This window comes from Akebia trifoliata, chromosome 12, assembly GCF_017979445.1.
Source record: "Akebia trifoliata isolate Shusen 1 chromosome 12, ASM1797944v1, whole genome shotgun sequence".
Lineage (NCBI taxonomy): Eukaryota > Viridiplantae > Streptophyta > Magnoliopsida > Ranunculales > Lardizabalaceae > Akebia > Akebia trifoliata.
In genome coordinates this window covers 29,454,976-29,599,154 of record NC_141386.1, presented here as the reverse complement: position 1 = coordinate 29,599,154, position 144,179 = coordinate 29,454,976, and the positions used below count along the sequence as shown (strand labels likewise).

The following is a 144,179-nucleotide window of genomic DNA, read 5'->3' as shown; positions in this document are numbered from 1 at the left end:
TATTTTTCAAATATTTTCCCGGTATTTTTGGGTCCACACTCTAATCAAAAGGCGTTGAATCCATCGAATGGACCAAATCGATGATCTAGTGGGTCAATAAGAAAGGCCCACCAAACCCTATGCATGATTTTACTTATTTGAGAAACATTATTTGCACCTAAAAATTTGGTGAAAAACAACTAATTGGAGTGGAAAACAGAGGGTTTCACATGCTTATTTCGTTCACCTTCAAAACCATAATAATTTGGTTCTCCACTAAGGGTTGGTAAAGTGCTAATGATGTTGAAATAGACATCCTTCTTGACAAAAAGGAAAAGATGAGGGGTTGAGTCATGATTTCGTCAAAGGAAGTCAAACCCTAGGCGTGTTGATTGGTTGTGATAAGGTGCTGGTGCATCACCATGATGTGTGAGGCCCACATGGTGCTCCTGTTATGTCACAATCTTAGTGTTTGTGTTGTAATATAAAATACTCGATTACTGACAAAATTATTTTGGCTACGTGGCATACTGTTTAGGCCCATGGATTCATGAATATTTGATCCTTTTTTGGTGGGCCCACAAGTCCAAAAACAAAATAAAAATCTGATTAGTAGATTCTAACCATTGGATTGGCATGGGCTTTGAGCCAACTCACTTGCTTAGTTACAAAACCCATGAAGAAAACTACTTGAATCCAAGGGGTTGTAAAGTAGAAATCACCAACCAAAATTGTTTTTGGTGTGTAATTTCATACAAGTATGGATATCAATGGATCGGATTGCGTTCGATGATTGATTTGAGAGAATTTGATAAGTATCGAATTGGACCTTAGTCGGATTGGATATTTATCGGATTTCAATATTATGATCTAAATCCAATATAATAAGAATCGGATCAGGCTTTGATCAAATCCAATTTGATACATAATATAAATAAACTTCAAATAAAATATAATTTACAGAATTTTCACGTTTTATTAAATGGAACTGAATTAGATCGGGACGTGATTGATCCATAAAAAATCTGATAGTTTTTCATGTGAGATTGAGACTATACAGAAAGAATATGGGTTGAGTAATGTTATCTAACAGCTGAAGTAGAGATCAAAATTTTTAAGATATTTTCATTTTTTTTTAAGAAAAGGGTCAAGAGGGAAATAAAATAGATTTTTGATTAATTATTATGTTTTTTATATTAGAATTTTATTTCTTAATAGTTAGCAAATGTGTGAACCATATGAAAAAAAAAAAAAGAGACCACTAACAAAGTGTCGTCCCGAAGAGTTTGGGTTGGTTAACTAATACTTGTTCTTCTATCTCACTTTGTTCAAAGCCAAGTTCAATACTATCTCAGGAAGTTGAGGTTTTGAGTATGAATTTTCCTTAAGGGACCACCCTCAAGGATTTATCCAGTGTGTCTTTTAAGAGGGGGTTGCACGGCCCCAAGTATTGTTTGGGGTGTACTAAGAGGCCGAGATACCTTGGTCCCCAAAGAAAACACAATCCCTCCTGGCCCTCTTTCAAAGCCAAGTTTGATACTATCTCACAAATCCTTCCTTAGGGACAACCCTCAAGAATTTATCTCAAAAATTACCAGGTGCGTGGTGGGGGTGGGGTGAGGGGGAGGGGACTCCACGTACCCCCAAGAATAGTCTGGGTGTACTAAGAGGTCCGAATACCTTGGTCTCCAAAAAAACAAAGCACAATTTATATTAGCTCCTCACCCCTCGCAAGTTCTTTTGGATCTTCATAAGGGCGGAGTCAGGATTTTTTGTCCAGGGGGGAGGGGAGAGGAACTATAATTAATGGTAAATTCGAACTTGAAGATGATTTGATTTGGGGTAATTTCTCATTAGTCTATGAAAGAAGACTCAAGTTAAGGGGTAATGTCACCACTTTAAATTTACAAAGAATCTCAAATATTCACCAAAACTCCTACATAACAGCTTGACCTCGGTCTTCTCCAATAGACTAATGTAAAATTACCTCATTACCCTCTTCTTCACCTTGAAACCAAGAAGCCTTTGATTTCTCTTTCCAAAACAATCCATATCGAACCTCTTGGGTAAAGAAATTTCTCTAATTTTCAACATTCATATTAATCTACTTTATTCTTCAAATCTATAAATAAATAAATAAATAAATAAAAGGTTTTTTTGAATTAGAAGATTATGAGATTTTTTAATAAAAAATTATATGACTTTATACAAGGGGTTAAATTGATGTTGAAAATGAAATTTAAATTAATTTGCTATAGAGGTTGAAGAGGACTGATTTTATGAATATAAATTTAACAATTTTTCTATTACATGTTGAAAATGAAGGTATTTAGGCCATTTTATGTTACTCTAGTAAAGAAGAACAATGTGAAAGGGGCATGCCATAAATTTGAAAACATAGATGTATCGGGGGCCAACGGACAATGGGTATACTATGTGAAAACTGGAAAATTCGACATAAAAAATTGACGAGCCAAGGCCCACGAATTTTAGAAATTGAATTTTGACGGTCTAGGACTGTCGAAATTCTTGATGTTCTCAGATTTGACAGCTTAGAGCTGTCGAATTTCTCTTATCCTTCATTTATTTGATGGTTTCAACCCGTCGAAAAAAAAAATTTTGACAATTAAAATTTCGACCCCAATTTGATCTCTTGATCCGTCGAATTTTATGAAATTTGATAGTCCAAGGCCGTCTAATTTGGATTTTTTTTTCACATTGTGGTATGTCGGCATCTTGAAGACACATGGGTATGATATGGGGGTATTATAAATTACAAAAAAAAAAAAAAAAAAAAATTGAACGCCCTAACGGGGGTGGGGGTGGGTTTGGAATTGCCCACCCTAGGCCCTTCTTGGCTCCACCCTTGGATTGATCTTTCTATCTATCTACTAAGATCTTCAGCTTGAATAGTTCTTATATGTATATGTGAGGACTGCACGTGCCTCAAAGATTAGTCGGAAATTACTAAGAAGCTAGGATAGCTTGGTCCCCCTAAAACAAAAACCAAAAAGCACAATTTATATCAGCCCCCCCACCCCAAAATTTTGAATATTTCTTCTATGTATATGTGAGGACTGCACGTGTCCCGAAGATTATTAGGGGTGTACTAAGAGGCTCGGATAGCTTGGTCCCGTAAAAAAAACAAAATTTATTCTAATTTTATATTTCTAATTGTCCTTTACTTTGCATTATATTGTTGCCACCCTCAATATAAATCCTGAGTAGACATTTCATTTCTAAATAAAAGACTAAAAAAAAAAAATTGTTATATGTCGTTGAGAATTATAGCAAAATTGTCAGGCTTGTTAGTATTGTTTTATGAAGGACTGTTTTTAATTAAAATTAAAATAAATTTATACTCAAGGCAAAATTTATTTTGTCAAACTTTGTTGATCAACAAAGAAGGGTGTTTTAGTAAATTAACAAAGTACATGGGCTTTTAGGAAGTGATTTGTAGAATTGTAGGGGTTAATTACAGATTTGTGTCATATTCGCCATAACGTGGCTAACGCTGAAGCGCATGAGACACAAATTGACTGTTTATATGGACAGCTAATTGTCCCTGACTTCGTTTTCCAAAATATTATGAGCGATTCTATTGCCACACCAACTTTTGCTAAGAGCATCCTAATTTATATGAAATCAACGAAGACTTAGCACAGATCATGGAGTGCTCTGAGTAAAAGTTGATGTCACAATAGAAGCTCTCTTTATTTTATATGTATATCTTTAAAGAGTCGTAATGAATGCCAGCGGTTTTGGTAATTGATTGAGTACGTGGACGACATGGCAAGGACAGATAACCATATATTTTTTTTCATCGAGATACTACGAATGAAAAATGCGTGATTATGTGCCTTTGCCATGTCAATTACGTACCTAACCGCGTGCATTCATCATTATTCATCTTTAAAAATTGTGAATCTCAATTTGTGAATGAGTCATGATGATATGACTCGTCAGGTGGCATACTTAATCGACTCCTTGACATGACAAGTCTAAGAATCATAAATCTATGAGGCTAGAGATACATGATTTCACTTCTCCATAGAATGTGTATCCCAAGAGAGTCATGTATCTCGAGATGTATAGATCTACAGTTCCCAAACTTATTCACGTCAGAGGTCTTTAAAATGGCATCTTTTAAAACAATTTTACATAAATATAAATTATTATGAATTTTTTTCTTATAATTCTATTAGAAATTTTAATTATTATTTTTAATCACGGAATAATGATAATTATTCTACCTTTTTAATAAATAATTTTTTTTTTTTTTTTGTTATTGCGAATTAGAAAATCTCAATTAATCACCCAAAATAAATGGATTCACGTTTGAAACCAATGATATCTAGGATTAGCCACTTCAACTAGATGTGGTTTGTTTTTATTATTGATTTAAAAGTTACTTTACTTTTACTAAAGCAAAATTTTACCTTTCGTTCATAAGGTAGAATCATCATTATGTAGCGGAAAGAAGGTAAAGCATTAGGGCCTAATTCGGGCCCGTGAAGCTGTCAATGGATTTGGGTTTATTTGTGATTCGATAACTTAGTAGATCGTATTTTTGTTGGATCTTGGCATTTGGATTCAAATCTTTCACTCGAATCTTGGGTTATTGGATTGAAACGGATATGATTCGAACATGAGATGAAAGCTCAACTCGTTTGATTTTTCAAGTTGACTTGATTGAGTTGATTAGTTGACTGGACATGTTGGTTGGTTCCATTGAATTTGGGGTCCAATTGAGTCAAGTTGAGTTTTGGGTTGACTCAGAGGAGTTGAGTTGGTAAAACTGACATTATTCTTATATATATATATAGAAAAGTAGGAAGGAATGGGCGCGGTGGAAGCTTTTAAAGTTTAAAAAACAATGAGAGAGAGAGAGAGAAGTGTGGGTATGAATATGATGGTCACGCGAGTGAGGCATGGCGCACGAGCGAGGGACAGCAGATGATGCCAAAGCAACTATTACAGAGCAAACAGAGAGTTGGAGTTGAGTGGGTGTCACAGCAGGTGAAGGGAATGAAGGGGACAAAGCTTTGATGGGCCCCCACCCTTCTGTCTCTTCAGTTAAAGTTATAGTAAGAGTGAGATATATGGATGGTCCACGAGGAAAGGAAGGCCTGGCATGGCCTTCTTGCAATCATTACTTCTACTCTTTTTCTGGGCCCACTCCTCACCTCATCAAAATATATAATCATCTATCAAATAAGAAGAGAAAACGATGTACCAATACGAAGCTCTAGTGTATTGTTGTACGGCTTTGATAAGGGTATTTTAGTCATTTTATATTACTTATAATAAATATTTTTCTAAAAGGGCAAAAAAAAAAAAAAAAAGCTTCACCATGAGGTAATTAAAGACCCAGTTGACGTGGTCATCGTTCTTTTTCCTTGTGTATCACGAAGAAAAAGATATATGATTTTGTGGTATTTATCATTTTCACTATTTTTCTTTTTTTTTTTATATATAAAAAATACTCTTATATTATTAATTTATCCATCATAATACCATTACTTAGAAGAAATTTATAATCTATAAGGAATATATTTATGTTCATTTGATAATTGCTTAAATCTATAATACTTCAAATATATTTTCTTGCAATTGACCTCATCTTGGTGTATGTGCATGCTCGCGCGCACTCACATGTAAATTGTTCAAAATATCACAAATTTCAATCTCAAAATTTTGGTAGATTCTTTCCTTTCAAATTACACATGGTATCTCTAAGGGGGTATGTCATATATTAACAAAAAGTAAGGATATGAAATAAATACAAAAATCCACGTGTCATGTTATTAAGAGGATTTTTCCAAAAATTTAAAGCAGTCTGACCGTTTCAAAGTCGAAGTCTTAAATGTGAAGTACTAGTAATCAACTTTGTTGTTATTTATCATATTTATTGTCATATTCTATGTATATGGGTGATTTAGTGTGGGTGTCGATAAAAACTAAGAACATACTACCACCATTAGATTTACTACCTAGGGATTTTCAATAGAGCAACTGGTAGTTGGAGTTGCTAATTAACTCAAACTAAGAAACAAGGTCTTCACTTTTAAGTCACGATTCTAAGTAAATAAAAAATATCAAATCCATTCATACTTGACAACGAATTTCGATTATCACAAATTAAAGGAGAAAATAAGAATGAGAAGTGTTTTTCAAAAAATAGATATTAAATGTATATTTAGAGAAAATTTTCTTATAATTTTGCTTTGATTAAAAATTATTATGAATCTAACTCAAACATCATAATGTTTTGATAGGTATAAGACCAATACCTTGAAGAAAGAAATTTAAAGAAATCGGTAACATTGAGTATCTCTAAGATTTTGGATCCACTTATTCTTAAAAAAATAATTTTATAATAAATAAATGAGTGATATTAACCTAATCAACATATGCATGACACGTGTAATCCTATTGTAAAAGTAATTTCGTCAGCGAAATAGGATATTTTCCTAAGCATAACCCCCGAAGTTAGTGTTTGTCAAACATACTACCTCAATCTCAGTCTTTGGATTCGTTGACTTTGTACATCCAACGGCTGACATAAAACTTGCATACCATCGTAACCATCTGCACATCTTTTCAAGTTTCCCAAAATACCCTCAATAAAGACGGATAGTGGATTGTGGCTATGGTTATGTACGTTTCTTATTAAACTGAAAAAACTCAAATTCTGTTTCTTTTTCTACTCTTCTTTTATTCTGTTAGAGAGTATTCAGTTGGAAAACGAGAAATGACGAATGCTTACAGATTTAATATTACGCGCTTTTGAATTAAAGCAGGACAACTTAAAACTTGTTACCAAACATCCCTTATTTTATGTTTACTTTGGCTACACTGTAATCATTCAAAGATCAGGTTCATTATGAAAAGCTTACTAAAGTCAAACTGACATAAAGCAATCAAGGTTTTGGTAAAGTTAATTTAATTACAAAAGTACCCATCTCAGTATTCTTTAATTATATCCATTATGAGGATATTTTAGACATTTACATCATATTTCAAAGACTGGCGCCAAGACCTATTATTACTTAAAAAGAATTTAATACAAGTTAAAGGTAGAGATGTTGATCAAAGCCATCTATCAATAGGCGTTTCTCTTTGATCAACCCTAACTTGAATTTTTTATTTTTTTGGGAACAAAGAGGGCCCACATGCACCCAATATGATGTAACCTTGGGATAAGCATAATTTGAGGTCTTGACCTTGTTAAATGGAATAAGATTGTTTACTCAAACTATGATTTGGATGAAATCTGTAAAAAAAAATTCTAACAGATAGAATTAATTAAGTTGTCAAATTCAGATTGAAAGAAGTTCAATTCCAAAATTAAAAGGGAAATGGGTTAATTAAACATAACAATTTATATAGGTTACTACTTAAGATTAAAAGTTCAGAAATCTAAGAGGGTGGTTGGTTTTGTTTTATAATCCAATTTTAGATTTTAATATTACATTTGTTTCAAATTATAATAGTGAATCTCTCGTTATTAAAAATACAAATTGATTAAATTAAAACAAAATAATGAAGAACCATCAGTTTCTTGAGATATTGAAATTTGTTTCTTGCTTTTGTTGCACTAAATTGACATTTTTACTGCTTAGGTACATATTATTTCATATTGCAATGTAGAAACCTGATTTTGACAATCCAGAATAAAAATTGAGAAATTAAAGCTAGCAATTCAAAAAATAAAAGTCACATTTACTTGATTTTACTATGAGAATAGTCAACTACTTAGATTAATTCAAACCCCAAGGGGATGGTTCAATGGTAATTTCAAATCTCATAAGCGATGAGAGTCACTTAGTATGACCAATATTTTCTCGGGTCACCCACGAGTGTGTTCCCTTAGTTACCTAGTGGGTGTGATGTGCGGGCGTTGCACATGCCTGAGGGAAGGTCCCATATGCCTCTGTTCCGACAATGACTCACTCAGTCCCCCTAATCGAACATAAGAACAGATGCCCCCGTTATAAAATAATAATAAAATAAAAAAAAAATAGATTACTCTGAGAAAAATTTTATAAATAAGAAAAGAGAACTCAACGTATCGACAAAGCCATACATCCTTGTTAAACTTATTTTCTACAATGATGGGCTTCTAATTCAAAATATAATTTGAGTTGTATAATATTTTGAAAATACCAAGTAGTTCCCACCTCCCCTAAAAGCTGTATCAGTGGTCCATGTAAAAATTGATTAGTTGTATGATTAAGATCATCAAATCAAATGAGGATTTTTCCTTTTTATTTATCTTAATTAAAGATTATAAAGAACTAAAGATAACTTTAATAAAATTAAGAGAAAACTGACAAGAGATTGAAATACCTTTCTTGGATCCAGTGTGATTTGTTCACAAATCCAATGGTATCTATAGAAGTAGCAATGCAAATTTTATCCTTTTTCATTTCCTCTCTTTCTCTTTCTCTCTCATACTCAAGAAATCAAAGGCAGCAATCATCATGAAACACCCTCTGCACCCAGCACTCCCAAAAAGCGCTTCTACCCATCAAAACCTCTTCTCCCTTAAATCTAAACCCCATTCTCATCTCACCCAAACTACCCAAACACCATGAAAATCACTTCTCTCTTCTGCTTCTCCATCTTCTTCTTCTGCAAAATCACTTTTATCTTCTCTGCAACTCTTCCTCCCCAACTTCACTCTCTTTTATCTCTTAAAAATTCTCTAAAAGATCCACTTTCCTATCTTCAAGATTGGAATCCCAAGACTGTTATTAACTCAGATTACTCTCAACAACTCTGGTGTTCATGGTCTGGCATTGTTTGTGATCCCAAAACTGGCATAATTACTTCTCTTGATCTCTCTTTTAAAAACCTTTCTGGCTCAATTCCTTCTGAACTTAAGTTCTTGTCTCATTTGAACTATCTGAATCTCAGTGGAAACTCATTTGATGGATCATTTCCAATCACCATTTTTGAATTACAAGAGCTTACCCATCTCGATATCAGCCATAACAATTTCAATTCTAGTTTCCCTCCTGGAATCTCCAAGATCAGATTTTTGAGATTTTTCAACGCTTATAGTAACAGCTTCGTCGGTCCTCTTCCACGAGAATTTATTAGGCTTCGGTTTCTTGAACATCTCAATCTCGGTGGTAGCTACTTCGATGGTGAAATTCCGGTGGAGTATGGAAATTTGCAGAGATTGAAATTCTTACATTTATCTGGAAATGTGCTAAATGGATCTGTTCCACCTGAATTAGGCTACTTGAATCAGCTTGAACATTTGGAGATCGGATACAATGGATTCTTCGGAGGAGTTCCTGTAGAATTCGCCATGTTATCGAATATCAAATATCTTGATGTTTCTCAGGCAAATCTTTCCGGTTTTTTGCCAGCTGAACTTGCGAATTTGACGAAACTCGAGTCGTTATTTCTGTTCAAGAATCGATTTTCTGGAGAAATTCCTTCGAGTTATTCGAATTTAAGAGCTTTGAAATCGCTTGATTTATCGGATAATCGACTTTCTGGAGAGATTCCAGAAGGTTTATCTGAGCTGAAAGAGCTGACATTTTTGAGCTTATTGGGAAACAACTTAACTGGTAAAATCCCTGACGGAATTGGTGAGCTTCCGAACCTCGAAATCTTACTTCTTTGGAACAATTTGCTTATTGGAACTCTACCGCAAACTCTAGGCTCGAATTCAAAGTTACTGATAGTCGATGTTAGCTCGAACTCACTCTCTGGTCCGATTCCGCCAAATCTCTGCCTTGGTAACAAATTATTCAAACTCATACTGTTCTCCAACAGGTTTGAATCTGAAATCCCTCCATCTCTGGCAAATTGCACTTCTTTGTTTAGGTTTCGAATCGAAGACAACAACCTCAACGGATCGATCCCTTTAGGTTTCGGTTTCCTGCCAAACCTGACTTACATGGACCTAAGCATGAACAATTTCACAGGAGAAATCCCTAAAGATCTTGGAAATGCGGTGAAACTTGCGTACTTGAATGTTTCTCGAAATTCTTTCGATCTTCCATTACCGAATAACATATGGAGCGCGCCAAGTTTACAGATCTTTTCTGCAAGTTTCAGCAAAATTACTGGAAAAATTCCTAATTTTATTGGTTGTCGAAGCTTGTATAAGCTTGAATTAGAGGGAAATTCGCTAATCGATAGTGTTCCTTGGGACATTTCTCATTGTCAGAAGCTTTTATCTTTGAATCTTCGCCAAAATACTCTAACAGGCATAATTCCTTGGGAGATCTCGACTCTACCTTCGATCACCGACATCGATCTCTCTCATAATCTCCTCACTGGTTCGATTCCATCAAATTTCGATAGTTGTAAGACATTAGAGAGCTTCAATGTCTCCTTCAATCTCCTAACAGGACCGATTCCAATATCTGGTTCGATCTTTCCAAATCTTCATCCATCTTCCTTCATCGGAAACGAAGGTCTCTGTGGAGGAATACTGGCGAAACCTTGTAATTCCGGTGCGAATTCCGACGAAGATGTCAGATTACGGCAAGAACATCAACAACAACCGAAGAAAACAGCAGGAGCGATCGTGTGGATCATGGCTGTAGCATTCGGGATCGGTCTATTCGTTCTAATAGCAGGATCTCGATGTTTCCAAGCAAATCGTAACCGTAGATTCATCGAAGATCAGAAATCAGGAGGACCGTGGAAGTTAACGGCGTTTCAACGGTTAAATTTCACGGCAGATGACGTTCTAGAGTGTTTATCGATGACAGATAAGATTATAGGTATGGGGTCCACTGGAACAGTTTATAAGGCGGAAATGCCAGGTGGAGAAATCATAGCCGTTAAAAAACTGTGGGGCAAACATAAAGAGACGGTGAGGAGAAGACGAGGGGTTTTAGCTGAGGTGGAAGTGTTGGGGAATGTGAGACACCGTAATATCGTGCGACTGTTAGGATGTTGCAGTAATAACGAAAGTACGTTACTTCTGTATGAGTACATGCCGAACGGAAGTTTGGATGATTTGTTGCATGGGAAGAATAAGGGAGAGAATTTAGTGGCTGATTGGTTCACCAGGTATAAGATTGCATTGGGTGTTGCTCAGGGTATTTGTTACCTACATCATGATTGTGATCCTGTTATCGTGCATCGGGATGTTAAATCAGGGAATATATTATTGGATGGTGAGATGGAGGTCAGGGTGGCGGATTTTGGGGTCGCCAAGTTGATTCAAGCCGATGAGTCCATGTCTGTGATTGCTGGCTCTTACGGCTACATTGCTCCTGGTATGCTTTGTTTCTTCAAATTTTATTATTATATAAGTAATTCATCTTTTACAATTTCGATATTTATAATGCATCATTTACTTCACAAATAAACGAAAATCTCTGCATTATCATAAAATACACAAGAAAATTGAAGATTTCATCTCGTTCATGAATGATATTTGAGATGACTCTCAAGCAAGTCATCTTGATTTCTTATGCCTCATTATATTAGATGATATGTTTATTATACTTAAACGAACATTATTTTTTCTTAATTATAAGATGAATTAGTCACAAAATTTAATTCAATATAGATACTAGTTATTGATTTGTTACGAAAAATTATTTTATTAAAGAAGATTTGATGAAATTTTCATAAACTCAATTGATATTTTGAGTCAACTTTAGATCAAATGAGTCGATGTTATGGATGATTTATATTGACCATGATTTCATGTATTTGGTCAACATTAATGGCTGAGAAGGAAGAATTCTCGAATAGATTCTTAAGAAAAAAAAGTTCCATAATTTTTTTAACTAACTTGGTAGGTAACAATAGTTTTTCTTTTCATCTCAACAATACATTTGAGAGAGCCTCAAACATCCTCTGAGGATGGAAAGTCAGACTTTGGGTCGAGTTGCTCGGCTTATCTCCAGATATCATATAAATTTTAATAGATCTCCTAAGTTTTAATTTCTGATTTTATTTATCTTCTTTTGACTACACGAAGTCAATACATCGTAGACTCTTCAGTTCTTTGACCTTGGTTATTTAAAGAGTTTATATCTCGTACATGCACAGGTAGGTTAACTACTTTACTCCCTCTTTATACACATTACACACCACATGCCATGCCACACTAACATTCGATTGGTATATTCTAGTTATTAGATTCCCTTATATATTTTCATCTTCAGTTTTGAATATTCAGGAATCGTGTGTAGTTAGTTAGCTACTCAACCCTCATGTGTGTGAGATCCAAACTCTTTCATTCTCTAAAATAAAGTCAAACAATCAGCCAGGAAAATTAATTTAAAAAATAAAAAATAAAAAATAAAAAATGGTGGGGTGATCTCTTATATGTTTCCTTATCCAGGGAGGTGAATAAAAAAGCTCATTTCTCTTTTTATTTTTTTATTTTTTAACCCATTGGAGATGAAGTAAAACTACAGTGAACTAGTAGGGGGTATAGTGGCGCATGCGTTGCTTTGGAGTGGCATCGAAGATTCTTCCTTCTTTTTTGTGCCTAGGCTTTTCTTTTTACCGTTTCGAGTGCATTGCGCACTGTTGCGCGTGAACTTCTTTTTCTTTTCTCATTCTCTTTTATCTTTCCGTTTTTTTTAAATCTCAAATTTAAAATACTATTATTATTATTATTATTGTAAGTATTGTCTATATTAGTATTTATGAATATGGTTTATATATATATATGAAATAGAAATTGAATGTGTTATGATGTTTCACAGAGTATGCTTATACATTACAAGTGGATGAGAAGAGTGATATATATAGCTTTGGAGTAGTTCTAATGGAGATACTTAGTGGAAAGAGATCCGTAGAGGCCCAATTCGGAGAAGGAAATAGTGTCGTTGATTGGGTAAAATCAAAGATCAAGACCAAAGATGGTATCATGGAGATACTTGACAAGAATGCGGGTGCATCATGTGCTTCGGTGAGGGAGGAAATGATGTTAGTGCTTAGAGTTGCGTTACTTTGCACAAGTCGAAATCCTGCTGATCGACCATCCATGAGGGATGTTGTGTCGATGCTGCAAGAAGCCAAGCCCAAAAGGAAGATACCCGATGGTCGAAGTGATGGAGGAAATATTATGTCTGATGTTGGTGGTGGCGCCGACAATGATGCTAAATCCTTTGGCTCTAAGCAAGGATTAGATTGTTAATATAATTTAATTTTAATGTTTTTTTTTTTAATTGTGGGGATTGGTATAGGAGAAGGAAGATGTTTTCATTTTCTTTTTATGGAATTTATGGTTTTTATTACTTTTTTTTTTTTTCAATATGTGAGTGGGTCTGGTGATTGTTGTAAGATCAGATGTACTTGAAGGATCTTTAAGGGTGTGTTTTAGTTTCTATTGGGATTTTGATGGGTGTGAAAATCCTAGGCTTATGGAGAGTGGTTATAGTCTATAAACCATCATATATATAGACCAACAAAAGTGATGAAGCGCACTACATGATGGGATATCTTGAAAGAGGGATCCAATGCTAAATGCCAAACCTTCAAATGATTGCACCATGTGAATTGGTCCATTTAATTTGCCGACTGGAAGAATTAATGAACAGACAGAGAGGATGGATTGGACCAAAATATCCACCTCATTGACCTACTTTTTGTTTGTCAAGGATTGCATCATCCAATCTAGGGTTTTGATTCTGGTCTATTTAAAAAAGTTAAGGTGGTGTTTGATTCGGCTTCAAAACGCAGTTTTTCGTGATTTCTAAACCCAAAAAATGGATGTTTGTTTTGATTTTTTATTATTATTTTAAAAATCGTGAAAAGTCGTGATTTTGAGAAACGTAAAAAAATATGTTTATTATTATTATTATTGAGTTTTTGCGTGGGCTGATCACTATACAATGATTGTAAGGAAATGGCCGCAATACCCTTCATGTATTTACCATATTTCACTGACAATAAAGTGAAAAATGGTTTCAGCGTCTCTCTGCTCGAAGAAAATTGATTTCCTCTCTCTCTCTCTCTCTTTCAGAACATAGGGCATCAATATCTTTGTCATTTCTTTGTTTGACGAAGATAATTGGTTTCAGTGTCTACCTCTTTCTCTCTCTGTTTCAGCACATAGGGCATCAGTGTCTCTCTTATCTATATGAAGAAGACAACTAGATTTAACGTCTCTCTCTGTTTGAAGAAGACAACTGGTTTCAGCAGTCCTAACCATTAGAGCTCCAATCGACGGGGTCCGATAGACGTCATACCTTAAATGAAGTTTGATCTACCTTCAAGTGAGTTAAAAATCAATTAAATTTTTTTTTTAATAGAAACCCCTTTTGTTCAAAGTCGATTTTTGTTTTTATAAATTTATTCAAATTACAATAATTATTTTTTATAATTTTTTAATATAAATTATATATATATATATATTTAGTGTAACTATATTAAGGTATTTTAGTCATTTTTGGTGTATTCTGATTGCATTATCAACATTAAGGGTATTTTGATCATTTTATCATAATACATTATAATCTAGCAACTATATCAAACAATAATTACCAAATTCTAGTAGACAATACAACACTTTTACAAGACTATCAAATAAGCTTTTTACAATTATTTCTGATAGTTGCTTCTTAAAACATAATCTAACAGCAAATTATGGCAACGTTATCAAACGAGACCTAAGTTTTTTGCAGGAGTTTAAAGAAAAATGTGTGGTTATCCATAACACATACAGATATAACACCTTAAGATATGCTCTTGGCATCAATCACTACAGGATCTTTATGGCCTCAGGTGGCATAGGAAGTTAACTGCTCAAGTGGAGTTGCACCTCTACCCAATTTGGGAGTTGGGGTCTTGTTCATTTACTACATGATGGTTTTATTGAAAAAGATCATAATGATATTTATTGGGAATTAGTTGGAATGTGCTCGTAACTTCGTATCTATTAATTGGGTTTTGGGTTCACACGATCAATTGGGGGGGGACCTGGCAACTGGCAACCCAAAGAAGCGAAGTCCAATGTCCCCAATTCCCACTTTTCCGATTCTCGAGGCAAATATCCCTTTCTCCATTGTGTGGGATGTCCCTCTTGTATCGTGGTTCTTCGAGGTTCAACAACTTTGAACTTTTTTAACATAGTCTGACTCTTCTCTTTGTGGATTGTCATATGATCCACACATTGTGGACAACTCTATGATCAAGTTCTCCTTCTCCTTAGGATGATTTGAGGTGGGCCTAGAATAAAAGTGCTTGAGAGTGACCTCAAGATTGGACCTCTTATCACACATCATGACTTGAAAGTGGATAGGAATCATAGATGCTTTTTCACTCATATCTCAAGGAAAAGCATCTATGGTTCGCATACACTTTCATGTCAGGGTGTGCGATATGAGGTCTAATCTTGAGGTCACTTCAGTTTTATTCTAAAAAGATTTGATAAAAGATGATGGTGGGAGTGTGCTTCATAAATCAAAAGTATGGACTCTTTCACCAAGACCAATGGTAAGATGATGGAAATTCATTAACTATTGCTCAATTAGTTGTCCATGGGACATCCATAAATTACAACTTAATGTATAAAGTTACATAATATATATATATATATAAAGGACACCCGCTATGCTATGGCAAGAAACACCATCAAATAGAGGATCACCATCGGCCAACTTGATATGTTCAAGTGTTCCAACTCAAGTGTTCCAACTTGATATGTATAACCAAAACTATACATGGTCTAAGAATTAAAGCATTGGAAAGATAAGAGCCTTCTGCATGAACAAATCATGGCAACTCGTGGGTGGATGCTATTTGAGATAACTTTCACCAACAAAAATGTCTACTTAATTATCTTCATTAGACATGTAATTTTAAGATTTGTGTTTACTTGGGGAGTTATGCTAGATTTTTTGTGCCAAAAGTTAGATGTGGATACCCCAATTGTCAGCACACATGCCTCATGGACGCCCAAGAGGCATATTCAATATTTAAGGGATTATATTTGAAGTTTATATCGTAGGAAAGTTTTGAAATTTGAAAGAAATTTAACTCCTAATCAAAGATGAATGTTTACAAGTAAAAAGAGAGTAAATACTTACAACAGGAAGAGTGGTATGGTACTCATTTTTCATCTTTTCTCACACATCATGAAGTGAAAGTGTATAGGAATCATAGATGCTTTTCATCGACATACAATCCACTTTTCACATCAAGATGTGCGCTATGAGGTACACTCTTAAAGTCACTCCAGCAGTGACTTATTTTATATCCCTTCCATTGGTATGTGTCAAGCACAAGAACTATTCCAATTATGTTGAGGTATGAAGACTCGTAAATCATTGCCAACAATGTTCATGTGAGGAACAACTTCTGTGATGAACTGCTGGGACAAGGCAAATGAGAAAATTGCCTTCGTGAAGCATTAGAGACAACACCAGAGGTGATCCTTGGAAGACAAAGGATCAACATAACTTCAATCAGAGGCTGAAATGGGCGCATAGAAATGATCTTGGCAGCAGACTCCAATGAAGCTAAAATAATTGGGAATTGTACGAGATTTTCTCTTTCCAAACGTGCAAAAGATCATCACAGAACCACCTCTGTGACTGATTATTTCCTTTGTCACTAATTTTGTACAGCCATAACAAATGAATTACAGTAGGTTCTGAAAAGATTGGATGTCAGCCAAATGAGGCAGTGTGTTAGCTCTCCACAGATCCACCGTTCCCAAAGTTGTCACATCAGGAGAGTCGATTGAGTGTTAGTCAGATCATCACGATTCTTAAGAATAACAAACAATATAGAAAGCTAAGATCAATAAGTTTGCAAATGTGTTCTTAAACATGCAATTTATAGCCAAAAATGATCCATACTTGAAAACGCCTGTGTTACTTGATAATTCAAAATTTTCATCTCCCAAAAGAAACTTAGTCCTACTATAAATAATAAAAATAGAGCAAAGAGCAAATAAAACACCACCAAATAGTAAGTATCTCCAGAATCAGCGGTAACGGCGGAGGGAAAGAGAGTTGTTCCTCTTCCAGGTAGCCCTACGTGAAGGTCTTGCTTTGTGATGCAAGTGTCCCTTTCCACGAAGACCCCTGTACTTCTTCCCAGCAGATGTGAGCCCACGAAGTTCCCTGTGCTTGTGGACAGGATTGCAGATCCAGTTGATCCTTGGGTCATTACGGATGGCATTGTGAGCAGCATCGACCAGGATTATCTCAAAGTATTTGTATGTGGAATCCTATACATGGAAGAAAAAACACAAAGATGATGCTTACAAAGTGGTGTTTTCAAATTTCTCATTGGGGGGGGGGGGGGGGGGGGGGGCAGTAGAGCATTGTGTAGAATCTCAATTTATGCTACTAACCTCATTGAGCCAATAGGAGTTGAGAACTTTTAGGCCACCCAATTTCCGGCCGGCACGCTCCTCTGCAACTGACCTCTTGTTTCTCTGAAATTTGAGTTGGGTGATACCTTGGTTCTTAGGCTTCCCGTACACAATACCTTTGGGAACAGGCCGCTTGCGACCACCGCGTCTAACACGGACACGGTAGATGACATAACCCTGTGAAGGAGCTCAACAATTATTACCACGAAGCAAGTATAACAATCAAAACGAAAGACTTGTAAATTCCAAGGAAAAAAGAACAGTGTCAACTCTTATAACATAGAAAGAATTGAGATACTCGTCTCCACAAAAACATTACATGAAAGAAAAGTGAACTTTACAAAAGAGAGCAAGTACAGCTTCCATTATAACATTTATATAAAAGATCAGTGTTATTCAGAATGAAGAATTGAAAGTAGACCAAGATACTAGCTTGAAAGAATGAAGCCATGGTAGAATTGTAGAGGCTCACGCTGTAATAACTACCATCAAGTTTACAGCTTCCCATCTTATGGTATTTTCCATCACCTAAGGCTATTGTTCTAGAAATATCACTTCACACTCTACCAAGACAAGGCATGAAAATGAAAATAGCACTTTATATGAATAAAAATTGCATTCGATTTTGGTATGCAGTAGTAAGGTATTGCAGATGTACCCATAAATGATCAACATGGGGACAACAATAAAAAAATGAGCCCTTGGAAACACAGATGGACATGACAAATACCTACTTTATTTTATAGATAACAACAAATGCCTACTAGTAGAACTGATGATTGCACTAAACAACATCAATACAAATTGCATTTCATTGACATCTCAAATACCTTCAAATGGCTAATATCATAGGCGTCGAGTGTTAGTAACAATTGAAGGCTAAACACGAACCTAATGGGCCATGGAGCGCATTCAAGAACAGATCATCTATGACACAAGATTACTTCAAACAAGGGCTGATCTAATATGTATGATTCAAATTGTCATGAGATGAGCAAAGCTCCAGGACCAAGGCTAATTGAACATAAAGGTCGTCCAATCAGGTTTATTGGGTTTGTGAAATCAGAATTTATGTTTGAAATATCACTACGTGGTTCATTGAAAAAAGTAGCTTGTGATAGACAACACTGTAAAGAATTCTGATCATACAATCCCAAGATAAGTGTTTCAAACCCAACTCCTTCACATGCATTAAAGCAACATGTCCAATTGATGGTCTCGTTTATTCTTAATTACCATGCCTAGACCATTAGTTAGTGGTCAAACAATGCAACTGTATATGAAACTCAAGATGAAAAAATTCGAACAGAACAATTGCAACTGCCTGTTCTTGAAATGTAGCTTCCTTTTGAGCAAATTTAGCATAAATGGTAAAAGTAAGGTTAAGTAATAAGGATCATCGTTTAAAAAATCGGAATGTATCAACTAATATGTATTGGTATCAGTGAAGATCGATATGAAACATTGAATGTTTTGGGAATGTATCGGGTATGTACCGGAATGTATCAGTTTGTATCAAATGTATTGGCAAATATCATCTCGGTATTTCCATTAACCGGAACATTCAATTGATATTATATTTAAAACCTTGACCTATACAAAATATTGAATGTCAGGAATGTACTGGGCATGTATCAGATAAATTTTTTCAATAACCGAAAGATACAATTGACAATACATTTTAAACTTTGATAAGGATAAAGTTGGGAACCAGACAAGCATTTCACTTTGACATAAATCACAATAAATATTATATATATAATTTTCTAACAGGAATGGGATTAAGAACTACCCACAATGCATAATCACATTAACAGTCATATAACTAGCTTAGACTAAGCTATTGGATGGTCACAGGATTCACACAAAACAAATCCCTAGGACCATCATTTGGTTTATAGGCCAAATGGAAGAAACTCTTCTGCAGATGACATGGGCATTTTCTATATGCATAAAACCAATCATTAATACAAGATTTCTCAATGAGGTAGAACAAACAGGCGTGATACAAATCAAAACCCTAATCCCCAAAACTTAAAAAGAAAAGAAGGTTTTTTGATCGATTGATAAAGATTAATCAAGCTAGGGTTTAGTATTTCTTTTACCTGCTTAGCCTTGTAACCCAAACGACGAGCCTTATCAGGGCGAGTTGGACGGGTGACGCGCACGATCGAAGGGTGTTGACGGTACTCCCAACACCTCACCCTCTGCAAGAACCTCATAACATCCGACTGTTTCTTCCTCCATAGCTCCGACACGTACTTGTAAGCCCCTGAAATTGGTCACCCAAAACCAGATTAATTAAAACCCTAATCCCCAAAACTTGAAAACAGTGGATAGAACAACAGATCTGAACCCTAAATCTCAAAAACCCCAAACCCATTTCTACATTTTTAGTAGTATGTAATTGAAAACGAGATATGGGTTCATGGATTCGAATGCTAGATCACAGAAAACCTAAATCTTAGTTATCTGAAACAAACTCAACGACCAAAAACGCAAAACACTCTATTAAACAAACCCTACGATCTTCAAGATTGCGTAAAGGAACACAAAGGGTGTGTGTGTGTGGTGTGTGTGTGTGAGAGAGAGAGAGAGAGAGTACCCATCGTTCAATCAGAGCTTCGCCGCTCGCACTCTATCTAGGGTTTCGGCTCACAGGGGATGACATTTGTTGTGATGCTGGCATTATAAGCGAGGAAGAGAAGTATAGATGTTTGATCTCAGACGTCCATTCCATAAAACCCTAATCCATCCGTGGAAATAATGATAAGGGTTCTGGAAAGGTTCGGGTCGGATAGGTTAAATTTGTGTACCTGGCTGAAATATTTGAAGAATGATTAATCACGGGTTAGATTTTGTCGGGCTTGGGCTGATTAAAGAAGATCTGAAGTTGGGCTTGAATCATAATGCAAGATTCCAATAACGTATGGTCACATATGTGGCAAAAATGCTCACTGCACCCACTTAAAGATCATTTTTAAAAAATTAAAAAATATCATTCAAAGAAAAATCTCTCGTAAAGGGTTTTTAAAAAAATTTCCAAATTAAGGGCATTTTGAAAAGAAAGTGAAGAATAAAAGGAATCGATAAGAGAAGAAAAAAAAATACCAAACAAAGGGTATTTTTGAGATCTCTAAGTCTTATACCCTTTATTTCTAACTCTTATCCAAAATCCATATATAAAAGTCCTCTTAGGTATTGTACGAGATGGTCAATGAAAGTTCAATATATCACCAACAGAAGTCTCTCAAAAGAGAAAATGAAAAGCCCATTAAGTTAAAAACTTGAAAAGACAATTTAGACAAAAGATAGGACGAGAAAGATAAAAGAAAAATCGAAAATCTGTAAGATTGAAAATCCAAAAGTGCAACTTAGGCAAAAATGAGGGTAAATAAAATAAAAATAAAAAACCCATTAAGTTGAATACCTGATAGGGCGGCATAATCAGAAGTTAGGACATATAATTTAAAAGCTCGCTAAGCTAAATACCCAAAAGGGTAGTTTAAGCAAAAACCAAGGTAGATTTAAAAAAAAAAAGGTCAAATAGAGCAGCTTAGTCAAAAGTTAAGATAATCAAAGCGGAATTAGCACGGAATGACAATACGCAACCCTCAACAAAAGAATCTTTTCAAATTGGACGATGTTAGAACCCAAGCTAGCAAAAACTCATAAGCTATGTGATCTCATTTGAGGACAATCAAAACATGTTAATCCATGGCCAAATGAACTGAAAGGAAAAATGATTAGATCCCTTAAAAAATCCAAAAACAAAAGTCTTTCAATTCCAATACTTATCATATTCAATCAAGTTTGAGTTTGATTCGAGATTTTCAAAATAAAAATGCTAACCCAATGTGCAAATGATAATCAAAAGATGTCAAGCATTTCCCTTTATAGGTTGATTTCCAAAATTCTAAAAATTGGTTCGTTTTGTCACTTGTTGCAATGTGTCCCACCTAACTTCGTGGTTAGTCTTTCTATAAGCAACATTGTCTTGTACTTGTGGCAATTTTGGAAATGACTTCTTTATCCGGATTCCTCAATCTTAGTCAAAGGAAGTAAAAATAAAAAAAATTACCACCCTCCTTGTGGAGCTTGTAGAAAATTTCCTAAATTCTAGACTTGCATCTCTCCTCGATTTAAGTAGTCCAACCAAAATCTAAGCAAGAACAATAAGACTTGGATTTGTCCCCTTTTATGCCAAGGGTGATATCAGTGGATCTAAAGACCCTTGCCTAAAATTCAATGACAACTAAAATGAATGCGGAAAAATTGTGTGAAGCCCGTATGGTATCCAATTATTTTTAAAAACACAAATCAATTTCAAATCCAACATGTCGTATACATAGCACACACGTGCATTTATCTTCTTTTCTTCCAAATTAATCATGTCATTGCATGTATTCACTACACATGTGCACTTGCTTGCAATCATCTCCACATTATATATATTATAGTTAGTGAGAGTGCATACTCTAGGACTTGACGTCTTATCCCTAGTTAGTAAGAGTTCGTTTTCTAGGACCTAATATTGCATTTTCAGCTAGCGAGAGCTCAAACTCTTGGACCTGACATGGCATTTTCATTGTTAGCCAGAGTTCATACTTTAGGACCTGACACCCCTTTAATTCAAGGAGGGTGAAAACTTAAGAATTCAGACACCCTAACTTATTGTCAAATCAAGTTACAAAATGAAACGTTTATTGGCTTTGGTGATTCGATGTCGCATCATTCACCAAAATAAATCTTGCCATCTAGATTGCTTACATCCTCTAGCAAAGAGAGGCATATGTAGACACCCCATATTGCACTCATCCAATTTAACAACTTGTCACCCTGGTTGCTATGGATTCCTTGTGACGAGTAAATAATGTTGGGAAACTCAAAAACTCATGTTGTACTCTTTCAATATTCCCAGATTCCACCCATTCCATTTCTCAGATTCTAGATTCTTTATTATTATTATTATTATTATTATTATCTATTCTCGGATTCTCAAATCCTTTACGAGCCTTTCTAATCACTTTGCCAATGAAATACCTAAACAAAGAAATAATGCACGCTTAAGTTCACAGATGCAAAATCTCAAAATTTGCGAAACTTGACCAAATGGCCAACACACCCTCGACACTTCACATACACTTAGAAATTGCGATACGTTAGAAAAATGCAACTCAGAAACATAAAAATCATTACTCTAGAACCAAATGAAATTTTTTGCCAAAAATGTTGAACCTCCCAACAATAACAAAAATACCACTTGTGGAGTTGCACCCATTCCGCTTCGAGAAACTCAAATCTCCAACAAAAAATTAAAAGAAAAAATTGAACCAAGAAAATAATTAAAAAAAATTAAATTAATGATTATCTGAAACTTAAGAATTGTAAATAAATTTTAATGAGCAACAAATAAAATGAAAAAGTCCAAATAAATTATAAAATTATACTAAAATTAATGAACCTCGTTAATAAACCAAAACAACAAGATGATAAAATCAAATTAAAAAAATTAAAAAAATTAAAAAAAAAAGACTTAACAAATTAAAAAGATAAAAACTTGAATCGTAAAAAAAAATTCAATTAATTAATAAAAAAATATTTAAAAAAGAAAAAGATTAAAAGGTTTAAAAATCTCAACATATAGAAAAATAATTTTTTGGAAACATTAAAAGTATTTTATAAATAATTTTTTTCAATTAAATAAACAAAAATAATGAAACTAAATGAATAAAACTTTATAAATAAAATTTAATATACAAAATTGAATAAATAAAAAAATTATATAATTGTGGGTCCCATGATGTCGGGTGTCCACCAAATAAGATTCAAATAAAGAAATAAGATAAAATCAAATGAAAACAAAAGCCTTTTTTTTTATCATATTTCCTAATGGCGAAACTAAAGTTAGCATTTTCACAAACGAGCTGTGATAAATTGACACGACAAAACATACATGGTCTATACGTGGCAAGGGCACAAAATCATATATCATTCTCTTTAGGACAAGGAAAAAAGATCATTCGTCGCCTAAGTTGAGAGCAAGAACCACTCTCCTACTCTCGAGTGGTAAGCGGGATGGGCCGCCTCGTTTTCCTCAAGAGATCGGGGGATAGATTCTCCCGATCCTTTCCAGGGAGAGAGGGGTGGGGGGTCTCAATACAACGGTTCTGTGCCAACGCCTTGTCATCCATGTACAAGCCGCATATGTTTGGCCGCATCGATTTATCATTAGTCTTAACAAAATTTTAATTTCCATTGCAGACGATCGGGTTCACTCATCGTTACATGTGGTGAGTTTATTCCTCTTTTTTGGCATGGGAAATCAGATTTCTTAATGCTACATGCATGATATTTGTAAAACCCATGTTTCTTGATATCTATGACATTACAAAAGCAATGCTGCCATAATGTGAATATTGCTTTGTTACATGGCATTCCTTCCATATTATTAGACCAATATTTCTGTAGAGGAAAGATGAATTAATGCAAGAATTTTATTTATTTGTACTTACTATAGTAGTCATGTTTGCATTATTGTTGGGATGAGTAAAGTTCAACTTAGTTGTCGACTAGTTGGATTTGAAGGAAAGAAAACTCAATTTCGGTGTGAAATTAATTTCATGGATTTTGAGTAGAATCAAACAGTCCTTTTTATTAGTTTGGTCATAAATTAGATTTTGTTTAGCTAATTGAGTCGAGTCCATATTTACCATTCACCAAGATTGATTTTCTTAGTTGTTGAGTCAATAAGGTATGAGCATACGGCCCATCATGTTAGACATGGATTCATTTTGACATGTGCATAATGATGATGATGATGATGTCAATTCACCTAAGATAGTATTTTGACCATAGTCCATGTGGGTTGACTATAGTCTAAGTTGATGGATAGTAGTAGAGACCAACTTCTGAGTTAGGTGGAATCGATGTCTTAACACCTTTCAGATTCTGTAACCAGACCCCTTGCCCAGTATCTTCATCGTAGATCGACCTCAGTCCATATTCAGAGATAAATTTTAGGTTCCTAGACTTATAATTAAACGACGACTCCAAACACTGAACCCACACACAATTCGAGATAATTTCAGAACATGGTGCATGTAGGCTATAGGTAGGTTGAAGATTCTCAAACTTCAAGCTTCATTGCAAGCCAAGTCCAACTTCTAAAGATACCAATAAAAATCTATTTTTATCTTGGGAGGAGCCAAGGAACCAGTCTTGAGCCGAGCTCAAGCAATTAAGAGGTCTACTAGTAATGTCCTTTGCCCAATTGCAATTTTTGCAAAACTGCACATGACCAAAATTAGGATGATATGGATTTATACTTTTTATTATTATCATGCTGAAGTGACTCTAAATATTGACCTCATTTTGCACTTTCTTGACGTGGAGGTATTGAGATAAGAGTGAAAAGCATCTATGGTTTTCTGCGCACTTCCGCGTCAAGAAAGTGCAAATTGAGGTCAATCTTTGAGGTCACCCAGCATGACTTTACTTTATTGTCAAGGTGGTATGGGATTTGTTAGAATCATTTGACCCCTTGATGTTTGGCCCAACCATTCTAGACCTATCACATAAGAATCAATGAGAGATTCAGATTATTTATTCTAGCCATGAGATTTGGGCTTTCTTCATGGGCCCTATAAATAAAACTATGGATCCAAAAGATCAAACTATTTCTACAAAAGAACAGATATAAGAAAACAAGGAGGGCAAGTGATTAAGATAAGAGGATATTTTTGGTGGAAAAACCAAGACAGCACATTTTGGAATATATATATAATATGATGGGTAGAGATAAAGTATAAAGGAAAAAAAATGTGTGATTTAGACTTGCATCTCAACCTTTATCCCAATGTTTTCGAATAGATGACAACACTCTTTGACTTAATGAGCATGAAAAGATTAATAGATACTGATCCAATTGCCCTCACATCCAATCTAAAAAAGAACCCTGGTTCCTATAGGTTAAATTATTTTTAGGGTTGGACCATTTGCACTCGTTTTTTTTCTCGTCTCACCCACTTAAATGTTGTTTTATGATAAATAGTGGAATTACTTAACACAATAGTCAAACTTTTTATTCGATAGGAAGATTTTGTTCAGTATGAAGCTATTTAAAATTTACATTGCAACTCAGTAGGATCCTATCAAACTCACCTGAAAGGACTTGTAGGAACCTACTGATTGACACATTGTACCAACCAAATGAAGCTTTGTTTGAAAAAAAAAAATTTCGCTACCTAACTACTAGATTAGAAGTTAATGTTTTCACGATCATTATTAACTTATTTTGCAAGCTCTAAGTATATTGCTTCTATCACGAAATCCTTGTTGAAATCCTAGTTGAAATTATGTAGGTTCGAAAAAGAAGAAGGGACCAAATCAGATTCGGTAGGGGATGGTGGGTGGAAGCAGGAAAATTAGAATTACACCTTTCACCCACTCTTTTAAGTGGATAAAAGCAATAAAGTGGGTGAGACGAGCAAAATAGGTGGATGCAAATAGTGCCCCCTTATCTTTAACACATTCCATGTTCACCTTCTCTTCAATCTGATTTTCAAATTCTTATAGAAAAATCTTGCTGCCCCACTCACCATTGTGCTCACTGCACTCACCTAAAACACATTTTGGGGTAGGATGTACATAGAATAGTAAGTGCAACGAGCATAAAAGTAGGTGCAAATAGAACGCTGTGAAAACTTATCAACTCTTACTTTTCAAACTCTTGATAGAATCCACGATAGAAAAAATAAATTACCATATAAGTTAAAAATGACACATCTTGGAGAGAATAATCAAATGGCTTGGCTCATGTTTATAGCGTTTTATGTTTGTCGTCCTAATTAGTAAAACAAGGTCAAGGGGCTACATTATCAATTTGAAAACTAAGGATTATTTCTAATATTAACCAAAATAGGAAGGAATATGTCTAAATCACCCAAAAATATATATATTGAGCCATGCTGCGGACTTTATTTTTCACACTGCGCCGATGAGGAGGTGCGCACACAACCACAAATACATGTCACTTGTATCTCAAAGAGACACATCCATGGCCACCACGTCAATGCAGTGTGAAACTAAGTCCCTCTAGGATTTTCCAAATATATTTGATATACACTTAATTCTATGATTCTCCCAAAAATTTTAAGAGTCGTGCTGAGGTGACACAAAGGACGACACAAAAGTAACAAAAACTCATGGTGGCGCACACCTTACCGTAGATGCTTTTACGAGAGATATGAGTAAAAAGCATCTGAGGTCATGTGTACGCCACCACATCATTTTTGTCACCTTTGTGTCTCCGTTGGTGTCATTGCAGCATTTTCCAACTTTTAAAGTAAAAATAGATCAAAATAAAAAACCAAAGCTACTCTACCCAAAAAGCCAGCTTAATTTGTTTTTAGTTGATTTAACCAAATACTTAATACCTTCTTAAAGTATTTCTAGACCTTACTTCTTGAACATTTTACAAAAGAAAATTGTAATTAACATATAAGTGATTAGAAAAGAAGTAATTTCATAAGATCATAATTGTGCCAGAAGATCCCAAAAGTTGTTCCACGTGGCAGCTGTATATTGAGGCTTATTGGGAATATCTAGAGAGAGAAACAGTCCGATAGGAGTGGATACTCGCAGTGGAAGGATGGGTGGAGGAGGAGGAGGGATGGTCAGGGCATTTGGAAGGGGAGTTGGTGGACGTGTTGGGGCAGTTCAGGAGGCTTTCTCTGCAACTACAACTGTGCTCAATAATAAGCCCATCACTTCTCTTCGTATTGCACCCACTTCAACTACATCTGCAACTCTTCCTTCCTCCTCATGTTCTTACTCCTCTGACTTTGATGAGTGGGATCATCATGGAGAACAACATGAAATAGCAAATGGGTTTTATAATAAATTCGTTTTTGGCCCTGTTCCTTCTAAGGATGAAGTAGATGTTGCTATTTCTGCCCTTCAAAAGTAATTAATTTAATCTTTATTATTCTTATTCTATTTATTTTATTTTTGTTTCTCAATTTGTTGTGTTTTTTGTTGCATATTATTATTATTAATGATGGGTAAACTGGATTTGAACCCAAGACCTCAGATTTGCTTTCCAATGTGTCAAACCAACTGATCTATGGGTCTAAGTCCATTGTTGCATATTGTTATTGTTTTATTATTGTTATTATTTTTTTATATTTTATTTTAGTGATTTATGGTGGAAATGAAGTTTAGAATTTGATTTTTTGTGAGGTTCTGTATGGAAAACTTGAATATATATATATATATATAATTGTACAAATTTTATTTTATTAAAAATGTTTCTCCAAAAATAAATTCCAAAATTCCAAAACAATAGAATTCCCTCTCTGGGTGTTCCTGTTTCATACTTTGCACCTATTTCTTGAGTGATCATGGTCACCTCTTTCTTGAATTGTGTATGTGGGGTTCGGGCGGAGTTTGCTCCATATTGCTATTGAGTCCTCTACTGATATCTAGTTTGATTTGTTCTGTGGTCCTAATCGACAGGCAATTCAGGAAAATTGTGGGATAGGAAACCACGAGAACATGTCGGGATTTTGAAAATAAGCAATAAGGTTGACACCATTAAATAATTGTGATGTCTCTTCCGCTTCAGTGAAACAATTAAGCTTAATAACTTGAGAATTTAGCATGGTAGGCCAAAGAGTGGCTCAAAGTGGTTATAAATTGGGTTGAGCTGCTTATATTTTTTCAACCACGGTCTCAATTTTTCGATTTCTTATATTGGATTCAAGGCTTATAATAACAGTCATCTCTTTCTCGTCAAAGTCTAAGACAACTGAGACAATATCAATATGGATTGGGCATCGCTCTTATTCTGATTTTAAAACTTGATTTTCTTTCTAGGCATTAAATCTGATGGATTAAGAAGTATGAAATGGAAGGCAATTTAATGTTTGCTGAAATATGAAACTCTCTCCTAGCCATGTTCCATCTAAAATATAACTCTAGTGTGTGTTTCAAGTGTCACCATTTGTTCAAGCATCATGTTTCACTTTATTTTTTAATATCCGATTTGTCTTGGTACTCATGTACTACAATTGAAGCATGAAGTTCATCTGCTCGTAACGATGTACTTGTAGGGTCTTTGTTCCATCCTCATATTCAGAGCTATTTAAAGATGGATCTGCTTCTAGTTCTAGTTTTAAGAACACAGCTTCTGCAAATGGGTCAGAGTTGGAAAGGATCACGCCAGCACAGAATGTTTATGATCCAAGAACTTTGCAATCTCATGGTTCTCAAAGAGTTTATGATGCCTTCCATTTACTGCGGACAGAACCATCTGTTCAGGTGCCTTCTAGTTTCCAGCTTAATGTTTACTTAGTGATCTGATACTTGTCAAGACTAATTTATGCTTGCTTTATTTCCCTTTTCTCACTTATTACATGTCTATTGATTCTTGTTCTTTATATTTAGGAGTTTGTTATATTTAGCTAATATAATCTTGTAGTCCAAATGATCACTTGTTTGAAGCTCAATTTCTGTATAGTTGATGCATGTGATGACTGTTGTTCGGGTTTGTTCAACCAGGGGCAGAGCCAGGATTTTGCCTACGTGGGGGCAATTTAAGAGTTGAAAAAAATTTGAGGGGGCAAATAAGAGTAATTTTTTTTATGGGGGCAATAGTGGCATTTTTTTTTATCCATCGTTGTTATCTGTCACAATAGCTCATAACTCCTTATAGACTTTGAAAATTCTGCGGGAGCAAGTACCCCCACTGTAAATCCGCCCCTATGTTCAACAAAGGCAGATTACAGCCCTAGTTAGAAGAAATATTCAAGTTCAAGGTCCCAAAGAGAGTGAGAGGAAGCCCAAAAGAACATGGATGGAAATAGTGAAAGTTGAGATGAACACTCTTTCAATAACAAAATACTTGGCTCTAGATAGAGTGAAATGAGGGAACAGGATTTACTAAGCCAACCCCAAATCTTTGGGATAAGGCTTTATGAACTCAAAGCTGGTGATGTTTAATAGTTAGAGGAGGATCCATTGAAGAATTCAATGTATCCATGAGAACATTAAACAAAAATTGATGGATTCAGAAGCAAGTGTAGTTCTCAATGAATCAAATCACTTTCTATACATTAATCAACTCACGTTAAGGATGAATTGAGTGATAGGAGAATCATTAAGATCACTCCATACTAAGTTAAAATAGTTATTGTAAAGGATAATATGTACAAACTTTCCTTATAGGCTTAAGCAAACATGTAACAACTTTATCCTACTAGATACAGTCTTATATTTTTGTTCCATACCTGTTGCATTTAGAAGTTTGACTTTCATACTCCTTGTTTTGTTATATTTTTCTTTTTGGTGGAAAGCTGCACCCTTGGTTTCTAATGACAACTGGTGCCTGTTTACCTAACCCTTCTCAGATCAAATTTTTCATTACTCGTATGTGTGGTTAAACTCATTCTATTTTTTCAAAATTTATGTGACCCCCATAGAAATTTGTTCCAACAGTAGGATGGGTAGTGGTAAGGGTATCAGATACTGCAGTCATGAGCTTAGATGAAACCTTATGATAAAAAACAAAAAAATGTGTTGGGAGGATGCGGTGTGTTAAATGGATGCGCTTTTGTTGAAGCATGCCTGGTGGGTGCACTTCTGGTCAGTGCATTAAAAGGCTTAAGCCTTGAGGCGTGATGTTTATGCCTCAAGGAGAGGCTTAGCCACCATGCCTCAAGGCTTAAGCGCCTTTTCAAAATTATGTGAGGTTTAAGTCTTGATCGAAAAAGCCTTAAGCATCAACCCGAAAAAGCTTAAGCCTTGGCTCAAAAAATCAAACCGAACCTCCATTTTTTTAATTCCTTAATTTGTTTTTCTTACTTATTTATCCCTCTTAATGTTATTTATTTACTAAAACTTCTTAAATTGGGGTTTTTTAAGTTCAATAAAGAAAAGATTTAGAGAGAAATGTCAAAATCTCTCTTAAACCCTATTTTTTTCCATACACAAAGATTTCTTCATTGTGCTTTCAATATTCATCCTAGTTCTATTCCCTCACTTTTTATGAGTTTCTTACGAAGATTTGCATAGAATAGAATCATCAAACGAAAATTTTACTTGGTACTTAAGGTATGTTGTTGTTATGTGCATCTTCTTTAAGATTTTATAATAAAAAATATTTAAAATCTCAAAATTTTTTTCTTGTTTTGTGTTTTCTTTTTCTTATTATTGATAGTGGATGCTAGTAATGGGTAGAAAAAAATGGTAAACAAGTGAGTAGAGGTGGAGATAATAGAAGAGACCTCTCTTGAAAGCATGGGATTCAAGTTGATGAGCCAAATACCGGTTTGGGGAAGTCATATATTTATGTAGAATGTGTGTATTGTTGTAATGCATTAAAAATGGGTGAAAAGGTTGAAAGACCATTTTGCGTGCACTAGAAAAAATGTTGCCCCATGCCCACATGCATTCAAAGATGTTAAAAAGGAAATGAAAGCTTATCTATTTGAGGAATAAGAAAATAAGAAGATTAGCCAAAATGATTTTGAAAGATTGAAAATGAAGGGGCATATTATGGTGGCCTCATAATCTTGCTTCATTTCTATAGTTTTCCTATTTCTTATGAATTTTTCGTATATTTTGTAGGTTTTTTTATTATTATATAAAATTGTTGAGGCTTACACCTCACCTCAAAAACCCAAAATGCCTCAAGTGTGCCTTAGGAACTTTAAAACACCGTTTCCAGTGGAAGAACAGTTGCAAAATTTTCATTTGGTAAGACTTACAAGATGTTTGGGGAACACCTTCTGTGGACATATGGGTAATTATGTTAAATGTGTTGGCCTTTTTGCGCATTAATTTAATTTCTTAGAAGCATTATTGACATGGGGCGGGGGTTATTTTACTCATGACCTAGATAACGGCAATATTATCTGAAAATACGTTGCTGACAATGGGTTCATTTAGCTGACCCCAAGTTATTGGGATTAGGATTTGATGATTATTATTCTCCAAAAATATTACGAGTTTTAAGTTCTATCAGATTCTTGCAAACACTAGTAGTGGGAAGTGGGTCTGAGCCAGTTCTTGCTTCTGATTGTTTTTGGCTTCCTGCAACTGCAAAAGCAGGAAGTGCTTCTTAAGTTTTTACTAAATGATAGTTTGAATCCAAAAAGCACTCTCCGAATGAGTTCCCTGATGGACACATAAGAAATATCATGGAAGCTTGGCAGCTCTCCAATGATGAATTGACATGTTCATTCTATACTCCCAACTTTTCTTGGTTTCCTTGTTCAAGAGACAGATTCACCTTATAACTAAATGCATTAGTTAATAATGAGTTTTTTTTCCTTCTTGAAATTCATTATTGGGACTTAAATACAGAAGACTCAACTACATATATATAGTATGGTTCTCTACATATATATATATATACTCCCAACTTTTCTTGGTCTCCTTGTTCAACAGATTCACATTATAACTAAATGCATTAGTTGATAATGAGTGTTTTTTTCCTTCTTGAAATTCATTATTGGGACTCAAATACAGAAGACTCAACTACATATATATAGTATGGTTTTCTCTACATGTATATATATATATATATGTACTCGTTTCTTCAATTTGTATCTCTGAGGATTCTATTTGTATGTAGAGAATGGTAACTTCATTATCTACTGATAGAGCTGTGTGGAACGCTGTTATGAACAACAATGCAGTACGTGAACTTAGAGACACGTTCTACACTGGTATGCATGAAAACCTTTGACTATAGTTACTATTGTTTCATCGTGACCCAAATTTCAATCGTTGTTTTGTTTGAATGAAATCAGTATATCTTGTTGATTCTTTAGCCAAATTTTTTTGCTAATTTCTTATAAACCATGAAAGTCTCTTGACACTTCAATTCGGTCGCTGACTATGGCTTGTTTAGGATGTGATCTCGAAAGGTAGTTTTCTATATTATCCACTTTTTTGCTTCATTGTTTATGGCACCATCTTGTACTGAAATACAAACTGAGGAAAGCTAATAAGAGTCCCCCTACATTACATACCAAAGGAAAGGCTCACAGTTAGATTTAAAGTCTACATTGCAGTGAAAATTTGTCAAAGCTGCATTTCAACTGGCTAGTGTTTTGAACTTTGGACCTTTGTTTTTGGATCCATAGCTTGGTTGACATATCATAATGCAACTTTTAGGCTATTGGTTCAAGTCCACAACCCACTCTGGATGTGTGACATAAAAAGCAAATCGTCTCCCATCTACGATGTTACTCTGTTATATGTGGATTGAGCATCTCAAACTCTATCATTGTTGTACTCTTGTCCATGTAAGGTCCTTTGATTTGAACCAGCACATTTATATAAGAAAGATTCTATTGGCACCCAAATTTTACTTATCATACCCCAATTTCTTAAATTATTTATCACACCCCAATTAAAGATTAAAACACACTATTGAAACATAAAAAAGATTTGGCTTAAATTATTGTTTCAACAGTACAAACCACTTGTTCAAACGATTTCAATAGTTGTCTACAATTTTGATAAAGCTCATATAAAATCCTAACTCCAAAAAAATAGAGCTTCTATTGGCACCCCAACTTTTACGTATTCTCTACCATTCATTTATTTTCTTTATTTTTAATTGGGGTTTAAAAAGTGAACGTTGGGGTGCCAATATCAGCTCTCTTATATAAACCATTGATACATTTCTCATGTTGGTCATCTTTTCATTTTCATATAGTGGAAGCATTGTTGTCCATGAATCCGTGGTGGTGAACTTTGTAAACATGTCTTGTTTGTTTGATTGTTGTTTCTCATGAACTTACCTTGCTATCTTAGTGGGCAATCCTCAATTTTGCAAATCTATCTCCTACAAGCTTTATGCAGCCTCGTACTTATTTATGAAAATTTGAAATTTTCATGCTCCGTATAGCTGAAAGCAGTGGGGGAGGGAGCTCTGGTGAAGGTTCGGATCCGGCTATGCGCATTCTGAGGTGGATTTTGGACAACACGAAATCAAAAATAGTGGAATTGATAGCGAAAATGACGAGGCTCTTGAGCGAGGCATTTCAACATGCTGAGAGGGGGACGGCCCCAACAGCATCCACAGATCTCTTGGAGGATGCTCTGAAATCCTCTTTCCTTCTCTCAGTTGTCATCTTTCTACTCGTGATTGTGACTCGTGCCCACAGGATTTGATTATGGTTCGAACACAACTGTCCCTTGCTCGTACTTATTTTCGGGGTTGGCTTTTATTGGTGGCAGTCTCCCTCTTATTGACACCACCAGTGTTTTATTATGTCAGTTCAATAGGTTACTTATGTAATAATGGTGTTTGTTTATAAATATTATTGCTTGTTAGGTCCATCAGAGCACTATAGAACACTCTGAATGAGAACATTTATCAAATTTCATGTATTGGCCTTTAATCCAAGGGAGGAATTGTGTTGTTGAAATTCTTCTGCTAAACCCAATTACAAGTCATTTTTGTTCATCTTTCGAGTTGGCTCGAAGGGTTTTAAAACCTTGGATATTGCGACATGTACATGATAGTTGTCATAATAATGTCACATAAGGACCTATATAGTTGAAGAAGACACTATTCTTTTACCTATAGAAGATGATTGATGTCTTTGCTCAAGACTGGTATAAGTATGACTAATTTCAGTGTAAACGTGCAGTAACACAGTTTATGTAAAATCAGGAACGGTGAGTTACATGTAATCAGGAGTAGGGGTGTCAATGGGTGTACCCATTTAACCAAAACCAAAAACCCCGATTCCAGATCCTTATTTTCGATACCCGATTAGAGCTGGATCTAAAAGGAATCAAATTGAATAGTAACCAGGATCAATAGGTTGTACTCGATGGGTGCCTGGAACTGACTTATTTTTATATTTTTTTCATATTATAGATGGTTGAAGGTCTGTGTATCTTTTAAAGTTAATAGGTATTACGTAAATTTTTTTCATGTTTTCATATAAATTATGTATTCAAATTTATAATATTCTTTTTTCTTATAAGTTTATTACTATTAAAGAAGTTGGATCTTCGTTTTTGAAAAATGGTTAAACTCATATATTTGTTAAATCAATTTGTAATTATGCTATTGATGGTTTAGACAATGAAGTATTGTGTTGTTGAAAGGAATTCTTTTTGCAATAATTTGTAACTGATATTTTCATATTTTATGATACAAAAACACTTGAAATTATATAGTTTCATTTCGATTTCTCGTGTTTCATACTAAAGAAAAGGATGATGATAGGACCCTCGTGAGAGAATATTTGTGAAATTATATAGTTTCTTTTCGACCTTTTCATATGTCATGCATGCTAAAGAAAATGATGTTAATCGAGGCCCTCATTAGAGTATATTTTTTATATTATATGGTTTCATTTTGACCTTCTCATGCTAAGGATAATGATAATGAGACCCCTCATATATAGATGCATAATTTTCTCTCTTTTAGAGTGATACTCTAGTAGATACAAAAATTCATGTTTGGACAATAGAAATCTTTACCATGAGAGTGTCTTTGGCAAGAACCCTATCGATGCAAAGTTGAAGATATTAGAGACAGGTCTCGATCAAATTCCCTTGAGTTACAAATCTTTAACTTGGTTATGTTCCACAGTGCATTTATTTATACTACTAAAATAGATGATGCCAAGGCTTTCGTGACGATACCATTTGATTAGAGCATGGTTGATACAAAATCCATTTCTTTCCTTATTGAATCAGATCTTATTGGTTCTCGATTAGTGATGATTTTGCAAAATGACCAACATTTCTGAGCATTAATTACAGTTGTTATCATGCTCTCCAACAAAGATGGTTCTGCATTTTTTGAAGAAAATTATCACTGCAACCAAACGCCACCTTAGTATCTTACAGATTTCAGTATTCTTTTACAGATAGAAAAAGCCAAAAAAAAAAAGTACATGGAATCCCCTACATACAAACAATACTTAGGTACACAGCTTTCAAGTGAGATAGCATCCACATTAACACTTCTAAGTATGTCTCTCTGTACAAAAGGTTCCTAACCTACAATGCCATTCGTAATGATGATTCTGCACAACATTACATAGTGCCCCCCAAACAATTTTGTTGTAGCTTTGGACAACATTAACCCAAGTCAATCACACTGTTCTAAGAGAGAATCAACATCAGGGGTTACGATGGCACGCTTGCTGAGATTCCCAAGGACACAACAGTGCTTTTCTTTGGTATTGATCGCCGCAACATCCTGTGGAAAGATACAATCTGAACCTGGGGAAACCTGCACACCCATCGCCATAACAATATATTTTTGTAAATGTTTAATAGCCGTGAAAGTCTTGAGATACTTTCTTATTATTTTCAATTCATGCTAGTTACAAAAAAAAATGGTATGCTTGACAGGGTTATGGCTTAAAATCTTGCCTAGTTATAAAAATATCGTATTATGAGGAATAAATCATTTCCTAGCTCAATTAATAACTATTTCTATTTGACTATAAATTTTCTTAAAATTCTTGAAATATTTTTCTTAGAGGAGATTCCAATACTTGAGCATCACGTGCATCAGACGTGCCCCTACTTGTTTAAAATAACTTATGTCCAAGCCAAGATAACTATCATGCATCCTCTCTTGGGTAAATCCTTGTTCACATGAGTTGAAATCTGGAAAGTTTTAATTTAGTCCCACCTTTTCCAAGTGGTACCCCCCTTCTAGTATTGTATGTGTTGATGCATCTCTCTAACCGTACTCGGATTTCATCTACTAAACCAAATATAGAACGACTCACTGCAAAAAATTGGACCACTTGAATAGTTTCTCCTGATAAGCCCCATCCCACCAAATATTCCATTTTAAACTTAAGGAAGTTGATCCCCGTGATTAGTGCTTGTATGGACAGAATGTCAGTATGTAAACCCATCCATCTTTATTTGTCTTGGAAAGATAGAAATGCAGTTCTTCATTAGTTTCTGCGTGGAGAGGTGGTACAAGTTATCCTCGTGACAAATCTGAGTTGACATCTCTAATTTAGCTTTAGTCAAACATTCCATTTTGAGGGATTGATTCTTAATAATTCCATTGATTTGCCCAATTGGTTTTATCAAAATCTTCTAAATCCAACCCCTTCTGGATAAATCTTCTTACTCAATTTTTTTAACTCAAAACTGCCATCATCGATCAACTATATCTGCTGAAACCCAAGGATCAAGCCACTCTGATACACTGATATTGACTTTGTAGCATCAAGAGGCCCCAATTTAATCTCTCTCAATATCAATGGCTCTAGAGTTGAACGAAGAAAAACAACAATATATTCCAAGGGGATTGGAAAAGATTAGCATCTAAACCAATGACAGATTCTTCTGAAGCTATAAGTTTCACTAACTAAACCATTTGGGGTGTCTTGAAAAGTTTCAGTTTTTCTCCAAATTGAAACATTACCTCGAAATAAGATTTAAAACTTGACCATAAGTCTATAACCAATTGAGGAAAATAGAAGTACCAGCCCTTCACTGTCACCCCTAGTCACATTCTACGTCCAGATTGTCGGTTGGCCCTAAAGATTTGATTTGTGAATCGGAGACATCATTAGTGGTTAGGGCATAGGTGATGTCAGTAAAGCAACAATGCATTACTCTCAAATAAACTGATTTAAGTTTTCTAGTTTTTAGCATGTATTTTATGTTTCATTTTCATTGACATGACCTACATTTTTAAGTGTATATTTTTGTCCACTCTAGGGTGTGTCATACCCCAGTTAAGCCCCGTGACCCTCTTATATTCATAGTTTTCCCCCTCTTCAATAGATCGGTCTTTTGGAGTAGTTGGTTGCTTAACAAGGTATGAGAGCTCTAGGCTCGTATAGCTCACTGGTTCGATTTTTTCCACCCTTATGGTTGAGGGGGAGTTTTGAGTGTATAGTTAAGCCCCGTGACCCTCTTATATTCATAGTTCTCCCCATCTCCAATAGATCGGTCTTTTGGAGTAGTTGGTTGGTTAACACTACTCTGATAGAAAGCCAAGAGAAACAAAGCAACCTAGAAATTATGATATGCACTCACATCATAAAGGGTCTGTCCAAGCTTCAGCTTTATGGCACCACTCTTGTGCACCAGCATTTTTCCCACAAAGCCAGCCGGCAACTCTTCCAAACTGCACCCCTTCTCTGCGGTACCCGCTCTTCTTGGTGGGCTCAAACTTTCAGCTATTTCTTTCCCCTTTGCACTAGCAGATCGCTTAACCAACGGCAGAGAAGTGGGTAGCTGAAGAAATAACATCCTTGCTTCTTCACTTTCCTCCTGTCACACCCACCATCCATAAAGATTTAAACAAGGTTTATGTGTCAAAAGTGTCACTATTTGATCTTATAATAATCCAATTACCAACCATCAGGCCGAGTTCTGCAGCATGATTTATAGAATCTTCATCATATTCCAAGTTTGCCGAATCCCCCCCAAATTCTTCCTCATCAAGTTGTTCTGAAAGCCAAAGAAGTAAGTAATATGCGTCTTTAATTTATTATGAAAAAAAGTAACCATTTGGAATGGAAAATATAAGATGGGCGTGTTGCATTTGTCATCGATCAAGAGTTTTACACTTAGGTGAGCTATGTCAAAACATCCTCCACCTATGCAAGCTACTTAGTATTCCCGGTCCCAAGCAGGGATGAAGGAGTGGGTTGTGTCAGGCTGACTAAAAGACAAAATAGGGTTCACATTGCTAACCCGAAGGTCTTCATCAAGACTCATTTTAATATATAATGTAAAACAAAGATAATGATTTGTACTGCACCATAATGGTGCTTTGGAGTAAACCTCATTAACTATAAGGCAGGGCTCAGTTAGGGTGGGGGAAGCGAATACTAAATTCTACATATGCAACTGTACTAAGTTTTTCTAAAATGTGCTTGAAAGCATACCCGGGTTTCCAGAGTGCGGCTTTCTAAGAGGAAGGGTAACAGGATAGTAGTTGTTATAATCCTGCAGTGGCATCATGAATAGGCATATAGTGAGAGATGGCACAATTATCATGATTTGTGGAAATGAAACCAAGTAGAGGTTAACTTACCCAACATTCGACATATTTTTTCTTTTTCTTCTTATCTGATGCATCGGGGCCATCTAAAATGAACACCTCCCAAAGGGTTATAACTTATATGCATTGAAGTCATCTGATTAAATGGATTCATAGATCAATAGACAGGTTTTTTACTTACCATTGGATTCAAGATCTTGAAGTATAGGTTCACTGCTTCTACTACTACCCTCTTGAAGTACGGATTCAATGCTTGTACTACTAATACCTCGGCCAAATGTCCTTATAGAAGGTGATGCACCACTAGGACCAAATGCAACTTGCACTGGTGCTGTTGCATGTCAGAAATCAGATACAAGGCACCCATAAGAACTAATAAATTAAGATTCATATTGTCTACTAAGGCACATATTTTTATTTTCTTTTGAGAATAAATATGATGGAACTGAGGTTCCTCGTGTCCAATTGGGCGCACATCATGCAGTACGCATGGCTCACCAATTCAGTAATCCACTCAATTCAATGTATACCATGAATATTAAAAAACAAAGAGAAATATTACTAGCAAAACACTCGCCTTTCCTTTCAACTTTAGATCCTCGCCTCCTGGAACCTTCCTGCAAATGCAGAAGAACTTAGATCAAGAAGTATTTCATACAAGAAAATTAAAACAAATGAGACTCTAAATGTCCATAATAAAGGATTGGAAAAATGGGGAGAACACAAGTACATTGACACGTCGCAGCAACTCCCGGGTCTGGGCGGCTTCTATATCCTCGATTTCTTTACTGTGAATAATTGAGGTGTTTAGCCAAAGTTTCAACAATGACAATATAATTGAGAAACATTAGATAAAACGAAAATACAACAAAATATAGTACGTTTTGGTTAGAGTAGGCTTCGGTGCTTTACGAGGAGGAATTTTTGGTGTGAATCTCACCTGCAAAAAACAAAGCAGAGAATGTAAAATAAAACAAAAACGAATAGTATAATATGTAGAAAAGGGTACTTGTAAGATTGATGTGTACTAAATTATAAAAACTATAATATGTAATGGCCGTTTACAAGATAATTTACTATTCAAGACTCATATTCACATGTATGCCATATTGGTGTTCATTAAGATCTTGGTCGAAACAAAATGAAGCATCCTTGTTACAAAGATGAAAGCAAACCTTCCTAGAAGGAGCAGTTGTAACTTTAGAGGTTTCTTCTGCCATTAATCTGCTTTTCCTTCCAAACTCACGGAGTCAAGTGAGAAGATAATCCTACAATTTAATCACCATTAACATCATCACCACCAAAAACCGTACCTCAAAAATTTGGGGTCAGCTGAACAAGGCATGTCCCTCTATTCAATTTTAGTCTAAAAAAATATAATGAACTCAAAGATGTCCCTTACCCTTTATGCTCGTGGGTAAACTGGGATTCAACTTGTGCACTCATAATTTTTCCAAACTTATACAACAATCTTAATCAAAAACTTTTTCCATATATTTTTCTCCTTTGTTCTTTGTTGGTGAATCTATTTTAACAACAAATAAAGTCAAGACTTCTTTTCATGTAGTTAGAAAATTAACCTTTTTTTTTTTTTTTCCTTTTTTATTATCTAGTTGGTAAATAAACTAGAACTTGTAACCTCATAATTATATTTAATATAACAATTCTATTCAAGAACTCTCCACATATAGTAAAATACGAACCCATTTATTTTCCTTTCTATTATGTTGTCAAGGGTAAGCCAAGATCGAACTTGAAACCTCATAATTCCATCAACTCATGTAATAATATCTAGTCAAGAAGTTTCCATTTCGTTGTATTTTTGCCATTCTATCCTTCTGTTGCGTATCCAAACTCACAACCTCATTAAGTTCTTTAACACATAAAACAATTGTAATAAAGAACTTTCGTGGTGTAATTAAAGAATGAGCCTTTTTTTTCCCTTCCGTTGACAGTAAGCTACAATTGGACTCAAAATCACATTACCTTGTACCACAGTCCAAATCAAGAAGTCAACCCATTCGTGTAGCAGAGATGAGGATGTTGAGATGGATGAGAGGAAAAACTATGAAAGATCAAATCAGAAACGAACACATTAGGGAAAATGTAGTAGTTCCAAAATGCGATAAGCAAAGAAAAAGTCAGCTGAGATAGATTGAGCACATTCAACAAAACCCATTACATCCCCAATTAAAAAGGAAAATTCAAGTTGAAGATCTTGAAAGAACCAGAAGAACACCCAAAATTACTCGAGTAGAGACATTAAAAGCATATATGAACCAATAACATGGCTTTGGATAGAGTGAAATCGAGGAATAAGATTCATTGAGCCGACCCCAAATCTTTGGGACAAGGCTTTGTTGTTGTCATCATCTACGCCTTATCCTAATCTTTGGGTTGGCAAAATGAATTGTATTTCACCATACAACCCAAAATCTTGAGAGACTTATCTTCATTCAAGGCATGTGCCTTCATATTATTATCAGTTTTTTTAATATTTCAGTTCATTTATTTTTTGTTTGTGGGGGACAATTGGATCAAACTCAAGAGCCCATAATTCTCATTAATTTATACACAATTCCATTAAAGAATACTCTCCCTATAATTAGAGAGTGAACCCACAAACAATCTTGGCAACAGTGAACATGCCCATGTAAATAGCACAAAACCCAATAAAATTCTTCAAAAAAAAGAAAGAAAAAAAAAAAAGCTCTGGTAACTGAATTCTTGAAAATTTTAACAAACCATCCAGATATTAAGATCTTTCATGTTTGAATTTGATTTTTCGTTAAAATCTTTATGTAAGAGCAAGAAACAAAACCAAGAAATGAAACCCAGAAGAAAAAAAAAGGGGGAAACGCAGATTGTAATGAAAATTAAGTGATTCTGCAAATAAAATTTATCCAGAACACAAAGGGTGAAGATATTGCGACTTACCCTAGTTCTGCGGATTTCTTCTACCTGATAACACTGATCGAGTCTAATTGATAAGTACTTTAATATTTCATGTAGGAAGGAAGAAGGAATATGTCGCAGCTTAAGTGGTTAAGCGTTTCCACTTAATGCCAGGAGAATGTGGGTTCGAACTTTGAATCGAAACATTTATCTTTTTCTTGTTTTTAGATTTTTTTTTTTAAGCTGCAGCCCTCGTTAATGGAGTATATTTAGAATTACCTCCTTTGACAAAGTCTGACCGGAAATGGTAAGATTTGTCTCTCCGTACAAATTTTATTGAAAATGGCGAGGTAAAGTTGAAATTGACATAGATTCTCACATTCCTGAGCATAGATATTTTTCACCGGGATATAAGTGAAAAGTATCTATGATTATGTGTGTACTTCCACATCAGCAATGTGAGAATTGATGTCAAATTTTAATTGTATATCTATAGCCTGTGTCACCCAAGCATTACTCACCTTAAAAAGATGAATAATGCTGAAGTAACTTCGAGCTAAAACCTCATATCGCATTTCTTAACGTAAAAGTGAGTGAGAACCACAAATGCTTTTCTCGAGATACGAGTTAAAAAGTATTTATGATTCCTAACTACTTTCATGTCAAGAAGTCTGATATGAAGTTCCAACTTGAGGTCTCCCAGAACGGCTCTAATTTTTTTTTATGACTTGATCCCACCAGTGGTAGGTTGGCCCAATTTGATCCATCATGCTTTGTCCCAACCCAAATAATCATAAAGCGAATGATAGATGCAATAGTCACACACACACACACACAAATCCCATTCACTTATGGTGTGATTTTATAATAAAATCAATTATATGATTTATTCATTTTTTTACGGTACAATAATATGAAGACTCTTATAACATTGTGTAGAACTTCGAGTTAGATAGGTTGATTTAGACATGACCATCTATATTTTAGTAAATTTATATATAAAAAATATATGAATCATGATAAATTGACTTGAAAAAAATATACTCAACATACTTAATTAGCATGGCATGAGGGCAGAACCATATATTTTTTCACTCGAGATACACACAAAAAAAAGAAAAAATCCAAGGTCCTATATACTTTCAATTTCAATTGAGCATATTTGAGTAAGTTCATCATTATTCAAAATCTAAATACCCTCATCTTAATATGTAGTAAAAACCCTTGTATTTTTTAGGAATATAAATCGTTATCTTCAACATCTTTACTATTATAATAAGAGAAGCAAAGTAGAGGGTTTTTCATGCTAAAATTTTCTTTAAAAAATACTTCCAAAATACATTTAAATTTATTAATTATTATATTCTTTTTTATAAGAAAAAAATACAAACACGTCTTTTTTAACCTTTAAAGAGATAAGGTCTCATAAAAATTAATTCAAAATAATCCTAATTGATAATTTAAATTAATCAAATACTCTTAAAATATATTAAACTAGAGTTCACCCCTGCTTACAACACAAGCATCCTTCAGAGAACTAAGAGGTAAAAAAGTGTACAAATAAAGTTAGACAGGTATTATTGAATTTTTTTAAAATAAAAAAGATAAAAGATGAAAAATAATAAAATAGATTAAAAAGATAAAAGAAGAAATAAATAAAAAAATTACTGGAGGTGAAGTGTAAAGAAAATAAATAGGTCTCATTTTAAAGTTGAGGTAGTAAAAGTGAAAAATATAAAATTGAAAATGTATTATTAAAAAAATTTGAGGTTAAAAGGGTAAAAGATTAAAAATAATAAAATAGGTAAAAGAAGAAATATAGTAAAGTTAAAATGAGTGAAGAGTAAAGAAAATAAAACGAACACCACAAAAGTAGGTCTTACTGTTGTTATTAAACTTTTTGAGGTTAAGAGAAAAAATAAGTCAAATAGGAGATAAATAAAATTAGAGAGAGTGGAAAAGAAAGACAATAAAATGTAGTTTAAGTATTGATGAGACATTTATCCTAACTTAAAAAATTCAAAATTGTAGTAACTCAGTTGTGTTTTATTATATAAATTATAATATATGATCTGAGGCGGTGTTTGTTTGCGCTATTTTTCAGCGCTTATTGCTGAAAAAAATTAAATTCAACACTTTTGTCAAAATAGCGCATTTGTTTATTCTATATTTTCAGCGCTTATTACTGAAAATAAGTAAAAAAAATCAACACTATTTTGATGCTGAAAAAAATGCTGAAGCGGTAAGCACTTCGCTTTTTTCAACACGGACAAGTATGCCCTTTATTTTTTTGAGCATGGATAAGTATGTCCTTATTCTTAAAAGGATATTACCTCTTATATCTCATGGATAAATATATAAACACCCCACAAATTAATAAACCCACACCATAACTAAATTATTTTGTCTTATATGGGTTAAAATTTTTGGAATGAGTTGATTCTTGGTGAGGATGATCTCTACAATGAGGAGATCATCCTCACAAAAAATCAGCACATCTTGAAACTTCTAATCCTATCAAAACAAGTTCAAGAACCGTAAATTGTCCTTTTTTTTTTTTTTTTTGAAAACTATTTTTGACAAATTAGAAGTTTCAAAATAGATTGATTTTTTGTGAGGATGATCTTTAGACCATATAGACCATCCTCACTAAAAATTTGCTCATTCCAAAAACTTTAACCCTTATAAAACAAAACAAAAAATGGCTATAGTGTGGATTGCCCTTATTAATTCATAGGGTGCTTTTATAATTACACATCTTTCATTTCCATCGAAAATTATTCATCCAAAATTAAGTTCTTTTAAAGTTGATTTCAAATTTTGATAACTTGTATGACATTATTATTTTTAATTTGAAATTTGTGGGCTTTTATAAATAGAAATTATTATTTATAAATTGAAGATTTGAGTATTATTTATTATTTAAAAATAAATTATATTTTAATTTTATAAGAAATAATATATTTTATTATGTTTAATAATAAATAAGCATTTGAAACATGCAAACAATGTATAATATGATTGTAAGGGTAACAAAGACAATTTACCAGTTTCAGCAATGTGTAACAAACATGATTCAGCATCTAAATAAACAACTTTTTCAGCACTTAAATTCAGCGCTTAATGCCATTCAGTACTTAGTTTTTTCAGTTTACTAAAAAAAAATTATAACCTATGATATGATAAAAGATTGTCTATTTAAAATTTCTAAAAAATTAGAAAATTTTGTATTTTTATATAAATTTTAATTTTTGTAATACATATGAACTGTACATGCCACCTATTAAAGTATTAGTCATGACGCATTATAATAAGGTGTTCTATGACACACCAAATCATTTTTTTATTTATTATTATTATTTTTTTTTAGAGATTTGGATAAATCTCATAATAGATAGGAACCATAGATACTTTTTTACTTGTATCTCAATGAAATGATCTATGGTTCCTACACACCTTAACATCAAGATGTGCAATATGAGGTACAATCTTGAGGTCACTTCGGCATAATTCAACTAAAAAATAAAAAATCAGATCAGGTTGAATTTCACTGCTTCAAAAATTAAAAAAAGCAATAAACTGTAATTTTTTTTTTTTTCATACCCAACTCTTTATTTTTTACAAAGTTCATTCCCATTTCATAAAACACCTAATAAAAATGGGACTCGTTATTTGCACACCCATATCTCATTGTACCCACTTTAAGTTTAAAAAAAATATAATATATATATATATATATATATATATATGGGGTCCCGTCCGCCGCCCTACACTTTACCAAATGTGTTTTATACTACATGGGTTAGAAGTTTTGGAATGGCTGATTTTAGGTGAGGATGATCTCCTCATCCTCACCAAAAGATCATCCTCACCAAAAATCAGCCTATTTCAAAACTTCTAACACCATAAAAAATGATTTACAAACAATGGACGGTCCACAATTTTTTAACTTGTAAACATGGGGTTAGAAATTTCGGAATGAGCTGATTTTTGGTAAAGAGTATCTTCTAATCGTAGATATCACTCTCACCAAAAATCAGCCCATTCCAAAACTTCTAACCCATGTAGGACAAAACACGTTTAGTAAAGCGTAGAGTAGAGTGTAGGGTGTTGAACATTTCCCATATATATATATATTATATATATATTACAATTTTACCCTTATGAACATACTTTTTACATCCACCTTAACTCACCAAAGAAAAACGAAATGTTGTAAAATCAGCCAATTGAAAAATCCACCTCTAAGCCCTAAATCAATCAAAACCCACTTCTTCTTTTCTTTATTTATATTCATCTCCTTTTGAATTTTATGAGGAATTGAATCTATGAAAATGAATCTTTTAGGTATTTCTTAAGTTACCTCTTTCTTTTTTCTTTTCTTTAATCACCAGGAAATTGAAAAAACTAATATTTAAATAATCAAATGACGATTTAGATTGAATCACTCGAATATTTTTGACAAATTCAATTTAATAAATTTAGACCAAACATTTTAACTATTTGATAGGTGCGATAGGTGCCTATCGGACATTACAAAACAGATTTGTTAAGTACCTATTAAACATAACTTTCTCACGTAAAACTTTTATTTCGATATATACCAATATCGAATCTCTATGTATAAGTTCAATAGATACCTACCGAACATCACAAAAGTGAATTGGCATTGAAACACTGAACTGAACGTTTTACTTAGAAAAATTCTTACATGAATGACTTCAATTCAATTGAATTTTGAAGTTTTAGGGTAGAAAAAAAAAATTAAAGTTTAAAATATTTCTAAGAACAGAAGAAGAATGTGTGAGAGAGAGAGAGAGAGAGGTTCATCCATCTAGGTGGATGTACCAGCCAGACCTATTTATTACAATTTTATTACAAAAAACTCCCTCACTTTTTAAGTTTGTTATGTAACATAAAATGCTCTTATGAATCAGGTTAGCATGATTAACTTAGTAAGATTTTAAATCTTATATTCTTGCTAAAATTTTCATGCTAAAATTTTCTTTAAAAAATGCTTCCAAAATACATTTAAATTTATTAATTATTATATTCTTTTTTATAATAAAAAAAATACAAACACGTCTTTTTTAACCTTCAAGGAGATAAGGTTTCATAAAAATTAATTCAAAATAATCCTAATTGATATTTAAAATTAATCAAATACTCTTGGAATATATTAAACTAGAGTTCACCCCTTCACCCATGCTTACAACAAAGGCATCCTCCAGAGAGCTAAGAGGTAAAAAAGTGTACAAATAAAGTTAGACGGATATTATTGAATTTTTTTTAAATTAAAAAGATAAAATATGAAAAATAATAAAATGGGTTAAAAAGATAAAAGAAGAAATATAAAAAAAATTACAGGAGGTGAAGTGTAAAGAAAATAAAATAGGTCTCATTTTAAAGTTGAGGTAGTAAAAATGAAAAATATAAAATTGGAAATGTATTATTAAAAAAATTTGAGGTTAAAAGGGTTAAAGATTAAAAATAATAAAATAGGTTAAAATAGGTAAAGAGAGGAAATATAGTAAAGTTAAATTAGTAAAGAGTAAAGAAAATAAAACGAACGCCACAAAAGTAGGTCTTACTATTGTTATTAAACTTTTTGAGGTTAAAAGAAAAAAATGATTCAAATAGAAGATATAATAAAATTAAAGAGAGTGAAAAAGAAAGACAATAAAATGTAGTTTAAGTTTTGATGAGACATTTATCCTAACTTAAAAAATTCAAAATTAGTAACTCAGTTGTGTTTTATTATATAAATTATAATATATGATCTTACTAAAAAAAAATTATAACCTATGATATGATAAAAGATTGTCTATTTAAAATTTCTAAATAATTAAAAAAATTTGTATTTTTATATAAATTTTAATTTTTGTAATACATATGAGCTGTACATGCCACCTACTAAAGTATTAGTCATGACGCATTATAATAAGGTGTTCTATGACACACCAAATCATTTTTTGTTTTTTAGAGATTTGGATAAATCTCATAATAGATAGGAACCATAGATACTTTTTTACTCGTATCTCAATGAAATGATCTATGGTTCCTACACACCTTAACGTCAAGATGTGCAATATGAGGTATAATCTTGAGGTCACTTCGGCATAATTCAACCAAAAAACAAAAAACCAGATCAGGTTGAATTTCACTGCTTCAAAAATTAAAAAAAGCAACAAATTGTAATTTTTTTTTCATACCCAATTCTTTATTTTTTACAAAGTTCATTCCCATTTCATAAAACACCTAATAAAAATGGGACGCGCTATTTGCACACCCATATCTCATTGTACCCACTTTAGGTTTAAAAAAAATATAATATATATATGGGGTCCCGTTCGCCGTCCTACACTTTACCAAATGTGTTTTGTCCTACATGGGTTAGAAGTTTTGAAATGATCCTCACCAAAAATCAGCCCATTCCAAAACTTCTAACCCCATAAAAAATGGTTTACAAACAATGGACGGTCCACAATTTTTCAACTTGTAAACATGGGGTTAGAAATTTCGGAATGAGCTGATTTTTGGTGAAGAATATATTATAATCGTAGAGATCATTCTCACCAAAAATCAGCCCATTCCAAAACTTCTAACCCATGTAAGACAAAACATGTTTAGTAAAGCATAGAGTAGAGTGTAGGGTGTTGAACATTTCCCATATATATATGGGTCACGTTCAATGGCAAACTTTTTAGCAAATTTTTTGGCAAAACATTTTTCAAAACATGAGTTAGAAGTTTTGGAATGGACTGATCTTTGGTGAGGATGATCTCTACGGTGAGGAGATCATCATCATAAAAAATCAGTCCATTCCAAAACTTCTAATCCCATAAAAAATAGTTTACAAAAAATGGACGGTCCACGATTTTTCAACTTGTAAACATGGGTTAGAAGTTTTGGAATGGGCTGATTTTTGGTGAGAATGATCTCCTCACCGTAGAGATCATCATCACCAAAAATCAGCCCATTCCAAAACTTCTAACTCATGTTTTGAAAAATATTTTGCCAAAAAGTTTGCCATTGAACGCTACCCTATATATATATATATATATATATATTACAATTTTACCCTTATGAACATACTTTTTGTAGACATGTGATTTCGTCATTACGACGGCCACATCTACTATGATTTGGAGTCGCCACCATTCATATTGTAAGTGGGTGTGAATGGTCACCCAATGTGCATTTTTGAAAAAGTGACATTTTGGCATTTTAGTGACTCACGTGGATAAGGTACGGATCAAACCTTAAGATCCGGGGTAAGCAGCTCGGTTGGAGAAAAGGGAAGGTGTTAGGCACCATTTTCTCCCCACTAAATAGCGGTAACCTCAACTCAACTCGGTCATTTGATTAAAAAAATACGAAAAATGATGTGTCACGTGTTGTGCATTTGTACCCTAGATAGGGGTTCATTTTCGGCTTGATCATAGGGTCATTCCATTGATGGAAATGACCCTTATAGACCTTTAGCCTTGGGGTCCATTCATCCTAAAAAATAAAATGAAGGGGAGAGGGGTGATAGAAGAGGGAGGAGGAGAGGATGTAGAAGAGAGAGGGGGGGTTGCCTTGAACCCACCTTGTATCTTGTTTCTTCTTTTTTTCTTCTTGCTTGAGTCTTCTTGAGTCCTTAGTATTTTAAACAAATACAACTCTTTTTTTTTATTGAAGGAGTAGAGAAGAGATGATAATGGAGATGAGTGTAGTGTGTGATTTTTTTTTTATGAGACTTGGGGAGGGTTAGTGTGAGGGAATTGATGAGATTTTTCTTAGTGAGAGGGGTGATAGTTGTTAGTAGAGAGAGTTGGAGAGAATTTTGTAGTGAAGGTTGGGGGCCATTTTTGGGAAGAGGAGGAGGGTATTTATAGATGTTGAGGAGTTATTTTAGGGATATAATGGGGTGAAGTGAAGAAAAAGGGTAGAATGGTTATGTGTTTGAGAGAGAAGTGGGTGTAATTTAGAGGAGATTGGAGGGTATTTAGGTAAGGAGGGTTAAATGGGTGAGTTTTGACCCAAATGGTTTGGATCCTACCCAACCCATTTGGGTGGAGTGTTTGGTGAGGTAAGTTTAAGATGGTGGTTGTGATTTGATTTAAGAGCATGGAGGATTTAAAGAGGTGGTTGATGATATTTTGGGAGGGTGAGGGAGATGATGCCATGTGTTAAGGTGGGTGGAAATGAATTGGATATGGTTAGTGATTTGTGGGCTTTGTAGTATTGGGCTTGGGTTTTAGAAACGGTTTTGGGTTTTAGGGATTGGTTGAGGCGGAGCGGTGGTAGTAGAGGAGGGGTAGGCATCCCAAGTCTCACATATTTAATTTTTTAATTTTTTTAGATTTTTGCAATCATTAGTTTGATAAAAAATGCCACGTGTTGGCGAATTGGGCTTTTTAGGCCCGTTGGTGAAATTTATCGAAAATTTGGCGTTTTTTATTTTGGAAGCGGAGCGGTGAATAATGGGAAAGCGTAAGGTAGGCCGAGTCCTTTTGGTGGCCTCCTAAACCATTGAGAGGTCTTAGGGGCCTCGATTTGGTCAAAATGTCCCTTTTCAACGACTTGGGCCCTTAAGGCCCGCTGGCCCATTTATTTGGAAAATCGATATTTTTGGACCCTTTCGAGAAGTGGCCCGTTCAAATTGAGGTGTCTACACTTTTTACATCCACCTTAACCAGCCAAAGAAAAACGAAATGTTGTAAAATCAGCCAATTGAAAAATCCACCTCTAAACCCTAAATCAATCAAAAGCACTTCTTCTTCTTCTTCTCTTTATTTATATTCATCTCCTTTTAAATTTTATGAGGAATTGAATTTATGAAAATGAATCTTTTAGGTTTTTCTAAAATTACCTCTTTCTTTTTTCTTTTTTTTAATCACCAGGAAATTGAAAATACTAATATTTAAATAATCAAATGACGATTTTAGATTGAATCACTCAGAATATTTTTGACAAATTCAATTTAATAAATTTAGACCAAACATTTTAACTATTCGATAGGTGCGAAAGGTGCCTATCGAACATTACAAAACAGATTTGTTAAGTACCTATTAAACATAACTTTCTCACGTAAAACTTTTATGTCGATATATACCAATATCGAATCTCTATGTATAAGTTTAGTAGATACCTACCGTAACATCACAAAAGTGATTTGGTATTGAAACACTGAACTGAAAGTTTACTTAGAAAAATTCTTACATGAATGACTTCAATTCAATTGAATTTTGAAGTTTTAGGGTAGAAAAAAAAAATCAAAGTTTAAAATATTTCTAAGAACAGAAGAAGAATGTGTGTGTGAGAGAGAGAGAGAGAGAGAGGTTCATCCATCTAGGTGGATGTACCAGCCAGACCTATGTTTATTACAATTTTATTACAAAAAACTCCCTCACTTTTTAAGTTTGTTATGTAACATAAAATGCTCTTATGAATCAGGTTAGCATGATTAACTTAGTAAGATTTTAAATCTTATTAAGGTTCTTTTTGGCCCACATAGATTATCAAATTGGCAATCCAACAACAAAACTTTCTAGATTTCGTGAAAATCCTCGTACAAATTTTTTTTTTCACCGCACTCCCAAATTTAAAACTAAAATTCAAGTTCTTAGAATTTTGTACTTTATAACTCTGGCATCAAATCATGTTTTGGATGAGACAGATTAATGGGTCCACTCCAAGGTATGTTAAAGTACCAAATTAACAAAGGTTCGGTAGATAACAAATCTGATAAAGTAAGGTTTGGAGGGTAATATAAAGTGAGGTGAGTTATTGTAATAAAAATGCCACAGCTAGGTCTTATCAATATTTATTTTCTTCCCATTCACAAAGTAGGCTTGTTGGGATGAATGATAATGGGGCGTGGGAGGGTTTAAAAACCACTATACCTAGTTTTAAAACTTGTCTCAAAACAAAATTATGCAACATTTCAAAAAAGGAAAGAATCTTTAAATTATTTTTATTTATTTATTATTATTATTATTATTATTATTATTTTTTAGGGTGGGTGGGGGGTGGGAGTGCAATAACTCGATGTTGACAAGATTTGAACCCAGATCTCGGATATCATCACCCAAAGACTTTACCAACCAAACTAATTGGCACCTACATCTTTTAACCGCATTACTTTCTAAAATGATGGTAAACAATAATAAATATAGTTCTCCTATTTAAATTTCACATGAACATGAATATGAATTCAATAACTAGAGAAGTTCAACAAGGGATCAAACTATTGCAAATAAAATTATTGATAATAGTAATTTAACCTGATATGGGTATTTGATTAGCCATCATGTTTAGAAAAAAATGAAATAGCAGATAAGCAAGTGAAGCAAAAATCAAAGAAGCTAATAATTGAATGTTCTACTTATCATCATCACTGCACACCAAAAAATGCAGTTGGACCCATCATAACACAAACATTCAGAAACCACAATTTTAACATCCATAAGAATGATTAAAAAAAAATTTTAAAAAGATCCATAAGAATAATTTTTGTATCAGAAAAGAGGAAAATCAAAACAACACTTTTCACAATTTGAGAAAAGTTTCCTGTTTCTAAGTCATTCATCCACTAGAAATGGCAGTGTCCTTGGGGCATTAGCAGGACCCGAGCTACACCCCCCACCCCTCCAAATGTGGCACTAGACTAGTTGCCATTGCCAAGGTGCCGATAATTGCTGAACTTGCGTAACTGCCAAATACCTGTAGCTTGAAATCTGTGCTGAATCCAGCCAATCCCATGTACTATGCTTCTACCAAGGTTTAATAAGTCCCTAACTTAAGAAGTTAGGTTATAAAAGATCCAAAAGAACACCAACTCATATAAAGAAGTCAGCCTACCTGAATCATACCGCTGCTTCCATTTACACCCTTATTCCTTCAAACTAACCATCTCATGATTCCACAAAGATCCGTGGTATGTATTGTTTTTTTTAATAGTGCATATCAGAGAGACAGAGCCTAAATATAATTATTGTCTATAGGTATGCAGAGACAAAACATAAGAATTGGGTTAAACGCATATATGGTTACTTTGGATCGCACAACTCAAAATTACAGAACACCTTTCTCACACCTCGCATAAGCATAGCACTGCACCAGCAAATAAAAACATTCCACACTTGATTAGTCGTTCTTCAGGAGATTAAACGTGGATTGGCAAAACTCATAGCTGAATTCTCTGAATGGTAAAAATTAGAACCTAGTATACTTAAAAACCCACAACATCATCCTCCACGAAAACTCAAGGCATCAAAAAAATCTTTGAAATTTTCAAAGAGGCCAGGAAGAAACTCTGCAACTTGGTTTACTTCTCTCCAAGAGTGCACTACCTCCAATATCCAAATGTAAATCACCTCTAATTTCCAATATCTCGAAGAAAAAAATCTGAATACCTACTCCTACGATTTCCACAAAAATGAGAGCAAATCCACAGGTTTGTTTGCTTCTTCCTACATGCACATCACTTCCCAATCATTGAAGTCCTAGAAAATTTTCACCATTTCCTAACCAATAATTACAGCCTCAACCCACACGCAGCAAGAATTATAGCTTCTTTGGTATGTGACGAATCAAATCCGACAAAGCCCAAAACTTATTTTGAATCCCTGCCTTTGTAATTCAACTTCCCAAATCGGTTAAAGCCCTTGTGATGCTCCCCTATCAAAACTAACATGTCTACTCTTTCCATGATTAACTGCCTCCAGCACCTTAAATCAGAAGCAAAATCCCACAAGTGCAGATGCAAAAATATTGCTTTTTTCCCCCCTTGCAAAAAGTCTCAAGTATTTGGCTTCAACTACAAACAATTCCTACTTTGACAAATACCTTGTAAAAGCATTGGAATGATTTGGAGACTATAAAAGGACTTCTCTTTGAATCTGATATCCACACCTGCCCATCAGGCCCTCCAGATATCTATTAGAAACTATCGATATGATTTAGCTACTCATACTTGCAACCAATAATAGAACCTCTCACACTGAATTAAGTATTATTTGGCCATGACATCAATTAACAAAACTTATCTCCAAAGTGCATATTGCCTTTATGACTAGAGGGCACCATTATAGGGAAGTATGGAATCAGATGATAGTAATTGTGACTATTCAAGGAGAACAATGGCATTCCGTTAAAGTAGCACATTCTATATGGTCAAGAATGTTGTCAGCAATAGCATCTAGAAAGTATTTTCCATTCCCTTCAGAAAAGGAATTTATATGCTGGCCAAGTAGCAGTCAACTTGGTCGACTCCACCAAATTGTAGACATTATCCCAACCGGTGGAAACCAAATGATAATTCTGTCCAGAAGTACTTATGATGGGCCCATGGCCCAGATTTATTAGGATTCTAGATTCTTTAGGAGTATTTAAGCAGATCTATTAGGAATCCAAAGTCATTAGGATTCTTTATTATTATTATTGTCAGTGTCCTAGATCTTTCATGTTTTAGTTTTATTTTTTATTTTAAACCCCTTAATTAGATTGTCCGCATTTTAAGTAGGGGTATGTTTTAATTTAGTTATTTTCAAGTTAGGCCTTTGTATAGAATTCCACGTGGATTTTCTTTTTGGATTAGTTTGTGATTTTGACGGAGAAACTCTATATATATTTGTAGCTTTCTTTTTTATGAATCAATAAAAGAATGAATAAAGAAAATTTTCAGAAATTCCTTGATAGTTGTGAAGCCAAAACAAGTGTGGTAGCCATTATTGTCTTGGAATGATTCCTTAGTAAATTATTCTTCTTAATCTTAATTTTCTTCTTCTCTCCTAAATCTTTTTTTTTTTCTTATAAGTATAAAGAATTTATTAAAGGGGAAAGCTAGAGGCCGAGATGGCCCCTATGCAAAGAAAGCCAAAAGAACAATAAAAAAGGAAAAAAAAAAAATGGAACAAACTCACAAAAACGCTAAACAAAACAAAGCTCATCCCACTCGAGAACAAAATCTTCAAAAAACACTCTGGAAGTCTTTGCAAAGCTTTGCTCCAAAAGAACAAGAGGTGAAAAATATCCAGAATCACCTCCCGAAGGAACTTTTCCTCTCCCTGGAACACCCTTTTTTTCCTCTCTTTCCAAAGCCCACAACACACAGCAAAAGGAAGGATTGCCCACATGTATCTTTTCCTGTTGGAGAAAATGTCATAGGCCTGTATCAACCATTCAAAACTCTATCCTCCTTCCATGTCCTTCTCTTCATCTACTTCTTCTCTGTTTTTATTTTTTGATTTCAATATTTGATTGTAATAAAAAAACCCAGCAGGCCCAATAACCCTTGCTGGATTTCCAGTTCCAGACACCAAAGGCCAAAAGTTAACATTAAACTCTTTCCCCAATTAACCTATTGTGAAACTATGCATTTTCTCTCTCGTCCTGCATTAGATTTGGTGTCAGAGCTTTCGTTTAAGAGACTACACGAAAATTGCAAAACGTTCTGAGGGAAGTTGATTAAGTTAAGATGAGAGAATTTTGTCCAATGATTGGAATAGGTGGGGCACTTTCTTAGAGTGAATCCAAGATTGTTCTTGATATTTCTTTTGAAGCAGATTTGGTATCGTTCTGCATCTCCAGGTTGTGGGTTGCGATCTTCAAAAAGTTTCTTTAAACTCAATGGGGTTGAGATCTTCGACACAGGGATGGGGGTACAGGCCTATGACCCACATTTATTACAATTCCAGATTCATTAGGAGTCCTTAGGCCAGAAATTTTATTAGGAGTCCAAAGTTGTTTGGAGTCTTTAGTAAAACAAAATAATTATTATTAATGGTCCACAATTCAATGTAAGAATGAATAAATAGATTTTTCAAAAATTCCCATGATTGGTGTGAATCCAAAACAAGCATGGTGGCCATTATTTCCTTGATGTGTTTCTTTGGTAAATTATTCTCCTTCTTAATCTTAATTTTTGTTTCTTCTCTCCTATATCAGTTTCTATATTCTGGTTTTCCTCATCCTATCAACCCTTCAAAACCCTACCCTTGTTGTCCATATCCTTCTCTTCATCTTCTTCTTCTCTGTTCTTATTCCTCACTTCTTTTTTTTTTTTTTAAATATCTATCAAAAAACTAGCAGACCCAATAACTCTTGCTGGATTTTCAGTTCCAGTAACATCAAACCCTTTCCTCCATTAGCCTATTGTGAAAATATGCATTTTCCCTCCCATCCTGCATCAACTTACCATAGCTGATTAGTCGAAAACCAAAAACATGGTCAGCGTGGTTAAAATCTTATCATACCTTGGTGAGATATACCAACAAGAAATAATCCCAGTTCTTGCTAAACCTCGAGGAAACTTATTAGGCTGGTGAATACCCTGACAACAGATCTTAAAATGCCATGAAAAATGCTCAATGGTTAAAGTTAGCAACCTTAAATATAAAATTTCTACACCCAAAATAGCTATGTTGTTCAAGACGTCAAGAGAATGGAAAAAAACAACTGAATATTTGAGTAATTTAAACAAACAACAGCAATCATGAGGAAACTAACATCCTTAGCATTCTTAGAATATCTGATCAAGTACTACTAACATGTTTCATTTTTATTTTTTTATTTATTTTCTAAGTTACTAACAATTTTTTTTTTAATAAGTTCCTAACATGTTATATTACAAATTCATTTTTTGATGAATAGATGAATCTTTAAGAGAATTCAAAAAACTTTCCAAATAGGAAATTCCATAAAAGAATAGGGATGCAAGTCCCAAAAATCAACGTGTCTGAGGAAGGGTTTGACATAGCAACAGAAAAATAAATTTTTAGTACAAAAATGAGATCTGGAAGAGAACTAAAGTGAGTGCCTTCTGAACCATGGTTTTAAAACTCGTTTCGCATCTCGTCTTGTCCGTGCCAGATAATGAGTCGTCTCGGAAGAGTTTTCCGATACGTTTGGGACGTTTCGTACAAAAATGAAAAATAATGAATGTGGGGTTCTAAATTTCACCCGAAAAATTGACTTGTCCATCTGTCTCGTCCATGCCTGATACCGAGACGACTCAGATGATATGTCTCGGTCTCGGATGAGTTTTGAAACCGTGTTCAGAACACAACTGCCATGCCATTGGGTATAGTATTAGGGTACCAAATACAATACTGACACGCCAGTGCAGTTGTATGATGATGATGCTAACTGATAAGAATGGAACGCATTTAGAACATTTGTGTTTCCAAACTAAATTTCATTGCACGTGTGTAATTCAAATTTATGGCAACTATAAGTGAAGGCAAGCAGAAAGCATAAAATCAAGGATGATCAACAGAACCCAAATCTCAACATCAATCAATTAGTATTCTACTTGAAGTAGATGATGATTACCAATGCATGTGCTCTGACCTGCAACATAACCTGTTTGTTTGATAGTCAACCTGCCACATAACTTGAAAGGCACATTAGCCTAACAATGCAAATAAGCAGGAAAACGGGGTCCAAAAACCCAGTCATGCTAAAGAAAGTACTCCCATATACCCCACAATATACAGGACATGTATACCTTCTGTTCTGAAGATCACAAAGCATGCATCATGCAGCTTCAAAAACGTGGCAACCAGATCTTTAAGAGGCTCACAATGAAAACCATATTTATCATGCTAAACAGAAGGGGAGTTAAAACAAGCATTGAAGGAAGCAATTACCCTACCCAAAAAAAAATTAAAGAAAGATAGCTTTATAGGTAAGTCAAAAACAAAAACAAAAAACATTAGCCATCATAAGAGAATGAAGTCCAGTCCCACGCTGAAAAACAGAAGCACAACTATGATATTTAGAAGCCCTGCCAACAATATATCCAATAACACACCAAATAAATCCTCATCAGTCTCTGCAATTGCATAACAGTAGAGCAAGGTTAAAGATGTGAGTCCGAAACTTCCAACAAGCTGAAGGCATAGCAATAGGGGTAAGAATATCAGGTTCACAAGAGCTCCAAGAAACCTCATGCCTGCCAAGTATAATCGTAGCAAGAAGACGAGTCAAGAAACGAAAAAAAAAAAAAAAGAGAATTTAACAAAATAAATATAATCCAGGCAGCACTATATGCTCGACTCCCCATTAACCTTTAGCTGAGAGTGCCCTCTGCTAAAATAAATCAAAGAGTTCAAATGCCACAACATAGAACACCACCAAAGTGAGCATTATCGTTAATAGAAATAATTTTAGGAACACTAATTTCTTTCAAGTCAATTTAATGAATTATGAAATTTAAAATGTACAACAAGATAATCTCAAACAGAGGAAATAGAGTAAATGAGAATGTGATTTGCTTACTCTTCAAGCTGGAAAAGCTAAGCCCCATCACTTCATCTCCGCCATGAACTTCTCATACTCAGAGTCAGCTCCATAACCTGTTTGTTCTGCAGATGAAACAGATGGAGGTGCTGGTTGATTCAAAGCCCAAGGTGTAGTTCCCATGCCTTGCGATTGTTCTCCCGTTGAATGAGAGACGGGAAGAGGTGCTCTACCATAATAAGATGGATATGTAGGTTGACCATTTGGTGGCATTCCCGGCAGTGAATTCCCATAGATATTATTTGGTAGAGATTGTGCGGTCGCATTGGTTTGGGATGGCACTCCAGGGGGGAGATTCTGTTGTACCTCACTAGAGGGTAAATTTTGAGATGGGGCACCAGGGGGGGGATATTGTACGGCATAAGGGGGCATAGAATGACCTGGCACGGCAGTATACATACTTGAACCGGGTGGGGGTGGCACATAAGGAGCATATTGAGGAGGTACAGAGACCCCCCATGGAACAGGAGGAGGCATGTAAGCCCCACCAGGTGGTGCACCCGCACTCCCAAGAGGACCACCTGATGTAAATTGTTGAGAAGGGTAAGTAGGCATAGCCTGAGTGGGAGGCCCGGGAGGTACCACAGGCGGAGGCGGCTTACCTGCAACTCTTACAGCTATCACTCTCCCATCCAGACGGTAACCATTCATACTGGCTATAGCTTGGTTGGCTTGGGAAACATCAGAATACTTCACGAAACCATAACCTTTGCTCAATCCAGTCACACGATCCTTAATAACCTTAGCCATCACGATCTCACCAAATGCTGAAAACAATCGAATCAAGCCATCGTCATCGAGATTAGGTGGCAAGTACCCAATGTACAAATTTGTGTCATCATATTCCTTCCCTGATGTAGCTCCTGTAGCTGTCAAACCCGCTTGTTGAACGCTCCCTATACCTCCACGGTTGTTGTTGTTGCTGACCCATGGAGGATTGGTTCCCGAACTGTTCGATCCAAGAATCGGTAGTGTAGGGTTTTGCCTAGTTAGTGAATCGGGGTTGCTCCCTCCTAATTCAGCTAAAAAGTTCTGATACTCATCGTCCATTTTCTTGCCAGTAGTACCCTTCATGGGACAATCAATAGTTGGGTGCCCTCCATCACCACAAATCTTACAGAGAACATCACTCTTAAAAGTTGAGGTCCGAGCAGGACAAGCGTACTGCCGGTGACCTTGTTCACCACACAATCTACAAAACTCATCATCTCTTATAGTTCCATTCAAAGCGGCGAGTTCCCTAAGTTGTTGCCTCTTATGCTCATTAAGCCCTTCGTCGACAGGTTGCAATAATTTCTCTACCATCCCCGCAGCTGCATCAAGCGCTTCCTGTGTCTCGGCTTCCACCAAAACATGCAAATCCTCGTTCTCTGCAGGATCCGGTTTCAAGTCACGTTTTTGTTGCAATCTACCTTCTTTAATTGAACCCTTACCCCGAATCACAATCTTCGCCCCAGTCTCCTTCTCCATTCTCTTCTGTGTGTTTCCCCTCGGCCCAATTATAAGTCCAATGAAATTGTAACCAGGGTATTCTTTCATTGGTATATAAAGCTTCTTCTGAAGCTTGGGGGGACGGTAATCAGCAGGGGGTTTAAAATTTGGATTCTTTTTGACAAGTTCAGATATAATATCTAATCTCTCTCTACTAAATCTTTCGCGGGCACGATATTCTCGAGTATTAATTCGAATGCCCATATTATCATAAATGGGTTCAGGAGAAGGCGAACGAGCGCCTTCAGGACGATCATCTAATGGTAAACCAGACGATAACATTCTATTAATCTCTAAAAGTCTAATATTAAGAGCTTGAAGTTCAGGGTCCATAGCACCTGTAAATTCCTTCATGAAGTCAGGCAATTGGATAATGGGTTTCGGCTCCTCCTCAGCCCATCGAGATTTCCTCTTACGGGTTCCAGAATCACTGTTTCGATTATCAGATTCGGATGGTGGATCCCATCTACTTCGACGCTTGCGTCTACTGCTTGTTTCTTCTTCTCCGCCTGAATCAGATACTCCATTATCCGAAACCAACGGATTCGAAGAACTCTGGATCTGAAAATTGTTTCGTTCCGTGTTGTAAATCGAAGAAGATAGGGTTTCTGGGTTTTCGATCGAAGATGGGGAATTTGTAGCTGGAGCTCCTGAAAGATATGAGGTTTCAGGAGGTGGTGGTGGGTTTTGATTGTGAGAAGTTAGGGTTTCTGGGGGAGGTGGAGGTGGGGGATCTTGGTAATACGATGCTAGGGTTTGAGGAGGTGAAATTAGGGTTTGTTCTGAAGAAGAATTAAGATTTTGAATTGAAGAAGATAGGGTTTCGAATGGTGGGGGAGAGTTTGGTTGGAGTGGATCCATGGCTTCTGCTTCTGATTTTGAAGAAGATTTGATCTGATCTGAATTCTGAAGAGGGAGACCAATAAATAGTCGGCAATGGAGACCAAAGAAGTAGAGTCGGCCTATTTGCACACACTGAAACTGCTCATTGCACCCACTAGGGTGATTTTTGTAGTAATACAAGAGCAAATTACCATTTTATTTTGATTTATTGCACACACACCACCTACCTAACAAAAAACCCAAAACCCATTTCTACTTTTTCTTTTTCATACTAATCTCCTTTTGAATTTTGTGAGAGGTTGAATCAATGGAGATAAAGTTTTAAATTTTAGATTTTTTTTTTCAAGTTATCTTATTTCTTTTATATTTTATATTTAATCATCAATGAAGATAGGAAAAAAAAAAACATTATTAAAATCTTAAAACAACGATAATTTTGAATCAAAGATTTTTTGGTAGTTTTGTTCGATAGATTCAAATCGAATTTATTTCATCACATTTGATAGGTACCTACCGAATATTACCAAACAGATTTGATAGGTACCTACCAAATCTTACAAAACAGGTTTGATAAGTACTTAGGCAGTGTTTGTTTGCGCTATTTTTTAGTGCTTATTGCTGAAAAAAATTAAATTTAGCACTTTTTGTTAAAATAGCGCGTTTGTTTACTTTATATTTTCAGCGCTTATTGCTAAAAATAAGTGAAAAAAATTCAGCACTATTTTGATGCTGAAAAAAAGTGCTGAAGCGGTAAGCACTTTATTTTTTCGACACGGACAAGTATGCCCTTCATTTTTTTGAACATGGACAAGTATGCACTTATTCTTAAAAAGATATTACCTCTTATATCCCATGGATATAAACACCCCACAAATTAATAAATCCACACCATGGCTAAATTATTTTGTCTTATATGATTTAAAAGTTTTGGAATGAGTAGATTTTTGGTGAGGATGATTTCCTCATTAGTATATAAGCACTCCACAAATTAATAAACCCACACCATGGCTAAATTATTTTGTCTTATATGGGTTAAAAGTTTTGGAATAAATTGATTTTGGTGAGGATGATTTCTACAATGAGGAGACCATCCTCACCAAAAATCAGCACATCCTGAAACAACTAACCCTATCAAAACAAGTTCTATAATTGTAAATCGTCCATTTTTTTTTTTTTTTGAATACTATTTTTGATGAGTTAGAAGTTTCAAAAAGGACTGATTTTTTGTGAGGATGATCTCTAGACCATATAGACCATCCTCACTAAAAATTTGCTCATTCTAAAAACTTTAACCTATATAAAACAAAAAAAACTGGCTATGGTGTAAATTGCCCTTATTAATTCATAGGGTGCTTTTAAAATTACACATCCTTCATTTTCATCGAAAATTATTCATCCAAAATTAAGTTCTTTTAATGTTGATTTCAAATTTTTGTGACTTGTATGACATTATTATTTTTAATTTGAAATTTGTGGGCTTTTATAAATAGAACTTATTATTTATAAATTGAAGATTTGAGTATTATTTATTATTTAAAAATGAATTTTATTTAATTTTATAAGAAATAATATATTTTATTGTGTTTGATAAGAAATAGGCATTTGAAATTTGCAAATAATGTATAATATAATTATAAGGGTAACGAAGACAATTTACCAGCTTCAGTAATATGTAACAAACATGATTTAGCATCTAAACAAATAACTTTTTCAGCACTTAAATTCAGCGCTTATGCTATTCAGCACTTATTTTTTTCAGTTTAACAAACAACACCTTACTAAACATATATTTTCTCATGTGAACGACTTTGACTCGATTTAATGTGTTGGGGTAAGAAAAATGAATGAGATCAAAGCTTAAAACCCTCATTTAAACATTTCTAGATACAGAGAGAGAGAGACAGATAGAGAGATAGAGAGAGAGAGAGAGAGAGAGAAAAAAAAAAAGGAAGAATAAAAAGAAAAAAGGTTCGATACCTTAAGGTAGGTGAAATAAGAAATTTCGATTAAAATACATTTAATAGGTGTGTAGATGGTTATTTTAAAGTTAAGGTGGGTTATCGCAAGAAAATGGATGCAAATTGCAATTTCGGTGTGTGCAAATAGACCCACTCAATGAATACGCTTGACAACTGCCAAACAATTGTTGTATACTAAAGAGTCAGTCTATTTGCACACACTGAAATTGCAATTTGCACCCACTTAAGTGACTTTTGTAGAAAAATGTAAATTATCATTTTAACCTTTCATTTTGGCTTACTGCACACACACCACCACCTACCGAATAAAACCTCACTTTCTTCTCCCTTCCTTACTCCTTCTCCTCGTTTTCTTCTTCTTCATATCCATCTCCTTTTTAGTTTTGTGAGAAGTTGAATCAATAAAGAAGTTATTTTGTTTCTTTGAAAATTTTTTATTTATTTTTATTTTTTTGAATTTAATCATCAAGCAAGATGGAAAAATCACTATTAAAATTTTAAAACAACGATTTTGAAACAAAGAACTCGGAGATTTTTTGACAGTTCTATTCAATAGGTTTAAACTAAATTTGTTTTCGTAAATTCAATAGGTACCTATCAAATAAAATTTTTTGTCGAACATTACAAAAATTGATTTGATGGCTACCTACTAAACATAACTTTCTCATATGAACGGCTCGACTTGATTGGAAATATTAAGGTAGGAAAAACCAATTAAGATCAAAACTTAAAAATCCTCATTGAAATCTTTTGAATTGCAAAGAGGAAGAAAAAGATTAAATGAGAGAGAAAGAGAGAGTAAAAGAGATGGAGAAATGATCAGTACTTTTAGGTGTGTGCAATAAATAATAGAGGTTAAAACATATTTATTATGGTGTGTGCAAAACAATAATTTAAAGTTGAGGTAGGTATCATAAGAAAATATGTTCACATTGCCAGTTTGATGTGTGCAAATAGACCCACCCTCTACTAAACCGATTTCTCGACTTATTAATTGACTAGCTTTATGTCCCCACCATTTAATATATTCACACCCACTTACTCTTTACACCTCCCTAAAATCCCTCTATTCTCACCACCTCCACCTTTTTATTACTTTTTGCACCTATCACCCCAAAATCAAATCTTGTTCATTCATTTGTTTGTTTGTTCTTCTCCTTTCTTTTTCTCTCTCATCACGCACACACTCTTTTTCTTCTTCTTTGCATTTGTGAGAGTTGTAACTGGTATTTTGCGATACAAGAAGAAATATTACCCATAGATATTATAAAGCATGTCAGAATGATTATGGAAACCTCAACTCCTAGTTTAAGGGTTAGAAAATCTTGACAGGATCATACCAAATCATAATGAAAACTTTCAATAATTTCCCGTCCAATAAAGAGTTAACCTTTATTAGGTGAGGGTGGAGAGGTTTTTATTGGAGTCAATATGGTTATGTTACCATTTTTTCAGTATGGCTCTTTAAGTTTATCCCAATAATACTCCAAAATCACTCCTCAATTTTATCAATCCACTACTTATTTTATTGTTTACATCATTGTTGAGTTTTGTAACTCCTTAAATAATTGAGTATAAATAAATAAATAAAAGTAGTATTTATAGGGTACTATTTCTTATCTTACTAGATAGCCATATCCTTAAAAAAATTCATAATAAAGTTTTTCTACATGTGAATGTATTGGTCATATTTTCCTACAAAGCTTTAGTTTATAAATTATCTAATATAATTATTTTATTATTTATTATTTTTAAATTTACCCATTCTTTAGTTTCATCGACTAACACTATTTATATGCAAATAAAATAACAATTTTTTTTTCTTATACAGTACCAATTTTATATTTTATGAAATGAAGTGTTAATTACAATTCTCTTATATTTTTTGGGTAATTATTATCTATAAAAATGAAAAACACTACATTGAAGGTTCATGAATCTGCATAGTTTTGGACAACCATCATCATTTGTTCCAAATTTCATCATGTATATATGTCCCTTCTGTGGCAGGCAACATCAACCATGTTTTAATCTTGACATTTCACCTCCATTCATGCCATCAAATCTTCTGAGGCCAATCATAAGGTTTATGACAACCTCGGGAAAGATGCTGTCATACGTATTTAGGATTTTTTTTTTCATGATTTTTATTTTTATAAATATAAAAATTATTTTAAATGATTCAAACAGATAAAATTTATATCATATTGTATCCTATAAAGAATTTAACTAAGGTGATTTTGAAGATAAGTAATGTAATAAAAGGATTTATATAATTTTAGAAAGTTAACAAATGTGGATATATAATAATAGCAAATCTATATTGTTAAATCAGAGAGAGAGAGAGACAGAGAGAGAGAGAGAGATTTTTAACAAATCTATGGATCACATGTTAACGTAGTGCTCAAATACATCATTGGATGTCACTTGTATATAGAGCATGGAATTTTATGAATTACAAAAGAAAAAAAAGAAAAAAAAATTGAAAAAAGAGATTTTTTTCACTATTTGATTTAAATTTTAAATCTAGGAGTTTAGCGACCGTCTATTTTTAAACTTAAGATTTGATTCCAAAAATACTTTTTTTAAAGATTTTTTTTTTCAAACCCAATCTACACCACAAACAAGAAGACTGAGTTGTCATTTGGACCAACGGGGTACTTCATGTGGCTCAAATGTGGACCTCGGTCCATACTCTACACCATCCCTCAATCCATGCAACATTTTCCCATATCTATCTATATATATATATATATATATATATATATATAGAACAGCGTTCCTAAGACTCATATTGGGACTCACATTGCGACACACGTTTTGTCTTATATGGGCAAAAATATTTGGAATGGGCTGATTTTTTGTGAGGATGATCTCTATGGTGAGGAGATCATCCTTGCAAAAATCAGCTCATTATGAAACTTCTAGACCGTCCAATTTTGTTGAAAAATTATAGACCGTCCAATTTTTGTAAATCAATTTTGATGGGGTTAAAAGTTTTGGAATGTGATGATTTTTTGCCAGGATGATTCCCTCATCACAGAGATCATCCTCACAAAAAATCAGCTCATTCCAAACATTTTTGCCCATATAAGACAAAACGGGTGTCGCAATGTGAGTCCCAATATGAGTCTTAGGAACGTGACCCATATATATATATATATATATATATATATATATATATATATATAAAAGACGTTTTTATAATATAAAATAGTAGTTAAGATAATTTTTCAAATAACATAATAAAAGGTATTTATATAATTTTAGAAAACTAAAAACAATCTGATGGATTGTAATTTTATTTGTTTTGATGAAAATGATCTCGATAATAGTAAGGATAAATATAAATATCAAGGGATTTTTTGTCTTCCACATTTTGATGTCAAACCACTCGTAATCCGCCTTCTCTCGTTATATAATATAGTAGTAAGGATATAGTCCTCTCTTTTAAATGACATGGGCTCATGTGAAGAAAAAAAAAAAAAAAAAATCTTTTTGTAGCTAATGGAAATGCCATGAGATGATATATGATGGGCGAATGACGGGAATTTAACCCGCGCATAGTGGATTCACAATCCACTACCTTGAGCCACTTGGCTACATCCGCCTATATTTGTTCGACAATCAAATATTGTCCTCCCAACTTGCAAACAAACCTTAATCTGTATGTTTTCTTCCTTGGACTAACAAGGTATAGACGATAAGTAATACAATAAATAAAACAAAAGAAAGAAGACAAAAAAAAAAAAAAAAAAATCATATCATTTTACGTGAAAATAATTCAAATTCAATTGGTCGAGATCATTTGTAAGAAGAATTGTGGGTTGATAAAAGTCCCAATTGAGATCAACGATTGAGCGTATGCATGACAAAATTGACGTTGAAACTATCGTAAGACACAACATAGAGCATTAGAAAGGATTGAGCCCACAATGAAACTTACAATGTATATTTGAAAACGACCCCAAACGGGAAATATATTTATGAAGGGATCTAATTAAAAAAAATTGTTCATTCCTATTAATCTTGACCATTCAATAAACGGCCATAATTAAAAGATTCAAAGACCAAAACATGATTTAAATAACAAAGCATTTTAATGTCGTCTTGTCCGTTTTCCCATTTATCCTTATGCTTAGATTGAAACCATCTCTAAGAAAATTTTAAAGTACCGAAAATAACAGTTTTGCTTCTTTAAACGGTAATTGTGAGTCATTCCAATGATTTGCAACGATGAATGATGAATAATTTTGAAGATTTAAATGTAACTTTCACTCATAATTTTGAAGCTTTAGATGCAATTTTTTATTTGAGAGTGTGATTCACTACTATTGTATTTCTAATATTTCTTGAAGTTCTATTTAGTGGCGAGCTATCCACTTTACATAAGGGGCAAGCTTTTGTAAAGTAGAGAACACGCAATTAGGTGGATCTTCACAAATTACTCAAAATGCATATATCTTTGCTATTATAATGAGAGAAGGTGGTGTAGAAGTGGTTCGACATTAAAATTTGGATTAAAAAAATGCCCCCACCTTAACATTTAAACTTCATATAATCAAGGTTATTTTGGTTAAAAATAAGAAAATTACAATCTCATTTTCGTAAAATCAAGTTGATTAATTTTCAAAATTACAAAAATATATTTTTTGCTATGTTTTGAAAATATATCTTCAAAACCACCATTTACATAATATTTTAAATTACAAATAATCCCTTCAAATACATGTGCATTTGCACATGCCACCTTCTAGTAATAGTAACGAAACTAACTCCCGAATCAAGAATTATGTCTAAATCTTTGAATGTATGAGTATATTACATATTTCTATTTGAGAAGGGTTTTTTTTTTTTTAATGCTTTAAAACTTTTCTCAAGGTAGAAAGGTATTTTATTGGGAATTTTTTTTTCACTAAAGCCTTTTTGATTGAAGATAAAATATTACTTGACAAATCATTTTCCTGAAAAATGATTCGTCTGGCAAATCATTTTTTACTATTTGAGCACAACATGGAAAATTTCATGAAAATTTATTTTTGTTGTTAGAGTTGAATAAAAATAAAATAAAAAATATTATTTTAATTTAACTATTTTGATAACTTTATAAAAAATCACAATAAAATCTTTCTTTTGTGAAAAAATTGAATTATTACATCTCAATTCCTTAAATTATTAAAGAGTTAATATTGGCACCCCAAATTTTAATTATTACACCCAAATTTCTTAAAATATTTATCACACCCCAATTAAAGATTGAAACATACTCTTCAAAAATTACATAGATTTGGCACAAATTATAATCTCAACCTTATAACACTCGTTCAAACAATTTTTATAGTTTTTTACAATTATAGTTAAACTCATATAAAATCCTAAACTGAAAAATAGATAATAATCTAGCAAAAATTGGGAGAGTTTCTATTGGCACCACAACTTTTATTTATGAGTATTTATTTATTTAGTTGGGGTGTAATCAATTAAAGTTTGGGTGCCAATAGTAACTCTCTATTTTTATTTACAAAATAAATATTTAAATAATTTAAAATTAATTATTTAATTAGAAATTTACAAAAAAGAAATGATTAACTAAGTTAATTTTAATTTTTTTATAAAAATAATTAATAATTTAAATATTTATTTTACAAATAAAATTATGATCTTGTGTTTTTTGTAATCATCCAATTTAAATATATATTTTATAAACAAAATATAATTTTTAACAATTTAAAATAATTCATTATTTTAAAATTTTAATGCTGTGTGTGATGGCAAATCATTTTCCTAGGGGGAGGGGTAAGAAAACAATTTGCTGCCAATGAAGGAAAATCGTGTGTGTTGGTAAATCATTTTCCCCACAATTTTTTAATTTTTGACTCACCAAACAATTAAAAATAATAATTTTCCAGGGAATTGCAATTTTTATCTGATTTTCTATGCAATCAATTCAAACGTACCCTAACTGAATTATCAAGTCATCACCATTAGGGTGCATTTAGAAAGAAAACCCTATATTAGGGTTCATTAAGTAATTTCCCCTACTTGATTCTCGCGCCATCCACTTTTAGTAATATATATACTTTTATAGACAGACAGATGATTTCACACCTTCCACATTTAGAAAAATTAACATGAAACTTTTTTAGGCATTTTAAGATTGACCTTATCCTTGATGGGGACCCATGTTTCCATGCTCCCAAACAAACCCAACATATTGTGGTTCAACTGGTGAGATTTTGATTCAGCTGTTTTACAACTGTGGATCTTATTAACACCGTTAGATCTTGTTGGAGTTATTATAGAAGGTTTTGATTATTTAGGGTTGAGTTGAAGATGACGTCAGCAGATTCCGCAATAGACGGCCGAAGTAGAGAGAGAGAGAGAGAGAGCAGTTCTCGTTTGTCATTTCTCCGGCAGTATCCCAACAACTAGTTGGTTGGAATCAAACGCCCTAATCATTGTCGTGTAGTGCCCTAATTTTATATTTTATTCACCTTCCGGAAATACCCTTGAATTTTTCATAAATTACCAATGGACTAATACTAGACATTTTATGAGGAATGAGGGCCAAGTTCAAAAAATCGTTGAGTCAACTCTAAATTAGACCGATTGACTAGACTCGATGGTATTGTGAGTTGATTCCTTATGCAAATTGGGAAATAATTAAGTCATCGGAATGGGTTTGGAAATTCGACTAGGTCATATTTATTGTGGGCATAGATAAATTCTACTCCTGTATGGGTTGATGGCCACATTAAGGAACAACAAAAAGGGAATGGATCTGATTGAGTTAAGTATTTAGGAGAAATAACATGTTATCAGGACTTGAAATCAATATTTTAAAGAGTAACCCGTCAACAGGTAATTTGACCATTTGAATTAGCAAAGTGGTTTACCCACTCATCCATATAATCTAACAAGAGTGATTAACTAATTCATTGACTCGACCCTAACAAGGATAGTTAAATGAAGAAGTGGGGAACCAACCAAGACAAACTTATTATCCCACACCTATAAAAGTACATGCTAAATATTTGCCTACATCACTTAGGTATGGATGGATAGAGTCACTTTGGAAACAATACGTATTTATCGATCCACATGTTAGCTCCCAAGAGTGTGATAGTATACCATAATGCTTAAAGACACGGTCAGGGCAATAAGGCCTATAAGAGGGGAACAAACAAAAAGCAAAGAGATACGAAGTTCATCTCTTTAATCCCTCACTTTGCCAAAATCTTTGACTTGATGATTAAGGTTTTTGAAAATCCCCCACCGATGAAAGGAAGAGGATCATGGAACTTGGTCACTTTTTCTTTTTAAGGTTTCTTAGTAATTATGAAAATCCCATTGTACAATGACTATAAAATTCTTGTCTTTACCACTAAAAGAATAACCAGTAATTTAAGAGTTTTCATAGAAAAATTTGGGTATTGGAGACTGTTAATATCAAACGCTTATGTATAAGCCAAAATATGCAATTAATATCTTAAACTTACACTTATACCCTTGAGATTTATGTCAACGAAAGGTGAACTCATAGTAGAGATGGTTTGATTGATCATTTAAAGAAGTGTGATATCTTAACACAAGATGGCATGTGGGACATTTGAAGTCACATATTAGGAATTCTTGTTTGCTTAAACAAAGTAATAGGCTAGTAATGTAATTATCAACGGAATCTCAGAAGGAGATGATCATGGATTCCCGAGATCATTGGAGAAATGTAAAGGAATACAATTATTGAAAGGGTGTTTAAAAAAGGTAACTATATAAAAAGGAAAAGTAAACCAATCTAGAAGGCTTTTGATTATTCTTTCTCTTGAGTTATTGATTGACTTAAGCATCAGAGATTCTTTTGTAAGTATTACATTGGTGCCACTCAGCGAAGAAGATAACAACACTAACAAAAGGGTTTGTGTTCGTTGGTGATTTTGAGATGCCAATGATTGACAAAAAAAAGTCACTTTTCTTTAATTGGATGTTAACACTTCCCTAATTCTAAATATTTATTTTATAAATCACTTATAGGGTAGGAAAAGAGCATTCATCTGATGAGTACGTTACCTTGAGATACAAGTCAATTGAGAAGGAATGGCTCACACAAATATGGCTAATTGAGTTCAAAACTGCCTCTTAAATTATGAGTTTTCATAATAGTAACTCACTTTTACAATCAGTTGTCGACTCTTTTTATTCAAAATGATCAAGAAACTAAGTTAAGGGACAACACATATTTGAAGCAGGGTGGAGCAATGAGATCTCTAATACGGAAAGCTCAGGGGCATACCTGAGAACAAACAAGCACAATATGAAAGAAGGTCGACATGATCCACACAATATAAAACAATAATTATAGTCATGCATTATAATAGAGGCCTTGAATGATGTGAGGACAATAATCTAACATGAAGTTAAGAGTCTAAAATCACATCAATAAGACAACACTTCATTGGTCAAAAGGTATGAATTCCGTAGAAGAGAACACGAAGGCATGCACCACCTACCCTTTTTTTTCATTAAGTTCCAAAATAAAAGTATTAATTGACTTGAACATCGGAATGAAATTACAAAAAGTCATATCAAATTCAAAAAAAAATATTAAAGAAGAAAATTTTAAATAAATCCCCTCACACCATGACTCATCTAAGTCAAATAACAAGTCCATTACAAGTTTTAGTTTTCAAGTTTTAAAGCTATGAACATGTATTTGTCTCGAAAATAGATTTTCCTTATCCATTAGTGGCATTTTCGAAAATATGAGAACAATTCAGGACAATACCTTACATTGTTATATTATATAACGTAGTGCTTCGCCGAGGTACCACCACCCTCAAAGCCACTGCAAACACCTAAGCACATTAAAATATTTGCAAAAGAAAAAATAAATTTTGACAGAAAATGCAGGCGACTTCTCTCCACTTCTTTCCAGTTTCACCGCCTTCACCTCCAACTCCAAAGCTACTTTCGGCTCACAAACTCCCACCAACAGCTAAAATACGCCGCGTTGTTTCCATCACCACACCAGATACCATCCTATCAGTCCCAACCGTAGACGACTCAGTCGCCGATTTCTGGGACTACCAATTCCTCTTCGTCTCTCAACGGACCGAATCGGTCGAACCGGTCATCCTCGGTACAATCGATGGATCCATCCCATCTGACTTCCCATCGGGAACTTATTACCTCGCCGGACCTGGAATCTTTTCCGACGATCACGGATCAACTGTCCACCCTCTCGATGGACACGGATACCTTCGATCGTTCACCGTCGATGGAACTTCCGGTGAAGTCAGATTCTCGGCGAGGTACGTTAAAACAGAAGCTCAGATGGAGGAGTGTGACCGGTTGACCGGCAAGTGGCGGTTCACTCATCGTGGACCGTTTTCGGTGTTGAGAGGAGGGAAGAAGATTGGGAACACTAAGGTGATGAAGAACGTGGCGAATACGAGTGTGGTGAGGTGGGGAGGGAAGTTGCTTTGTTTGTGGGAAGGTGGTGATCCGTACGAGATTGAATCTGGTTCGTTGGATACTGTTGGGAAGTTTGACTTGATTGACGGTTGTGATTTGTTGACGGAGAATTATAGGTTTAACGGTGATGATGTGGGTCAGATTAACGGTGTTAGTGGTGGTGTTTGGGATGTCGCTGCTAGGTTCTTGAAGCCGATTCTTTACGGTATGGAATTATTCTTTAACGAGAACAACGGTCAATGTTTTTTATTGACAATAATACCCTGGAATTCAATTAAGGTGTGATAGATTTTTTACAAAATACTTAAGGGCATTATTGTAATTCAACAATGTTTTTTTGTCTATAGTATTGGTGTCGGAATCCGAAACGACTAGATGAATTACCAAATATGCCCCTAAACGACCCTCTGTTATCAATTTTGACTTCGGTCCACCTTTCAAGCCCACCTATTATTGTTGTACTAATGAGATTCACGTGTCCCTATTTATCCGGTTGAAATAGATTGCTAATAATTAAGTTTGATTGTACATCAAAAATTAGGAGGAAATCAATTTTTATCTAAAATGATATTTTTCATGTGTTTGATTATATTTTTTCATCCCCAACTTATTTTCTTTTTTTTCACCACCATCACACTAAATCTCATTGTCGTCGCCGTTACCGTCGTCATCACCATCATCACCGTCATCATTGCCACCATCGTTATCAATATTATCGGCCACCTTCTCTCTCTCTCTTTTCTTTCCTCACCTTCACTGTCACTGCCACCACCACGTCCTCCCCTATTTTTCCTCTCTTATCTCCGTCGACGTCACCACCACCACGACATCCTCTCCTCTCCCTCTTCCTCATCATCTTTTTTTTTTTTTTTTTCCGCTCTTAGTTCTTCCAAAGTAGTATTAAATAATGGATTTAATTTTTCCATAATTTCCATTTTTTCCATCACCATTTTTTTATGAATTTTGAAATTCGTGGATTTTGATTTTTCATGCAATCAAACATATCCTTAGACATTCTATTGTCACACCAACTTTTGCTAAGAATACCTCAATACATATGAAATCACCAAAGAATTAGCACACATCTTCGGGATGCATTTAATAAAAGTTGGTGTGGCAAATATAAGCTCTTTACCTTAAATTGTGGATTATATCATCATATGTCTTGGTTCTAGGACAAGATATTCTAACACAACTCAAAATCAACACAAAGCTAGGGGGATTAGGTTGAACCTAATCATGTTTGAGTTGTAATCGTGTTGATCCATTTAACTCATTTATTAAATGGGTCATGTTCAAATAAGGAACATTATCCAACCTGATCCAGTATATAACTCATTTAATGGTTGCAATATTTTTTTTTTGGTGGTGTGACTTGGTTTATGTGTTTGTGATGGTTGATATATGTTGGTGGTTGGAAGGTGGACACAGGTAATAATCGTGTTCTAGTCTTGATCGTATTTGTGCTTGACTCATAATCGTGTTCAAATCATACTTGTGTCATATTCATGGGTACGCATGTCAATAGGAACACGAAATAACCCAAACCATTTATTAAATTGATTACACAGGTAGTGTCATGTTACTTATTTAATAAACAGATCAGATTCAGATCTAAGGCTTTGACACGATTATCAAACGAGTTGAGTTCAAGTTAAGTAAATTTTCAAAATACTCTTACATCAACACGACACCACACGACATGACATAAACCATTGTTGCCCCTAGTTTGTTATGGAATATTATTATGGGCGTTCTAGCAAAAGGGCACAATATTTGACAAAACTAATGATTCAATCATGTTTTTTATATTTTATCAGGTCGTGGGATCCACACTCTACACCCTTTTACCTACTTAGCTATGTTGGCACCTTAAGATGGGTTATAATACCATTTTGATATTTATTTATTCAACTTCTCTAACGTTGAACCATGGTCGATGCTCTCGATCCAAAAGATATTGAGATATGAGAAAAAAAATCACATTACGAGTACCTGTTTTGGTAAAAATAAATTAAATATCAAATAGATATATGATTCTTTTGATAAATAATTTTTAAAACTATGGCTGGATCAGTAATTTTGTTTATGTAGATGCCCATTTTAGTAATTTCCCCTATTATTATTTATACATGCAAGTAGTTCACAACAGATTCTTTCTTGATTGGTGCAGGTGTGTTTAAGATGCCACCCAAGCGATTGTTGTCTCATTATAAGATCGATCCTCACAGAGAGAGACTCATTTTCATTTCTTGCAACGCAGAAGATATGCTGCTCCCTCGCAGCTCTTTCACCTTCTATGGTACATTCATTAATTTGCTAAATAACTACTGGATGTACACTATCATCCTTAATATTACTCATCATACACTCTCCATTTTCCATCAAAGTAAATGTGTTATATAATGCTACACGTCTGATATACTGGATCATTACCATCTATTTTACAATTTTATTTTTTTATTTTTATAAAAAAAAATGCAGAATTTGATTCGAATTTCAAGTTAATACAGAAGCAAGAGTTCAACATCTCGGACCATTTGATGATCCACGATTGGGCTTTCACTGACACCCACTATGTTCTGTTTGGCAATCGCATCAAGCTTGATGTTCCAGGTTAGTTTAATTCGAAATAGAGTATAATACATATAACATTCATATAAACCATAAAGGAATATAAAATTGGCAAAAAAAAAAAAAAACTAAATAAGTAAATATTCTATGGGTTTTGTTACGCTTGAACAAGTGGGCTTATTATAATAATAATAATAATAACAAGTGAGAAAGAGGTGTAACCATTGAGAACCTTTGTTTTGTATTAATTTTACACATTCAAGGCATCTTATTTAGAGGTTTGGGCTTCTGAGTGCGATTTTGTTGATGGGCATATTGTTGATGTATAGTGACCGCACAATTCTATTGGAGGATTGCTTGGAATATTTTTGCAATAGTCCCTCCATCTTAATTTTGTTTACAATTCTTATATTCTTTATTAATTAAATTTAAATTCAAATACGGTCATTTTCAATTGAAATATCAAAACACTTGTCTTACTAACGTAATAAGATTTTAATCCTTACTAAAAGACTTTTTATTCATATGGATAACCACATCACTGGTCAAACACTATCACAACCCTCTAAATTTCATCGAAAGCCTCAGATCAAAAAATAAAATTCAAGAAACAAATTTTTTTTTTTTTTAAGCTTGATGTAAGTTTTTGAAAATTACCCAACTTCGAAATAACTCTTAAACTTAAAATTGAAATACAACAATGAAAAATAACTTTTTTGGGGATTTATTTTTCTAAAGTTCATATACTTTTGTCCTTGACAATATTGAAGCATTCAATTATGTTTTGGATGCCTCAAGGTAAGCCCAAGATTAGTCGAAAATGGTAAAATATTTTAGAGAAGCATTTTTCTTACTAAGGATCATTGAGCTCAAATGGATTACCAAATTGGCAATCCAAAACTAAGTTGTCTAATCCTAAAAACAAAATTAAAAAAATAATTTATAAAAAAAAACTATATTTTTTTTAATGAAAATAATTTCCTCAAAAAATTCAGATAAAAATAATAATAATGAATGAAAAATATTTTTCTAATTAACCTGCAAAAATAAAAAGAGGTATTTCAACTTTTTACTATAAGAGATATTTTAAGAGAAGGGCTATTGACACCCCGACTTTTACTTATTACATCTTAATTAATTATCACACCCCAATTAAAGATCAAAACACACTCTTCAAATATTACTAAGGTTTGCCTCAAATTACAATCTCATCATAGTAAAATATTATAGCATGCATTCAAACAATTTCAATAGTTTTTTACAATTAAAAAATGTTCATATAAAATCTTAAACCCAAAACAAAAGAATCTAAGAAAAAATAAATGAGAGTTTCTATTGGCACCCCAACTTTTACTTATTCTCAACTATTCATCTATTTTCTTTATTTATTACTAAGGTTTGCCTCTAATTACAATCTCATCAGAATAAAATATTATAGCACTCATTCAAAGAATTTCAGTAGTTTTTTACAATTAAAAAAAAGGTTCATATAAAATCTTAAATCTAAAATAAAAGAATCTAAGAACAAAAAAATGAAAGTTTCTATTGGCACCCCAACTTTTACTTATTCTCAACCATTCACCTTTTTTTTTTTATATTATTTATTACTAAGTTTACCTCAAATTACAATCTCAACATAATAAAATATTATATCACTTATTCAAATAATTTTAGTAGTTTTTTACCATTAAAAAAAATTCATATAAAATCCTAAATCTAAAACAAAAGAATCTAAGCAAAAGAAAAAAAAATGGGAGAGTTTCTATTGGCACCTCAACTTTTATTTGTTCTCAACCATTCAATTGTTTTCTTTATTTTTAATTGGGGTGTAATAAGAAAAAGTTTGGGTGCCAATAACACCTATCTTAAAATCTTTCTCATAGTAAAAAGTTGAAACACCTCATTTTATTTTTATGGGTTAATTAGAAAAATATTTTTCATTCATTACAGTTTTTTCTTTTTTTCATTTTTTTTATCTGAATTTTCAAGGAAATCATTTTCATTCAAAAAGCATAATTTGTTTTACATAAATTATTTTTTTGATTTTTTTAATAATAAAAAACCTTGGTATTAGATTGCCAATTTAGTAATTCATTTGAGCTCAATGACCCTTAGTAAGATTTCAACTTTTACTAAGTTAGTACGAAAAGTGCTTCTCTAAAATACTTTATTGTGTCCAAGTAACCTTGAGCTCACCTTGTGGCATCCAAAAAATATGATTGGATGCTTCAATATTATAGAAGATAAAAGTATATGAAATTTGAAAATATAAATCCCAAAAAATAGTTATTTATCATCGTTGTATTTCAATTTTAAGTTTCAGAGTTATTTGAAAGTTCAGTAGCCATCAATTTTCAAAAACTTGGATCAAGCTCAAAAAAAAAAAAAATTGTTTCTTGAATTTTATTTTTTTTATCTGAATTTTCAAGGAAATCATTTTCATTCAAAAAGCTTAATTTGTTTTACATAAATTACTTTTTTGATTTTTTTAATAATAAAAAACCTTGGTATTGGATTGCCAATTTGGTAATTCATTTGAGCTCAATGACCCTTGGTAAGATTTCAAATTTTACTAAGTTAGTACGAAAAGTACTTCTCTAAAATACTTTATTGTGTCCAAGTAACCTTGGGCTCACCTTGTGGCATCCAAAAAATATGATTGGATGCTTCAATATTATAGAGGATAAAAGTATATGAAATTTGAAAATACAAATCCCAAAAAATAGTTATTTATCATCGTTGTATTTCAATTTTAAGTTTCGGAGTTATTTGAAAGTTCAGTAGCCATCAATTTTCAAAAACTTGGATCAAGCTAAAAAAAAAATTGTTTCTTGAATTTTATTTTTTTTATCTGAATTTTTAATGAAACTTAGAGGGCTGTGTTGGACTGGTGATGTGGTTATCCATATAAGTAAAATGACCTAAGATTAAAATCTTACTACATTAGTAAGATAATTGTTTTGCTATTTCAATTGAAAATGACGGTGTTTGGATTTGTATTTAATTAATAAAGAGTATAAGGATTGTAAACAAAATTAAGATGGAGGGACTGCTGCAAAAATATATCCTCCGATAGGATTGCGCGGTCAATATGCATCAACAATTTGCCATTCATTTTGTTGTAAATTACAACAAGTGGCATGCCATGCAAGTGAGAATGAATATTTGGGATGGGACAATACATTCTCACGTGTTGTTACCATTATTAAGATAATAAAAAATTCATATGTATGATATATCTCCTTAATACTAGAATAATGATTTTCTGGCACCCCCTCAGGATACGCAGAACCATAAATCATTTTCTTGTGTATCCCGAGGCAAATGATCTACAGTTCTGTGATGGGGGCGTCAGATTATCACGATTCTTAATACAAATAAGTTAGATAAAGCTACAAATTTTCCTTTATTTTATATCAAATAACCCTTATGGAATTAATTTTTTTTATTCAATTTTTTTTTTTTTTTTTTTTTTGCATTATTTTGTACAATTTTATTAATGGGGAAAGTGATTAATCATCTTTGATCTAACAATTAAATTGCAGGATCAATGCTTGCACTATGTGGATTATCTCCTATGATATCTGCATTATCTGTAAACCCTAGCAAACCTACATCCCCAATATACTTGCTTCCTCGATTTTCCAATCAGGTAGTTGGAGATCGAGATTGGAGGGTGCCCATCGAAGCCCCAACACAGTTGTGGCTACTACATGTTGGCAATGCTTTCGAGCAGAGGGACGCAAATGGGAATTTAGATATTCAAGTTCATGCTGCTGCTTGCTCCTATCAGTGGTTCAATTTCCACAAAATGTTTGGTAATTTTTAATGTTTTTATGTCTTTTTGCATAAAAACTCCTCAGATTAACAATTAGGTGCCCTAGGGACATTTTAGTCCTTTCACATCAATGGTCTGATAATTTGATACCTACAATAGTTCATTGATCCGTCACAAGGGGACGTTTGATTTGGATTGTTAGATTCTGATTTTAAATTTTGATTTGAATTGATAGAAATCGGATTATAGAAATTGATTTTCAGAATCCATAATACCGTTAGATTATATTATCGTGAAACAATATATTATATACTTAAAAACATTACTTTAAAGCAAAAAATGTAAGAAGCAGACTTCCAAAGACACAAGAAATAGGTCTTGCATCATTTCTAATTTTAGTCATTTTTTTTATTTGTTATTATTTCTGATTATGAGAGAATCACTTTTATAATCTAACATTGGATTCTAGATAGAATTGGATTGTGGGCAAGAATCTAATTCTATATACTAGACCGATCACCCCATTAGTACACCAAAAGTCTACCCACTCAAATAGATTTGACCATTATGATCAATTCTGATAGAGTTGATTTGACCACATGATCTTTTAGGTGGGTCTTATAAAACATTCATTCTATTGATCATATGAGCTATCCTTTTTTAAAGAGTCGTGCTAGAATAACATTGAAATGTACATCAATTCTGACATTCTGATGTGGTGGTGCACACATAACCACAGGTACTTTTCACTCGTATCATAGCCTATCTCGATGAAAATCATCATAACCTATGTGTGCACCACCACATCAGAATGTACAATCGATGTACATTTCAATGTTACTTCAGCGTTATCCTTTTTTTATAACTTTAATTTAATTATGAGGGTCTTGCTTGTTTCACAGGTTATAATTGGAAGAATGTAAAATTGGATCCTTCTTTCATGAATGCAAGAGAAGGTGAAGAAGAATCACTTCCTCATTTAGTCCAGGTAACCTCTCTCACACACACACACACACACTCATGTGCGTGCGCACTGTTACGTGCCTACTTAGATTGGATCACAATAAAAATAAAAAAGAAAAAGATTGAGATTAATTTCATTTGAGAGAGATCGGACCTCGTAAGCCATCAATTCGAGATGGTGAATCTCCAATCCAATTAAGAACTAAATATCTTTTCTCTGCATATTTTCATTAAGATTAAAATGAATTTAAATACAAAAGAAAATAAAATTACCCATTAACTCATTTTCCCACTCTTAAACTAACTATTCTAAATTACTCACTCCTAATAATTTAAAGAACTACTACTCTCAACCTCCAACTCATAAAGGGTTATGATCCTATACGATAGAAGCACCCTAAACTACCCTACTCACCTTTTTCCTATATAAGCACATAACACACACACCCACCACACACACACACACACACACATTTTATAGTCTATAAACCTTACTCTATAATTTGAATATAAGAATATCTTTTAATAATGTTAGGATAGATGTCTTGAATTAAGGTCTTGATGAATATTATTGGTAATTTGGTTTCAGATGGGAAACCTATAGTTATATAAGTTTGGGTTGTAATCATTCTCAATATAGTAAAACTCTCATCTATCGTTCAAGGATGCAGCCTTGGCCGAACCATGTAAATCTTTTTTTTTTAAGTGCTTTCTTGATTGTTTTTCATCGTATATATATCATTAGATGGTTAGGGATCAACGCTCACACTTGATTTTAATACTACACATTTAGTCCAATCTTCTATGAAATGGAAGAAAATGGAATTTAGGGAAATTTTCTTTAATATACATATAATCTAACTAGATGATGACCTAGTTAGAAGCCTATTGAAAAAATTATGGAAATTATCTTTATATCCTAGAGATGGAAAAAAACAAACAAAAATATTATATATTCAAAGATTTGGTTGTTTCACAAGTAAATTAATTACAAATGTTTTCAAAGTTCTTTAGTAAATGCTTATCGTCCAAGCAAAATATGACTAATTATTTGGCCAGTTTTAGACCCAACCATCGATTGGTTCTTAAAGCATTTCACGTAAGGCTTAAGATCTATTATCTATGAGATTTCTATTTAAAATTTATGATTATTGGTATATATAATAGACCCACCTTATCATTTCATAACTGATCATTTATGCCAATTTCCATGGATGATGAACTACACACCACAGGTATCTATCAACTTGGACATGGAAGGAAACTGTCAAAAATGTTCAGTAGAGTCCTTAAACCAATGGAGTAGACCATCGGATTTTCCTGCTATTAACCCTACAATGTCTGGTAGCAAAAACAACTATATTTACGTGGCAACTTCTTCTGGTTCTCGTCGAATTTTGCCACATTTTCCATTTGATACAGTAGCAAAGCTAAATGTCAAGAACAAGTCAGTTTCCGTGTGGAAGGCTGGAAGTCGAAGATTCATCGGTGAGCCTATCTTCGTCCCCAATGGCATCAAAGAGGATGATGGGTACCTTTTAGTAGTTGAGGTGAGAAATCGACTCTCAAATCTATGTCTATAAAATTCATAAAATTTGAAAGCCCAAATTTGACAGTCATGGGCCGTCAAATTTCATAAAATTCGATGGACCAAGAGGTCGAATTGGTGTCGAATTTTTCATTGTCAAAATTTTTTTTTTCGACGGGTCAAATCTGTCAAATTAATGAAGGATGAGAGAAATTCGACAACTTTAAGCCATCAAATCTAGGAACATCAAGAATTTCAAAGGCCCTAGACCGTCAAAATTCAGATTCTAAAATTCGTGGGCCTTGGCCTGTCAATTTTTTCTGTAGAATTTCCCAGTTTTCATGTAGTGCTATGAGATTGGGTTACGCACATGACCAAGGGACCACCTATCGCTCGTCCATGTGGCACCCAAAAATATGATTGGATGCCATTTGGATGTAAGCATAAAATTTTAAGAAATCTTTAAAAAAAAAGGACATTTTTTTAGTATTTTACATTGGAAGGATTTGAGTTCTTGTTTAACATGAAATGTTATTGTTGTTGATATTTCAGTATGCAGTTTCCATACAAAGGTGTTATCTGGTGATTTTGAATCCTAAAAGGATAGGAGAAGTTGATGCAGTAATAGCAAGGTTTGAAGTTCCTAAAAACTTGAACTTTCCTCTTGGTTTTCATGGATTTTGGGCCAAGGATGATTAATTGTATTTATAATTTCCTATAAAGGAGAATGTAAAACAAATATGAGGAGGAAACTATCTGTATATGTACATTTATTGTTTGATTTGTTTTTTTATCGTATTGAAATGAGAGTGGTACCTCGACGAATTCTATTCTTTAAACTTTCAATTAAACTTGTATAAGTTAATTTCGATTACAATTAATCTATTTCTTTGCCTTTTACAATGTATAGTGATGAAAATATCAATCATTTATTCATTATGAGGGTATTCTTGTCATTTTATAGTCTCCCATGTAAGATCAAAGTCAAGGGGGGCATGCCATCAATTTGAAAACTCAAGGGTATCTTTCATTTTTATCAAAATGGGAGGAGGAAGGAGTTCTTCAAAATTGTCCTCAAATATAAAGTGAGGATTTGCTGTTAACAAATAAGGTTACCCAAGATCCAAAAGGGTTGTTTGGTTGCAGGGATTGTCCAGTTCCAACATTGAGAATGTATTCTGCTCTAACATACAATGTGTAAACTCCCCCCATCCATAGTAGGCATGCATCACTTATCATGTTTGCCTCATTTGTTTGAGATTTGGTGTTTTTTTACTCTATCAATTGGAATCTAAATGTTCTACAATGAGGGAAACATGAATGGGTTAAGATTAAAAGAGGTTCACACTTTGTAGTCCCAAAACCTAAAATCCAATAAAATAGGCATTTTTAATGCTCCATGCATCTCTGCTTTGAAACCAAACTCCCTCCAACAAAAACCTCACATTACATTAAAATGCCACCCTTGTTACAATGTAGCATAGAATTTTGCATCGAACATCTATCATTTCCATTTTCTTGCCAAGCTTTGTTAAAGATGTCGAAAACTGATCTCAATGGTACAACCAGAGATTACGTCGAATACATGCCTGTAGTGCGTAAACATGCATACACCCCTGGGAAGGCAACAGTACTCGCATTAGGCAAGGCCTTCCCTAGTCAACTCATACCACAAGAGTCCCTTGTCGAAGGCTACTTTCGTGACACAAAATGCCAAGACCAAGCCATGAAAGACAAGTTGGAGCGTTTGTGTAAGTAAAAATGAAATTCATTTCCCATTCATAGACGAATGAGTTAAAATCCCATATCAAACCATTAAGGATATAAATAAAAGGAAAAAAAAAAAAAAACATGTAGAACACATCAAGATTTACATGATTCGATGGTATCTAATGATTGGTTATGGATCCTTTCATGTGTACCTAGTCATACCATTTACAAACCATATAGTTGTCTTCTCGATCTAGATTCATAGTTTAATATTCATGCTTAATTCACCATAAACTTGTGTTCTTCTCTTATGCTAGGTAAGACCACCACGGTGAAGACAAGGTACGCTGTCATGTCTAAGGAAATCTTAGACAAGTACCCTGAACTAGTGACAGAAGGCTCAGCGACGATCAAACAAAGGCTCGAAATAGCAAATCCCGCAGTCTTAGAGATGGCTATCGCTGCGAGTCGTTCTTGCATTAAAGAATGGGGAAGGCCAGTAGGAGACATAACCCATGTTGTCTATGTTTCATCGAGCGAAATAAGGTTGCCTGGGGGAGACCTCTATTTGTCTACCCAACTTGGACTAAGGAGCAATGTTGGTCGCGTGATGCTTTATTTTCTTGGGTGTTATGGTGGTGTCACAGGTCTCCGTGTCGCTAAGGACATAGCTGAGAACAACCCAGGAAGTCGTGTTCTACTAACAACATCGGAGACTACCATATTAGGGTACCGTCCCCCTAATGTGTCCCGCCCCTACGACCTTGTCGGTGCTGCACTTTTTGGCGATGGGGCAGCTGCAGTCATTATAGGTGCCGACCCATTAATTGGAATAGAGAACCCATTCATGGAATTAAACTTTGCGGTGCAAAAGTTCTTGCCCGGGACACATAACATAATTGATGGTCGGCTTACCGAGGAGGGTATAAATTTCGTGCTAGGGAGAGATCTCCCACAGAAGATTGAAGACAATATCGAGGAGTTTTGCAAGACACTTATGGAGAAGGCTAATTTGAAGGAGTTTAACGATTTGTTTTGGGCCGTTCATCCAGGTGGGCCTGCGATACTTAATCGACTAGAGACCAATCTGAAGTTGACAACTGAGAAGCTGCAGTGTAGTAGGAGGGCATTGAAGGACTATGGGAATGCGAGTAGTAATACCATCTTCTATGTTTTTGATTATATGAGGGAGGAATTGAAGGGTGGTGATGGAGGAGAAGAGTGGGGACTTGTGTTGGCTTTTGGGCCTGGCATCACCTTTGAAGGCATCCTTGTTCGTAGCCTCCAATGATATCTTTATAAGTTTACTTACAACATTAGCTCTACATTTCAGTTTGGATTTTAAGGATTGATGTTGTTTCATGTTGCCTAGTGAGCAAATTAAAAGGAAATTATTAAATGTCTTTTAGCTAGAAATATCCTTGATACGGAACAGTTGAACCCTCAATCCTTTTTTTTTTTCTTCTAAATCTCCATGGTGAACAGAGCAACTCACCATGGATTAGTCCATTGGGATATTTGGAATCCTACGAAATTAGATCTCTCATTCATTTTTTGTAAGAATGATCTTCAATATGAGACAGTAAGATCGGTCTAGAGTGTTTTGATCAAGTCTACAAAATTGGGCTTGAACCCATTATCGCAGGACTGAAAACGCTCTAGTGTATGCCTCAACAGGTAGCACACTTCTAGCTTAACAGATTATATTATTATCTGTAAATATTTTGAGTAAAAGTGGAAAATGAATTATGTGACACGATTTTGGAAATAACAGAAGAAATATTTATAGTTATTTTCTAACTACCCAAAACACAATTTCGGAATATTTCATTAGAGACATCAATTATGAAACAGATTCGCATCTGATCAAGTTCACCATGCTGATTTGATAAGAAGTTTATTAGATTCATACCCAATCTGTTAGTAGGAAGCGATATACCCCTGGATCAGTCAAAGAGGTTGCATAAAATCAAATACACCATTAAAGACAAGTTCATAGTTTCATACATGATTTTTATTTGGTCTTGATCTTTGCTATTATAACTTTGATGTTGTTTTTTTTTTTTACAAGGAATCACGATTCAGTCATTAGTAGGTTTGGCTCGGCCAAAACAACCAGACAAGTTCAAGTAAAGCTTGAACTGAATTTACAATCTGAGCAATTCAGCAACAGAATCTGAGAGAATTTGATGGAACAAGAACAAGCAATGGTACACAGATGAAAATAAGACACACACCAGGACTCCCAAGTTGTTTCATTCATAATATGAGATTCCAAATGAGTCATCCTATTATAGAGAATATGTACATGAGTGGAGAGGATATTGGGGTCGACACACCAACAGATACTTGTAGCTTTTGCTGAATTTTCAATCTTTAAATCTGTTTCGAGCAACAAAAAAAAAAAAGTAGGGACATCATATGTCAGATATATGTTGAAACTGCAAGAAGCATAAAGTGATGGTTTTAGATTTGCAATCCGTCTCCCAATAGTACATCATGGTATGTGATTTACACTTGAAAATTGTCAAGGATCTCACAAGGGTATGCCATCATTTATCCTTTTTTGGGACATTTTAAAAATACCAAAAAACTCCATTTCAAATTTTAGAACGCGCTATAGTTCCAGGCCAAATCTTTATTAACACTGTATTTGTGTTCTCAAATACATATCGAACCCCACCAAGTGGGGTATGCATTTGAATTTGGTATATAGACAGGCGATTTGAAGAATCAGATGAACCAAGAAACAGGAGCAGAGGAGAGATCATTTACTTAGATTTACCTCAATTCAGTGACTAGAGCTACCAAGATCGAATTCCATAGTATAGTCATATTCAATAGTTGGAATCACGGAGGCCATGAATTTCAAGAATAAAAATAGGTACCTGCAAAAGTTGGAGACAGAGGCATGGTTTTATAAATTTATATAAGTGAGATTATCTTGCATCAGATTGCAATGAACACAATGAATGTTGAGAAAAACTGTGCATGCAATCTACCAACATAATAGTATAGATCCTTTTCTTTAAGATCTATAATGATTAAGTGGAGAGGCACGCAAATATACACTACCCATCAAAAAGATATTTTGGTGATGGCTCCTTGTATTCTAGTTGAAGTTCTTTATTAGTGACTTTTTTTCCCCCTTGTTCATGGAATATGAGGGAGATAACAAACATTTCTGCAATTAGATTAATTCAATTTTAAAAGTAGGTGAGATGAGAAATCTTACTTATCGACTTCTGGCTCAACTCCACGTGACATTAGAACATCAATGATCTTTTTCATCACAGCGCCATGTCGACAGGGATGTACAGATGCATGCTTCCCAGGCAAGTGAGGATGGTCCTCAATGGTCACCTGTAGTTAAAGAAAAGTAAACAAAAAAATAAATATACAATCATATATAAACGCCAGATCACATACGGCAAATTACAGTGCCAGGATTAGGGAAATAATAACAAACAAATATAAGAAATGAATCAAGTAAGTGGAACCAATCATAGTGATTTAATAGTGTTGGATGCATGTGTGACTTCATTTCATTTATCACAGTACTTAATGGAAGGAAAGAGTTGTCCAAATCTAAACTAGATGGATTGCAGGTTAAGGCATTCGTCAAATATTTAAAACTAATACAAGAAAGTTATATCAAATTGGGGTGTTTGCATTAGGGGTTCTTGATCTATCCTACCCCCCCTAGCAATCCAATCATTTCTGGTGGAAACTTGATGAGAACTCTTTCTAGCATGCTGAAGCCTCTGTCATGATGAGTTCCTCATTGTTTTCTCCAAGAGTTTTGAGAGAGATTGTAAGCTGACATCTGTCAGTTAATGAATTTCGTACCATTAAAATCAAATAACGTTTCTCACAATATAATCCACAAGATGACTACAAATCTTCTCAATAAACTTCTTTACGATTAACATTCAAAAAAATAAATTGGAAACAAGACAACGAGACGCCCTCCTGTACAGAAGACGTTTGGTAGAAAAATATAAAGTGAATTTACATGCATAAAAAAGAAAACATTTGGTAGAAATAGCTCACAGTTTTGTGTGCATGGTCTTGACTAACATCTTCGAGCACAAGTTCTGGTTGTAAAAGCATCCTTGACTGCCAAAAAATATCGAAATGACTCTCAATAAATGCTGTATGTGTAGATAGCCAATTCAAGCTCTCTCATATATCATCGAAAATAAATGAGTTCTTCTAAGAAATTTTGTAAAGGCAAATTAAGTCAACTACCCAACTGGGCCCGTCCAATCAAGATAGTCCAAACACCAAATAATCTCATCTTCTGACAAACTAAATATTACTGAAGATCGTCAAATATAAAGTACACAAAAAATCAGTTTCCAGGAAGTGCAAGAACAATTTTAATTAATAAATGATAACTAATTAGCAATTAGAAGAACAAAAATGCATTTATTTCATGTTGAATCCCTATCTTCTAGAACCATGTTATCAAATGGTGTGAGATAAACCAAGTGAGTTTTGGGGGAAGATTTGCTGTGAAGGACAAAGAGAAACAAAGAGGATTTGGGATAGAGAAGATTTACAAAAGACAGGAGCAAAGTGAACTCCATCTGCGATAAAGGAATCGGAGGAGAAAAAACAAGAGCAAGGCATCATCTGACAAAGGTAGAATAGTCAAAGAGCAATTGCTGGAATCATACATTAGCCCACTTGATGGAGCTCAAACAGAAAATGCCCCATAAGAAGTGGTTCCTGTTAGGGTATGATTTGGTCAGAGAGAGACTCATCAATGTTGTCTTGGGTAGTTAAAAAATGTTAGAAGGGGGAAAAGAAGGCTTGGGTAGTTTAACATACTAAGAAAATAACATTGGTTGGAAAATGGTTTTAAGGATCTTTTCAGTAGGTGGGATTGGATCTATAAGATCTCCATTTGATTTTTCTTAGGTTTTGACAGGTCTATCTCTCTGGCCCCCTTGCACTATTGGGTCGGTCACCTCGACCTTCCTTTTTTATTAATTCAATTCAATTTTACCTATATAAAAGAAGGATTTTAATATTTCTTGAATATTTAGCAATACTATACTAGTATAATCCATTAAAATGTGAAATTAACACCTCATTAACGTCATCCTGGAAGTGAAAGGATATTAGACTCAGTAAAACCAAAAAGCATTTGATAATTACATTGAAAATTTTGAGAAGTCACTCTGACAACCTTATTTAGATCAGAAGCCCCTTATCATCAAGAGAAAAATGGTACGTGAATGAAACACAAGACAATGAGCTTTAAGTAAATCTGGACAGTTTTTACATGTTTGTTGACTTGCCGAGTGAATTTGAAAATGCAGAATGCAACTATCACGAGTGCAAGTCCATGCAATCAAGAAGAGCATCTCTTTTTTCAATATATAGAGCAAATGCAAAAATTTGGGAAGGCAAGATTTCGGCTTGCAAACTAAACTCAAACAGAGACCCCATGCTACTTGATTCCTTTTTCATTCAATCAAAAATACCAAAACCATATGACAAAGCAACATTGCAGAGTACCAACCTCATCATACCCGGTGAGCCACACACGAGGAGTTTGATAATATTTATCATACCTGGAAAAAGGAAAGAAAAGTTAGATTAGATGGAATTGATATGGAATGAGAATAAGGATTTCTATGATGTGCGGATATGATAATAACCATTGGGAAACTTCCATAGATGCAAGCTTTCTGAATTCCAAATGGGTGTTTCAATAAAAACATAATTAAACAATATGAGAAATATAAAGTAACATCATCATTGAAGCCTTTAAGCCCAATATGAATAAACAACCCTCGAAAATGGGGCTCAAAAAATGAATTGCCCCAGAATACAAATAAACAACCCTCGAAAATGCTGTATAACACAATCAGGACATGCCTATTAGATGTCAAATAACTGAGCAATAAATCCATGCTCCTCTAGCAAACCTGCACTGAAGAAGTATATTGTCTACAACCCTACATGTCTTCCCAGTAGTTCCCAGTCCCACTAATCATATCATGCATAGTCAGAGCCATTCCGTTTTGAAAAATAACACCATTCCAATATCATGTAATGTTAATGTTCATATGCCCCTTGATTACGGAAACAGAGGGCCATTACAACATTATAAAAATAATGGCCATTATTTCTTTTATTTTAAAAATATCAGCCCAATATTTCAGTTAATTAAATAATGTCATAATTTCGGGTGGGATAATCTCTTATAGCCCTTGAGAAACAAATTCATTGTTAGAAAATTAGGAAATGTTGGTGTACAATGGTCTACATCAATAATGTCAGAACCTGTAACACCGGTCAAATGGCAGAACACCATTCCTTGTAAGGGTTTAAGCTGTATTTATTGCTTCATCAAGAAATGAATGTCATGTCTGAAGGCATTGTGGTTTCTTAGTGTCACCTTTAAGCTATATTGTAAATTTTAAGCCCATTCTCCATGCAAAGGATGGAATTAGCTGGGAAGGTAAAAATTATAATTCTCTGGTAAATTAAAAAGCATCATGAATCAAAAGTTGTCTATCCTCTTACGAAAAGATCTTACGTGATGCTAACATCATATGTTCGAGTCCGTAGAATATTGTCGTCATCAGGTTCATGAGCCATAAGATATGTAGATTGAAGTGTTGCCTGCATTAATTAGAAACACATTAGTATTAGAATTTGTGAATTCCATAATAGACACATGATCATATCATATGCATAGAAGCAAATCATCATGTGTGTGCCTCATTATCTAGGAATCTTAACTTGAGTGAGAGAGAGAGGGAGAGTGTGTGTGTGTGTGTGCACGCGCGCACGTGCTTCAGTGCAGGTCAACAGCTCTAAACATGCCAAAAGAAAGCCAAAAATGACATGAATGAGGGTAATTAGAATATCTATATACACACAAAAACGCATACCTTGACTAAAGTCTGAAGATAGAGTTTTATGTTAACATAGGGTTCATGTTAACCCAATACATGAGAAGACCTAAGCATGGACTTTTCCAACGCTATCTAAAGACTCAACAAGATTTTGATTCCATATATTCATGGTCATAGATCAACTTTCAAAGATGGTGCCTAATACTTTTTAAGTCACTACGCTAATCTTTAGAGATGTGGTTCAACTTCATTAAGTACCAAATACATTGTATTCGATCACATATGAAGCAGGTGAGGAACTTTTATGAGACCCACTAGGCGAAGATGAAAACAAAACCAAAGGCTCTATTGCTTATCACCCACAAACGGATGGTTTGATAGACATAGAAAATCAAAGTTCTAGATAATTTCCTTCACCACTCAGCTGGAGATAGGATTTGCAATATGGGATCTTAGTCTTCCTTCCGCAAAATTTTATGAAAGTTCCATTAATTGAATGATGGAATGATGAACATTTTGAGATTGCCATAAATCTTAGGCATAACTTGATTCCATTGCCTCTATCTATTCATATACAAGATGCCCAACTAATTCAATCAACATGAAAGATTCATAATGAAGTAGGAAAATTACATCAATAATGAAAAATACCAAGCAAGCATTGATGTTCATCCTCTATTTTGTTATTTCTGACTGACATGACATAATAGCTCGCTTAAGACCTAAGACATTTCCAGCAGAGACATGTCATGAGATCCATTCTGAGAATCTTTGGCATTGGGGGGATTCTCAATGAATTATGAATGTAGGCTGCCAAGTGGAAGCCTAACAATGTGCCAATGAGTGAAGCCCAAAACAGACATGAGCTAACTAGGGAGTATAGATGTGAAGAGGAATGCTTCTAAAGAATATATGGCCATTGATAAGAGTGAAATGTCCAATGGGAACAACCAACCAACCAACCCAAAAGATTCTGGATAAATTTGTGTCAATGGAAAGGACGAGCAATTACGTGCAAAACTGCTAACTTTATTTGTAATCATCACATCCATCAATATAATTAGGTTTCATACTAGTAACACATAATTAACTACTTACAGCATCGGTCTCAATAAGGTTATCAGGTTCTTCATATTCTGCCATGTCAGGTATATCTTCTTCCTCCTCACCCCCAAAATATGAGGAGATCGATTGAATGGTCTTGTTCTTGCTGATTTCTAGGGTCTCCATCGAGGGTAAGTTCTCCTCCTCGTCACACTTGGTTTCTAGATAATAGAAATTCAATTCCCAGAGTCATATGAAAGGGGACTTGCATTTTCCAAGATATTCAACTCCAATAAATAAATACCTTTTGGCTTTCCATGAGTTGCTAGCCACCCATCATTGTCTTCATTATCAAGAAGAACTTCCCCTCCTGCAGCTTCATATTCTTCCTCTATAGATGCAGCTCTTCGCAGACAAGGTACTGAGAAAGTTCATAGCATTTAACGATTTATATTAATAGTTCAAAGAAAATCAGAGAAATAAATTTGAGATGAAAGGACTACTGGCACATGCAGCCGGTCAACATTCATTGATTCGACCTAATAGATCTTTTAGGCCAATAATCAACCAAATCAAAAGATCCAAAGCATCAGACTTGTAAGGTCATCTTAGTGGACCATTCTCAATTTTTTTACCAACTTCCCAAGGAAAGAGATTTATTGGGATAGTTAGGATCATTATAATGTATAAATTTTTGGTCCAAGAGATTTCCTAGATGGGACCCATCTACCTGCCCTGCCTGCATGATCACCAAGTGTATGACATAGGTAGGGAGGAAAAATTATGATTCTCTCATCCAGACGCAAGCATTATTCTTAGAAAGCAAGCTTATATGTCTCTGAAAAGTAATTATTCTTCTTAAGACTACACAAAATTTTCATAGTGAAGTACATAACATACTCTTAACCACTAACAACAACAACAAAATATCTTAATGAATCTTAATTCCATCTTTTTCCCCTTTCATAGGTAAAGAGCCAAGCAACTTTGCTTTAAAACAGGGGGCTGAGCAAGCCACCCAGGATACAAAGTAAAAAAGCAGCAAAAGAAAAAACAAGCAACCACTCAGGAATTACATAACAAATCTCATCCAAACATAAAGTCCTAAAAAAAAACTCCTTTGAACTCTTCACAAATTTTGCTCCAACAAAAATCAGCCCCCAAATATTTGAGATTAGATAAAATAAATAACTTTAACACTGTTTAGGAGAGAATATTATAACCGGTGATAAGATAAAATAAATAAATTTATAATGGATTTTAATAAACACGCATAAAAAGGATTTGACTTACCATTTCTAGTAGTCAAGTACTGCTTTTCAGGGGGTAGGTAAGATTTGCGCTTGCTTGGCTCACCGGATTCCCTAATGCATGATGAGTTATCAATGAGATAACCAAGAAAAAATAAATTTTCATGCAATTAGCAAATTAAGGTATCAGAAAATACCAGAAAACAAAAGAGAGGGTCATTTTAACTCCCCACCATTCTATCGTCTACATTTAGAAAATTACCCACTCAAAACAGATACTCTGAGGGTCTAGTTTTCTTCTTCTTCTTCCTCTTTTTTTTTTTAAACTTATTAAAAGAAAAAAAAAAAAAAAAAACAGATACTAAGGGTTTTGAAGATCGATACATCAACTATGGAATTTAAGAGATTATTGGTTCTGCACATAAGAATGAAGATATCACTTTTGAGAGTACGATTGGTTTATACAGAATTTTTTAAAAAAAATTGAGATACTCTTATTGAATAATTCAATCCCAATTTAGGCTCTAATCATTCAAAATTCCAGAAATCTTACCTAAATAACATCAAATTATGCGATCTAAATTCTAAAACCAGCAAGCACCAATATAAAAAAAAATTGAATCTTTCGAGTAATTAACATCACTGAATTGGGACAGAACAATCTAAACCTAACGCAGTCAAAATTTACAGAATTTAATTTAAATTGAGTAACTGTTGATGAATAGTTCAATCCCAATTTCAGTCTCTGATAATTCAAAATTCCAGAAATCTTACCCAAATAAGTTCAAATTATGCAATCTAAATTCTAAAACCAATAAAAAATTAAATCTTTCGAGCAATTAACATCACCGAATTAGGACAGAACAATTAAAACCTAACGGAATCAAATCAATTCACAGATGGATCAGAGAAGAGAATTACCAAGACCAAGTAGGGCATTTTGATACGAGATTATCTCCAGCGATGACGAACTCGGTGATGCTAAGAACACCTTTTTCCTTGAATGCGGAGACCGTACGAGGTCCTGTAATTCGCTCAACAGTTCCTTTGAAGGCTTCATGGATCTTCTGCGACAGAACCATCTCTCTATCGCAGTCGCAGACCAGAAAGAGATCACCAACCCTAAGAATTCAAAAACAGATTTTGACCCAAAAACATGAACCCTAGAAATTAATCGGAACGAAGAATCTAAGAAGAAGAATAAAAAGAAGGCTTCCATGTTTCATCCAATGTTTTAAAAACCGGGTTGTTGACCCGTATCACTGACCCGGGTCGGTCCAAATCGGTCCGACCGGCGGTTCAACCCGATCATACCCAAAAACAAATGTAATAAACAGTATAGAAGTATTTTTACTGACAACACACCAATCCTTTTGAAAGTAAAATAATAGTATCTATCATTGTTTATCAAACTAGAACATATATATCTTCATTAAATTAATATCTCTTACTGCTATATGGTTAATGAAGTCTAAATAAAGTTTAGTACTAATTATTATTATAAGAAATTGCAATAAGATTTAATAAATAACTTTTAAGTCCTTAATTAACTGTCATTTATACTTTACTATCGATTATGATTATCATAATTATTGACTACTTATTAAAATGATCAATCACCCGTTAGTTGACATATTCTTTTCTAATGAACAAAATTCAACATTGGAGGATTAGCCACCAAACAATTCACCAACTAATAAATATTCAACTAATTTGCCAACATATTATTCTATCTCACAAAATCTTATAGACGATTTTGCCAACTTATCATCAAATCTTATAGACGAAATTAGAATGTTTTCCGGCAAAAGTGTTCAATGTTTGCATTGAAAGCAAGGATTGACCACCTTCATTCAAACTTCAAAAGTGTTACCAAACACAACAGAAGTTTTCTAGTTAGCACTTTTTTTTTTTTTAATCTTAAGAGATTAGATAATAAAACCCTATTTGATACAATTGTCAGAATCTACTGTCAAATTCTATTGTAAGAAACTGTTGTTAGAATCTACTGTCAGAAATTGAAACACTAAAAAACTTATTTGATAGAGATTTATAAAAATACTGTATTATTTACCAAAATTTGATTAAACATTTTGAGAGATAGATCAAATGCATGACTTTATTACAAGAGCTTCATGACGAGGGCATTTAGGCTATTTTTTTTAGTATCTCAAAGACAACCTCAAGGTGTAAATCATCATTTTGAAGATCATGGGCATCTCTAATGTCACCAACCTATGAAGGGGGCTTGTTCAAATTTATATTCCACATTTTAGAATTTTAGTGGGCACTAATATATTTAAAAAAAGAAATTATTTTTAATAGCAAGTGAAATGGAACACCGACGCAAAAACAAAAAAACTTTTCATGCTCATTCCTTCATGTATTTGTATTTCACTATCTATCAGTTTTCTTCCAAAATCCAAAGCAAGCAATCTGCAAACCATTTCCACAGCAAAATGGTTTACTTGAGATTTTCTCTGTAATATTTTATCCAAAAAACAAAAACAGACCCCCACATTTACAATTCATTGCATGCACATCCCCCAATTTTAAAGCAAGAAAATGCACACGATCTCCCTTCACAGTTTTGTGCACAGTGAGCGTGAAAACGATCCCCCAATAGCCTTCTTCAACACACTAAACACACTCGATAAAAGCAAAAAGATCACAAACTTCTTTGAAGCAAACACCCTCAAATTGACCCTGAATCCATGCTCCCTCATGAACTTCACCACTCCCACACCAAAGAGAACAATCCAACACCCAACAGAACACAGCAGCATTTTGATGGCTTCCTTGGGACCACTCACTTTACTTACGTCGTCATTAGACAAGTCCACATACAAGCAAGACGGGCTTGTGTGACTGATCTCTTCCTGGTTTAGCCCTAGAATCTCATTCAACCAATCAGATAACCGGACAAGTAATCTTGCCAGCCATGCAAACTCACTGTCTGAGACAGGCCTCTTCATCCAGTCACCTTTGTATTTCAAATTGGACATATTGTGATTTCCCACCCATCTGGGCTTGAATATTTCGTTCTGGGTATGCTGACTCTGCTTTGCTTCTGGTGTGACTGATATGAGCCCTTGAACACTACCACCAAATAGGTAACCCATCTGGGCTTTCAAAGAGTCCAAAGTCTGAATATTCCTTGAAAGATTATCACCAGATATGGCATGGATCTCCGACTCGGCACGCAATATCAACAGCTGCACAATGGAATTGTAGTATTGGGTTGAGATTCTAACTTGCAGATAGATTATAGATGGATTAATATTCGTAAAGAGTACATCAATCAACAAATACCTGAAGTAGTTGATGTCCACCGTCTTCACCATTACTAAGAAGCCGTAAATCCTGATTCCAGTTCTCATGTAAAAAGGATCCATCAGCATCACTCTCACATAATCCATCCTCCCAGTCCTGATGTTAAACAAAATACTGTGTAAAAAAATAAAAGAACTTGATGTATAAGGTCTGAAGCCTTGTTGATTCTTTTAGTCTTGTCTCTAAAACCAACTGCCATACAAACATAGACCTTTTTTGGGACTTTTTTCTTTCTTATGTTTTCCGACCATCGAAAACAAACAGAATAAACCTCTCCTATGTATGCTCTTTTCAGTGAAAGGTCCTGTCCCAAGCCACATTGTAGCTATTATTTTCATACATTCTCATAAGATTCAGTGACACTGTTCCCATGGGTGTAAAGGGTTTTTCTAGAGGTGACTTTGGATTTTAAGAAATCTGTTCAAGAGAAAAGCAGCCATTAAAGAAACAGTTGTAAACAAGAGAATAAGGAAAAAAGAAACACCTGCAACTGTTCACGAATGGATGGAACGCACTTATATGAACTATCAAACATCGGAGAGGAAGATCCAGACAGTTTTGAATGAAATGCAACATCAACTTTCTTTATAAGGTCCATCAGCTCCTTTGACGACGTCAAGATGTTTAGTAGCTGTGGGACAAAATACACTAGATTTACCACAGAGAGGAAGATATGCACCAACAGAAATTAAAATTTCCAGAATGCAGATGCTTGATCAATAAAAAGTGATCAAGCCAAAGTTGTTTCCTTGTGAAGAAGTAACAAATGATCTCGAAAGAATAACATAGAAAAATGGTACAAAGGATTGTGTAGCACTAACTTTATAAAGCCTGAGTCTCATATTAAGGCTCTCAGTCAGGGAATCACATTTTCCTTTACCATCTTTGTAGTTTACAACAAGGTCTCCCGTACACCATGAATTATTATATGGAACTTAACAAGTTGTGCTCTAGAGCCAAATAAAATGCACCACTGCTTGACAATATTCCAACATGTCCTCTAGGCTAGGAGTTAGCTCTAGGGAAAGATGGATAAATTATAAATAGTCATGGATTTCGAATGATTGTTCAATATACTCCTATTCCCTTCTTAGATGCCGATGTTCAACTTCAACCCTTTCTTCTTGTTTTCCAGTTTTGCTGGAGAAGCAAAACTATATAGTAATGGTAAATGAAGAAATGTTGAACAGAAAGGACTCCAACATGAAAAGTTATAGTTTCATTATCAAAACCTAATTGTTTTTCTGTTGGTTACATAAATCCAGTAACTAAGTTGATTCTCAGATTATTTAAGTATCAAGAAGTAGATTCCCTTATGCCCAATGTAGGAAAGCTCAAACTGGCAAAAGCTATTGATGCAGGACGATGAGGGGAGATAAGAAAATACAATTTGATTTAGGTAAAATAGGAGATTTAGGTAAATCCGATTGGAATTGGGTAAGGATTTGGGTATGATAGGATAATTTAATTATGATTTTGGGCAAGTATGACCACAATCCCAATGAAAATGGTTAAATGTTTGTAGGGTAAAAAAGGATTAATGTTAAGGTTTATAGGTTTCAAAAATCAAGGATCAAGAATTAAGAAAGGGATTTCAAGAATCAAAGACTTCAATGAAATCAAGAATCAAGAAAGAGATTTTAAGAATCAAGAATTCAATAAAATCAAGAAAAATAAAAGAATAAAAAATAAAATAAAAATTAGAAGAAGAAAGAGATATTGGACTAACTCCAAAATGCCTCATACTACAACATTAATGGGAATATCAAAGCTTCAATCTTAATTTTTATTCATCATTCACGAAAACTACAACAAGAAGCAAGTATTTATAATATTCTCTAAACCATAAATCTAATATCAACCATCCAACTAAAATAAGGGAATCTCATTGTTGTAAATAAACTTAAAACAACTTAAATAAAACAAAAGCAGAAATACCATCTATGTCCTAATCCCGTAACTTTATTTCCCTTGAATTTTCAACATATGAAAACTCATTAAAAAAATCAATACAAACTTACCAAATTGCCCCCTAACACCTATACTAACATCATAGGCTAATAAAACATTAAAGAAACTAATAAAACATAAAGTTAAAGCCCTAAAATAAAAAAAACTAAATAAAAATTGAAATCTACCCTTCAATGTTTGATGTCCCCATCAATTCACCTCGACTAGGAAGATTTCTTCATTGACGAAATAAAATTGTAGTAATTCTCATCATCAATTGAGTTCCGCATTAGCTATTACATGAAGTTACCAATGGTATTGATGTTAGCAATATTTAAAAACAACATGGGACACATCCATTAATGTACTAAAAGAGTTAAATACACCCAAATAGCATCAATGGTATGGACTACTGCAATAAGATTTAAGGGAACACTATCAATTTTGTATTATTTTGTGCACTATGGTAACAATTTCATGAGACTAATAATTAACGAAATATAAATCTTTTTTTCTGAGTACTGATAGAAGGAAGCCCAATCCCAATGGGTGTTTCTCTTTATCTTTGAATCTTTGATCGCTCTAATTGATGCAATTTTTGCACGATTCTAGCAGATCCTTCCACATCTTTGATTATGTTAGCATGTACAAGAAGTCTAGCAAATTGACTATTTAATTCCATGCCTGCCCATAAGATGGATTTAATTCAACTACTGCCCAAAAGCTGCTATAGACATTATTATGATAGTTGTGTGTGTGTGTGTGTGCGTGGCCGTAAAAGAAAAGAGGAGGGGGGGGGGGGTGGTGGTGTGATTTTGTGCAGTGAAGTAGCACAAAAGTAATTTGTTTGGCTTCTAATTAATTTTTGGGAGTGCAGAATATAAGTCCACCCCCCATAAGTGCATTAGCACTCTTCTAAGAATTAGTCGGCTCCACTAAATCAAGGAAAAACCTAGCATTCCATGTCTGGGTTAAAATTTTGGCATACACAATTTATGATGAATAAACAGGACACATTTTATTGACAGATCAAACATGCCATACAGAACCATTTTATGCAAAGTCTACCTGTGGCATTGCCGAATGTGCATAGCTATTTGACAATTTGATAAAACAAAACATGCCATAGATTGGGAAGAGGCTAAGGGGTTGTCTGATAACCATTCTTGTAATGAAATATGATGTCAATAATCAATTATTGCCAAGTGGGCCCAGTGTTGTTTTAAAATTAAAGATAAATTTATCTTTAAAATTTATCTTTAATGGTTTGCTAAACATTCTTAACAAAAATACGTCTATCATAAATTTTTTTGGCATACCAATTCTGAAAAGCAGAATCAGTTCTACCATAAGGGTTACCAAGTATTGAAAGAAGAACAAACAAAAAAAGAATTGGGCTGCTGGAGAATCCATGTTCTGGAAAATCCCATTAAGCACAAGCACAGGCCCAAAAACCAATCCCATTTTGATTCTCTAAAAGCTTAATCAACCCAGCCCATATTTTGGGTAGTGGAGAGTTTGAACAACCCATTAAATTGTTTTAATATATGTTGTTTGTATAGCCCCAAAAAGATATTACTGATAAAATATTAAAATATTTCATACCCAAGTAAAATATAAGTATTTCATGCCCAAGTAATGAGTACATGCATCAATGGTGATTGCTGACAACTCACATGGCATACCAAGGCCTTGAAATTTTTTGTCCAAGTGAGACTATATTCTCGCCTGGAATACATTAAGCAAAGAAAATATTCATAGACAGCCAAAATTCTTATTACATAATACAAAGCAGTCAAGGCACAACAAACTACTACTCTACTAGGTGCTATTCATTCCCAAGATCAAATTAATTTCTCCATGCTTGCAATTAAAAATGCACATCCGGTGAAGTCTCCGTCTTTTCATAAATTGGGAACTTCCTTTCTCTAAACCAATGACTACCCCTCTTCAAGAGGTCCATGGTAAGCTTCTCCTAATTTGACTCATACTCTCAACTATGCCGACTCTTTCATTCAAAAAATTATGAAAGCAATTATCAATACCATTGGACTGATGGAACTATTTAGTGTCCCCCAAGGTCTTTTAAATAGTTCTAGACAATCATCTTGAAAACATAAAAAATTTCTAGAGTTCTTTTACAGGTAAATATGTAAATGAAGTGTTTTGATCCCGTCTATGGCATTATCATTCACAAACATTACCAACTCACCACATTCGCACCTTATAGAGTTTGGAATACACCATAGAAGTCATAAACGTTAAGCTTGAGCTCCCTAAAAGCGCATCACAATCAATATTCCATCTTTCCAGGCTTTAAGCATTAGACATGCTTTGAGAAAAAGTGACAGACCACCTACATCTTTACATATAAAGGCAATTTTTCATCTTCTTCAATTGCTTTGATTAATTTTCTACCTAGTGATATACAAAGATTATTGAGAATGAATCAAGCAAGCAGGAACACACACTACCCACCACATATGCTCTAAAACTCTAACCACCAGTGCTGAGATGGCACAAATGCATAATTCCGACCATTTTTCCACCCAAAAATTCTTCATTTGATGCACATTAAATTATCATGCATATAATTTATATTACATGAATCAATCCCTCGTTACATTCTACATTCATTTAAAAAAAAATCAATATAAACAATGATATTCCCATCAAAAGGAATCAATGATCTCCTATGCCTACCAGCAAACATGTGGTCTACAAACTTTAAGGTATGCCAAAGGCTGAGCATATAATTATAATGGATATCTCATGGTAATGAATATCCCATGTTTTCCACTAAATGCTTCCACATCACAATTTAAAGCTCACTAGGCATCTCTAGACTTACAACAAAGGCCATATTTGATATATCCATCAAGACAGTTAACAAATAATGCATGCAAAGCAAGAAAATGTTTTCGTTAAGTCAAAAGGGAGACAAACCTTCAGCAGCATCCGAATTATCCTCTCCGCATCTGTGTGAAGAAACTTGTGTGCAAACCCAAGAAAATGCATAATCAGAGAGCTATAGAAAAGATAATTGGACAGTACATAGCCTTCCCAAGAAGAATCGTACCCAGATACTGATTGACAACTGTCCCTCCGGGTATCCTTTTCAATTGGAGACCTGCTCTTCTCATTTCTTGAATTTTCATGGGATCGTTCTATGGGTGCATCAAGCTTCGCAAAATCTTCTGACCGAATCTTCCAAGGTTCCATGTAACTAATCCAGAGTGAAAATACCCGAGATACACTCTTCATAGAAGCCCCCATTGGGCAAAACAAAAATGTCCTCAATATAAACCTGTACAACGGCCTCTGTATCAATGAGTTCCAAGAAGAAACAGAATTGCCACTCATGGACTTTACATCAACAGAACCTGAGACTTTCCAGCTAGGGCTTCCAGTATATTCGACTGGTTCATATCCATTATTAAGAGCAAACAAACTAATATTAAGATACTTCACAAACAACTTCACGACTTCTCCAAGCCCGGAGGTCGGGGGAGTCTCTCCTAAAACTGCTCGGAAAGGAAAAGACACACCCAATGATCGACACACACTCATGGGCAGTGGAGAGAAGTCATTTTCAACCAACCAAAAGTGTATCAATGTATAAACCACGAATTCCATTTTTAAGAGAGCAGAACCATCAAACCCCGACGAATAATGAAGAAGAGAGCTACGGTAAGGCTGATAGGCTTCGGAACCATAATTAGGCACAAATGTACGAAGATAAGCATAAAGAAGTCGAACGTATAACCCACACTTAGTTTTCTGTTCCGATACACGCGCGCCACCACCAGCCAAAACTGGAAAAGAAGAGGTCCAGCTCTCCAATCGAAACCTTCGAGTTTTCCTAACTACGACAGAATCCTTCAAATTTTCGTTGTTCGTTTTGCAAATAGGATAATAAGCAAACCAAAACATGTAATATTCAAACACGTTAAGCTGAATCTGATAAGAACCTTTGATAGAATCCTCCTTAATCCTACCTTTAAACAACGGACACAAATCCGATAACACACGACAATCTCTCTCACTTTGAAGCATAAATCTCACCCATTCGGGCAATCTTTCAATTGGAAACACATATTTAACAAGTGAATGTCGATCTACAGAAGAAATCGAAGCAAGCAAAACACCAGAAGGAGAGAGAAGATTAAAAACCCTACCTTCAAGATCAGAATTTTTCGAATCTTGTATCTGATCAATCCATCCATTAGATGATGTGGAAGAACGCGATATCTGCGATGAAGATTCGTCGAATCCAAAGATCTTGCAAATTAGGGTTGGAAATGCAATTGAAAAGAACGATCGGTTCTGGTCTAAAGTGTGATTTTGAAGGAAGGTTTCGATTGCAGCACAAGAAGCAGAGATTGTTGGAGGAGAAGAAGAGGCGAGGATCATCGATGCGAGTTCTTGAGCTTTGTTCTGAGAATCCATGGCTAATGAGGGAGGAATCATGGAGAATTAGAGTAGCTCGGCTAGGGTTTTGTAAAGGAGACGAAGAGATGTTGCAGACAAAAATGGGGATTTTTAGGGCTAAAAAAAGAGAGGTTTGAAGTTTTAAATGAGTGGGAAGCGAATGGCGCCTTTTGTGCTTCTCATGAGATGGAGGAGGCTCTAGAAACGTCCACGTGGCAGTTAACGTGGCGACGATAGTAACGGCATTAGAACAACTCCAAGGCAAATAGCCATATCTGTATCTGCTGGGCATTTTAACGTTGACTAATGATAAATCCACGCGGCAAAACATACCTAAGCTGTATGCGGATGACGTGGCAAGAATACAATATCGTTGATCTTTTTTCTTATGTATCCCGAAGAAAACGATCTATGATTTTATGCCCTTACCATGTCAACCGCATACAAACCACATATGTTTGGCCGCGTAGATTTATCACGGTTCTTTAACGTAAAGAGTGATTTTGCCTATTCAAGGGGTCTTCACTCCAATTGTACTAGTTAAAATGACTCCACACAAATTCAATTACAGTAAAATATTTCACAACTATCATAAAATTTTTTACTGTTAATAGGTAAAGAGAGAGACAGAGAGACTCATTCTATTTTTTTTCTCTCTCACTTTTTTCTTTTCAACATATTTGAAATTAGAGAGTCAGAGTTCGAGTGCATTTTGAGGACTCTAACTTTGTAAAATGGCAGTTGGAAAAAGATACAGAACCCAAGCCCTAGTGCATTGGAGTAGCTCTTGAGTTGGAAAATCAAGGGTAGTGTTTTTCGTAAATCGGAATTTCAATCTATAACAATCTATAAATTAAGTGGGACTCACCTAAGCTAGCACAAAGTTATGAACTCGAACCCAAACTCGAAAAGGTAGAGTTGGGTTCAAAATTTTCTAACCCATTGAACACAGAATGGATCAGTCTAGCTTGCTAATATATATTCAATCGTTTTTACATTAGGATGGAGATTGGATATCTATTTTGATGAAAAGTAACATCAAGTGACACTTAGACAACTTTGAAATGTGAATGAATGAAAAATAATTTGCACCTTACACATTCCTTTAACCCATTAACCTCGTGACCTTTTGGCCTACCCTAATTTGTTGATCTTCACAATAAAAATCATTTTGATATGTGGTTTCAAGGCTTATTAGTTGTTGGTAATTGTCCTACTTTGTGTTCTTTTAAGTTAGATCATTGTTAAGTAATTATGAAAGGTGGATTTTGAACCTAAGTCGTGGTATCCATAGTGACAAAACCGGGGTTAGAAATAATTCAACAAGAGAAAACTTAGAAATTCTTTTTGGTAAAAGATCATTAAAGTCGGGAAAGCTTGGGATAAATTAAAAAATAAAAACAATTCTTTAAGTATAAAAAAAATGTAAAAGAATATGCAATTTATATATTAAATGATAAAATAACACTTAAAAATTACTAAAAAATCAAAATAATCTGATTTTCTTTTTCTTCAAAAAATCATTAATAAAATCATAATTAATCGTGATTTAATTGACAACTATTAAAATCGTGATTTTGCCCTTCTTGGTAGACTACAAATCATTTGCATTTGCAAATGATTTGCCATAAATGACTTACTATTGGTTGGTAACCATGGGGAAATGTTTTGCGAATCTTTTATTGTGATTGATTGATCTTTGCAATAAAAAAATTTATTGTGATTTTGCACTTGATTTGGGTATTTTTTGCACCGCAAATCATTTGCTCAAATTTCTTAAGAATTTAGGTGATCCATGCAAATCTACAACATTCAAGGCCATTCTTCCACTTAAAAGTACTCTAAAAGCCTCATACTAATAAGTGGTTACAATGTTTCTCTAATGAACCTTGGTTCTATTTGCACCCACAAAATTTGGTGTCAATTTATGTGAGCCAAACATCAATACTAAAATTTTGTTTTATGCCATTTTAAGGGGATTTGCAGTTGTACCAAGCAAGGCTTAATATCATGGTTTTAAAACAAGTCATCTAGTCTCATCTTGCTTGGCTCATCAATATCGAGTTGACTCTTCCAACTTAATTTGCCTAAAATGAGGTAATCGCGGATACTTCAATTGAGATTAAGTACATTGAACCCATTCAAAGTTATCTTCAACCCATCATCTTCAATTTGGGCAGAAAGGTAGCATCTTTCTTCCCCAGAACTTATTATCTTCAATCTCCCCTAAAATCTCATTATATTCTTAAGATTTGAATATTGAAGGATATAGACTCTTTGATTGAAGAGAAGGATAAAAACTTTTATCTTAGAAGTAGAGAGAATGGATTTTTGGGACAAAAACAATGGGTTAATTTGAAAAAGTTTGAAGGCTGGGGCATTTCAAATATTTTACATTAATCTCATATGGAAGACCATAGTCAAGGGCGTATTTGAAAGCACAGGTTTCTCTTAAATACCTCCAAAACAAAGAGGCGTTAGTTGAAATCATGCATTGATGTGCTTACAACCTTTAACAATAACAATTTCCATTATATTGTGATTTTATGATAGAGTCGTGATTTTCTGATACCCCCTCTTACAAAGGGTGCTCCCATACGCCCTTTGGTGTGGCATGGGCTAGAACAATAGATTTTTACCCTCGGGATACACAACCGTGCATCCCTATAAATATGTGCAATTGTGTATCCTGAGAAAAATAATCTATGATTCTAGCACATGCCATGTCAGAGGGGTGTTAGAAAATCAAAGTTCTTTATAATATAATGATAGATAACTTACATTATAAGTTTGGGGCATAGAAATGCAAAACCCCACCCTCTCAAACCTAAACCTATTAAAAGTAAAGTTTGGGATATAATGATATCATAATGCTATGATAATATCACAGGCAATATTATTTTAAAGTATGATTAATGTCTTCCACTTATTTAAATTTTGCAAAGTACTTCATCAATTAATTTAATTCACTTGAAGTGTAGGATTCCCATTAAAAATTAAAATAAAAAGAACATTAATCATATACTTAATGAGTTAAGATTACCCAACTTCCCTTATTATTGTAGGTGCTAGCTACCTTAGTCGATAAAACCTTTGGGTCATGATACCAAAGACCTGGGTTCAAATCCTACCTATCGAGTTACTGAACTAGCAAAAACAAGTTTTCCAACCAAAAGAAAAACTTCGCTTATTATTTTTCCATGCCAAACCCCCACAATCCTATCTTAGCTAGACATTTACAAAAAAAAAAAAAAAAAATTTATATGGGTGTTATTGGATCAATGGTTGTGATCAACTAGAACTTGGGTTTCCTTAGACATGGAACATAATGAAAAATTGATTTTTAATGGGGTTTGGCTAACTATGGTTCCAATGATTTCCTCACTCTTGCAAATTTATAGTATAATTTAGATACACCCTGCATTTTTAAGCTGATGCACACCCCTTGATTATAGTCTCTGGTAAAATAAAAATTAACCAAAATAACTCATTGCCAAAATCCCTTTAGTTTAGCTTCAAAAGTACTTCATCTTCATCTTTGAGTTTTGGTGACATGACTACCACTTCCTCTCTGTACGATTTGATTAATTACCTAATTTTATCTATTGTTTTAAATTCCCCTATGTGCAAATACATAAATATTAGAAAGATATTTTTGTAATTAAAAAAATAATAATAACGTGATTATAGAGATCAAGGGATTGAAATTTTATTGATTTTTGATAAAAATAACATTCACAATATTAAGTTTAAAAGTAAAGGTCAGAGGATTTGTGGGATTCTCAATTTTGGTGTCGAACCATTTCTATTCGGCCTTCTCTCTTGTAAAAGTCTAGATAAATGAATGAGAAAAATTATGGCTTTTAACCTAAATGATTATTGTGATATAAATAAAGGTTGAAGACAATGTGTTTTTGGAGGGAACATTAAGTGTTGCCTTATAAAGCCAAGTTTCAACCCTGTACTTCTGGAGGAGGGGATGTTGATGAGCCGAACCCAAAACATAACTTTTTATTGGCCCTTTTGATCAGACCATTCAAATTCAGGTGTGCCACCCGCATTAACACCGAATTGATGACGATGAATTTTTCAGAGAAAAAACAAAAATTGAGAGTATCTAGAGGTGGAAGACGAGAGTATTTTGGTAGTTTGTTTTTAGAAAACTGCAAGAGCGCCGTACTCAAAAATATCTTAAAGTATGGAAAACCTCCCTAGCATTATACATTGAATTATTGATCAATTTTATTGTTGTATGCTTCATTTGCTTTAGTTATTCTATTTTCACTTTCTACTTCTGGCAAGAAAAATACAATCTCAATTACAATTTAGTATTAACAAATTTTAAGAAAATAAATATATTTTATTTAATAAACTCTGTATTGAAAGATGCAATCATGATTCATGACTTTGTTATGGTCCATAGCTTAGTTATATTTTTTACTTGCCACCATATTCATTGTTTGGTTTTTGTTTTTCATTTTTTTTTTTTCATAATATTTAATTCTTGACTTGTATTACCAATGTTTCTATGCTTTTTATTTTATTTTATTTTATAAATGGGTTTCCCGAAGACAACAAACTTGTATCTAGGCTTTACCTAGTCCATAGACCATGGTATTGTCCAAGGACCAGTCCCGAGGCATGTGCAATGTCCGGACATCAGACGTACTAAGTGAGGTTGCGCCCTTGCGAGTGGCTCCTGAGGAATTAATGCTCGTACTTGGTATCAAATTCACGACTTACGGGCATTAACTGCTTATCAATTCGAATTTTCCATTGAGCCAACCCCTAGGGGTTCCAATGTTACTATGATGCTCACCGCTTCCAAGTATCATGGTGGTAGCTTATAATTTAAGAAAATTTATTTAAAGGACCCTTGCAGAAAGTTTTTTTTTCCTTTTTAAATAGTCCCTAAGTTTTCGATGGTACCTTGGCAGGACATTTAGTTAGCCTTTTTTTTTCTTTTTAAATTGTCTATGGACCTCATCTCCCACATTTCTCATGATTGAGTGTCCTAACCGTTCTAATTCATCATTTTTATTTAAAAATTGGATTTTTGACATCTCAATCGAGTTTTGGAGACTCCATTCCGTTGGAAAGGATTTAAGAAAGAAGAAGTCATTTTCAAAATTTTTGAAGATATATGTAAAAAATTAGGAATTATTTTTTTTCCCACTTTTTTCTTAGTTTTTGGATGAAAATTGATTAAGAATGGTTCTTTTGGGTTGAAATCATTTAAACAAGTCGTTATCTCAAGTTTTTAGATGATCTATTCATATATTTTAGTTGGAAAAACTTGAAATTTGAAAATGGGTGGGTTTTACCAATATCAAGTTCACCACTTTTTATTTAAAAAATGATGAATTTGACAATAATTAAAAAGCGTTGAGTTCGATAGTAAATAAAAAGTGGTGAACTTGACAGTAAATAGTGGTGAATTTGACAGTAAAATTGTGAACTTGACACTAAATAAAAAGGTGTTGAGTTCGATAGTAATAAAAAGTTCTGAACTCGACAGTAAATAAAAAAAAGCAGTGAGTTCGTTAGTAACGAAGGATAGTTAAGAAATAAAAAGTTTACTAAATGTTCTATCAAGCTACAACGCAAAAATTATGGAGTATTTAGAGAAAAAAAAACCCTTCTACAAGGATCCTTTAAGTAAATTTTCCTATAATTTACTTTGTACTCGTTACAAGTTATGAAAGGATAATTTTCAGAGTTTTGGTGGGGATCAACTCAACAACCCAAGTACTATTTACATTAATGGGTCTTGTAAACGTCTGTCGTAAGTCACACGTTAAAGTGCAATAAATACACATTGGAAATTGGATTTTGTATTGAAAATACCCTCAGATTCCAATTTCCAAAATGTATCGACCACACGTCAACACAATCCTACATTAATACATTAATACATTAATACATATTCTTTCTCAAAGTTCAAACAATACATTAATACATATTCTTTCTCAAAGTTGAAACAAATCTCTAAATCTTACTTTTTCAATTGAGTGGTGATGAATGCACACGGTTAATCATATGTTGTCTGTAAGCAAGTTGACGTAGCAAGGGCAAAGAACCAGATATCTTTTATTCAGGATATATAAGGAAAAAAGATTTGCGGATCTGTGCTTTGCCATATCAGTTGCGTACAGATTGCGTATTATTTACCACGTGCATTCATCATTATTCTTTTCAATTTTAGTTCAAATTCTCCTTGGACAAACCATTTGTTTTTTAATAATGATTTTCTGACACCCTACTCTGACATATGCTTCTTGACGTGGCATGTACTAGAATCATATATTTTTTTCTTCAGGATACACAACTGCACATATTTATGAAGATGTACAGTTGTGTATCCCAAGGGAAAGAATTTGTGGCTGTAACCCATGCCACGTCAGGCGGGCATGTGTTAGAGGGGGTGTCAGAGAATCACACCTCTTTGCTTCTTTGCCATTAATTGAGTACAAATTAGAAAAGGATAATTACCATCCAATGTGTTGGATATAAAAAATTGCATTATTTGTATATTGAAAATCACACTCCATTTGTGGGTTTCTTTCCCCTCTAACCTTTATTTTATTTTTTCATCACCACACTCTAAAGCAAACAAAACCTAAATTTACATTTTTTACTGTTTAGAAATATAGTCTTTTTTCAAAATGTATTATTGAAAAGAGTTGTGATCATTTGACTACCACATGTAGCACACTAAATTGACTTTCCTAACATGACAAGTTTGAGAACCGTAGATATGTATGCCTCGGGATACACGGTTCTCTTAGGACACACATTTCAATGGGGAAGTGCAATTTTGTATTCCGAGATGTATAGATCTACGATCCCCAAACTTATCACGTGAGACTCTATTGAATGTGCCACGTGGGGTAATCAGATGATCACAATTCAATTGAAAAACATCAAAATCCCTTTGTGTGATATTTTTTTATGTTTGTTACTTGAGAACTTAATTATTGAAGAAAAAAAACAGAGGGTAAGGTAACTTGCCACTATTTTAGATTTTTAACATACAAATGGTACAATCTTGGTGGTAATTTATTTTTAATAGTTTTGTTTTGGTAAAATGCCATTAGATGTTGAAATATTTACGTACCAAAATAAATCTATTAATGCGTAAAAGAAATTAAAGTGAATTTACATATATACCCCTTTCATTTTAAAATATTCAGAAATGAAAGGAGTATAAAGGTAATTCACTTAAAAAATAAAAAAAGTTTTTTTTAAATATTTGCTTTTTTTTACATAGATGGATAAATTTACCCAGGCACGTAAATATTTCAAAGCTGTATTTGATTGTGTAATTGGGCCAAAAGCTTTGTCCAGTTTTGTATTTTCACGCTATAACTTTATTGGGTGAATTTTACACATCGTAGGCGTCAATGGGCCAAGGCCGTGCTGAGCTTAAGTTGGCCTTTTTTCCATTAGTCCAGCTCCTATTGTAAATCTAGGTTGAAGCCCAGAGCTACCATTTCATTGGGTTATTTAGATTCATATTGGTCCAATTTAAAATTGAGATCCAAATCTAACCATCTATGTCCTAAATCTTACAATTATAAGCCAACCCAACCTCAAGGAGCTATTAAATGGACCATCCTAAAAGCCCATCAGGCCCACTGAAACCTTCGTACAATTTGTCCTCCAAAGGTTATATCTAATTAATAAAACGTAAGGGTTGCCTTCCCAATGTTTATCCCCACATAAAGAGGGGTTCAGATTCAATTTTGAATTCATCTCGATGTTAACTTTCAACTTTATTTTAATCCATATAAGGGTTAATGAAATGGCCAAGACCACACCCAAGGAAGTAGAGGTCTTGAGTTCGAATCTCCCCTAAGGGATTAATCCTAGAAATTACCTAGTTCCCGTTGGGGAAGAGAACTACACATGTCCCTAGAATAAGTTGGGTGCTTTAAGAGGCCCGGACACCTCTGTTCGGAAAAAAAAGAAAAACAACTTTATTGTATTTTCCTCTTTTACCCCCTCCCCCCCCCCTCCCCCCTTTTCAAGAAGAGAGATTCTATTGCCATACCAATTTTTTCTAATGTCACCCTAATTCATATGTAAATCACCATAGAATTAGCATACATTTGGGGTGGCATTAGCAAAAGTAGGTGTGGCAATAGAAGCTCTCATCAAGAATACCCCTTTAATGTTATTGTTAGTCCTCTTTAAAAAAAATACCCTTTCAATTTTATATATTGCCTTTCCTTCTTTCCTTTTTACAATAATACTCATCCAATTTTATCATCTTTCCTTTTCTCCGTCTTCATTGTTTTTCCTCTTCTACCCCCAACCTCAGTACTCGACATGGTGAACTCTAGTATGTACAATGCTACATATATAAGAAGTACAAAGCTACATATATAAGTACATAGAAGCAAATAGGGTTTGGGCAATAATTCATGAAACAGACCTCTCTTTCTTGTCATGTCTTTTTCTATAGTACATGAAACCTCCTTTATTTCTACCGTGAGATGTTCTACCAAAATTAAATAGAATTTTCTTTTTCTTAGAAAAAGGTAGGTAGATGAAAGAATCTAGGTTACCCTTTACAACAAAGTGAGTCACACTAATGAATATTCTTCTTTCCCTTTCTAATGGTTCAAATGCCAACTCTAGAGAGCTTGGCTATGAGAGTAGGAAGTTGAAACTTGAAAGGAGTACTACATGTCACTGTTACACTTGAAAGAGATGCTATAACCACTGCATTATTGGTTTGGGTAACTTTACTCTGTTTTCCTCACGATACAACACTATTTATTTCCTCTTCTATCTTCTAAGTTTCTATTTTATCTATTATTTTTCCTTTTTCTTCATCATCTTTGTTTTTTATCTTTTGGTACTTACGAGTTGAAAACCATTAATTTATAGATAGATAGGGGTAGCTTTCGACAATCAAGTATTGGGAGTCAAAATTTGTCCTATGTGGGTTAAAAGTTTCGGATTGGACTGATTTTTTTTTTAAAGAATGATCTCTGCACCATAAAGGTCATTCTAAAAAAAAAAATCAGCCAAATCCGAAACTTCTAACCCTATCAAAAGTGATTTATAAATTAATGGTAAGACGATCCATAATTATAAATCACTTTTGATGGGGTTAGAAATTTAGATTAGGCTAATATTTTGTGAGGATGGCCTTCTCGCCATAGAGATAATCTTTTAAGCCATATAGGACAAAGGGGTTAACTCCCTATGTTGGTTGCTGAATGAGATCCAATAGATAGATATAGTAAATACATATCCATGGCAAGATTTGGAGAAACCAAAAACTAAATTTGGGTATGTTGGGCTTGTGTTAGGTTCATATTTTTCTAAGCTCAAACCCAAAATCAATCCTAATAATCCATTAATAGAAGGGTTCACCTATAATTTTCATAATTTTTAATAAATTATCTCAAATAGTGAGATAGTGATATGAATCATATATTATTATTTAACTAGAGTTTTCCCTTGCCTACGGCACATACATCCTCTTTTGGGTTAATGAGAAAATATAATAAAGTTAGAGCGGTATCGTTAAAAAATGGGGTAGAAGAGGAAAGATAGTAAAACGCGAGGGATATTATTAAAATGGATGGGGGAAATGAAAGGCAATAAAGTGTAAACTCATTCCATTGTAGTTGGGGTGGGAAGTTTATATCCTGCTACTGTAGTTGGAGTAAAACTCACCATTGAGTTTTATTATATAGATTTTATATTGAGCCATATCTTTAGTCAAGGTTTATGTCTTTGTATATTTCTTTTACATTTACTACTTCCATCCATTTTATTTTTTGTTACAGTTTCATTTTATTACTTATATCAAAGCCTTCTTTCTCAATAGCATCTTGGTTTTACATGTCCAAATCTACTTAATGAACTATTCGTTACTTTTTTTATTTTTTATTTTTTATGATGGGGGTTTTGAAACTTAAGTTCGACTAGTAGGATCGAAAGAGCCAGAGCTAGAACCATAGTCTAGGCCAAGGCATGTGCAACGTCCGCACATCACACGCATCAGGTTAGTGAGGTGCGCCCTCGTGGGTGGCTCCAAGGATTACCTCACTTGAATGTACTCATTTTTTTTTCTAGTCTCATCTTTATCCATCTCGACATCTTCATTTCTATTGTAATCATTTATGAATGTGATTTTTTTTTTATTGCACGATATTGACCTCTCTTCTTTCATTGCTATCTTGTAATTTATTTTTTTATTTTAGTATGACTAGAGTGTGTTATTCTCATACGACTCTACAAAGGTCCATCCACTTTATCCCCTCAATACTAATTTTATGAATTCTATCTTCACTATCAAACAATTTTATGGATTACTAAAAGAGGATAATATAATAGATTTTTCTAACAAGAGGTAAAAAATCTTGAGTGAGCATACAATGTGCTGCAATATATACCACATCAAATTATGATATTTTTATTCAACTAAGAATTCAAAAAAGAAAAAAGAAAAGGGAAAGAGACATACATTGAATTTACATGGTTTGCATCCGAAAAACTTGACAACTATATCTTGGAGCCAAATATAATTCGGGCATGTTTAACAATTGTCAATTACATTCCTAGGTAGAAGAAATATTCAAGTTGAATGTCTCGAAAGAGTGAGAGAAAGCTCTAAGAACTTAGATGGAGACACTGAAATTAGATATTTTTATTCAACTACGAATTAAAAAAAAAAAAAAAAAGGAAAATAGAGATACATTGAATTTATATAGTTTGCATTCGAAAAGTTTGACAACTATATCTTGGAGTCAAATATAATTCGGGCATGTTTAACAATTGTCAATTACATCCCTAGGTAGAAGAAATATTCAAGTTGATGTCTCAAAAGAGTGAGAGAAAACTCTAAAAGAACTCAAATGGAGACACTGAAATTAGATATTTTTATTCAACTAAGAATTAAAAAAAGGGAAGGGAAGGGAAGGGAAGGGAAGGGAAGGGGGGGGGGGGGGGGGGGGGGGAGGGGGGGGGGGGGGGGGGGGGGGGGGGGGGGGGGGGGGGGGGGAGGGGGAAGAGATATACATTGAGTTTACATAGTTTGCATTCAAAAAGTTTGACAACTATATCTTGGAGCCAAATATAATTCGGGCATGTTTAACAATTGTCAATTACATCCCTAATAGAAGAAATATTCAAGTTGAATGTCTCAAAAAAGCAAGAGAAATCTCTAAAAGAACTTAGATGGAGACACTAAAATTAGATATTTTTATTCAACTAAGAATACTAAAATAAAATATAAAAAAAAAAGAGAGATACATTGAATTTACATGGTTAGCATCCGAAAAGTTTGACAACTATATCTTGGAGCCAAATATAACTTGGGCATGTTTAACAATTGTCAATTACATCCCTAGGTAGAAGAAATATTCAAGTTGAATGTCTCAAAAGAGCGAGAGAAAGCTTTAAAAGAACTTAAATGGAGACGCTGAAATTAGATATTTTTATGCAACTAAGAATATTAAAAATAAATAAATAAATAAATAAATGGGAAAGAAAGATACATTGAATTTACATGGTTTGCATCCGAAAAGTTCGACAACTATATCTTGGAGCCAAATATAATTCGGGCATGTTTAACAATTGTCAATTACAGCCCTAAGTAGAAGACATATTCAAGTTGAATGTCTCAAAAGAGCGAGAGAAAACTCTAAAAGAACTTAGATGGAGACATTGAAATTAAATATGAATTCAGTCTCAATAACAGAATACTTGATTCATTAAAATCAAATGTTGCACAAATGAGTTAAATATTACATATGTGACTCAATATATGCAAACAGAAGGTAGTATTTATACCAAAATTTATAAACCAAGAAAAATCATTTTCCTTAATGCCCAATCGTGATTGTCAAACCTGCATCAATAAGATCATTCAAGAAAACTTCACATTCTTTAACAAATGAAATGAAAATGAATCCATTAACAAAGTAATTGACTGAATTTTTGCTCCGTTTGTGATCATTTAGTCAATAATGACCCATTATAGTTTAGGTTCCTTAAATCTTTTTTTTTTATTTTTTTTCGTAAATCAATTAAAATCCCCGCAACTGACAAAACTTGATCCGAATCTCTGCCTGATCAACTATCTTCAATGAATACAAAAACTTATTCAATCAGTAGGTTTGATCGATCCGATTGTTCTTTCAATATGAAAGAAATCTACTTATGTACATCGGAAATTATCCCTAATGTGACCCCAACCTAAATTAATGATATTTAGAGTTATTTAAAACTTAAATGTCACTTATAGTCTCCTTTGAAGGATGAAAAAAAAAATTAGATTCTTAGTCCCACTTTTCAATGACCAAATGTTAACCAAATAAAAAGGTGAGAAAGTGACTCAATTTCATCTCTCTCTCTCTCTTTCTCAAAATTAAAGGGAAACCATAAGAAAAGAGAAACCATGCATCAAAAGCATACAAGTATCCAATAATTTTGGGGTAAAAGCATGTGATGCATTCTTTCCGACTTAAAAATAAAAAAATGAAGATAAGTTTCAAAGTGTACCCTGATTCCCTTCCCTCCATTCTTTATTCTCTCCCCTTTTTATCTTTATTTGCACTATCAACTTCATCTAGAGGTATGTTGCATGTTTTTCTTAATTTTTGATACTTCAAATCCTATATAATTTGCTAACTTGGTTTACAATGTTAGAAAATCTAACATTTTTTATCCCAATTTTTAGCATCTAGTGTTCAAGTGTCAACAAAGAAAAACAAGATACAATGAATATCAAAAGTGGGAGAAAATGAAAATGACGATGATAATGATATTTCATCGTAATATACTTTTCTTCGTACTTTGTCATGTGTTTCACGTTTTGATTTTCTACTTATCATCAATTTCGCATATGTTTCAAAAGATCATAATTCAAGCATTGATGTTGAATAACACGACTACTAAATGTGACAAAATTTCATCCGTCAATAAAATAATTTATGACACTGTACTTGTTCATAGTGGATTGATGACTCAAGCAAAGCCTATAACAATCTAAAAAATATGCAAACAACTTTACTCGGATCCAATTTTGTGTCAATGTCGAACGAACGACTGAGATGGGATGAGAAATATAAATTTCCTAGAAAATCCCTAGGGATATGCTATAGAATTGGTGTCCAATGACATCGGACACGAGAAATTCCCAAATGTTAAGGTACTCAACATATTGCGAGTCATTTTCATGGGGGGGGAGACAAAGCTTGTATAAGATCAAGTCAAGCTTCCCTACTCTCCTTTTCACATCTCTCTAATGTTAATCTAGATCAAAGTCTAAACAAGCTTGCTAAGGTACATAATGACATATTAAAGACAACAAATCTCAATATTGAATCCTTAAAGACTTGGTCTAATTGTCATTTTTGCATAAAAATGATCAAATTTTTCTTGAAAAAACTTCCAAAAATATCGCTTTTTGCGTGAAAATTATGATCAAACTGGACAATAAATTCGAAAACTAGATTGGACGCGCAAGGCAATATGTGGTTGCCCAATTTTGGATGGATTAATCATTTTCAAATTTGAAAATTACTTTGCCCGGGCAAGTAACGACACGTGGGCTTGCATTATTATACTTTAGTACTACTAATTACTTGATTGTGGGGTCACAAGTTATGATCTTTCACCTTTAACAAAATTTGGGGCCTATGATCATTGGATTTGTGGTGAAAAAAGGCAAAAATAGTGATGGTCAGATCACATACCATTTGATACTGAGTGGCTTCTTCTGGACTAATTGGGACAGGATCCCTAAAAAAAATTCAGAATTTATATTGCCACACCGACTTTTTTTAATAACACGTTAGTTGATTAAAAATTATGCATTGCACATCAAGTAAGGATAAGAAAACACAAAAAATGGATCTGAAATTTAAAATGAAAGAGGAGAAGGGAGCCAACGATCAGATCTCCTCCTCGATTACCTTCCCTTTCATAATCAGTTCAGAGCTCAATCGAAATCAAAGATCTTTGGAAGAAGTAAAAAGGGTGCCATCGTTAAAATAATAGAATGATTATCTACACCCCGTTTACCATATTTAATGTTATTATTTGGTTTGCTATAAAAGAGTTGTTCCAACAATTTAAGCTAATCTAATTTGATTGGAGGAAAAATATTCTCTCCAAGTAGGATGCTTATACGTACCATTGTACTTAATACAACAGGACAATTGATGCTGTCGACACGTGGAACGTTAGCTTTGCATTTTCATCATCGCCACATGAAGCATTTCTCTTAATTTTACTCCGATCGATTGTGCATGGAAAATGAATTCTAATATATTTTCCTTCGAATTCAATTTCCTATCCAAATTTCAAAGTGATTTTTCCTACATCTGGGAAAATGATTTTTCCATATCCTAATATTATTCTCTCAATATTACTCACCTCCAACACTAAAAATCATAGTTTACAACTCAAGTACTCAACTCAGATTGTTCATATAGTCGAATCAAGTTGACAATTTGTAAGTTGACTTGAATGAGTCAAAAAATATTATATTTTATAAATATTTATAAAGAATAGTCTTTAATATCTTAAAATAAATTAAATATTTTTTTTTATTTTCTATAAAAATAAAAAGAAAATTAACTTGGTCGACTTTTGACTTGACTAGGTGCATTTTTTAGCTACCTTAACAAGTTGACTTGATGATTTACTAAGTTGAATTGGTAAGTTGGTTCACTCAAATTTTGGGGTGTTGAGACCCATCGGCCTAACTCATCCTCACAAAACCAGCTTGTAAGGTGAGGATTGTCCCAGAGTCCAAGAGCATGATACCTAGGCGGCATGGGACAATTGCTCACACTCCCCCGCTCTGATACCATGTAGAAGCCCATGGGTCTGACTCATCGTCATAAAACCGGCTTGTAAGGTAAGTATTGGCTCAGGTTTATATATAGCCCAAGGTCATGATACTTAGGCGATGTGGGACTATCGCTCACATGGGCCGAGTCACTTTGAAATTCGATCGAGTGGAGTCGATTCAATCAAATTTGAAGCTGTCTCGACGAATTTTAAAATTATCCTGAAATCCAATTCTCTTTTTGATATTTTCCTAGGTGCAATCAAATGATAGAAACCTATCTTCCAATGGTCTTCTTTTTCTAAAGGATTTACTTTTTTCCTTGAAAACAAATCCTTGCAATCAGATAGAGTCGGTAAATGGCCTTTCAACTTGATGAGACTCGTGTTGTCGTATTGAAACTTAGCGTCGAGAGTCTTGATTGAAGGTACAACTCTAGATATAAAGTTACAAAGTGAAATAAAATTTACCATTATTAATCCCAATAATTTGGACAAAGTATAGCTTACAATGATGATGAATTAAGAACTTATGTGATTGCATATTAATATACATGATAAGGGGGTGGAAATAATAGCTAATGTCACCTTTGTAGGTGCGTGTAATCAATTTGGGGGGGAACCCAACCCAGAAAATGAAGAGTACTCCAAAAGTGACTTCCCTGATTTGTGTATCATTTTGTTTGTAACCAAAATTTGGAAACACATTGATGAACCAAGTGATTTTCTAGTAGTGTTCCCAAGAAAATGGCTCCTCAAGTCGGAATCCAATGTCGGATCCAGTCCACAATGACAAAGAAGAATAGCAAAACCCATCAATTGGATCGACAAGGTCAACGCAGAGATCGGGCAGGTCGAATAGTGTGTCATAGTTGTCATCAATCGATGTGGAAATTGAGGATTCTTGAGTGTCATTTGATCCTGTAGTGGGAGTCGGGGATATTGGTAGCTCGGCTTGGCTTGGTTCAACTTCATCTTCGCGTCCTCTCCATTGATCAAATGTGGCTGCAGCCGCTTTTGCGGCGGCCTCTTGAATATCTTTAGGCGACGTGCTTGCAGGACGAGGAAGCTCAGAAGCCAATTCGGGAAAATTGAGGTAAGCGGAATGCCCTTTGATTGTAAGTGCCGCTACATCATGGGCTCGTGCTGCCATTTCGGGTGTAGAAAATGTCCCAAGCCATATTCTCGATTTCTTTCTTGGTTCGCGAATTTCTGACACCCATTTACCCCAATTACGCATTCTCACTCCACGATAAGTCGGGTGCTTGCCATCATTGCTACTCTTTCTTCGCTTCTTTGTATCATTGTCATCTTTCACTTCTAGGCCTTCCTTGATTGTGGTCGCCGTTTTATCAAATTCTGAGAAATTCTTCGGACCGGAGAAATTTATCCTGGTGGAGGTGGTGGTGGTGGTGGAGGTGGAAGAGGAGGAGTTTTGAGTCTCATACTTTCTAGTGAGTGGTCTTTCCATGGTTCAAGGGGAGAAGTAAGAGAATGTGAGAGGTTGTATATAACATAAAGGGTTGAGCTTTAATGATTCCTTAATAAATATGATTTGGAAGAAAAATAAAAGCATGGGCCCTATCACAAAGGAGGGTTACAGCATTTCTAATTTGTTATCTTCGAATGATTTTTATTTTTTATGTTTGTTTGTTTGACATCATCTTTTACGGCCCTTTGTACTGTGCCTTGGCATCTTTAGTCAGTGATTTGGATGTCAGGGCATTTTTCATGCATCCCATTGACACAAAAGCCATGAAATTCACATGGAACATGGCTTGGGACCCTCTTATGGTTTCCATTTTATTCCCCTTCTCATCAATGATGTTAGTGCCATGATCGCTTTTGTTTTTCTTTCTATTTCTTTCTTTCTCTTTTTATGATTTATTTGTCGTTGTAATATTACTATGTTTAATGGGTCAAATGTGGAGGCGATTTATAAAATTTAGCCAAAAATAAAAGGGTAATTTTGATTTACCTAAGGGGTTTCGGTATTTTGAAACTGATGAAATTCCCCTTAATTGATTACGATTCATCGTGAAAGATCAATGAAAAATGATGAAATTCCCTAATCTTCAACGATATTCACATGAAACATGGCTTGGGGTTCTTTTGTTGGGTCTCCTCTCATGCTTGCCATTTGATTCCCCTTCTCATCAATGATGTTACGTCATAATCGCTTTTTTTTTTCTTTCTTTCTCATTTTAATGATTTATATGTCGTTGAATATTACTATGTTTAACGGGCCAAATGTGGAGGCGATTTATCAAATTTAGCCAAAAATAAGGGTAATTTTGACCCCAAAAAAAAAAAAAAAATTTAATAATCTACAACTTAGATCACACCTCCTTAATAAGAGATATTAAATAAGTTAAATGAGAAAATAATTTAAAATGTTACCGTTGAGGACTTTGTCCAATATCAAGGGTTGAGTAAACATATGGATTGCCAAATAAATGAGAATTATTAACTTACCCTATAAGTCAAAGACATATTGATTTTTTTTCTTTGTTTTTTACTTTTATTTTTATGTGTGTGTCTGTCTCTATCTCTGTCTCCGTCTATGCGCGTATGTCCAGTGGACAAGGATTTTTTGGCAAGATGTTGTAGAAGGGGGTATTTTGGTCAGTTTGTATTTGTCTCTTGTAGAAATCCATGATCAAGGAGTATGTTAAAATTAGAGAGCTGCTACTGTCATACCAACTTTTTCTAACCCCACACCAACTATATGTAATTCTACACAGGAATTGGTGTGGCATTAGAAAAAGTTGGTGTGGAAATAGCAGTCCTATAAAATTACAACTCTACCCTTTAAAAAACAAGCCCATGTGTGAATCTAGTTTTATTTTAAATTAAGAATGCAACTCATACACATGTGGTGGACATTAACCTGTTACCTGTTACACCTGTTGCGTTGTCCCTATTCATACTTAATAAATATAAATTGTCAAATTGAATTATTATTTTTTTTAAAGAAAAATAATTGGATTCCTTCAAAGAATATTCGTAGAATAATACAGGTCTCCATCATACCAATTCGTTAGCTCAACGGTCATAAAAGTCGTATATGTGGCAACATTTTCTGATTTTTTTATTTTTTTATTTATGAAAAAAAAAATATCCACTAGTCAAATGGTCAACTTGAGGAGCCAATCTTATTTTTATAATAATTAAATTCAAAAATAAGAGATTTGTGTTCTAATTTGCAGGCTAATTCTCCTACAATGAGTTGGATGGTCATGTCTCATGTGTAGAGATCATATATTACAAGTTTAATAACATTTTATTTACAAGTAGAGAAAGAAAATGACCAATCACTGGGCAGTCATCGAGATTCGTGTATTATGATCGTAAGGGGCATCGTATTTATCTTGAAATCGAATCTGATCTGATAACTTAGGGTCAGGATTCGGGATGAAGAATTGAGGTTCAATTAGGAATTTACCCAACAATGATTGGATCCATATATCATTGGATCAGTTTCGGGTCCACCATATCCGCATCCATCGTGGACCCATCCAAATTCATAGTAATCAAGTTCTTCAAGAAGGTTTTGGAAAATTTTCAGAAAAATTAAGCCGAGGGATGGAATCAAAAAATCAACGATTCTTTATAACGATCTTTTTTCCCCCGTTATTTTTAACAAAATTCGACAATTTTTATGACAAAGATCCAAAAATATGGTATATTATAGATATTATTTCAAGTCGGATGGAATTCGGATAGATTATTCGAATCCATCTACATCGACCTCGATCCAAATCGAATTCAATTCCTGGACAGCTCTGATGAAGGAATCTTTTGATAGGATTTTAAATATCACATTTATTAACCCTAAATTCCATTAAAAAGTTAGACAAAACTTGGGCCCACCTCACATCTAATCTGACATTATTGGTGATTAAACATATGTTGTTGAAGGTACGGTACCCTTTGGTGATTAGGGTGGGCCTCTCCTATTTTCCCATGCCCAAAGGCAAGGATGATGGGACCAACCCCATCTAAAATCATAATTTGTTAACTCTCTAATGGAAACATAAATATAAATGTTGTTTGTATTTCCTGGCCTTCATGGTCTAATCAAAACCAATATTGTTGGCTTATCTGATCATCATCAATTTTTTTAGGTCCACACTTTGAACGGTTGTTAGCTACCCATATTATCATTTTTAAGATGTGGGGCCGCCGATGTTTTAATCATGATTAACTACTCCGTTCGTCTTATTTTGTTAGACAAATTGAGTAATGGTGGATTAACCATCAGCATGTCCTATAGATTATGTTATTTTAGCAATCTTTTATCGTTTTTAGTTTTCCTTATTCTTGCAAAAGCACTAAAGATCTAAATATATCATTCTTCATGATTGTAAATTTAGTCATATTAGGAACTATTTAATTGTACTTGGGATAGAAGTTTTCACATTTATAATTGTTATACAAATCATGTTTAAAGCATGCATGCATGCTTTTATATTACATTGTCCGGCCGAGGGATTACGTCAAGTTTAGTTGGCAATGTAAAAAGCTGTTCATGTTTAGATTCATGGTCATTGAAACTGCTTCTGATAATCAAAATCATGTTTGATAAGCACTTAACTTCTAGATTCCAGCAAAAGCCAAATTTGTCCAAAACTGCTTTTGGATTATTATTATTAGAGTTGTGATGGGGTGACACAATTGGAGACACAAAGGTGACAAAATGATGTGGTGTCGTGCACATTACCATAGATGCTTTTCCTCGAGATATGAGTAAAAGTATGTACGGTTATGTGCATGCCACCACATCATTTTTTTTTGGTTACTTTTGTGTCTCCCTTTGTGTCATTCCAACATTTTCCTTATTATTACTATAGTGGGAATCTGGATGATATACACTTTCTAAATACAAGGCTTCTCTTCACTTTTCAAACCTCTCTAATGGGCTGGGGCATTATGGTTAGCAAAACTTTTCTTCCTAATCACCCCCGAAACCCCGGCTCCCCACATTTCTCATAATTGAAATATTGAATGTGTCCTAACCGTTCAAACTCTCCGTTTACCTCCAAAAAAATTTATTCTTGATGTTTCAACCAAGTTTCAAAGACTCTATTCCGACATAAAGGATTGAGAATGAAGAAGAAGTCATTTTCAAACATTTTAAAAATGTATGTAAAAAATCTAAAAAGATTTAACTGATGGACCTAATTGTAGCATTTTTATTTTAAAAACTCTTCTCAAAACTCAAAGGAATCTTACTTCATGAGGTTTGTAATTATTATTATTAATTATTAGAGAGATTTAACCGGTATACCTAACTGTTGCATTTTTATTACAAAAACTCTGTTGGAGTTCTGACAACTCCAAGGGAACTTTAGTTTACAAGGTTTGTTACCCACCAAACCTTACTCTACCAAGTTTGTTACCGAGCAAATCTTAGAGTTGGGATCCACATCACAAAACTCAAATTGATACAGTTAATTTGTTACTTAACATACCTTGGAGTGGATCTATCCGCATCAATTTATGGCATCAAAAAACAAAAAACAAAAAATAAAAAATTAGCTCACAGAATTTTGAGATCCACCAATCACTTGTACCCATGTGTATTATTTGGCATTCTTAATTTACAAAAGTACCATTGCTAATTATAATACTACCCTTTATGCTTGATGTGACAAGCGGTGTGAGCAAAAAATCGAATCATCCAAAAACATGATCTGATGCCACAGGGTTATAAAGGGAAAACCTCTAAGAACTTTGAAAAGAGGTAAAAAAAATGTTAGTTTTCACCATTGAATTTAAGTTTTAAATTTGGGAATTCGTAGCCATCCATTTTCAACACCTTCGATCAAGTTCAAAAATGATTTTTTTTTTCTTCTTTTAGATCTGAGTTTTTACATGAAATCTAAAAGATTGTTGTGTTGGATTGCCAATTTGATAATTCAAGTGGGCCCAACAACATGTAATAAGATTCAAAATCTTACTAAGTTAGTCATGCCTAACTCATAAGTAAGATTTGTTAAATAATAAAGTAGATAAAATAATAGAGTTTTTGTAATAAAATTGCAACAGATTGGTCTACCTGTAAATCTCTCTCATTATTATTTTGAATGGTAAGTAAGGTTCTAGGACCACCCAACCAGTTAGTAAGGCAGACTGGTTTCCCCAATCTTGAAGGAGATTACGACCCTTCGTGGTACAACCATGTCACATCAAAGTTCAATGTAGCCCACAAGTCATAGAAAAGCAGATTAGCAAAAGATTATGTTACGTGCCTATATTTTGAAAAGGGACTATTGTAGCTTGGGTTGCTAAGGAGCATACGATCACAACTCACAAGTTTTAGAGTTGTTTTTAGATTGCATGTGTTACGTGGAAAAGATATTTTCCTTGGGGAAGTAAGTGTTTTACTTTGAGAAGGAAATAATTGAATAGTGGACATGTTTTAGGAAGTAGTTTTTCTAATTTTCAGGAGTGGTGCAATGTGCTAAATTTTTTTAAAATATATTTAAGTAATCAATTAATGTGAACAAAGCATGCAGGGAATTATTATTATTATTAAAAGTCCATTGGGATTTGAAGACTAATCATCTTTAATCGGTTATTTTGGAGGTCTGATCTCCTTCGAATGAGATCAATTTATGATCTTTCTTCATCTTTTATTATTTTTGTGATTCAACCAAAGTAGGTTAGTATCAGATTCCCCCTTATCTTATTAAATTAGTAAGGATTTCACCCTCACCAAGGGTTCTTGGACTCACCTCTTGACATCTAAAAACATGATCCGTATAGAATGTAATTCTATGAATTAAAAAAAAACAAAATTATTTTCACCATTGAATTTTATTTTTTAAGTTTTGGAGCTATGTGGAAGTTAGGTAGTAGTCTATTTTCAAAATTATGGATCTAGTTTAAAAGAATTTTTTATCTGAATTTTTCGATGAAACTTAGTGGGTTGTGTTGTTGGATTTATTATGTGTTAATCCATTTGAACAAAACTACCCTTAGTAAAGCTCAAGATCTTATTATGTTAGTAAGGAAAGGGTTTCACTTTGCAAAACTAGTTAGGGATTATAATAAGAATCATTTCATGCTAAATAAAAACTCCCTTGATCCACAATAAATTAGTTCTTATAAGTATCCCTTTTCTTTCCTTCATATAAATCTATAAATAAATAATGACTTTTGGGAGATTTTAGACTCAATCTCAAACCCTTAATCCATCAACAATGCTCTTGTAAGTATTTCCTTTCAACCTGACTAATACAAAAGGTCATAGAGATTAGAGTCGTGATTTTCTGTCTTGAAAATTTTCTGATGTGACGATGGCATAGAATCATAGATCTCTTTCTTCGGGATACACAAGAAAAAGATCAACGATTTTGTGCCACCCTTGCCTCATCAGCCGAGTACAAAACGAGTGAAATTTTTTTAGATTCCCCCTTATCTTATTAAATTAGTAAGGATTTCACCCTCACCAAGGGTTCTTGGACTCACCTCTTGACATCCAAAAACATGATCTGTATAAGATGTAATTCTATGAATTTTGAAAACAAAAAACAAAAATGAAATATTTTTACTATTGAATTTTATTTTTTAAGTTTTGGAGCTATGTGGAAGTTAGGTAGTAGTTCATTTTCAAAATTATGGATCTAGTTCAAAAGAAATTTTTATCTGAGTTTTTTTCGATGAAACTTAGTGGGTTGTGGTGGGTTGTGGTGTTGGAATTGTGATGTTTTAATCCATTTGAGCAAAACTACCTTTAGTAAGGTACAAAATCTTACTATGTTAGTAAGGTAAGGGTTTCACTCCCTAAAACTGTTTAGGGGTTATAATAGGAATCATGTCTTGCTAAACAAAAACTCTTTTGATCCTCGATAAATTAGTTCTTATAAGTATCCATTTTCTTTCCCTCACATCTATAAATAAATAAATAATGACTTTTTGGAGATTTTAGACTCAATCTCAAACTTTAATCCATCTAACAATAATCTTGTAAGCATTTCCCTTCAACCTGATTAAGATAAAGGTCTGTCTTGAAAATTTTCACTCGATCTGTACGTGATTGATGTGACAAGGGTATAGAATCATAGATCTTTGTCTTCAGGATACACAAGGAAAAGATCAATGATTTTGTGCCCTTGCCACATCAACCGAGTACGAAACGAGTGAAAATTTTTGAATCAGAAAATCATTAGCGTCGAGATATTAAGAATCTTTCCTTCATTGTCCCTTCTTTAAGGAGATTAGATCATGAATATATTCTATTCAGGATAAAACTATATTTTCAACCAAACACGCATTAAGTGATTGTTGATGTGTTACGTGTAAAGATATTTCAGGCCCATAGACTTAGAGTCTTGTCCTTGGTAGAATGATGTCCAATTCTACAACCTCAAGTCCATAAGCATCTTTGTGTGGTGGGAAGAAATGCCACAAGTGTACATGTGTACCTTGTTTGTCTTCTAGCTTTTAAGATCCCTAAATAATTATTAGTTTATAATACCTTAAAGCCTTGATATAATGATTCTCTCTAAGTAAAGTATTATAATTATATTATAATTTTCTTTAGAAAACTCGTGGTCTTGGTGCATCAAAGTTGGTGGTAGAACACCACACTACTTCATCATCAGATCATCATCAAATGGTGGAAATGGGTTATTTATATCATTATGTCAAAGTCTTAATCCAAAAATAATATTGATAATGATAATAATAATAAAAGGGGAGTTAAACAAAGAGAAATTATATTGCCACACAAATTTTTTGCTAACACCACCCCAATTTATATGTAAACCACCTAAGAATGGTGTGGTATTAGTAAAAGTTGGAGTGGCAATATAAATTCTCTAAATAAATATTGTTCCTGTTGAATTAAATTAGGGAGAATGACTTTGAAGGGCTCCTTATTGAAAATATGTACCGAATAATCCCCTAATAAAGAATAGGGACCAGGAAGAATGATTTTGAAGGATTCCTCATTGAAAATATGTACCGAATAATCTCCTAATAAAGAATAGGGACCATTTAAATGTCACTTAATAAAATATTAATCTAGTAAAGATCTTTTGAAGATTTTTTTAAGAAAAATATTTGAAATATCCTTTTAACAATTTTGCAAATGTTTGACTTAAAAATTTACCGAGTCAAATAAAAAACTTCACCAATTTGTTTAGTTATTACTATTTCTGTGAATAATAAAAATAAATAATTTATTTATTAAAAATCATTCATAAATTCAATATAATTTTATTTGATTCATTTGTGTCGACCTAATTTTTGAATTGAATCAATTCAATGAACATTGAAGTTGAGATTTAAAATTATGTTTTAATTATTTAAAATTATTTATATATTTAAATAAATCTAATATATATAGACCAAATCAGTTTGATGATGATCATACTCATCTCCATCATCATCATTGTTGTAGTCATCATTATCATCCATGTAATTTAAAAATTACTACTTTCGGGAAGAGAAAATAATTTTTTTTTCTTCATATAATCTTTTGTTTCATTGATCTATAAGAGATGACCATAGCTAAAGGGCATGTCATTAATTATAAGACATAGAAGTAGCTCAAATATTCTCAAATAAACATGTTTCTTTAAACTTTAAAAATCATTGAAAGGATAATTAGGGTATGTTTGATTGCACATGGAAAATAGAGTGGAAAATCAATTTCCATGGAAAATGACATTTTTCAAGTGTTTGATTGCACATGGAAATGGAAATTCATTTTCCACCCCATTCAAAAAGTCCACTAAATCATGGATTTACTTCCCACCCATATGGGTGGGAAAATGAAATCCACCAATATTTTTCATCCTCAATTCTTCCCTACCACCACCACCACTACTACCACCACCACCACCACCACCACCACCACCATTACACTAATCTCGCTGTCGTTACCATCGCCGTCGTCGTCGGTTCCGTCTCCGACCACCTTCTCTCTCTCTTCTTCTTTTTCTTCTTCTCCATCCCCCACCTCTTCCGCCACGGCCACCACCACCACTACGTTCTCCCCCCATCTTCCTCGCTTATCTTTGTCGCCGCCACCATCTTCGTCGCCGCCACCACGTTACCAAATCCTCCCCCCTCCCTCTTCCTCGTCTTCTTCTTTTTCCTCTCATCTTCTTCCTCCTTCTCCTCTTCTTCTTTTTTCTCATATTTTTCCATGATTTTATCCAAGTGAAATCAAATAATGGAATTTGATTTTTCAACTCTACCTATTTTTCACAACTAATTTTCTATGGATTTCAAATTCCATGAAAAGTGACTTTCCATGCAATCAAACATACCCTTATGGTATTTTCACTTCAAAAATCCTTTTTAAACTAATATTTGATAAATTAGATACTAAAGAGTCCATATTTTTTAGAAGGAATTTTTTTGTACATATTTTCAAAGAACTCGTCTTTGCAATTACTGTCCCTTTATTTTTACTCTAAATATATTTCAAATTGTTCCCCCCACAAGATTTATTTAGACCCATTTTTTTTTCTTTCATACTCTAATAAAATCATTCAATCTCTTAAAAAACCAAAAAAAAAAGAAGGTTGAACTAATAAAGATTTCTTTTCACCTCATTTAAGATTTTTTTTATCCAATCTGTAGAAATCAATGGGTCTCTTTCATACAATCACCCCTACTTCTATCCAAATTTATTGTTATTTTAGAATCTTCATTCTGCATTTTTTTTTTGGTTCTCTTCTACTTAGGATGTGGACCTAATCAAACCATTCAATCAATGTGGCTGGATGATGGAGGCAATTATATGCTTCCCAACAAAAAGGCTCTCAAACATGCCCAACAACTTAGCTGTCTGATGTGTGAGATATCTTCAATTGATAATGCCCAATAATTTAGATATTATAAGAGAGTTGTTATTGCCACACCAATTGTTACTAACACCACACCAACTCTGAAATTCTTTAGTGATTTATATAGGAATTGGTGTGGTAATAGTAGCTCTCTATTATAATCTAATTCAAATTTAGGATTGTTGTTTGTAAAAGGAAGGTTATTCAGATAGCCAAAGAATGTTTATCCAAAATTAAACATTTATTATTACAGAGGTTGACAAAAAGATTAATACAATGGATAAAGATGATTTACCTTTCAGGGATCAAGTTGGTTGTAAAGGCAAAAGCAATTAGTAGATAGCAAAATGGTGTTATAAGTCAGAGACCGATGAGGTCAGTACCAGACGCAAACTCATCAAAAATTCAAACCATAGGCGACTCCACTCGGAACCAAATTGACCCAATCCAAAATCTCTACCTATCCAATCCATTTTAATTCTAATCCACTTGAACCCATATACTTAAGGCCTATTCATTCAAGTTTCAGGAACGAGTTTTTTTGGTTTTTTTTTTTTTTTTTTTTTACTTTTAAACTAACAAAATATCAGATGAATGATATTTGTTTAGACTTTTTTAATTTTCACAAATTTTAAATGAAATCCAAAATAGTTTTTAATGAAAATCATCTAAGAAGGAATGACTTTTGTGCGAAATCAAAAAAATAAAACGACTCAAGTGTAATTACCAAAATACTCTTTATCTTAAATCAAATTTTCAATTAAATTTGATCTTAAAAAATAAAAAAAGATTATCAAAATACCCTTCATCTTTCAAAAAATCATTTATCTTTATTAAAATACCTTTCATCTTTAATCAAATTTCTAATCAAACTTAACATTAAAAAATAAAAAAGGATTACCAAAACACCCATTATCTTCCAAAAGGGGATTACTATCAAAATACCCTTCATTTTTACTATCAAGACCAAAAACAATTCATCATCACTACTTTATTATCATAACATCTTTCATTTTTATGTAAATGTTGGATTGTGTATTATGCAAATATTTTCTTTATCAGAAAATTTTCATATGTCCATTTTTAAGAGATGTTGTCGAAATTTCGATAGAATTATAAAATTTATTATTATATATATAATGTAATTACATATTTATTAAGATATTTTAATCATTTTTGGTGCATTCTAAATGCATTATCAACATTAAGGGTATTTTGATCATTTTACTAAAATCCAATAATAAAAAACTATTAAACGAACTTCAATTTCTAACTAACGTGCTTCTATAACGAACAAACTTATGCTGGATGTAGCTTTTCAAGCTCTGGACTTATGCTTCTTCCAAAAGACAACTTCTGTAACTGGAACTAGCTTCTGTAAAGAACAAACCCTTAGTTGCCTAAAACGCCAAGAAAACTCTAGCCAATCGGACTAGGATCCAACCCATAGGATTCAAATGGGTACTTAATAAACGGCTCACAACCCAATCTGCAAAGTGGGTGAGGTGAGACATTCATAATGTTCGTAAATCCAATAGGGTTTGGGTTTATTACAGACTGAATACTGCCTTTTTAACCATCCAATTTTATCCAACTTTCTGCAAGACATAGCAATGAGTGCAGAAATATAGAACTTGATCTCAAATGTGTAAAAGCTTCACTAATATATTTGACGAGAAAAATAAAATAGCACAAAAACTAATAGGTTCCTAACTAGAAGATTATCTCGGTTAAATGTCAAAGACATATAAAATACCTCCACAAACTGAGCACACAATCGCCTTATCTGATGGTCGGACCGAGGACAAGTACAGGGGCACGAGATCTAGTAGAGCCCAAGGTTTCTATTGCTGGGCACACTGCACCCAAGGCATTGATGATTCTTCTTAATTGTCATCATAGGCCTCTCGCTTTTGCTGTTGCTTCTGCCTCATTTCCTCCTCAATGTTGACATCATGCAACGTGGTCTCCTCACACTCGTCTACCTCCACCTTAGACAAGTGTTTGCTTGGCCTTGGGGGCAAGATCTTCTCCAATGTCCAGCACTGGTCGGGGGAAATAATCCCAGAATCTGGGAAATCAACATTGAACTGGATGTATAAACGTCCCTTCATGAAAGGCCTCTGATAGTGAGGCATTCTTTCATCATTAATCGCCTTGCTTTGACCTGGATCAGAAATATCAGATGATATAGGTAACAACTTTATATTCTATATAACCAAGAAAAAAAAAATTCAACAAAGAAAATTGATGCACAAGTGTTGTAATAGTACCAGGCTTGATGACCCCTCCAGGATTTTATTTTATCAGGAGTTTTCTGCCATCAAGATGAGTTAGGGCGAACTGAAACCACAAAGAGATTCCGTCAAGCTGAGTGTGCGCTCTACATAGAGATTGTCAAACTTGCTCTTGAACTTCGGGTGCTCCTACAGTTGCAATACAAAAACAATGTCCCCTGTAATCCTATTGGGCTGCAAAGTTGAAAAAAGCATTGCTAACTGTCGAATAAACTTTGGAAAGAGAGACCCCCACAGTAAAATCCAAATAAGTCTTTTTTTTTTAGAGCTTCTATTGGCACTCCAACTTTTACTTATTACACCCCAATTAAAAATAAAGAAAATAAGTGAAAGGTTGAGAACAAGTAAAAGTTGGGGTGTCAATAGAAATTGTTCGAACGAGTGTTATAATGCTTTGTAATGTTGAGATTATAATTTGAGTGAGCCAAACCTTTGTAATGTTTTGAAGAGTGTGTTTTAATCGTTAATTGGGGTGTGATAAATAATTTAAGAAATTGGGGTGTACTACGAAAAAGTTGGGGAGCCAAGAGCGGCTCTCTTCTTCTTTCTAATTAATTTTTTTTTTCTTACAGCTTCACCAGCTACTCCCTGGAAGACTATCTTTTGTCCGTGTCGCATCCCTTTCTCGACATGCACCTCCAACACTTTCTTCTCCTGAGTAACCTTGTTTCCTTTGCACTGTTCACACCTCACTTATATCAACAAACAATGAACCCCCATAAAAAATAAATGAGGATCCATGGCCACAATGACGACTGGAGAAAAAAAAAAATACTATGGCCGTGTTGGGTACCTGAGCCTCTGCTTTCAGGACAGATATGTTGCATCTGTTGCATCATGCCGGGTCCAATCTGTCGGGTTGAAATCTTCATTCCTGTACCTTGGCATCCATAACATCTGCTAGATGCCCCCGTCTTCAAACCTTTCCTGAAATGTTAAGGCCACAAGTTAAAAGTGAATCTGATATCTGACACTACTTAACAACAGATGTCATGACAAAAGGAGTGATCAGTTTTGTAGAGATGTCAAGTGAGAGACTTTCTTAACAAATGGCTTTCCTTAAAAAACTCCGCAGCCTACACAGTGCTGCATCATGGATTGATTTGTCAAGTGTGTCCCAAATAGCAAATAATAGAAGAAGCATATAAAAGAACGGATAGAGAGGATATACCCTTTACACTTCAGGCACACTACATTTCTAGATAGAGAGAGCTTCTTTGATGTTCCATTATATAAATCTTCCATAGACACCTTCAAGGAATGGATTACAGATTAGTTTATTAGAGAGAGAAAGAGACTATGGAACAGATCGAAAAGCAAACAAATGAAAAAATATTGAAAACACCACAATTTCTCACCACCAAAAAATGATTCAAATATATCAAAAGGATTGTGAGAAGCACCGCTTCCTCCCATTCCCTCTTTAAATGCATCATCTTCATATTGGTCATAGATTTCTCTCTTCTCAGGATCACTAAGAACTTCATAAGCTTGAGCCAACTCCTTGAACTAATCCAACACCAGTAGATAAGATATTTAACAATAGGAAGACAACCACAAGAGTTAAATAAAAGGGGAAATTATATATATATTTCGTAAAAAAAATCAGAATTTTTCGAAATTAGAAGTAGCAACCTTTTTCATTCCTTAAACGGCCGAAAAAGTATTTAAAATTTTGTTTTTTAAAAATTAGTAATAAAATAATCGGATTTTTGACCCTTAAAGAGTCGAAAATGTCTCTCATCATTTCCATCCAAATTTTCTCTCTCTTCGAATATTTAAAAAAATATTAAAAGTTTCGACCCTTTAAGGGCCGAACTTTTCTCTCTCCTCCAAATTCTCTCTCTTCGATTTTCTCCCTCCTCCATTTACCACTTTTCTCTCCACTTTCTCTCGATTTCCTTCTTTCACCGACAATAACCATTTCAATTTCTTCTTCTTCTTCATTCATTGGTTTCAATTTCAACTAATAAAGGTAAAAAAATTCACTTTTCCCTCCATTTACTTACATCTTAATCAACGTGATCATGATCATGATCAAAATTGTGATCATAATCATGATCGTGATCGTAATCATGATTTTGATCAAAATCAAGATAGTGATCGTGATCCGCATTGTAAGACAATCATGATCACGATCTTTAATTAATTTTAAATTTAAAAATATTCGAAGAGAGAAAATTTGGAGGAGAGAGAAAAGTTCGGCTCTTAAAGGGCCGAAACTTTTTATTTTTTTTATTTAAAATATTCAAAGAGAGAGAAAATTTGGACGGAAGTGATGAGAGAAATTTTCGGCCCTTAAGGGCCGAAAATCAAATTATTTTATTACTAAAATTAGTAATAAAAAAAAACACTTTTTCAACCGTTTAAGGGCCGAAAAAGTTTCCTACTTATAATTTCGAAAAATTCTGATTTTTTTTTTACGAAATATATTTTACTTTTTATTTTTTTAAATAATTTCTCCTAAATAAAACTAGAGGATGAAACTGAAACTTGGATTGGCATAAGCACATTTCATTCCATGTGCCACATGACACAAAATGCCACTATGCCACATGCACAAAGATTGTCATGCAGGCTAATCCCAAGTCACCTGGTGAGTGGCGTAAGCCACCGCATACGATAGACACAACACTGCATACCTAGTTACACCCCATGTCACCATGCACAGTGGCATGAGCCTCATACTGTATAGATACATAGTGTGTCAAAAAAGACACCATATAGGCTACTTCCAATCATCTCAATGTCACGCGCCGATTAAGGCAAACACCACTGATGCATGGGGTAAGATAGAGGGTACGATTTAGTGGTTTAAGAAAGAGATCTTCTGGGTGCCTTTACATGGTTGAGGGACAACACCCCCTACCAACAAAGATGCCCAAACAAGGTTGGCTGTGCAGTAGGAAGCAAAAAAGTGGACTTGTGTGACAGGACCAACAAACTAGCCCGCATGTTGTATTGACATGCGTCAGAGCCAAGAACGGTAGCCACGTCACTTGGGGCTATTACTATCTTTGATGTGAAATGATCTCCTTGAGATTAAAAAGAACATCTCTTTGGAATTAAAACTTCACCTTGAGATCCCCTTCACGCTAAACTTGACTCTTTTTCTTTCTTCCTCACTGTCTCCCTCATCTCCCATACCAAATCGTCGTTATATATGACTTGTATGCTGATAATTGTACAAATTGATGATATTTAGCCCCTAATTTGTGGTAATTAATTAATGTTAATTTGGTTAATATAGCCTAATTAGTTGAATTTTCATTTTTGTAGGTGTTGGAGGTTCAAAATGGGAGAAAAATGCTAAAGATGGATTTTTGGTGAATAAAACATGGAGGAGCAACTATGAGACAAGTTAAAAGAAGGGTCAAAGAAAGAAAAATTTCTAAAAAGTGAAAATCTCTACATATTTTTTTTACGTAAAAGCACTAAATCCTCTCTTCTTTTGTCTTATTTTAAAAGATCTCATACATCTCTCCAATATCTTTTGTAGTTTCTATTTTTCTTTCTCTGTCCTCCACATGTTAAATTCTCTCTCCTCCCATCTCTCTCACCTTATATTTTAATTTGTTTCTATTTTTGTCTATTCTCCGACTATTATTTATTTCTCTAAACTTTTCATTATTATTATTTTTCTCCAATCTTCCTCTCTAATCTCACTTCCTCTTTAATTTCTCTTTAATTTTCTAGGTTTTTTATTTAATAATTTTGATGGACTCGTCTATAGAGATTGTTGGTTAAAATCCTAGCTAGTGCTAAGGGTGAAACTCAAAGATTGTAATTTTATTTCGATCAACAGAGATGGATTAATGTTTATATTTTTTTTGGATTGATCTAAGGTAAGTTATTTTTGTTTAATTCTATATCTATAAATTCTTTTTGAGTTTTTGTTTACGATCATCACATTGAATGCTTAAAAATTTTCCTTGATTCATTGTGGATGATCGTTACATTGATTGCTTAAATAATCCTTGTGGTATGCGAATGTACTATACGTGACAACCTTATATTTTCCAAAATATTTTAGAAAATAAAATAAAATTTTAATTGTTATATCATTCGGTTAGGTAGAATCTTTATTCGAAGCTAACCGAAAAAAAAATTGAATGAATAAAATTATGATTTTTTTTATGGAATAAAATTGTGATTTTTTAGTAGACCACTAATGCCTTAACGCTTTTTAATTTTGTTTTAAATCTTTTAATTTTTGCTCCATACGAAAGTGTAAAAAATCATCTTTTTCATATTTTAAGTTAAGTCTTCTTTCAATTCATCAATGCTTTATTTCAATTTTTACACAATTCTTGTGGATTGACCTTTGCCTCCTGAGATTGTATTACTTCGCTACAACCCTATACTCGTATGCCCATACGCCCACAATCACACATGTTATTATTCAAAGAGTTAGGACATGACCCCAAATATAGTTTGGAAGGTATAACATGATCTATGTAGCAAAGCCTACCTAGTTAGGGGTGGGCATGTCTCGCTTGATGATGATGGTGACATTATTTTACAAACTATACTTGATTGAAGTATCAGATATAGAAAAAGGCATATAATTTCATAGCAAACGAAAAATTCTAGCTTGTTATGTTAATAAATATATTTTAAGATTTCCCCAAACTGATTCTTAATAACTATCCATGACTAATCATCATAAAAGCCTTATCCCAAAATTTTGGGGTTGGCCGGATGAAGTTATTCCTCCGTTCAATTCTCTACACATCTTATGTTAATTCAAGTGTGTTCATATCCACTCTCACTATCTCAATCCACATCTTCTTTCTTTCTTAATCCTCTCTTTTAAAACCTTCAATTTACATGTTCCTTCAAAGTGGAGATCCCATTGACTTTCAATACACACCACACACAACCATCACATCACCCTTCTCTTAGTTTATCACTTACTGGGGCTATTTCATTTTTATGAATGCATGCATTTCTAATTTAATCTTTCTTAGCTTTTCTACTTGTCCATCCCAACATCTCTTACTTTGTTACACTCAATCTAGGAACAACTTGCTTGATTGTCCAACATTCAGCTCGACAAACCATAACTAATCATATTGTTGTTTTATAGAATTTTCCTTATAATTCCATTGGGATGTGTCTGTCACTCAATAATTAAGAAGTATACATCTAACCATTCAACTCTAATTGTATGGGAACATCCTTATGAATAATAGAACCACTAGAACAAAATTGGTCATGTTGAGATATTTCTTGGCCATCAATTTTTACTAGGCATTCCTCTACATCTAAGACGAATAGCATACATTCTATGTAGGCAATTGATAATAGATATGCGAAAACAAATTCTTTAAAAAAAAAAAAATGTCTTAACCGACAAACCCATTAACCAGCTGACTCAATAAAATGCGAGGAAAATTATAATTATTTCCTTGATAATGGAATTAATGAATTTTAATATGCAAACAAAAGATTAACTAAAATCTCCTATAACCCTAAAATAAACTACTATGACCTACCTCCTTATGATGGTGCCTGGTCTCTTAACTTATTATGGCTTTTCACTTTCCAATTATGCCTTTATAGTAAAAAAGAGGTATTTGTTCTCCTTCCTCTTCTATGCAATGAAAAACAAGTTGTGTGAAAAATAATAAAGGAGAGTCTCACTCCCACCAAAATACAAGTGCATAGAATAGAAAAGAGAAAATCATAAATTATTACGAATACCCATCTCTTTTAGACTCTGGAGGAGAATTGGGGTTTGGAAGTATGTTTCGACTCTTATATTATCATAAGCCCCAAAACAACTGTAACCCAACCTTCCATTTTCTTTATTAATGGTATTCTTCAATTGCTCCTAATTGCTCAAAACAAGAACCTTACCTCTAGAGAGGTTAATTTAAGGGAGAAGTTGTTCATAAATTCTACCTATTTGTTGAGCTAATCAGAAAATTCTCCAACTCAAGAGTGAAAATGATATGTAATGCCGCTGAACCAGCGAATCACCATGAAAACATAATTGCAATAGATCAGTGTATTTAAGGGCAAAAGGCGCAAAGGCCTCCTAGTGCTTGAGGCGAAGGCAAGGCATACGCGTAAGTAAAGTAAGGTGCAACAAAATTATAAAAATTAAAAATTAAATAGTGAAAGGTAGATTCTACATATTTTACAATTATAACAAGTATAAATGTGAGTTTTTACAAACAAGTTAAAAGTATTCAATACTTCAAGAAGAACGAACAATAGTAAAAGAAAAAGTAGAGAGGAATAAGGAGAATTATAAAGAAGGGTAGAAAAAGAAGTATAAGTGGGCCAACAACATGTGTTGTTGCTGCTATGACAAAACAACAACTATGGCTAGCCATGGGTGGGTTCTGTTCAGGCTTAGTTGAGCACTAACCAGACCCTAAAAAGGTGGACTCAACCTTAGACTAGCCTAATACCCTTATCGGGCGCCTAAGCCAACTAAGTCCTAACAGGCCTGGGCTAAGTAAAAATCACCAAATGTAAAATTCAATATTTTTAATGGTAACAAAATTAAACTTTCCAAATAAATTTCATTTTACATGTAAAAAGTATACAATCAAATCTGAAAAGAATCAACTCGGCACGCCTTGGTGCTTAAACTGCCTCGCCTCACATGTATTAAGGTGCCTTCGGTCTGCCCCGCCTTGAGGCGCACTAAGGCACTCGCCTTGACTACACTTATAGATTAATGACCACTAAAGTTATTATCAAATCTTACACCAAGGAACTTGATGACCCAATCAGCCATTCTCCAAAATGCTAAAGAGGGACATTCTTTAATTTGAGTTTTAATTTAAATATGACTTGAATTATTCATCTTTAAATTTAATCACTTAAGAACAAAAATATTAAAAAACAACATGCCCCAAAGACAATAAGAGTGGAAAACATTCACCTTCTCAGGGTCCCCACCCTTGTCTGGATGAATTTTATAGCAGCTTTTCTAGATGCCTTCTTTAGCTCATCTGGATTTGCACTTTTTGAAACACCCAGAATCCCATAGTATTTGGTGTTGTCACTCTTCTTTGGAGCACGTCCAAACATGATTGAAGAGTGTCAAATCGCCACTAACAAAAGTAAACAAAGCTGAACTAAGAACCTCTGAAGATACTGAACTCAACATAGAAAATAAAATGTAAACAAATAGCAAATACACAAATAAGTATAGCATTAATAACAGAACAGCCACAAACCTATTGAAGCTATCAAAAGTTAAGACAGCTGCTATTGGCACCCCAACTTTTATTTATCACACCCCGATTTCTAGAATTATTTATCCCACCCCAATTAAAGATTAAAACACACTATTCAAACATTACAAATGTTTGGCTCAACTTATTATCTCATAATTACAAAATATTATAACACTCATTCAGGCAATTTCAGTAGTTGTTTACAATTAGGATTAGGCTCATATAAAGTCCTAAACCTAAAAATAGAAATCTAACCAAAAAAAGATAGCTCTTATTGGCTCTCCCAACTTTTACTTATTACACCAATACACCCCAATTAAAAAATAATAATAATAAGCGAATGATTGAAAATAAGTAACAGTTGGAGTGCCAATAGAAGCTCTCAAAGTTAATAACCCCCTTATGAAGCCAAATAAAAGAAGATATTTTATATTAACAAACCAACTTTCACTTATAGCACACCAATCTATATGTAAACAGTCATTTAATTTTGGGATTTTCCCCAAAACGTGCGCAACTTATGTCCAAATTCTGGTTTGGATACACTGTTCATTTTAATTCCCAAAACATGCATTTCGAGTGAATTCGTCATTTTTATAATCAATGAATTCACTGGTAGATCTACAAATTCATAGATATTAAAAGTTACGAACTCACGAGTTCTTAGGTTATAAAAATAACAAATTGCATGTGTTTGGGAATTAAAATGAACAGTGTACGAAATGGAGATTCATCCTTTAATTTTAGAAGGATTGCTGTGTTGTAAGTAAAAGTTGGTGTGCCAATAGAATTTCTCTAAAAGATTCAGCTTGGAATCTTTGCTTTACATTAGTTAAAATGTATTGGTCAATAAATAACAAACATAATAAAAATTCAGCCAGATATCAAAATCAAACATCAAAGCTGCATAAAATTTGGGGAAATTCAAATGAAATTCGACTCAAATATTAAAACCAAAAAAAAACAAAAAAACAAAAACAAAGGGAAAAAAGAAAAAACCATAGAAACCAAACACAAAAATCGGTATTAAAACCCTAATAAACCAACAGAATCAAATAACCCAAGCAAAACATCAGATTTAGGACTAAAGATTCGTCGAAGGAAAAATAAAAATAAAAAACCAAACTCAATCAAATCTTAAACGCCTAAATCACATCGCCTGGTTTATCCATAAAAAATCTAAGAATTCAAGATCAAAATAAACCCATCATAGAAAGGAAATCAAATCTGAGTCCAATTTCATGGTTAGTTCCAATGGATCAGAAAGTACAAACCTCAGAGAGAGAGAGAGAGAGAGAGATTCGTCTCAATCTCTAAGGAGTCTGGCGCTTCGGAGAGGAGTAGGTATCTTTGTTGAACTTGAAACTCCACTTACGAAGAAGGCATGCCCGCGGGTAGTTCGGGCAGACTATAATCATTCAGGTGTATTGGATTATAGCCACGCGTAAGGGTGTGAATGGTAGGACTGCAACTTGGGCAGACTGACTCGGACTCAACTCGATTGATGTGCGGACCGAGTTATGTATCACATGAGTTGATCCTGCTGAACTAGAATAACTCAACCTGACCTTAATTCAGATCGAGATCTAGTCGAGGGTGGTAGAACTAGGAGTACAAGTAAGTTCGGGTGGGTTCAGTTTAGAGTCAAATTAGAATCAAACCGACGAAAGTCAATTTCATTATATGAGAATCAAAATCGAATCAAATTGCTCTATAACCGAATCAAATCAAATCGACCCTAATTCGATTCGATTTCATGGGTTGTCAAAAAAATTTATATGCAAGCTAAACTCTACTTTGAAAACAAAAATGTTAAAAGAATTAAGGATTAACCTGTTTTTTTAGTACACATGACTTACGTTTATTGGTTGTTGAATTTTTTTTTTTTTTTAAAGATAAAAAGGGATAGTTAATTGACCAATACCACATAATAATTATTATTATTTTTTTGTTGTAAAATATAAAAAAGGGATGGTTAGTTGACTAACCCACCACTACAAGAAAGAGAGAGAGAGACTAGAGGAGGGAAAGAAGGAAAATATATCAGATTATATTTTAAACCTTAAATTAACAAGTTTGTTTGATTCTCGTTTGGCTTGATTATGTACAAAATCTGAATTAAGAACCAAATCGAACCCATCCGTTCTTCATTTATTTAACCCAAAATCGAACTGTTAATCAATTCAAACCAGCCCAAAATTCACGATTTTATTCGATTCTCAATTCGAATCGAATTAAGTTGTACCCCTAGATATTATATGCCCTTCTTAATGGATAAGGATCCATAGATTCATGAAAAATCAACTCATATGATTACTCACAATCTGCACAGTGTAAATGTGAAATTCAACGATCAAGATAAATCATAGGGATATGTGATGGATTTTTAAGATACATATCTTATTTCAATAGTTGGATTTTATGTTTACACAATTGATATTATGAGTGAACGTATGAGTTCTCCTTTCATGTGTCATATAAATAAAAAATTTATATGTATTTCAACAAGTCTAACCGCTTCAAAACAACTTAATTTAGGTTAATCCGAGCTCAACCCAAATTTAAAAGTTCAATCTCAAGTGTTTGAGTTAGACCGAGTCATGGATAAGTAGAGACAAGTTCATACTGGTCCAAAATTAAACGAGTGTTCAGACATATATTGAAAATAAATCTCAAGTTGGATTGAGCATTTCAACCAATAATTGACCAAGTCTTTGGTAGGATTATGTTTAGATCATCAATCAAATCCAACCATCAACCAATCTTAATCTAGTTATTCAAGATCTAGATTGATGAAAGGGACAAAGATAATTCCACCCAATATCTTGTCATATTTGTTGTGCATTAACATTCAATCTAGTGGTATACCACCAAGTTTTTATTTATTTATTTTTTTTTTGTGCGGTACAAGTAATTTCAAATTTAATTTGAAGAATGTCATTAAACAACCTATATAATAACATATAATTGTAGGGTCCACTTTTGCTATAGTTTAGTAAGAGAAAAATCCACTCAGCTATCCTTGTGTGGGATAAACTTTTTATTTGTAGGGTCTTATTATATTTCTTTTGCTCTTTGCCCCCTGTAATTTTATTATATATATTCTCTTTTACCTCTTGAATTCATTTTATTGTTTTTCATTTTTTATCTTTTTAATTTTTTTTTAAATAACATTTAAAAAAAAAAATCTCACTTTTATCTCTTTTAAATCAAAAGATAGGTCTATGCCTACTTCTAATTTTACTATATTTTCTTTTTTATTATTTTAATTTATTTTATTATTTTATTATTTTTTACTTGGATTAATCTAATTTTATTTAACAATACCCCTCCAACTTTATTTTTTTTTCTCACTTTTACCCTCATTAACAGAACCCCAAAGAGGATGATGAACTCTTGTTAATGATAAAGTTGATACATATCAACTATATAAATACACACTCGGCCCACTCCACTCATAATCAATTGGCTACCCATATATTTGGTCACCAAAACTCGAGGTTAGGTGCCCATGTATTCCTCTACTAAAAAGAGAGGTTAATGGTGGCAATTGAGAATTCAGTATAGTGTGGTACAGTGGAGTACCATAAAAGAAACATCTCTCTCATTCTCTCTAGATAGAAACGATGAGCTCTTCATGGGATTTCTGGGTAAAAGAATCAATATACAGATTAGAATCTGTGAATCTCATTGGAGATCTTAGACCCATTTCCCTCTCAATCCCTAAATAATCAATGATGACTTCGAGACCTTCAATGGGTTGCGATTGTGGGATCGATTCTCGGTGGAAGTCCAGATTACAGAGTCCACATTCCAGAAATGGGTTAGAAAAAAAAAATTCTCCTTTTTTTATTATAACAAACTCAATGCATGCATTCATGTCCTTCTTCAGTGGTATTTGTTAATTTATTTTGATTCATTATTTATTTAAAAAATGATGAAGAATGTTGTTGATTCCATCATGGCTCTTTAACATAGTTTATAAACATAATGAGAGAGAGAATCATTATTGACTAAATAGTTTATAAATTATCAAGTGTTGAAGATTGGTGGAGCCAGGGGCAGAGCCAAGATTTTATTCATGTGGGGGCAATTAAAGAGTGTAATTTTTTTTGTGAGGGCAACAAAGATTGTAATTTTTTTGTGGGGGCAACATGATAATGGAAACTTTTTTGTGGGGACAACTATGAGTGTAAAACAAATTGTGAGGGTTATAACGACAGATTTCTTTATTTGCGACTATTATTTATGATAATAGCTCATTGCTCCAAAGAAAATTTGAAATATCTTATGGGGCAAGTGCCCCCATTGCCCCCACTCTAAATCCGCCCCCAGGTGGAGGTATTGTTGTATCAAGTTTGTGGAAAGATAAATTTAGTATAAAAGAATTAGACTAACATGACTAACTTAGTGAGATTTCAAATCTTACTAAGGATGGTTGGGCCCATATGAATTCCACATTGGCCATGCAACTTCATAAACCTCTAGATTTCCTTGTAAATTCAGAATGAATAAATAAATAAGTAAATAATTATAAATTTACGTGTCTGAACACTTGCTGAGAATATTTGTTAAGAGAACGTGTATGGATGTACATCGCAATTTAGCTTTACAACTCTGTACAAAATATTAAATTTTCCAGTCAGGTGAAATCACGAAAATACCCTGATGCCAATAATTGTTATTATTTTGTTAAATAATATCCTTAAGTAGGACTACATAATTTTAAGTTAAAGCAATGGTCATTTAATCTGGTTAAACCAAAGGGGCATAAAAGTAAATTTAAGTTTTGTGGTATGATTTATATCTGTTTCGTCAAAAACTGATTTACAAAAACAAAAATTCTATGTTCTGTAAATATTTTCAATATATCAAAATACATTATATATATATATATGGGTCAGGTTCAAACGACAACCATTTCAACACACATATAGACAACGTGTTTTGTCTTATATGGGCAAAAATGTTTGGAATGGGCTGATTTTTTGTGAGGATGATCTCTGTGGTGAGGAGATCATCCTTGCCAAAAATCAGTTCATATGAAACTTCTAGACCGTCCAATTTTTGTTGAAAAATTATAGACCGTCCAATTTTTGTAAATCAATTTTGATGGGGTTACAAGTTTTGGAATGGGATGATTTTTTGCTAGGATGATCCCCTCATCACAGAGATCATCCTTACAAAAAATCAGCCCATTCCAAATATTTTTGCCCATATAAGACAAACACGTTGTCTATATGTGTGTCGCAATGTGCGTTGCAGGAACCGACCCTATATATATATATATATTTACTATATAATTTGACATCTAAAACTTGTCTCTAGAATTATAACCATTGATTTTGTTAGGTATTCATGATGAGAATATAGTCATCAGAGGATGGTTGCAACTGAGACCAGGGGCGGAGCTGATCGAGGCAATTGCCCCCACAGAACTTTGAGACACTCCTGTATTTTCAACTAATTATATTCCCCATTTGTCCCCATTCCCTTACCTCTTTCCCAATTTGCCCCCACTCCCCATCCCCCCCTTTCAATTTTTTGTTGATGACATTGCCTCTCGACAGGACCTTCTCATATACTAATAGGAAATGATCTAAATATCATTTTCTTCAACTTCGAACCAAAAACCTTTGAATTTCTCTCTAAAATCATTCACCTTCAAGTTCCTCAACTATACAATTAACCATAGATTGCCCTCACTACAAGAAAATCTTGACTACGCCCCAGGTTGGGGCGGTTGATTTTTTGGGGATGCTCTATTGTATCATTACCCATGCATAGATCTTACCAACTAACTAACATTGTTTAGATGTTAAAAATATACTTAGGTAAATATGTTAATGTATTCAAAATTGTTTATTTATGATCACATATTCATCTATCTATACTTCTACAATGAGAGAAGAGTGAGTATTGTGACCGAAATCTAAACTAAATAAATTTTAATGTAACGTTGGATAAATTTATTAATGTATTTGAAGTACTTTTAACTAAAAATTTACTTAAAAGACCTTAGTGGAAGAATGTTTTTCTAAGTAGTCCCTAAGTTTTGGGCAATCTCTTAATATTAACCATTTAGTAAATTTTCTTTTCTTAATAGTCCCTAGACCTCATCTCACGTTTATAATATTTCATTTGATAATTTTTTTATAAAGACCATCGGAAATGATCACAATTGACATTGACAAACCTAACTAACTGAAGAAGGTAAGAAAATAGTAATTTAGGTATTTCAAAGACATTATAAAAATGAGATGAGGTGCAAGGACTATTAAGAGAAGAAAAATTTACTAAATGAAATATTAAGAAACCGTTCAAAACTTAGGGCCTCTTTAGAAAAAACTCCTTCTGCCAAAGTCATTTAAGTAATTTTCTCTAAAAAAATAAATAATATCATCTGGGTCAACCCCTAGAGCCAGCCTCCCATGAGAGCCAAAACATGCGTGACTTTTGACAATTTCAACCTTTATAACCTCGATTTGGAATCTGTCAATTGAGTTCATCTGTTCTTGGAATCCGCTAGTTATATGTTGTGACTTTATCAATTATTTGTAGTTATTTTATTGATATAAGAGTACCTTTCAATCTAATTTGGCTATTAGACTTTCATTTTTGTTATGTTTTTTCTTAATTTGTATGTTCGACTATATTTTATAATGTTGTTTTATCAGTGGGTGGGTCCTAACAATGTTGTAGTTTAGGGCATTATATTTTACTTGAAAAATGCTAAAAATATCAAATGATGCTTTATTTTGGCTGTTAGAGCATTTTAATTATTTTTTTTCAAAACTCAGGAACTAGGAGTTATTTTTACCAAATATAATCCTTAGCTTCTACGCCTAATGCAACAATTCTTCAACATGGTTCCCAACCGCCAATCAAGTCCAACAATTCTTCTAAGCTTCAACTTTCATTAGAAGTAGAATTTGGGAGTTACACTAAACAAGTTTCAAACGTACAACTGCCAGAACCCACATTTTATCGAGTCTTTATCCTAGCACGACTTGCATAGTATGTTCCCTTTCTTTATAAGTAATAACAAAAATCTAACGAATGTTGGACGTAGTGGCCAAGGATTCCATCCAAAAAACAAGAGGTCTTAAGTCAAACCCTCTTGTTGGTCACTGACAAGGATTTATCTCTAGTTACCTGGTATGTGTTGTTTGTGAAGTTTTCTATGTACTCAAGGGATTTGGATAAGATATGATGCTCTAAGAAACTAGTTACCTCATCTCTACTAGTCAGACATTCAAGTCCAAAATCCTCATTATAAAAAATTATAAAAAAAATTATAACAAAAATATGAAATTTAAAAAAAATGTGATGGTAATTAATTTTAAGAGATTGGTGGTGTGTTGCCCTCCTTGAAATCATAAATTAGCATTTTAGGTTCCATTTACTCCAAATGGTGGTTTTGCCCCCGACCTTCTAACATACAAAAATACCTTTTAAAAACTTATTATTATTATTATTTTAACTTTTGGAGTTGAATCATTTCTCTCAATCCCTATCAACATTAGTTTTTTCAGTTTTCCTACAAAAAAAATATGGATCTTTTTTAACTTTGGTTTCTCAACTTTTCTGACAAACCTTCTTTGCAAAACACCTATTACTGTCATCAGGGAAGTCACTTAAAATATTGTAGTTCTCATCGTTGAAGTCCCAAAAGCAACTGTTTGAAGCAAAGAAAAATTACCAGAAAATTTAGATCTTGATGGAATTAAAAGGTGTTCACATTTTTCTTCAATATTGTAATAACTAGGGGGTGCAACTTAGTCTAGTTCGGTTCGATTTGAGGTCAAATTGGAACCGAACCGACATAAGTCAGTTCTACTAAATAAGAACCAGAACTGAACCAAATTCCATTGGAACCAAATCAACCCAAACCGAATTAAAGTCGGTTTGGTTTGGTTCGGTTCCACGGATTGCAAATATTTTATAAATTATAAGTAATATTTTTTAATTAAAAAATAAACATAAAATTTCATATAATAAATCACAAATCTATCTATAAAAGTCATTAGTTTATCCATAAAAGATCACTAATCTATGTACTAACTCTTAAAATAATTCCTAATAATTATTGTATACAAATATATTTATTTATTGTATAGGGATTCGGTTCTCGGTTTGGTTCAGTTCTATACAAACTTGATCCAAGAACCGAACCAAATTGATCGGTTCTCCATTTTTGTAACCCGGAACCGAACCACAACTTGTTCCAAATCGAACCAAACCACCTCAAAGCTATCGGTTTGATTTGGTTATCGGTTTGAATCGGACCAATTTACACCCCTAGTGACAACCC

The 144,179-nt window shown here is 33.8% G+C and overlaps 9 protein-coding genes and 2 pseudogenes across 15 annotated transcripts; 4 read left to right on the top strand and 7 right to left on the bottom strand.

The window, feature by feature from the left end:
- Positions 1-8,385: 8,385 nt before the first annotated feature.
- PXY (Leucine-rich repeat protein kinase family protein) lies at positions 8,386-13,309 on the top strand. The gene is made up of 2 exons (XM_086418478.1): positions 8,386-11,234; positions 12,684-13,309. The coding sequence occupies exons 1-2, from the start codon at positions 8,576-8,578 to the stop codon at positions 13,115-13,117; spliced, it is 3,093 nt and encodes a 1,030-aa protein (XP_086274604.1). The 5' UTR covers positions 8,386-8,575; the 3' UTR covers positions 13,118-13,309.
- Positions 13,310-16,745: 3,436 nt separating this feature from the next.
- LOC147389365 (large ribosomal subunit protein eL15z) lies at positions 16,746-20,068 on the bottom strand. The gene is made up of 4 exons (XM_086418870.1): positions 19,911-20,068; positions 19,411-19,577; positions 17,285-17,482; positions 16,746-17,158 (listed from the first exon to the last, which is right to left on the bottom strand). The coding sequence occupies exons 1-4, from the start codon at positions 19,912-19,914 to the stop codon at positions 16,913-16,915; spliced, it is 615 nt and encodes a 204-aa protein (XP_086274996.1). The 5' UTR covers positions 19,915-20,068; the 3' UTR covers positions 16,746-16,912.
- A 6,860-nt stretch (positions 20,069-26,928) lies between these two features.
- LOC147389364 (uncharacterized) lies at positions 26,929-33,750 on the top strand. Its single transcript, XM_086418408.1, has 4 exons — positions 26,929-27,271; positions 28,420-28,627; positions 31,944-32,037; positions 33,228-33,750. Exons 1-4 carry the CDS (start codon positions 26,958-26,960, stop codon positions 33,491-33,493), a joined length of 882 nt encoding a protein of 293 aa, XP_086274534.1. The 5' UTR covers positions 26,929-26,957; the 3' UTR covers positions 33,494-33,750.
- A 1,334-nt stretch (positions 33,751-35,084) lies between these two features.
- Positions 35,085-41,408, bottom strand: LOC147389363 (uncharacterized). Of its 5 annotated transcripts, XM_086418912.1 has the most exons (12): positions 41,271-41,406; positions 40,320-40,398; positions 39,509-39,601; positions 39,215-39,273; positions 39,064-39,121; positions 38,911-38,950; positions 38,515-38,664; positions 38,367-38,419; positions 38,218-38,278; positions 37,686-37,777; positions 37,361-37,597; positions 35,085-35,579 (listed from the first exon to the last, which is right to left on the bottom strand). In XM_086418912.1, the coding sequence occupies exons 3-12, from the start codon at positions 39,551-39,553 to the stop codon at positions 35,436-35,438; spliced, it is 939 nt and encodes a 312-aa protein (XP_086275038.1). In that variant the 5' UTR covers positions 39,554-39,601; positions 40,320-40,398; positions 41,271-41,406; the 3' UTR covers positions 35,085-35,435. The 5 variants fall into 5 exon arrangements, with proteins under 5 accessions (XP_086275038.1, XP_086275040.1, XP_086275039.1 ...); XM_086418914.1 differs by lacking the exon at positions 40,320-40,398 and having other exon boundaries at positions 41,271-41,408; XM_086418913.1 differs by having other exon boundaries at positions 39,509-40,398.
- A 15,393-nt stretch (positions 41,409-56,801) lies between these two features.
- Positions 56,802-59,958, bottom strand: LOC147389362 (splicing factor-like protein 1). The gene is made up of 2 exons (XM_086417677.1): positions 57,498-59,958; positions 56,802-57,171 (listed from the first exon to the last, which is right to left on the bottom strand). Exon 1 carries the CDS (start codon positions 59,868-59,870, stop codon positions 57,525-57,527), a length of 2,346 nt encoding a protein of 781 aa, XP_086273803.1. The 5' UTR covers positions 59,871-59,958; the 3' UTR covers positions 56,802-57,171; positions 57,498-57,524.
- A 10,723-nt stretch (positions 59,959-70,681) lies between these two features.
- CCD7 (carotenoid cleavage dioxygenase 7) lies at positions 70,682-80,948 on the top strand. Its single transcript, XM_086418947.1, has 7 exons — positions 70,682-71,507; positions 73,476-73,604; positions 73,787-73,918; positions 77,422-77,694; positions 78,557-78,642; positions 79,853-80,167; positions 80,698-80,948. The coding sequence occupies exons 1-7, from the start codon at positions 70,733-70,735 to the stop codon at positions 80,842-80,844; spliced, it is 1,857 nt and encodes a 618-aa protein (XP_086275073.1). The 5' UTR covers positions 70,682-70,732; the 3' UTR covers positions 80,845-80,948.
- A 1,259-nt stretch (positions 80,949-82,207) lies between these two features.
- Positions 82,208-83,146, top strand: LOC147389360 (type III polyketide synthase A-like). The gene has a single exon (XM_086419765.1). The coding sequence runs from the start codon at positions 82,208-82,210 to the stop codon at positions 83,144-83,146; it is 939 nt and encodes a 312-aa protein (XP_086275891.1).
- A 705-nt stretch (positions 83,147-83,851) lies between these two features.
- ATG3 (autophagy 3 (APG3)) lies at positions 83,852-92,228 on the bottom strand. The gene is made up of 10 exons (XM_086418358.1): positions 91,949-92,228; positions 91,071-91,141; positions 90,082-90,198; positions 89,832-89,998; positions 88,412-88,497; positions 87,389-87,440; positions 85,909-85,974; positions 85,091-85,218; positions 84,641-84,743; positions 83,852-84,237 (listed from the first exon to the last, which is right to left on the bottom strand). The coding sequence occupies exons 1-9, from the start codon at positions 92,107-92,109 to the stop codon at positions 84,647-84,649; spliced, it is 945 nt and encodes a 314-aa protein (XP_086274484.1). The 5' UTR covers positions 92,110-92,228; the 3' UTR covers positions 83,852-84,237; positions 84,641-84,646.
- A 1,236-nt stretch (positions 92,229-93,464) lies between these two features.
- Positions 93,465-100,896, bottom strand: LOC147389358 (sphingomyelin phosphodiesterase). Of its 2 annotated transcripts, XM_086418627.1 has the most exons (4): positions 99,257-100,896; positions 94,845-94,991; positions 94,340-94,456; positions 93,465-94,242 (listed from the first exon to the last, which is right to left on the bottom strand). In XM_086418627.1, the coding sequence occupies exons 1-4, from the start codon at positions 100,778-100,780 to the stop codon at positions 93,610-93,612; spliced, it is 2,421 nt and encodes an 806-aa protein (XP_086274753.1). In that variant the 5' UTR covers positions 100,781-100,896; the 3' UTR covers positions 93,465-93,609. The 2 variants fall into 2 exon arrangements, with proteins under 2 accessions (XP_086274753.1, XP_086274755.1); XM_086418629.1 differs by lacking the exon at positions 94,845-94,991.
- Positions 100,897-116,004: 15,108 nt separating this feature from the next.
- LOC147389357 (ethylene-responsive transcription factor ERF039 pseudogene) lies at positions 116,005-117,299 on the bottom strand (annotated as a pseudogene).
- Positions 117,300-127,983: 10,684 nt separating this feature from the next.
- On the bottom strand, positions 127,984-135,859 carry LOC147389356 (chaperone protein dnaJ A6-like; annotated as a pseudogene). Its single transcript, XR_015170585.1, has 6 exons — positions 135,568-135,859; positions 129,838-130,175; positions 129,460-129,593; positions 129,237-129,358; positions 128,643-128,840; positions 127,984-128,536 (listed from the first exon to the last, which is right to left on the bottom strand). The product of XR_015170585.1 is annotated as a chaperone protein dnaJ A6-like (transcript).
- Between the last annotated feature and the right edge of the window lie 8,320 nt (positions 135,860-144,179).

What these genes read in the sequence shown, in the direction of transcription:
- LOC147389358 (XM_086418627.1), bottom strand. Translation starts at nt 100,780, where the DNA reads ATGATTCCTCCCTCATTAGCCATGGATTCTCAGAACAAAGCTCAAGAA. An exon ending in TAATTCGGATGCTGCTGAAG is followed by an intron (nt 94,992 to 99,256) that starts GTTTGTCTCCCT and finishes TTTGTCCCACAG; the next exon opens with CTACTAAACATCTTGACGTC. An exon ending in GTGGACATCAACTACTTCAG is followed by an intron (nt 94,243 to 94,339) that starts GTATTTGTTGAT and finishes TCCATTGTGCAG; the next exon opens with CTGTTGATATTGCGTGCCGA.
- LOC147389365 (XM_086418870.1), bottom strand. An exon ending in TGGGTTACAAGGCTAAGCAG is followed by an intron (nt 17,483 to 19,410) that starts GTAAAAGAAATA and finishes GCTCCTTCACAG; the next exon opens with GGTTATGTCATCTACCGTGT. An exon ending in ACTCCTATTGGCTCAATGAG is followed by an intron (nt 17,159 to 17,284) that starts GTTAGTAGCATA and finishes TTCCATGTATAG; the next exon opens with GATTCCACATACAAATACTT.
- LOC147389360 (XM_086419765.1), top strand. Translation starts at nt 82,208, where the DNA reads ATGTCTAAGGAAATCTTAGACAAGTACCCTGAACTAGTGACAGAAGGC.
- LOC147389363 (XM_086418914.1), bottom strand. Translation starts at nt 39,553, where the DNA reads ATGGCAGAAGAAACCTCTAAAGTTACAACTGCTCCTTCTAGGAAG. An exon ending in AAGCCTACTCTAACCAAAAC is followed by an intron (nt 39,122 to 39,214) that starts GTACTATATTTT and finishes AATTATTCACAG; the next exon opens with TAAAGAAATCGAGGATATAG. An exon ending in CTGCAGAACTCGGCCTGATG is followed by an intron (nt 37,598 to 37,685) that starts GTTGGTAATTGG and finishes TGGGTGTGACAG; the next exon opens with GAGGAAAGTGAAGAAGCAAG.
- PXY (XM_086418478.1), top strand. Translation starts at nt 8,576, where the DNA reads ATGAAAATCACTTCTCTCTTCTGCTTCTCCATCTTCTTCTTCTGCAAA. An exon ending in TTACGGCTACATTGCTCCTG is followed by an intron (nt 11,235 to 12,683) that starts GTATGCTTTGTT and finishes GATGTTTCACAG; the next exon opens with AGTATGCTTATACATTACAA.
- ATG3 (XM_086418358.1), bottom strand. Translation starts at nt 92,109, where the DNA reads ATGGTTCTGTCGCAGAAGATCCATGAAGCCTTCAAAGGAACTGTTGAG. An exon ending in ACCTTATTGAGACCGATGCT is followed by an intron (nt 88,498 to 89,831) that starts GTAAGTAGTTAA and finishes TAATTAATGCAG; the next exon opens with GCAACACTTCAATCTACATA. An exon ending in ACATATGATGTTAGCATCAC is followed by an intron (nt 87,441 to 88,411) that starts GTAAGATCTTTT and finishes TCCTTTTTCCAG; the next exon opens with GTATGATAAATATTATCAAA.
- LOC147389362 (XM_086417677.1), bottom strand. Translation starts at nt 59,870, where the DNA reads ATGGATCCACTCCAACCAAACTCTCCCCCACCATTCGAAACCCTATCT.
- LOC147389364 (XM_086418408.1), top strand. Translation starts at nt 26,958, where the DNA reads ATGGGTGGAGGAGGAGGAGGGATGGTCAGGGCATTTGGAAGGGGAGTT. An exon ending in GCTATTTCTGCCCTTCAAAA is followed by an intron (nt 27,272 to 28,419) that starts GTAATTAATTTA and finishes ATGTACTTGTAG; the next exon opens with GGTCTTTGTTCCATCCTCAT. An exon ending in GGACAGAACCATCTGTTCAG is followed by an intron (nt 28,628 to 31,943) that starts GTGCCTTCTAGT and finishes ATTTGTATGTAG; the next exon opens with AGAATGGTAACTTCATTATC.
- CCD7 (XM_086418947.1), top strand. Translation starts at nt 70,733, where the DNA reads ATGCAGGCGACTTCTCTCCACTTCTTTCCAGTTTCACCGCCTTCACCT. An exon ending in CTTGAAGCCGATTCTTTACG is followed by an intron (nt 71,508 to 73,475) that starts GTATGGAATTAT and finishes TGATTGGTGCAG; the next exon opens with GTGTGTTTAAGATGCCACCC. An exon ending in CAGCTCTTTCACCTTCTATG is followed by an intron (nt 73,605 to 73,786) that starts GTACATTCATTA and finishes AAAAAAATGCAG; the next exon opens with AATTTGATTCGAATTTCAAG.